This window comes from Nelumbo nucifera, chromosome 1 (assembly GCF_055504915.1).
Source record: "Nelumbo nucifera cultivar China Antique chromosome 1, China Antique-T2T, whole genome shotgun sequence".
Classification (NCBI taxonomy): domain Eukaryota; kingdom Viridiplantae; phylum Streptophyta; class Magnoliopsida; order Proteales; family Nelumbonaceae; genus Nelumbo; species Nelumbo nucifera.
In genome coordinates, this window is record NC_142649.1 from 77934130 (window position 1) to 78078308 (window position 144179).

At 40.4% G+C, this 144179-nt stretch overlaps 7 protein-coding genes and 1 long non-coding RNA gene across 22 annotated transcripts; 2 read left to right on the top strand and 6 right to left on the bottom strand.

Moving 5' to 3' along the window:
• Positions 1 to 10527: 10527 nt before the first annotated feature.
• Positions 10528 to 11475, bottom strand: LOC104605752 (uncharacterized). Its single transcript, XM_010270640.1, has one exon. It carries the CDS (start codon positions 11473 to 11475, stop codon positions 10528 to 10530), a length of 948 nt encoding a protein of 315 aa, XP_010268942.1.
• Positions 11476 to 19744: 8269 nt separating this feature from the next.
• Positions 19745 to 21771, bottom strand: LOC104605697 (protein CELLULOSE SYNTHASE INTERACTIVE 1-like). The gene has a single exon (XM_010270554.2). The coding sequence runs from the start codon at positions 21613 to 21615 to the stop codon at positions 19867 to 19869; it is 1749 nt and encodes a 582-aa protein (XP_010268856.1). The 5' UTR covers positions 21616 to 21771; the 3' UTR covers positions 19745 to 19866.
• A 5308-nt stretch (positions 21772 to 27079) lies between these two features.
• Positions 27080 to 34059, bottom strand: LOC148803468 (uncharacterized). The gene is made up of 3 exons (XR_016081260.1): positions 33738 to 34059; positions 27546 to 28345; positions 27080 to 27457 (listed from the first exon to the last, which is right to left on the bottom strand). It is a non-coding gene; the product is annotated as an uncharacterized LOC148803468 (long non-coding RNA).
• Positions 34060 to 55838: 21779 nt separating this feature from the next.
• Positions 55839 to 62787, bottom strand: LOC104605695 (protein AUXIN SIGNALING F-BOX 3-like). Its single transcript, XM_010270553.3, has 4 exons — positions 61672 to 62787; positions 59609 to 60101; positions 57826 to 58602; positions 55839 to 57064 (listed from the first exon to the last, which is right to left on the bottom strand). The coding sequence occupies exons 1-3, from the start codon at positions 62172 to 62174 to the stop codon at positions 57844 to 57846; spliced, it is 1755 nt and encodes a 584-aa protein (XP_010268855.1). The 5' UTR covers positions 62175 to 62787; the 3' UTR covers positions 55839 to 57064; positions 57826 to 57843.
• LOC104605694 (dynein light chain 1, cytoplasmic-like) lies at positions 56367 to 56903 on the top strand. The gene is made up of 2 exons (XM_010270550.3): positions 56367 to 56504; positions 56578 to 56903. Exons 1-2 carry the CDS (start codon positions 56367 to 56369, stop codon positions 56767 to 56769), a joined length of 330 nt encoding a protein of 109 aa, XP_010268852.1. The 3' UTR covers positions 56770 to 56903.
• Positions 62788 to 74885: 12098 nt separating the features above from the next.
• On the top strand, positions 74886 to 87201 carry LOC104605693 (uncharacterized). Of its 11 annotated transcripts, none has more exons than XM_088886692.1 (9): positions 74888 to 75296; positions 75430 to 75507; positions 78000 to 78121; positions 82352 to 82416; positions 82507 to 82572; positions 84894 to 84958; positions 85860 to 86013; positions 86195 to 86311; positions 86446 to 87201. In XM_088886692.1, the coding sequence occupies exons 1-5, from the start codon at positions 75129 to 75131 to the stop codon at positions 82545 to 82547; spliced, it is 474 nt and encodes a 157-aa protein (XP_088742818.1). In that variant the 5' UTR covers positions 74888 to 75128; the 3' UTR covers positions 82548 to 82572; positions 84894 to 84958; positions 85860 to 86013; positions 86195 to 86311; positions 86446 to 87201. The 11 variants fall into 11 exon arrangements, 8 of the variants coding, with proteins under 8 accessions (XP_088742819.1, XP_088742816.1, XP_088742818.1 ...); XM_010270548.3 differs by lacking the exon at positions 78000 to 78121 and adding an exon at positions 79837 to 79944 and having other exon boundaries at positions 74891 to 75296; XM_010270549.3 differs by lacking the exon at positions 78000 to 78121 and adding an exon at positions 79837 to 79944 and having other exon boundaries at positions 74891 to 75296; positions 86266 to 86311.
• A 9243-nt stretch (positions 87202 to 96444) lies between these two features.
• Positions 96445 to 102995, bottom strand: LOC104605692 (cyclic nucleotide-gated ion channel 4-like). Of its 4 annotated transcripts, none has more exons than XM_088886697.1 (8): positions 102198 to 102980; positions 100900 to 101115; positions 99848 to 100158; positions 99426 to 99534; positions 99089 to 99325; positions 97522 to 97608; positions 96817 to 97338; positions 96445 to 96560 (listed from the first exon to the last, which is right to left on the bottom strand). In XM_088886697.1, exons 1-7 carry the CDS (start codon positions 102723 to 102725, stop codon positions 96823 to 96825), a joined length of 2004 nt encoding a protein of 667 aa, XP_088742823.1. In that variant the 5' UTR covers positions 102726 to 102980; the 3' UTR covers positions 96445 to 96560; positions 96817 to 96822. The 4 variants fall into 4 exon arrangements, with proteins under 4 accessions (XP_088742823.1, XP_088742822.1, XP_010268849.1 ...); XM_088886696.1 differs by having other exon boundaries at positions 96445 to 96563; XM_010270547.3 differs by having other exon boundaries at positions 96477 to 97338; positions 102198 to 102975.
• A 29631-nt stretch (positions 102996 to 132626) lies between these two features.
• Positions 132627 to 144140, bottom strand: LOC104605691 (external alternative NAD(P)H-ubiquinone oxidoreductase B2, mitochondrial-like). Of its 2 annotated transcripts, XM_010270545.3 has the most exons (10): positions 143972 to 144138; positions 141746 to 142022; positions 139490 to 139696; positions 138867 to 139117; positions 137719 to 137938; positions 137453 to 137557; positions 135725 to 135997; positions 135484 to 135605; positions 133263 to 133382; positions 132627 to 133132 (listed from the first exon to the last, which is right to left on the bottom strand). In XM_010270545.3, the coding sequence occupies exons 1-10, from the start codon at positions 144058 to 144060 to the stop codon at positions 133045 to 133047; spliced, it is 1752 nt and encodes a 583-aa protein (XP_010268847.1). In that variant the 5' UTR covers positions 144061 to 144138; the 3' UTR covers positions 132627 to 133044. The 2 variants fall into 2 exon arrangements, with proteins under 2 accessions (XP_010268847.1, XP_088742825.1); XM_088886699.1 differs by lacking the exon at positions 139490 to 139696 and having other exon boundaries at positions 143972 to 144140.
• Between the last annotated feature and the right edge of the window lie 39 nt (positions 144141 to 144179).

Here is a 144179-nt window from a genome sequence, read left to right on the forward strand (position 1 = left end):
ATATATTGATAATGAAAAAATACAATAAGTACTAAAAATATATTAACTTATTCAACAAATAGTATAATATCAAATAATAGTTTAATCACTAATAAATATTAATCAATAAGTTATAACAAAAATACAATAAGTACAATAAATTAAATTTAAAAATTTCAATTATAGTAGTTTAATCTCCAATAATTATTGAAAGTTTTCTGTTAAATAACAAAACAAAATAAATTTATAGAATACCATAAAAAATACATTTACCACAAAAAATAAAAATAATTACTGAAATACGATAAATATTAATTTTAGAATATATAATTATATAATAAATACAGATTAAGAGTTTAAAATTATCATTAATAAATATTAATTTTTTTAAAGTTATTTTCTTGAATTATTACTTGATATAAGTGAAATTAGTGATTTACAATACCATGTAAAAATATTAAATTATTATTAATTTCAAATTATGTTATAATTATTTTTCTACTTTTCAGATTTTTTTAAATTTGTTACATAATTTCTTTATTTTAACTATTTAAAATCTAGTTATGTTAAATACTTTGTTATTTAAAATATTTAGTTATTTAAATACTTAAATAATATGTAAAATTAAATTATTTATTGAATTTAATTATTCATCAAACCATAATATATACTATTATTACATAATTTCATTATTAACTTTGTAATATATTAAATTATTATTAATTTCAATATTATGTTATAATTGTTTTCTACTTTGACAAAATTTTTTAAATTTATTACATAGTTTCATTATTTTAACTATTTAAAATCTAGTTATGATAAATATTTAGTTATTTAAATATTTAAATAATCTATAAAATATTTAAAATTTTTGTTATTTGAATCTTATTTATTTAAAGCTATTACATATTATTAAATATTTGAAAAACATTTAAGTTGACAATCCTGAAAAAGATAATTTAAATTGTTAGTACATAATTTCATCATATATTTTGTAAAAATATAAAATTATTTTTTGTGTTTTTAATAAATATTTTATAATTATTATATAATTTTGTTAGAATATTTAAATAATTATTAATTCTTTTAATCAAAATGTTTAGATAGATATAGAAAAAAAGTTGGGGAGCGCATAAATTGGGATTAGAGATAATTTAGAATAGAAACTCTCTACTAAATTAGAGGTAATTTAGAAGATAAAAAGGAATTATAGATAATTTTGGAGAAAGTTGGGGTGGTAGTTTAGGAGTTATTTTAGAAGAAAAGATTATTTACGTTATTGGGAAAGTGCATCTCATTGGTTGTTTAAAAAATGACATAGAACTAAAAAAAATAAAAATATCAAAAAAATAAGAAAATTTCTAGACTTCCTTATTTTAATATATATATATATATATATATATATATATATATATATGTATGTATGTATGTATGTATGTAAGATCCAAAGGGTCTTTATTGGTGATATTTGGTCAATTTTGTTTTGGAAATGACCCTAATAGAAAAAAGTGTTAAAGTTATTTTTGGAAATGACCCTAATAGAAACAAGTTGTAAATAAGTTGTAAAATATATGGGATGTTTTAGTAGAATAAAAACTATATGGTAGGTTTAAGTAAATATATAAAAGTATATGGTGTGTTCTAGTAAATGACCCTAATAGAAACACATAAGAGTATACTTTTATATTTTCAACTTTTTAAATAATTTATAATTATTCATGTCTTATATATTTTTAATAAATTTTTTATAATACAAAAATAACAATAATTAATTTCAGTTACGTTTATTCATCAAACTGATGAAACCGACCAACTCGATCAACTCGACCTGAGTAGGTCAATTTTCTAGTATTTTAGGTCAGCTTTGGTTCAAAAATTTCTCAATTCAACCAAGTTGGATCAGTTTAAGTTTGGCCATTTGTAAACCGACCAAAATTGACCATGGATATATATATTAATATTTTATATCTTAAATATAATTTTTAATATGGAAAATGAGAAATTTCCCATATTTCTTACTCTAAAATATTTTATATCATCAATCTAATTTTTAAATTTATTTTTTAATAATTACACTAGAATTTTTAGTATTAAATTTAATTTTGAAGTTTAAATCTTTTGAACTGACTAAGCAAACCAAAAAATTGACCCAAACCGATACAACTTGAGTGGGTCGGTTTTCACAAAAGGTCAGTCGATTTCAACTAACCAACTCCCCAACCTAACCAAGTCAATTTGGTTGGCCAAATAGCATACGACCGAATCAAACCAACTCATAAACTCTCATAGTTTCAGCTAAATTAATAGTCTCATCTCTGATAAATAACAATAGTTTAATTTCTAATAATTATTGAAAATTTAAAACAAAAATACACAATTATTGAAAATATATTGATAATGAAAAAATACAACAATTACAAAAATACAATAAGTACTAAAAATATATTAACTTATTCAATAAATATTATAATATCAAATAAAAGTTTAGTGACTAATAAATATTAATCAATAAGTTATAACAAAAATACAATAAATTAAATTTAAAAATTTCAATAATAGTAGTTTATTCTCCAATAATTATTGAAAGTTTTTTGTTAAATAACAAAACAAAATAAATTTATACATAACCATTGAAAATAAATTTATCACAAAAAACCACAAATAATTACTAAAATACAATAAATATTAATTTTAGAATATATAATTATATAATATAAGAGTTTAAATTTACATTAATAAATATTAATTTTTTTGAAAGTTATTTTCTTGAATTATTACTTGATATAAGTGAAATTAGTTATTTACAATATTATGTTATAATTATTTTTTCTACTTTTCAGTTTTTTTTTAAATTTGTTACATAATTTCTTTATTCTAACTATTTAAAATCTGATGGAGCACGATCTGGATGCTCCTAGCTAGAGGATGATCTAGAACTTGACTGTGTGGCGAGATGGTTTGGTCTACAAAACCGTGAAGCTCAGAGAACCCGGGGTGGCTAACCCGAGGAGGTCGCTTCAATGCTTAAGTTAGTATTGCTAGGTGAAAGTTGAATGATAAGTGTACTAGTGAGCCAATAATTGTGCGTACCTGGGCCCTAGAGGGGTTGTTGCCTTTATATAGCTGAGTTGTCGTGGACCTCACGAAAATGGTTCCGGGGTCTTCGGCCTGAGTGGATGAACTCCATTTCCGCTTTAGTTGGGGAGTAGTGTGCCAATTAATGAATTCTATCGTCTCTGCCCGATCCGAGTGGGGAGAGGATAAGGCTAGCCGTTACACAACGTGATCCCGTGAGGTTTGGAGTCTATTGTTAAGCTTTTGGGGTCGATTACGTGTTTACTTCGGTTCTTGGGCCCTAAACTGGATTAGCTACCAAGGTGCCTCTATGCCAAGGTGACCGAACACCCGAGCTCTAAATACTGCTGACTAGGCTCTTTTAGCTGAGTTGTCATCCTTCGAGCAGATCGCGTCCACATGACCTTTACTTTCTAGGTCGTGCCAAATCACCCTTCATGAATTGCCCGCCACTCCTTGTACTAGGGGTCCTGACCCGGCGCGACGAGTTCATGACGAGCCCAGGTGGATTTGGCACGAAGTCTAGGTGATATGGAGGGTGGACCATTGGTCAAACCTGTTCGATCGTTTGGCTCGACCAGGAAGTGACCCAGATCGCGTATCAGGTATGCGCGAACATCAAGCCGATTATAGTCTCCACGGATGTCAAAACATGCACTAAACTGATTTCAACCTCGAGAAGCACACAACTGGTTTTCCCAGGAGCCGTTGGATCGTGTAGATCTCGACCGTTGATTCCTGGATATACTGGCTATAAATAGGGGCCAAAGGATCCATTTTCTTCACTACAAAATCGTGAATCCAGAGTCCTTGAGGTCGCATTCAAGTTTCTCAGCTCGGTGTCAGCTATTCCTGGGTCTGAGGTCATCTTGCTCTTTTTGGTCTTCATTTGGTGAGTTTGTGTTCCTTTACTTTCGATTCTGTTGTCCTTTTCGTTGGATTGTCTAGCCTTAGCTTAGATAGCCTTCTAGATGAGAGCCTCATCCTGCCGAGGTGGGCACTTCGGCATAAGATGTGGACTCCTATTCATATGAGGCAAGCTCACCTCGGCAAGAGCGAGAGGCTTCTGGCAAGCTGTTCTCCACCTCACACCGAGGTTGCCTACTGGACAACTTCGGTCCGTTTATAATGATAGCGGACAGACTCCTATTCCTAGTAGCTCGGTACAGGCTTCCCAATGATCTTGTTTATAGTATTCCCTTAGGCAACTTTCCTTGGGATCACGGTCATGATGAGATCGTGGTCTTTGAGGAGTAGCTCATAGTCAGGTTGCGTCTTCCACTTCATCCTTTCATAATCGAAATCATTAAGTTTTTTGAAATTGCCATAGACCAGCTACATCCGAGCTTCATCCGTAACATTGTAGGTACCATTTCCATTTTTCACGATTAAAACCGACCTCTAGACCTTGACATCTTCTCTTCGATCCTTTCCATAAAAAAGAACTCGTCCTATGTTCTACTCGAGTGCAGGAGAAGTTACTATATGTCTCCTTACCCTGGGTACAAGCTGTTGCATGAGCTCCCTAACAAGGTCCCGACTTAGAAGAGATGCTACTTCGTGGTCCGTAACACCGAGGGGTGGCCTTTCCTGACTCACTGAAGGGCTGCCATCCAAGACCCCGGTGTCAAACTGGACCCAAAGACAAGGGAGGAGGTCCGATCTTGGGCGAAGCTCGGCCTGAAGTTCGAAAACTTCGTGACCGAGGAAAAGCTCATGCAAGCCAGTCTAAGCCTTCCTGGTAGGTTGCTAACTATTGTACCTTTTTCTTGTTTATTTTACTTCGGTGCCGTATCTAACTTAGTTCATCACTTGTTGCAGTTGCCATGGATGACATACTTGCCAACGAACTCTTCGTGAGCATGCAAAACGGAAAGAAGAAGAAGAGGACCTCAAAGAAAGCTCGCCTCCACACTGAGACCACCACCTCTAACGTTGCCGCCTCTACCCTCGAACAGCCATCTGTCACCAAAGATCCTCCTGTGATCGATTTGGTTGAGGAGGACCCAGGCAAGGCCACTCCACCCTGCGTGCCTAAGGAGATCACATCTTCAGAGGTTTAGCCTGTACCAACGATCGCTACTACTTCGGGCAGCGATACCTCAGTCTGGAGTATTTTGACTCCGAAGTATGGCCTTCTCAAGAGCAAAGACGCAGTGTTCGCCGAGGAGGTCGCTCGTTGGATTGACTTGTTGGTTGTTCAGCTTGGGGCCCCAGCGGCCACACACTGTATGATGGTATGTATTTAGCCTTCAGATTGCTTCATACTTAGATTTTTCTTCATACTTATGCTTGTTTTCTTCTTTTGGCAGGTGAACTCCTCTATCCACGCCTTGGCCTACCAATCTGAGGTGAATTTAAAGCGAGCTCTTGAAGTCGAAGAGTCCTCCCGAAGTGCCCACTCCGAGCTCAACTTAGCTTGTAGCGAGATCAACCAGCTAAAAAACAACGCACGAGCTAAAAAGGAGCTACTGACTCTGCTAATGGCGGAAAAGAAGGAGCTTGAGGCAGAGAAAAAGCAGCTCGAGGAGAGCGAGGTGGCACTGAAGAGAGAGAACGAGAACCTCGAGTTCCATGTGAAGGAGCGGACTAAAATCCTACTTCAAGCGATGGAGGAGGCCAAGGCCAAGGCGGTCGAGGAGTATAAGTCTTCGGCAGAGCTTCGATAGAGGTTGGTCAAGGCTAGGACAGCGGGCTACCGCAAGGGGTTTAAGCTCAGTAGGTGGTTGACCCGACGTGAATTTCCCCTCTCGACATCAATGCCATCACCACCTCCAAGATCACCAAGGAGATGGTCGTTGAAGCCGCCAAGGATCTGGACTCCGAGGTGGAGAGAGACGATGAGACGACAGGAGAGGGAGAGGAGGCTGATGCTGTCGAGGACCGCATGGAGACAGATCCGCCTGCTGAAGCCTCTATTGGAGATGAGGAGCCCCGAACTAACTGATACCTCTTTTCTTGGAACCCCCCTTTTGTTAATACTTGATGTCCCGAGCCTCCGAGCTTGGCTAAACGATTGTGATTTTTTTTTGCTATGTACTCGAAGGATTTTATCAATGGAATACAAGTATTTTGCAAAACTCCTTGTGTAGAAAATTTTTTTAAGTGTAGATTTCTCATGAACTCGCGAGCTAGACCATATAGGAGAAAAATTTTTTAAAGTATAGATCACTCCCAAACTTGAGGTAACTCTCGAACTCAAATAGGAACAATCGTTATTGTATGTCGGGGTGGGCAGACACTGTAGGGTATACATGCCCGACTTGTATGTACCCGAGCTACTTTGCCCTACCCAAGCCAAAGCGACTGGGTTTTAATGAAAGAAGTGGCTAGGACTTCTCTACCCATGCCAGAGAAGTGACTGGGTCCTATATCGTGCTGAGGTCTTTTGTCAGCTCAGCACTATAGCCCTTAGGCTTCTGGGAGTGACTTAAGGTCCTCTCTCTAGTTCATCGTCCATAGGATCATCTCGATGATCTAAGGACTTAGTCGTTTTTTGCTTGCGTTGAGATTTATAGGTAGTATTTCCTTAGTTTGTCATTGTTCCAAGCTCGAGGTACCCGTTTCCCTTTCATGGTCTCGAGATCATAGGTTCCTTCTCCGAATACTCGTCTCACCAGGTAAGGACCTTCCCAATTCGGACCGAGCTTACCCACATTGTGCTCGGGTACCGTTACCTTGCGAAGGACCAGGTCGCTGACTCATAATAGCCGCTTCCTGACCCGGGCATTATAGTACCAAGCCACTCTTTGCTAGTAAGCCGCTATCCAAATGTAAGCCAAGTCTCGTACCTCTTTTATCAGGTCCACGTTGCTACGGAGCTTGTCACCGTTTGCTTCCCCGTCGTAAGCCTCGAGTCGCAATGTGGGCACTTCAATCTCTATTGGGATCACTGCCTCTATACCATACGTGAAGTTGAAGGGTGTTTCACCCGTCGCGGTATTGATGGTGGTTCGGTATGCCCAAAGGACACTGGGCAACTCATCCACCCATAATCCCTTAGCTCCGGCCAGGCGAGCTTTCAGTCCACGGAGAATCGTCCTATGGGAAACTTCAGCTTCTCCGTCCGCTTGTGGGTGTGCTACAAAGGTGAAATTTTGTTGGATTCCCATCTCAGCACACCCGTTTTGGAACTTGATGTCTTCGAACTGCTTCCCGTTATCGGATATCAGCACCCGAGGTAGTCCGAAGTGGCACACTACCTTTTTCCAGAATAAGTTCTGTATGTTGTGAGCTGTAATGGTTACCAAGGGCTCGGCCTCTACCCACTTCGTGAAGTAATCAACTGCCATGACTAGCAACCTCCTCAACCCGGTTGTTGGGGGGAAAGGTCCTAGGATGTCTATCCCCCATTGAGCAAAAGGCCACGGGCTGGTGAGGTATTTTAGATCGGTAGCAGGTAGCCGGGGGATGTTGCCATGCCTTTGGTAGTTGTTACACTTCTTGACAAACTCAAGGGTGTTTGCCTTCATGGTAGGCCAGTAATATCCTTGCCTCAGTGCCTTCTAGGCAAGTGCCCTGCCCCCTAGGTGTCCTCCATAGAGTCCCTCATGGATGTCGCATAGTACTTGATCCACTTCTGAAGGCCGCAAGCAACATAGGTAGGGGAGTGTGAAGGATCTCCTATATAGCCGCCCATCGGTCAGAAGATATCGGGCTGACTGTTGCTCTACCTTCCGAGCTGCATTGCGTTTTGCTGGCAGGGTCCCGTGGAGCAGATAATCGGTGAGCGGGTCTATCCAACTCGGTTCTGCTACTGACACGGGAGAGACCTCTTCTACCCCCCCGAGAATGCTAGGGTAAGGTAGGTCTTTGATATATAATGTCCACTTTGTGTTCTCGCTGGTACTAGCTAATCGAGATAGTGCATCGGCCTCAGCGTTCTCGAACCTCAATATCTACTTGAGGAATAAAGAGTGGAAGTTCGGCAGAATCTCTCTGACCTTGGCTAGGTATGCTGCCCTGGTCTGATCGCGAGCCTCGTAAGAACCATTAACCTGGTTGACCACCAACTGTGAATCGTTGCATACAATGAGGTGTTTGGCTCCCATCTCCTTCGCTAGGTTGAACTTGACGATTAGTGTCTCGTACTCCACCTCGTTGTTCGACACTTCAAATCCGAATTGGAGGGCATACTCCAGCTTCACCTCGCTTGGCCCGTACAATATCAGTCTGGCACCGCTTCCTTGCAGATTCGACAAGCCATCTATTGGAGGGCTCAGTTAATTCATGGGTTGGCGTGCTGAAATGCATTATGCGATGAAATCCACCAAGACTTGGGCTTTGATCGCTGGGTGGGGCTCAAATTGGATGTCGTATTCGCTCAGTTCGATGGACCACTTTATTAATCTTCCAAACACCTCAGGCTTGAGCAAAATCTGCATCAGAGGCCTGTTGGTGAGCACGACGATAGTGTGGGCCTGGAAGTACGGGCGTAGTTTCCAGGCTACTATGACTAGCGCGTACTCTAGCTTCTCGATCTCGGGGTACCTAGTTTCGGCATCTTGCAAAACTTTGCTAACATAGTAGACGAGTCATTGGACCCAATCTACTTCTCTGATCAATACTGAGCTGACTACCTCGTCACTCGCGGCAAGGTACAGCTTTAACTCATCTCCTACTTCAGGTCAGGTTAGAACCGGTGCAGTACATAGGTACCTTTTCAGCTCGTCAAACGCGAGCTAGCATTCCTTGGTCCATTCGAAGTACTTGTTCATTTTTATTGCCTTGAAGAAAGGCAAGCATCGACCCACTGATTTAGACACGAATCGGCCTAGGGTGGCTACCCAACCAATCAGCCTTTGGACTTCCTTTATTTTCTGGGGTGGTCTCATATCTAAAATAGCTTTAATTTTTTTCGGGTTGGTTTTGATGCCATGTCGGTTTACTATATAACCTAGGAATTTGCCCGACGTGACCCCGAAGATGCACTTGTTCGGGTTCTATTTCATATTATATTTTCTTAAAATTTGAAAAACATCATTTAAATCATTTAATAAAGAGTTCGAAAATTGGGTCTTCACAACCATGTCATCAACATAAAACTCCACTTTATTGCCGATCAACGACTCAAAAACTTTATTTACAAGTTGTCGGAACGTTGCCCCAACATTTTTCAAACCAAAAGGCATAACTTTATAACAGTACAACCCGAGTTCAGTTACAAATGCGGTCTTGTCCTAGTCAGTCGGGTCCATCCCAATCTGGTTGTAGCCGGAGTAGGCGTCCAGAAAACTCAACAACTCAAGCCCCGAGGTCACGTTTACTAGGCGGTCAATTTTGGGAATGGGAAGCAATCTTAGAGGAAGGCTCTGTTCAGGTCGGTATAGTCGACGCACATGCGCCCCTTTCCATTGGCCTTCTTCACCAGCACCGGGTTGACAACCTAGCTCGGGTAATGGACTTCCCTAATGAAGTCCGCGGTGAGGAGCTTTCCAACCTCCTCATCGACTACCGTCCACCTCTCCGGGGCGAGGTTGTGTTTTCTTTGTTTTACTGACTGGACTAGAGGGTCCACATTAAGTTTGTGAGTTATTATTTTATGGTTGACTCCGGGCATCTCCACCACGGACCAAGCAAAGATATCTAGATTTTTGAGTAAGAAACTTACAAGTTGAGTTCGGAGCGGTTCATTGATCAAGGCACCAATCTGAAGAGTTTTGGTCGGCTCAGTCTCAGAAACCGATATGTGGACCATTTCTTCTGTCGGGGTAGCTCACTCCTCTGTATGCTCTACTGGTTGTTTGAGCTCGACATCCTCCACCAGCTTTGCCTTTCCTTTCAAGGCGGCCACGTAGCATTTACAGGATTTGAGCCAGTCACCTCATACGACCCCCACATGATAATCAGTTGGTAACTTCATTGCTAAGTAATAGGTGAACAGTATCGCACATAGAACGTGTGCGAAGGTCGGCCTATGATCGCGTTGTAGGGGGATGGAGTCGTAACCACCAGAAAAGTGTGCTCAAATCGCACAACATTCGGCCACATGCCTGCCTCCACTGGTACTGTGACCCGGCCAAGGGGCCTGACCTCTTCTCCACTAAACCCTACCAATGGTGCGTTTGTTGACTTCAGGTCGCTCCATTGTAACTGTAGCTTATCGAATGCCTCCTTGAAGAGGATATCTGCCAAGCTGCCCAAGTCCACTAGAATCCGCTTCACTTCGAAGTCGTTGATTCTTAGTTTCATGACTAAGGCATCATCATGTGGATACTAAATCCCGTGCGCATTGTCTTCAGTGAAGTAGATAGGTTCTTCGAGCCGAGGTCACTTTGGTGGGTTTTCGCCTTCGTTCTCTAATTCATGGACTGATGTCCTTGCTGCCGATGTGCACTCCGCAATGATGGACCCGACAGTGATCATATTGATCACACCGCAAAATGGTCTCTCCTCTGGTAACTACCAAGGTTGCTGCTCGTTCTGCCTGCTAGTGTCAGGGGTGTTCCTTCTCTGGTCTCCCTGACGATTTCCCTATCGGTCTCCCTGCCCTCTCTCTTCCCGCAAGATGTAATTCTTCAAGTACCCGCGACGGAAGAGTTCCTCGATCTCATCGCAGAGATTCCTACAGTTCTCCATGTTATGACCATGATTCCGATGGAAGTGGCAGTAGACGTTCGGGTTTCTTGTGCTTGGGTCTCCCCTTAGCCTAGGTGGCCATCTAACAGTGGAGGAGTCCTTGATAGCCATTAGGATCTCTCCTCTCTTTGCGTTAAGGGGGGTGTAGTTAGTTCGCTCAACTAGAGGGGTCCTAGAACGCTGACCTGACTTGTAGCCATGCGAGGGGGAGTTACTTCTCGAACGTGGGGATTTACTTCTTTTTCTGCTTGGGGACTTACTTTTCTTTCTTTTTTGTTTGCCGTTGCTTGTCCCTTCATCTTCTTTCTTCCTCTTTTCACCCGGCGGATTGTCAATCTTCTGGTTGATTTCTTCTTTGGTGCCGATGAACTGATCAGCCAACTGAAGGAACTCGGTGATGTTCTTTGGTTTGTTTGCTACCATGCACCACTTGAACTCTCTATGGGTAATCGCCTTCTTCATTGTAGTGAGGCACACCGCTGGATCGAGGTCTGGTATCTGTAAGCACATCTCATTGAAACACTTGATGTTGCTTCTAATAGACTCTCCCTCCTTTTGCACCATGTTCAGAAGGCTCTCCTGTGACTTCGAGCATTTCTTACTAGTGATGAAGTGCACCGTGAACAAGTCAGCAAACTGAGCCCAGCTCTTAATGGAGCCCGGTGTGAGGTTCCTATACCAGGTCCGAACTATTCCTCTGAATGTGGTGGAAAAGGCCACGCACATGTAGGCTTCGTCATCTATGGCGAGGTACACCTGAAACTGGAAGGCATCCACGTGGTCATTAGGGTCGAACGACCCATCATACTTGTCTAACGTGGAGACCTTGAAGTCCTTTGGCATCAAGGCCGCTAGGAGCTCAGGTAACAGGGTAGATGACTAGCTCAGCAAAGCAGGCATTGTTTTCGTTGCCACCGAGCTTACCGCTTCTCTTTCTTTGGTCTGCTCCACTAGCTGGCTGGGCTTTGCTGGTGGACTGTTTCTGGTCGAAGAGCGACAAGTCTTGCGACGCCTCCACTATTACTTCTTTGCAGGTTCAACATTGGTGCTGCTAGCCTCAGTTTGGTCTGGTATCTCGACCCTGGCTCTCTCGTGCTCCCGAGCACTATCGTGAGGTGGATCGGGGTTCCTTTTCACTGACTCCTCCTGGGTGTGAAGCCTGCGTTGGTCATGGTATGGCACGAAGGGGGCTTTCCTCGAGTTTGCGCCTCGGGCTCCGACCTGATGATCTTCTTTCTGTGACATGTTGTTCTCAGGCCACAAATGCTGCAGTTGGTTGCTTCTATCGGGTTGGCCAACCTTGAGCTTGTATCCTAGGTTCCCCCCTGAGAGATTGGGGGAGTGTGCTACCCGTCCGTCCTACCCCATTGTGAAGTCTGACTATTGGGAGGTATTGGTACTTGCGGTGTCCCCTCACCCCGATGAGGAGATCAACAAACATCCTGGGCAGGTCTGTGAGGGCTTCGATTCTACCCTTGATGCTGAGTGGCCTATCGAGACAGAACCGGTTGCTGCCTCGGATGCAATGGTGGAAACTGTTGCTGATACTGCTGGTAGAGGAAGTATTGCTGGAACTGCTGGACATGTTGCATCTGGATCTGCATCGTCCGGATGCATTGAACCAAGTTGTTGAACTGGGAGTGCCTGATCCCAAGGGAAATAAGGGAGGGCTCTGAGAAGGTGGTGCCCACTTGGGGGAGCAGGATGCTCACTTGTGGGATGGTTTGTGGTACATACAATGATGGGACCCCCGAAATTGCGAGGGGAATGGTAAACTGATCGATACACACCTTGGGACCTTTAGGGAGAGTTGATTGCTGATCTTGCCCCCGGTGACGTTCATGTCGATACCTTTCACGGTGTTGCTGGAAGAGTCCATTGAGCGTAAGGTAAAGGTTGGAATGACCTTTCAATCGTTTACCATAGATGGTGCCAAATGATGGAGCACAATTTGGATGCTCCTTGCTGGAGGATGATCTGGAACTTGACTGCGTGGCGAGCTGGTTCGGTCTGCAAAACAGTAAAGCTCAGAGAACCCGGGGAGATCACTCCGATGCTTAAGTTAGTATTGCAAGCTAAAAGTTGAATGATAAGTTTAGTAGTGAAACAATAATTATGCGTACCTGGGCCCTGGAGGGGTTGTTGCCTTTATATAGCTGAGCTACCATGGACCTCACAAAAATGGTTCCGGGGTCTTCGGCCTGAGTGGATGAGATCCATTTCCACTTTAGTTGGGGAGTAGTGTGTCAGTTAATGAAGTCAATCATCTCTGCCCAATCCGGACGGGGAGAGTATAAGGCCAACCGTTACACGGTGTGATCCCGTGAGGTTTGGAGTCTGCTATGAATCTGGGGTCGATTATGCGTTTACTTCGGTTCTTGGGCCCCGAATTGGATTTGGTACAGAGGTGCCTCTATGCCGAGGTGTCTTTATGTCGAGATGGCTTTGTGCTGAGGTGACCGAACATTCGAGCTCTAAATACTGCTAACTAGGCTCTTTTCGCTGAATTGTCATCCTTCGGGCAGATCGCGTCCACGTGACCTTTACTTACTAGGTCGTGCCAAATCACCCTTCATCAATTAATCTAGTTATGTTATTTAAAATATTTAGTTATTTAAATACTTAAATAATATGTAAAATATTTACATTTATAAATATTAATTATTTATTGAATTTAATTATTCATCAAATCATAATTTATACTATTATTACATAATTTCATTATTAATTCTGTAATATATTAAATTATTATTAATTTTAACATTTTAAATAATTAATAATTATTCATATCTTATATATTACTTTTAATAAATTTTTTTATAATACAAAAATAAAAATAATTAATTTCAGTTACGTTTATTCATCAAACTGATGAAATCAACCAATCCGATCAACTCGACCCGAGTAGATCAGTTTTCTAGTATTTTAGGTCAGCTTTGGTTAAAAAATTTCCCAATTCGACCAAGTTGGATCAGTTTTAGTTTGGCCATTTGTAAACCGACCAAAATTGAATGACCTAACCATGGATATATATATTAATATTTTATATTTTAAGTATAATTTTTAATATGGAAAAGTGGGAAATTTCTCATATTTCTTAGTCTAAAATATTTTATATCATCAATCTAAGTTTTAAATTTATTTTTTAATAATTGCATTATAATTTTTAATATTAAATTTAATTTTGATGTTTAAATATTTTGAACTGACTAAGCAAACAAAAAAATCGACCCAAACCGATACAACTTGAGTGGGTCAGTTTTCACAAAAGGTCAGTCGGTTTTAGCTGACCAACTCCCCAACCTAACCAAGTCAATTTGGTTGGCCAAATAGCCTATGACCGAACCAAACCAACTCATGAACAATCATAATTTCAGCTAAATTAATAGTCTCATCTTTGATAAATAGTAATAGTTTAATCTCTAATAATTATTAAAAATTTATAACAAAAATACACAATTATGGAAAATATATTGATAATGAAAAAATATAATAATTACAAAAATACAATAAGTGCTAAAAATATAGTAACTTAGTCATTAAATAGTATAATATCAAAATTCACCAGGTGTTTAGATTGGTGAAAGCCTTTCCAATATCAAGTCTTTCTGGCATCATGAGAAGATGAGAAGAAGAGGAAGATGAGGTGGTGGTAGACTCTTCCCTCAAATTCCTCTCTCTCTCTCTCTCTCCATACACACCACCCGGTGGTTCAACTGTCTAGGTCAGTGGCTTGTTGATTGATTCAATGATTTTTGGGGAAAATCAGGGCTAGATGAGAGCTAGGTAGGTGACTAGTTCTTGGGCAAATGGTTTAACTGCCTGGGTTAATGATGATTTTAAAACCACAGTAACATCTTCTTCTCTTCTTAGAAAAGTAAGTTCATTAAGAATAAAACTAAACAGCCAAGCTTCAAATCTTCACCCACCATTCGATTTACACTCAATAAAAACGTAGCTGCGCAGTGGTAGATTGTTATATAAAAAAGAAAACAATACCTAATCTAGGGTTGTAACAGAGAAAAGCTTGGTTGTTTAACCAAAAAAAGTTACAGTTATGATACCAAAAAGACATTATACTAAAAAAACCTGTAACCAATCAACCGGTATCATAAAAGTGGTAATCAATCATGTGGTATTTTTTAAAACTTGCATAGAGGTGTGGCTGTCAATATGGGTTTTGTCCAGACATAACCAGAACTGACTCGCAACAAATACTAAGGACTCAGAATCAAACCAGACCCAATAGGGTCTAATTTTAGACTTAAAACCGAACTGATCAATTCTCGGGACAATCAGGTCTGACCCAATGGACCTGGTTATAATAAATCTACTAAAAATATTATATATAGTATTAATTTATTTAATATATTATACATTTAATATATATATATATATATATATATGGGAGAATGACGGTTCATTCATAGGCACAAAGTATAGTTGGGGTAGGTGCCAGCTTGGAATTGATGCCAATTCACGGGCAGGCATTGATGCATAAAGTGGGGGTAATTTACCTTTTGAAATGTTATAGATCTGCAGTGGAAATCAAAATTCTGCAATGAGCCTATAAATATGTATGTATATGTATCAGATTGGGTCTAAATCAATTTGGGGCTGAATGGAACCGAGTTTAAACTAATAAGAATCAAGACAATATATCAAAAACCAGAACCGATCCAATTGATTCGGGCCTATTGGATCCAACCCGACCCATTGACAGCCCTTTGATTGGTAAAAAGCCCTTACAACAGCATAGATTTATCCTTGATAAAAACAGTGTCGTTGAAGCTTTTTCCACATGACAGGTTACTTTTGTCTTTCTAGTTAAAACAATTTTGATTGCAATTAATCTTTTACCCGACACCCATGCTAATATGTCAATCTATCATACATGTGAAATTTCAAAACCAAATGGTCAAACTTATCACCTAGCTGTATTTGATTTTGTCTATACTACCATTCCATACTACTATTAATTAAAAGTGGGAATGAGGTCATAATAAAAATCTATGCTTTACGAGGCTTTGAAACAAAAGTGGGTCTAAATTCTCGACATTTTCTTAACTAAAATACCACTAATTTTCATTTTGATTCCTCTTTGGTGTGTGGGTAAAAAGTGTAATGGTCTATTATTGGTTCGTAGTTAGAATTAGAATCAAAATTAAGGGTGGAAAATTTCTCCATCCCTACTAGGTACCCGGTTTCCCAAACCCATAAGGTTGGGGATGGAAGATTGCCTTGGTAGGGATGGGGCGGGGATGAGGAGTGAATTTCAAGCCCTACCTCGACTTCGATTCTTTATGATATTATTTAGATTATATATAACAAAATATATTTAAAATATTTTTATATTTAAAAAATCCCTTATTTTAAGTAAGTAAATCTATTTTCTAAAAAATCTTTCAATTTAAAATTTTTGGGGATTCGAATTCTTGATGGGGAACCCATCTCCATTAAGAATTGGGGATGGAGTGTCATTTTTATCCGTGATAGGGATCAGGTTGGGGATGGGTATTTATTACAAACTAGGGTTAGAATCGGAATGGTTTATTCCCCCACCCATTTGGTTTAAACAAGAAATGATATCAAAATTGGAATTGGCTTGAATGGATTCCCATTCCCAAGGGAGGGGGAGGGAATTATCATTCCCTCAAATGGTGGAATGTCATTCCACCAGGAACGGGAATCAAATTCCGATTCTACACAACCAAATGTTTGTATAGGGGTACAAATGCATCAAATCATCATCCCATCCAATCCAAAGTCCGATCCTATTTTTCAGATTTGGATATCCCCATTTTGGATCTTTGGATAGAATAATAGGATCCGATCAAAAATTGGATCAAATTCGGAGCACCCCCTATCCGATCAAAGAGAATCCAATCCGATATTCACACACACACACACACACACATACATACATACATACATACATACATACATACATACATACATACATACATACATACATACATACATACATACATACATACATATATATGTTATTTATTTATGTATAAATATATTATTTATATTGAAATTTTCTAAATTCGTTATATTATTTATTTTTTTATAAAAAACATGTATATATATGATGAAAATAGTTGAAAAGATACTTGTAATTTTTGTTTTTCTTTATTTAAATTGTTATATTTTATTTTTCTTTTAATAATTTATTATTTTTTTTATAAAATTAATTAGATCAAAGCATATTTGAATATCTAACTTCCTCATTGAGTTCGAATTCAAATTCAAATCAATGTTTGTGCAATCCGATCAGATCTATTGTTCATAGTATCAAAACGGATTTGGATATACCCTGATTCAAATCCAATCCGATCCGTTTGCATTCCTATATTTGGAATCATAATGCACCATTTTAATTCCGACTCCAAGCCCCTATTCCTATAAGCCAAATGAACCCTAAGTTTTTTGCTAGTACTTTTAAGTTTATTTTGTTCTCTCTCATTAAATTCTACATTTAAAGTATCAACTTTCATTCTCTTTTATTAAATCCTATATATAAGATATATTAAATAAATGAGCATTATCTACTAAAACACCTTTACTTTTGAAGTAGACCTCTCTCTGAGGCTAGAAGTATAATGTTAAAATTGTGTTTGGTAAGTAAATTCAATAAATGCCTTATTACTGTTTGAAACCCGATATGAACCACTTTTTTTTGGGGGCAGCTGTTCAACCATTCAATGGGTCAATCTGTGAAGTTATAATAATAATAATAATAATAATAATAATACAATTGAATGGGTCAGAAGGGTAAATGGTTCATTCTCCTTCCAAATTGTTTGAAAGTGCATGTGCGCAAATTCCAACATTGATTAAATTCACAAAATGCCCACAATACCCTCCAAGCATAATATAATAAAGCAAAGTTTTTTTTGACTTTTAACTCCTCATAAGTTATTTTAACACACATGAACTGTCATTTTTTCTACATTTTTAAAATGACTAAAATATTCCTCTACAATTTAAAAAAAAATGATTTTTACCCATTATTGTTATCTATAGGTGTATAAGTAAAACCTCGTTATCCACATGAAGACATTTGTTGATGAGATTTGCCAAAACAGAGTCTAAGTTATACTTAAGAATAGGTTGGGTGGAATTGCACATTTGTACCAGACACAGAAATTGCGAATAGAAAGCAGATCTCGAGGTGGGTGGTGAGGCCTTGTGAATAACCATAATGGAGCCAAGAGAGTCATATTCCAAAAGGACCAAAACCAAGTAACGAAGAATTCACTTTGGCTCATATGATTGTATCAGTGTTCTCCACATAAAAGCTAAGGGTGCTCCACGTGACATTGAGAAAGAAACTTGACAGCAAACAAGAAACAGAGTTGGTCCAATTTAACCCTGGATGTCTGCTCTAATCTTGTCGGGGATTCCATTTCTTGCTCAGAGTTAAAAAAAAAAAAAGTCTCCTCCCTTAATCTGATGTGACCACCCTTCATATGGGATCATCTAATTGCTTATTCGTATGAGATTGAGCCAAAGTGAACTGGTACCAGCTCCATATTAATAGAATTTTATCCCCAAGGTTCAATTACTCTGTTCGTGACACTTTGTCCACCTCAATAAGGAGGGTTTACTCCAGGATTTTTACTGGGTAATCGGTTTGAAGTGAAGCAGATCTAGATTCAACCCAATTAAATAAACAGATACCTTAAGATCCATATCCGGCTAATTGCATTATTTCATATAGAACTGATACATGATGGCTGGCTTTAGGTGTTTCAACCCTATAAAATGCAACACGTGGCAAGTCATTGGGGGTCCCACTTGGGCCAAAATCTTAATGCATTCTTTAATGAAGCAAGCGGTGTAAGTGATGGTCTCGTGGAGCGGAGCAGTGAAGCCCTCCCTCCCATTGTCCCACTATCCCAGCCAGTAATCAACTAACTCAATCCAAAACAAAAACCATTTCTACGACACACAATAAACAAATGACTGGAATGAGCTGGGATTCCATATCTCATTCAGCAAGCCAACAACAACCTGTCAAGATTCTTCTTCATGAATCATGGTCCACCTGTCTTAACATTACTAAGTGGGTCAGCCAGTTGACAATTCTCTTACCGTTGGGTCATCTAACCTAGCTCCATCTCAACATCTCTTATATCACGAGAGGACCAAGTTCTGCCTAAGCTTGCAGATGCTATACACCTTATCAGAGAGTAGAAGGGAAATACACCATCTCTGGTAGCTAGGCTAGTAGCTCTATCAGAATTCAGAACCAGAAGAGGTCAAGAGGTGGGTGAATGAATAAACCTAGGAAACTGACAAAAAACAGTAGAGCCACTTTGGCCAAAAATAGTACTTGGAGTCTCTGTCTACCCGTTTGCTTGTGAACCCACAGGAAATTGCAACTCAATGGACTCTCTCTCTCTCTCTCCCTCTCCCTGACAATATTTCCTATACTTTGTTGAACCTTGCCAGCACCTTCCAGTATTGGACGCTAGTGAACATGACTCCAAATGATAAGTGTTGCGGTTGGTTCACGCTGATGATCCGATAAGTTAACATTGGCCAAGCAAATTAATTAGCTAGCACTCTGTTTTCTCTGAGAGGGTCTCTTGCCATTAATTTTGAAGGATCACATCCAATTAAAGCTGGATGGGGTTGTCACAGGAGACCTGCTCATTGGATGTGTTCTGCCATTAATTCACACCTAATTAATTAATATTCAATTTCAACCATCGTCATCTGCTGACACTTAAGACCTAAGCATTGCCCCATGCATGTTAGCATATAGCAAGACCACCACACCAATTAGGAGAATTGGGGTACCTCCCCACAAGGCCACAAATACAGTGGGAGTCATCATCTCTCGCTCTCAACCCTGTGAACCATTCATACCAGACAAATTTTTTATTGCAACTCTTCAGACATCCTTGTCTCATTTCACGCCCTAGCCATGTGCTCCCTCACACAACAGACAATAATACTCCCTCCTCTTACCCTTTTCTCTCCAACTAAATAAACTAACCACAGACTTAATTTATTCCGTATTTTTTCAGAGTTAATGTCCACCAGCAGTATCTTTAATTTGACCTTCAATAATCATAGATTACACTGTTCTAAGGCAAAGGAGAAAAAGAAGAAAATTTTTTTTAACTCAGGAATTAAAGCTGAACCAAAAATTCACAAATCAAGCAACTATCATGCGATACATATAATTCAGTCGGTATATAGTAAACAAAATTACATTCAAGAGTTCCAGATTCCAGTCAATATACTACGAAATCTGTTTGTGGTCAACTTCCTAACAATTCTTTTGGCATCCGTAATTTCAGCTTCCGCAAGCTTTTCTAAATTTTTCAGGTAGCCAGAATTCAGGATCTTCCTTCTTCCACTGTTGCAACTGGTTAATGACATTAAAGCAGAGAGCATGAGCTTGTTCTTACCTGATTTTACCTCCCCCAGGTCGAGCAATTGCAGAATCCGGACAATGCCATCGTCTTCCTGGATGAATCTCTTCCGGTTCCTTGGGACCGAAATCAAACAATTGAGTGCTTCGGCCGCCATTTCTCTAACTTCAAAAGATTTTGCATCAAGTAGTCTCACCAACTCTCGCATAAAACCCGCATCTCCCATTGCCTTCTTAGTCTCTTCTGATTTCCCACAGAGACGAAGTGCCAACTTCACTGTCAATTCCTGAATCGAGACCTCACTGTTTCGGAGAAAGTAAAGAAGACGATCAAGAAACCCATATCCAATCAGGACGTTCAGAGAACTCGCGGAGGCGAAACAGAGACTCTCGATTGTTTTAAGCGCAGTTTCTCGAGCCTTGGAGGAAGAGGAAGATCTAGGATCCAAGTTACGAACCAGCAAGTGGATTCCTCCATCTCTGATGACCATCTGTCGAATAGGTTCATCATCAGAAGCCATAATTTGAAGGAATTCGATAGCATTTATCTGCGAGGCTTCGTCTTTCGATCTTATAAGCTTGACGAAGGCCGAGATTGCGCCTTCTTCAACCATGAACCTTTTGATCTCCTCCACTCCAGCTAGATTTTTTAGAACCCCACAAGCGGGAACAATAGACACACCTCCTCTGCCATCACAAGAGGTGCAGAACTTCAACAGAGCTGTTACTCCACCGTGAGCAGAAACTGACCAAGCATTATCAGAATTCTCTGTTAGTTTCTGCATAGCCCTTGCTGCTCTTTCTTTCGCCAAATCACTTCCACTCTCCAGAACCCGAATTAGAGGTGCAATGACCCCGGCCCCAACAACAACACCCTTGTACGTGTCAAACCCTGCTATCACCGAAATGGCTCTGGCCGATTCTTCTTGAATCTCCCTCTCTGCAAACTCAAGAAAGTTCACCAAGAGATTTATTACCTCACCTGTCTCAACAACAATCCTCACATATTTTTCGTCTTCCGCGACAACTTCATTTAAAGCCATCAAGGCCTGGCTTTTCATCCCTGAGTCTCCGATCTTCAGCCTTGTCAGCAAATCCCTGACATAGAATTTCATGTCATCGCGATTAGCTCCAATACCTGGCTTTGACACAACAAGTGCATTACCGTGAAGAATTCCGCAAGTGTAGATTGCTGTAAGATTCTTGCTATGAAGATCGAATTTTGCAGACAATACATCCAGGTCGCTCTGCATAAGTAGCTTCCCGCTATAGGACAAGTTGACACACCGGCGAGCAATATCATAGCAGTCATTAACGGTCGATTCTATACTGGGAATCAAGTCCAAGATGGATGAATTTTCCCCCAAGTTGCAGTTCTCTGCAGCGATAAGACCAGAGTTCAGGTCCTCTAGCTTGTTGCGAATCGACTGCCATTTTACTGTAAACACTTTGATGGTATGAGTAAAAGATATCAACGATAATATAAGCTGTATCAATCGCCTGAGGAGGGATTCTCCGGTTCCCACGTCTGACGAGTTTCGCTTGTCTGTTTCTTTATCTTCCTTCTGCTGTCCCATATCTGTGCTCATTGCTTTGGAGGCAAACGCATCTTTTGCTGAATTAGGTCACATAACTCCGGCGGAGTAGTCCAAACGATGTCTCCGACTCTCCGGCAAGTAGTTAGAAGTGTGAAAGACCTGAAAGAAATAAAACTGGATGATATCAGACGGAGAAGGCATCTATAGAATGTCTCTCTTTTTATCCTGTGAATGCACATGAAGCTGAATTGGAATTTACTGGTCATTTACCACATTGACCCTTACTCTGGGCTGGGGGGGGGGGGACCAGATAACCGTTGATGGTCAATGGACTGGTGTTGGGGCCGTTTGGGTAATTGGCAAAATCAATGGTTATTTTGGGGCGTTAAAAAGGGAAAGAATTTTTATTTAGGAATTAGGAAGGTGTCGTGGGTTGGTGAGAAGGAAAGGGTTCATGATGAGGGACAAAATATGGTGGAGTTTTATCACTTCTGATGATTTTATATGAATGTGTAAATAAATAATAACAATAGCCTTTTGGCTTGATTAGCTTTATAAATTTTTAATATGGATAATTATTTTTAATAAGTATGAATTAAGTAACCTGAGGCTGTGAATTTTTTTGGTAGTGTTGCTTGCTATCGTAAATACCATGCCACATGTTAATTAGGATGTTTACTACAACCACTATTTATTTATTTGACATGTAATAAGATAAATTTAGTATGTATTGTTTTGGTAATAACTTCTTAATAAAAAATTTACTAAATTAGGTTCTATGGAATGACAAGTCACAGAATTGATCTTATTTTATTATTCAATTAATAAAATAATACTTAGACTCGTTACGGAAGGAGTACAAATACAAATATAAATACATAGAGTGTAAAACCTTGTATCTTATATTATTTTGTATGTATTTATACCGTGTATATTTGTATTTTTATTCTTTTCAAATTTAGTTTGGAAGGAATACAAATATGTATAGTGCAAATACATACAAAATACAATGTGTTTTGGACTGTACATATTTGTATTTATATTCTTTCCAAAGGCTCAGTTTGGAAGGAGTACAAATATAAATATATACAGTACAAATTCATACAAAATAGTATAAAATAAAAGGTTTTGCAATCTACATATTTGTATTTGTATTCATTCCAAATGGAGCCTTAGATGCAAAATATGTACAGTATAAATACAAAATGTAAGGTTTTACACTCTACATAATTGTATTTGTACTCCTTCCAAACTGAGCTTTAGGCTCCATTTGTTTGCAATACAAATGTCGAAGCGGGGTATTTATGTATTGCGGTTCGCGTTTGCGAGTATTTGTTTGACATGTAAAAAAGTAATGATTATCAGATAAAAATTGTATTTTTTTTTGACATTTTTGTATTCTGAAAAGAGAGCATTACTATACCTATTTGTTGGATACAATTTTGTATTCTTTTGATAATGAACTTTTTAACCAAAATTAAGACATTAGAGTATAAGATAGTTGGAGCATTTAATGATGGGACCCACACTTAGCACCGATTTAAAACAAACAACAAGAATGCAAAAGCGATCTGAATCATGTTTGCACCCATGAACAAAAAAGAGAATAAATATGCAATTTACATATTTACAATTGCAAGCAAATACAGCCTTAAATGCAAAATGTGGGGATTCATTTGCCAGGTGCCTTCAGCTTGGGATTATCTTTACAAAATGTGGGGCTAATTGTATCTTGATAAACAAGAGAGGAAAAAGAAGGGAAGATGAAAAATGAAAAGAAAAGACATGTACTTTTTCTTTTCTATTCTTCATGAAGAGTAAGCACAGAAAAAGGCTCCCAAAGGCTAAAGCCACCACCCATGCAAAGACAAAATCTTAAGAAAGAAACCTAGAAGACACTTTTTGTTACAGGGATATATAAATGTATATAAATTCCTCAGCGTTCAGCAATGCAGCAGATACATACAACCCATAGCATGATTAGGTGGCCAATTCCTGAAAATGGATGTGGGTTGTGTCCCTTATACCATGGATCATTATTTTATATAACCCACTTGCAGTGATTACACTCTGTAACAAAGATCAAAAGCTGACCTGATTTAAATTTTTTATTAAGTGGGGTTGGAGGCATTTATTTTTTTTCCTCTTTTCGTCATTGTTTATCCTAATGATAAGCGTGTTTGGCTAGAGACTATGTCAGCAAATGTTTATTGCACCCAGCAGAGATGGTCTAATTTTGGATTGATCATAGAGCTGGAACAATATTAATTAGTCTTTTTCTTTTCTTTTCTTTAATTACGCCAATGGGAATGGAACACTCAATCATCAATGTAAAACAATACAAAGAATCATGATGAGTTGTTCTACAATAAAACCTAGAGGTTGACAGTTGACACCAAGTCCTAGCACGGATTAAGGAAGACCCCTATTTTTTTAGCTTACACATGAGCTATCTAGTTACAATTTATGGGCCACATATTTGAACGTAATGCATGAGAAATTTGAATCAAAAATTAAAAAAAAAAAAAAGAAATTAGGTATCAGGCTTCTGCACTGAGCGGTCCACTTGGGCACTTAACAATCTGTATTCTGTAGCATGGTTTTCAAAACCGGACCGGACTGGAAAAACCGGGAAGTGGCCAGGTGACTGGTTCCATTTTTCTTCAAAATTAGATTTTTGCCAAAAACTGTTGATTTTGGTCAGCAAACTGTTGACCCGGGTGTTTAATCATTCGAACGGTTTTGACTGTTTTTAATTTTTTTGTCAGAATGGGCCAATCGTTCGGTTCGAACTGTCAGACCATTCAACCCGGGAATCGGACCCCAGACAGGTTTGTTCTCCGGGTCAGTTTTAAAAACCTCCTCATTCTGTAGTGAGCAAGAGTACCCTATTATTAACAATCTGTAGGAGACAAGAACCCAACTTAATTAGTGAAGTGCATCCTGTCATTGATTTGAAATGGAGTTTATCTTTAGGGAAATTGTTTAAAACTCACCATGAGTTCTCAACGTTTCTCTTAAACTCACCTAACTTTTTAAAATGTCTAAAATTCATCATGTCAGTAAGTTTTTTATTTTCCAAAACTCGCATTCCGTAATGCACCGTTAATGCTTCTTAAAAAGGTGTCCATGTCAGCATAATTAACAATTTTTATGACCAAATTACCCTTGAATGGTGAGTTAGAGGAAAAATGGTCTGTTTCAATTTTTAATTTTCTTGTTTTTCTGTTTTTCTAGTGTTTTGTTATAATTTCCAATGTTTTTTATAATTTCTGTTTTTTTACATTTTCTATTTTCTATAAACTATAAATTTTCCTGTAATTTTGTTATTTATTTGCAATTTCTGTGTTTTTCTATAATTGTTGGTGTTTTTCTACAATTTTTATTTTCTGATTTTGTTTTTCAATTTCTATAGTTTCTATAATTTGAAAATAATTTTTTATTTTGTTTGCAATTTTTATATATTTTTTTGTAATTTCTATGTTTTTATGTATTTTATATTTGAAAATATTTTTTTAAACTTTTTCCTTTTTTCATGTCTAAATATTAAAATGGTAATATATTAGCACCCGTTAATTTATTTTGTATATATTTTATTTTTTTCTATGAAAGTTAAAATGGTAATATATTAACAGCTGTTAGTCTGTTTAACGTCAAATTAGTGACATGCATGGTGAGTTTTAGACATTTTGAAAAGTTATGATGAGTTTAAGAAAAATGCTGAAGACTCATGATGAGTTTTAGACAACTTCCCTTATCTTTATGTCATTCATGGTTCTTCAATAATTGGTTCCCATTGGTAATGGGTCCTCAGGGTCCTAAATCATGTCCCTTCAGTAAGACTTAACCTTTATCGCTGATCTTGTGATAAGTTGTAAATTTAAGAAAAATTTAGTGTTAGGTAAACAAACAGGTGAGTCAATAATGATGAAGAGAGTGATTGTTGAAGAAATAATTGAGTAGGAAAGAAGTGTAAGGTAGAAGAACAGATACATAGTACCTTAGGTTTGAAGAGAACGGGTACAATAACAATATTTCCATTTCGTCTACTCAAATGAAAGAGAAGTCATAAGACAACTCAAACTGATACATCGGAAAAGCTTGCTTCAAGGGAGGACACGGCATAATTTCTATCTTCTAGGGGAGAGGAGGGTGGGGAAATGGACTTTGTTATCTATTAAAATGCACCACTAAGATGGGAATTACTCCATTTGATTAGTCTGTCAAAACTCAAGAGGACTACATTTTTGATGTATTGATCATATGGGTCCTCCAAAGTTTTATTTATCAAGAGGACTATACACAACACACACTCACAACTCAGTAAAAACAATTAACCATTCAAACAATTAATCAAATTGTTATTTGTTACAAATATTGTTTCATTTTATCAGATATCATATATCGATCCATTGAAGCTCTTCCCTTGCTTACTGCTGTGTAAACCCATAACAGTGTCTGAATAAATTAATAGCATCTCATCAATCTTGTATAAGGACTAAGTTGAAGCTAAACTCAAAGCATCTACAAACACTTTTTTTCCAATTAATGAATCAAATATTTTATTTCTTTATCCATGAGATTACACTCAAGTAGTTAATCACCAAGCTATGCTAATTAGACTACTGATCGAATCGAATTTGTTCGTGACTCATGATGCAATATCAAGTCATGACTGGCAACTTTAATACATATAATATGTCAAGATGGACTTTAGTACCCTAAATGAGTCGATGATTGGTATTATTTTAGACCCATTATATCTTAGTGATTTATTATTAAAACTTCACCCAAGATTCTAATCTCCATGGGCTATGGGCCTAGGGCTTCCCTACAAGTACTAACCTACTACCTCTCTTCAAAGAAAGATGGATGATGTATCAGATGGTTGTGGCATCACAGAATTCGTTAGGCCAGGCAGGCATCAATTCCAGATTAAACTGTTAACCCATCAAGACTAGAAGCTTCAAACCAATTATTTTATGTCTATCCACACTAATGGGTTGAACCGGATTCGACCATAGGTCCAACCCGAATTTTCCTACCGCATCAAATGGGTCAAGAACGAGGTCACATTGGAGATTTGACATGTTCAAGCTAAGAAAGCAACACTCACACTGAAAAGTATACTTGTGAATCAGCAAAATGTTTCTCCATACTTCACATCATAGAGGACCTATCGTGAAGAGCCTGTGAGGGTGCAGCGTTTATGCTGACAATATCTAGGTCGATATACGGCTTCTGTTCCTCTGATCCCGTCCTCCCTGTAATTCTGTAATTCTGTAACATGTTGCAGACATATATATAATCACTATATTTCATATATATACATATATATGGGGAACATCTCCCGTGTTAGTGAGGTCGGTATGAGGCGCGCTGGTGAGGAGTAGATACCAGTTTCTTTTATATATGCAGACTTGTTGTCAGTACAATTGATAAGGCTCCTAAACTTCAAATGAAAGCGTTTTAAAAAAACATAAAAATTAAAAAGATATGAAGGTTTTCCTGAAAATTACTTTTTTTTTTTTACATCTTGGTTCGTGTAGAATGATCGTTGAAAATGAATATTTTTCAAAATATGAGTATTAATTTTGTTGCATTTTTTAACAGAGATATGACCTCTCAAGCTGAACGGTTTGGTAGCATTGGTCCTTTGCCTAAGCCTTTTCTTTTAAACCAAACACAGCATAAAGGAATGCCAAATTGTAGTACCTATTTACTTGGGAGATTTGTACAATGGGTAATGATGTAGTGCGATCTATCTGTTCTCGCGTGTCTGATGACTCGAACGCTGATTTGGAAAATTGTCTTATTAGGGGCCAAGCTTTAGATGGCCGAGCTATTATGTTCTGCAAGAGAGGTAGAATTAGTGTGTCCGGGTTGTCTTTACCTGGGGTGAGCAATTCAATGCTTAAGTCAGAGAGTTATTTGAGAGTTCTTTAGGAGATGAGAGTATTTGAGAGTTTAATCGTGCGTACCTTCGTTGATAAGAATGAGGGCTTTATATAGATGTGAGTGACCCGAGTCTTCTCACAACGGGTCTCATGTTCTCACGGAGCCGTTTCCACTCACTTGGGAGAGTAATTACGTCGGTTACATAATCTGTGTGGGGGTTACGGTTCATCCGATTAACTCTGATGCATGCGATGCAGTAGGCCGGTCTAACGGTCGATTCATTAGCACTCCGGAGATCTCAGGCTGACAAAGTATCTATGAGACAAGTCGGCTACCTCGCCTTGTAGATCGCCACAGGTTCTTAGAGCTTGATCGATCTCTAGGGTAGGTCGCCATATGTTGGGAAACCTGTTAGCCCAACCCGGCCGAGGTAGTAGAAGTTGGCCTAGGCGACCTGTTAGCCCAACCTGACTCGCTGAACTGGTTCACTTACTCAGCGTCGATGTATCGCTTGAATGTCATATATCATGATATAATTCAGAGGACCAAATTAACCCTCATCAGATAATTGTTGCCTTGGGGAGGGTTATTGAACCCATTACACATATTTAGGTTCGGAGTGCTGATATTAATCAGTTGCAAATTTTACACCTGGTTTAGATTTACGTCCTTTTGCTTCCATCTTTTGCACTCCTAGCTGATACACGGCTTGCATCTCAAAAATTTGCACGAACTTCTTTCGACCATATTTCTCTTTTATATGAAGTGGGCATCTGTCTTATCATTTTGCTTCTATTTTTCTACACTCAATGAATAGCCTTCCTCCTGTCCGCATTCTTTTTCATATAAAGTGGGCATCACGTCATTTTGTTTCCCAATTTCACTATTCAAAAACAAACAAAACAAATCCAAACATGAAATAAGGTAAGCCAAAATTGACAGTCAGCAGCCCATCTGCACTCTATGCATTTACAATAGTGCAAATTTCGTTTGTATTGTAAACAAATTAATAGAGTCTAAATATAATTTCCAAGAAAATCACTTATTTTTCTTCGTTGTTTATGATGTGTATTTGGTTATGCTCCTCTAATTTCTGAATGACCATACGATCCTCGTCAAGACTCTGAAATCATGCTCACAAATCTCACAACAATAAAAAATTTGTAATTTCACAAGAATCTCTACACCAAAAGTGGTCCATGCATGAACGAAAATTTTGGCAAGATGAGAGGTGGTGTCATGTCTTTTCTATCATGCATATATGGTGAGGTACAAGAAATCAAGGTGTTTCTACTTTCTACAATTTCCAATGTCAATACCAAATGGTCATAGAATGGGGTTTGATCAGATTGTAAACCAAATTATGATCAAATTCCATTTTCCAAAACCTCACTTACTCTAAATTTCTTCTAATAAGAAGTAGAACGATCAAGTTCAAATATGTCATTGCATGCCTCTTCTCTTCTTAATGGATAGAGTATTTATATATAAATAAATTAAGAAAAATTAATTGCTCTCTCCTAAATCGTTGAGTGAGAAATGATTCTATTCTCTCGTTCCATACCCAAATGTGCATCTGTTGTGAAGGACCCCATCTTAATTGAGATTTGAGATGGTTCTCGGCGTCACTTCCATGGTGGAGATGTGGAATCAAACCCGTAAAAGTCTGTGGCATGGCTGGTTGGATCTCACATGCATTCTGCCCTATATCCACCTTTGTGTCCCTATTGAGAGCGGACTTTGTTCTCACACTCTACTCACAACACTTGCAGCCATCCGTCGTATTTGTATGTTTTCATTCATAAGAAGATGTTCCCGTGAAAGAATTCAAATAGAATTGAGAAGAAGATAAACAGAAAGAGAGAAAGAAGAAAAATGCTAGGAGAAAATAATAGTCAACCAGATTCTATATATTGATGTCTTTGTCAGGATGGTCTTGCTTATTTATAGTTACAAGAGAGGTATAGATCTATTAGGATACAACTATTAGAGTTATGGATCAATACAGATGTTTGTCTTGTAGATAATTCAGGACTGTTAGGTTTTATCTTCTAGGTCCTTTATCTCCTTATCTCCAATACGCCCCCTCAAACTCAACGATTGATCAGAAATGTTGAGTTTGGCCTTGAGGAAGAGAAATCGGGGCCGAGGAAGTCCTTTGGTGAAGATGTCAGCACCACAAAACTGGAGATGGTATGTGAATATGTAATTCCCTAAGGAGAGCTTGAAGCTAGATGACTTTGGCAGTAAGATTCGTAAGAGCTCTAAACTTGGCTTCCGTACTTGAGCAAGCAATTGTGGGCTGTTTGTGAGCTCGCCAAGAAACTAGGTTGGATCCAAGAAAGACGACAATACCCCCAATTGAGCACCTATCATCTTGGCACCCCGCCCAGTCGGCATAATAGTAACCATGGACAGACAAAGAGGAGGTAGCATAAAAATTCAATGAATCGGTAATCGTACCATTCAAGTACCTCAATATGCATTTGACAAATTTCCATTGTGCATCAGCTGGACTCTGGAGGAACTAGCAGGCCTTGTTGACACTAAAGGAAATGTCCGGTCTAGTAATGGTGGCATATTGAAGAGAGCTAACAATATTGTGATATTCAATTGGATCTTCAAGAGGAGTGCCATCATATTTGGAGAGAGAAAATTTTGACGGTATGGGAGTGGAGACCGGCTTACAACCTTCCATCTTGCAACATTGGAGAATATCCATGATGTACTTTTGTTGAGAAAGCTGAAGTCCTTTAGAGGTAAACTCAGCCTCAATGCCCAAAAAAATAGTGAAGGGTACCAAGGTCCTTGATAGCAAATGTGGCGGCCAATTGTGAAATGAAGTGAGAGATAGCATCTACACTATTTCCTGTAACTACCAAGCCATCCACATAGATGAGGGTGCACAAGATAATGTTGTTAGTATGATAAGTGAATAGGGAAGAATCAGAGTTCGCAGCCTTAAATCCCATGTTGTGAAGAGATGAACTTCGTTTTGAGAACCAAGCTTAAGGGGCTTGTTTGAGACCATATAATGCCTTATTGAGTTTGTAGACATAGTTAGGGAATTGAGGGTCCTCAAAACACTGAGGTTGTCTCATATACACATTTTCAAATACTTCACCATGCAAAACAGCATTATTCACATCTAGCTAGCGAATGGGCCATTTATGAGAAACAACAATGTTAAGGATAGTCCTTATGGTAGCGGGTTTAACAATTAGACTGAAAGTCTCACCAACATCAATACCAAGCTGTTGAGTGAAGCCTTGAGCTACAAGACAGGCTTTGTAGCGTTGGAGACTACCATCAGCATTGTGTTTGACTTTATATATCCATTTGCAGCCAATAACATTCATATCACTAGTGTAGGGAACCAATATCCATATGCCATTTTTCATGAGAGCATCAAATTCTTCACACATGGCTTACCGCCATTCAACTGTGGGAATATTGAGAGAGCAACACTTCCGATAGTGGATGTTTAGTAGCTAGTAAATATGACCCTTATGCATGGGACCTAGTCACCATGGGGTGAGACTGAACTGGATTAGGTATAGGAGTAGTTATTCTCATAATGGATTCGATACTTCTCATCCTAGGTGGTGGTGAAGATGCTGAGTGTGGTGGTAATGGGGATGAAGGTGGTGATTGTGGTGATGGTGTCTCAACTGAATGGGAAGTAGTGAGTGGGGGAGCTGAAATAAAAGTGCCAGAACTCAAGGATTTGGAGGGGGAAGGGGCTGTAATGGTAGTGTAAGGGAAACTACATTAAAAACAACATCACAGTTGATGATAACTTTCTCAAAAATCAGGTTGAAGCAATGATACCCTTTGTGTAAAGTGTTGTATCCCAAGAAAATATGAAGGGAGGAACGAAAATCCATTATATGTTAATTGAAGGGTCTTAGGAAGGGATAACAAGAACACCCAAAAACTTTGACAATGTTGTTGTAGTCATGGGATTTTGCAAATAATTTCTCATGAGGAGAAAGACCCTACAACAATGGAGTAGACATGCGGTTTATCAAAAAAGTAGCAGTAAGAACAACTTCTTCCCAGGAAGAAAGAGGTAAAGAGGCATGAGAAAGTAATGCAAGTGCAATCTCAGTAATATGCCTATGCTTTCGCTCAGGAGCACCATTTTGAGAGTGAGCATGAGGGCAAGAAATACGATGAAATATCTCAAAATTTTCAAGATAAGTAGCAATAGTACAATATTCACCTCCCCAGTCGGACTGAAAATATTTGATTTTAGTAGAGAAGAGATTTTTTACTTGATTCTTGAACTTAAAAAAAAAAAACAAATAATGCATCAGATTTATTAGTCAATGGAAATACCTAACAAAAGCGACTAAAATCATCCATGAACAAAATATAGTATTTAAACCCATTATGTCATCTAACAGGGGAGGAACCCCAAATATCTAAATAAATTAACTCCAATGGTGCTAAAGAATGATGATGACAATTAGTATATGGGAGACAACAACTCTTAGCTACTTGACAATGATGACAAAACTGAAAATTATCATTAACAAAAGGAAACCCAATAGAACTAAGAACTTGTTTTACGATCTTTAATGTTGGATGGCCTAGACAAAGATGCTATGACTCAATAGAGGCATTGGCAACAAAAGTTGAAGGGGATGGTGTTACATTAAACAACATGATTAGGACACCCGAGATTTCAAATCCAATGGACAATACAAGAGAGATCAAGCATGGTTCATGTGAGAACCATGTTAAATATTATTTTATGTTTTGTTGAAACAACAACTACATATATGAATAAAATTTCTTACCTCCTCCACAAGCCATGACCACAAGTTTGATCCCTTGGTGGGTGATAAAACCAGTGTAAATCATTGAGGTTCCCTTGTTCTGACAAAGACTGTGTAATCCTCTTAATGTCACGTCCTTAAGCAATGGTTGTTTGGAACTATTGGAGCTATTCTTCCAAGACCAATGTGTCAACACTAAGTTTCCCCTTTTTTTCTCTTGGCTTTCCACTATTTTCTTTCTCCTTTCAAGCCAATCCCTCTCATGGCGGTCCCTTCACATGTAAGGCTTCCTTCCATGCATCATGATGTCATACATCACAACCCTTAGTGTTTATGTTGTGTCTTCTCTAGTACATCTGTCCAAACAGAATGTGCACAAATCGATAGATTTGGGACAAAGATGGTGGAGCAAACTCAACTGATCAAAGACACGTGCCATTGTATCAGATTAGATAAAAATCGAACTAGCCAGACCCATGTCTTTAACATGGTTCACAAATACATTAGGGGACAACCCTTTAGTCATGGGGCCAACAATCATCATGTCAGTTCCAATGTGTTCAATAGTAATCTTCTGCTCCTAAATTTTGTCCCTCACAACCAAGTACTTCAAATCTATGTACTTGCTTTGGCTGTTAATTTTATTATTCTTTGAGAAGAACATAGCATTAGCTTTGTCACAAAATAACCGTATTGGTCTGTTAACACTATTGAGCACCATAGTTCCGAGACTGGCGATAAAGTTCTTCAGCCACATTGCATGGGTTGTGGCATCGTGGCATCCTATAAATTTTGCTTCCATGGTGGAGGATGCTCTCAGCTTTTATTTTAAGCTTCTCCAAAGAAACAGCTCCCCCTACCAACGGAAATACATACTCTGATGTTGACTTTCTAGTGTCAGGGCACCCAGCATATTCAGAATCAATATACCCCAACAACTCCAAATTGTCCCATTTTCTATATGTGAGAACAAATTCCTTTGTTCCCTGTAGATATCTAGTTTATTCATGGCTTGTTACATCAATTATGCCTCAAAACCATGGCATTTAAATTAAAAAAAAAAGTTACATCACCAAAGAACAAATACAAGGAAATGATCATTACATAGAGAAAGGTCAAGCCATGAACAAGATCTCGGTGTTACCAAAACTCATTAACATAGGGTCCAGAAAATGATTAAAAAAAATAACTGCTACAAGGAGAAACAACAACATAAACAATCATAACAGTAGTGATGTGAATGAATCCTAATGCAGCCATGATGACTAGGTTAAACACCAAGGGTAAGAGACCAAAAATGAGCCATAGTATGGTAGGACCGCCTCTAATACCACTTGTTACATTAAACAACATGACCAGGACCCAAGATTTCAGATCCAATGGACAATAATACAGGGGCGATCAAGCATGGTTCATGTGAGAACCATGTTAAATATTATTTTATGTTTTGCTGAAACAATGACAACTACATATATAAATAAAATTTCTTACCTCTTCCAGAATCCATGACCACGAGTTTGATCCCTTGGTGGGTGATAAAACCAGTGTAAATCGTTGAGGTTCCCTTGTTCTAACAAAGACTATGTAATCCTCTTGCAATCACGTCCTTAATCAATGGTTGTCTGAAACTATTGGAGCTATTCTTCCAAGACCAATGTGTCAGCACTAAGTTTCCTCCTTTTTCTCTTGGCTTTCCATTATTTTCTTTCTCCTCTCAAGCCAATCCCTCTTTTGGAGCACTCTCACGTTCAAGAAGAATGATAGGGGATTCTCTTGAACGTTTTTCTCTTTTATGAATTGTTTCATTGGGATTGACTCAAGGAGAAAAATAAAATCCTATAAATTCTCTCCACCTCCTAATTAGTCCCTCCTATCAAGGAACTTCCCTATTTTGTTGAGAGAGAATATCTCCAAATCCCATCATTTCCCTATATCATCTCCATTATCTAATTAAATTTGAATTTGAATTTAAAATTCAAATTCAATTACACTCCTACAAACATGGAGTGATTGTGTGAGGTCTCCAACTCATTCCCAATGAACTTATGTTGGGAACTCTCTAGAGTGTTGACCAACCCAAGTTGTGGCTACTATGATGGGCCACAAATCGGGTCATGGCCTAACCAGGTCATTCTTACAAATGGTGCGTCCTTAAGCGAAAGTTGATAGAGTTTATTTTTATTGAGGCCTTGCAAGAGGAGCTTCCCCGAGGATCGATCCTTTACAAGAAAATAAGATGGGTGAAATTCAAAGAAACAATTGTTGTCACGAACAAATTGGCTAACAGAAAAAAGATTTTTAGCAATATGGGGAACATGAAGGAAACAAATGATTGTTTAGATGAAAAGAAGAATGGCCAATATGAGAAATATTCAGACTTGTTTCATTACCAATATGAATATGATCAGTCCCAAAATATTTAGACCGACCTTGCAAGTTGTTTACATTTGGAGTCAAGTGATGAGAAGCACCGGAGCCTGGGTACCAGTTGGGATCAATTTGTGATTGTGTAGTGCTAGCATGATATGCAGTGGACTATGCCAGGGGAGGTTGCTCTCTAGTGAATGAGGTATCAAATTGCCTATAGCAAGATAAGGCAATATGATTGGCCTTGTTGCATAGTTGACATTGGACTATTGGGTTCTTTTGACCATTCTGTTGATAAAAATAACCACCATGTCCCCTTCCTCGGCCTCTGCCTCGAAAATTAGGATGAAAGGTATTTCTCGGAGGGAAGCTATCTGAGGACAGATGTTGGGTTTTATTGATGACTTGTTGTTGCTTATTAGCCATATTAGCACTTGAATTGGACAAATCAGTTGTAGAATGCCTTTGTGAAAGCCACAACTCATGATTCAGCAATTGGTCATATAAATCAGACAATGCAACAATTGCAAAATTTGATTTAATAGTAAAGGAAGTAATAAAAGAGTTAGAATCCAAACCTAAACCACTGAGAATACTGGGAAGAAGATCTCTGTTGTGCACAGGTTCAAAAGCAGCCGCCAATTGTTCTTCTATAGTCGTCACTTTTTGAATATACTCAATGATAGTCGAACTTCCCTTTTTTAGCAACATGAGTTGCATACGTAACACTTTCGGTGAGGGAGGAGATGATCCAACTCCTTCTTCTAGGGCTTTACAAATTTCTCATGAGGTTTTTTGCCCAACTACTTGGCCGATAACACTTTCGATGAGGGAAGAGATGATCCAACTCATAATGAGTTGATCAAGTCGAATCCATGCTGAGTATTTTGATTTTGGCGCTTGTTGTCCTTTGATAGTGATCTCTCTGGTCGAACATGACAGAGACCATCTACAATTCCATCAATCTCATGGGTTCTAAAGATGGGTAAAAATTGGGCTTTCCAAGTGACATAGTTGTCGCCATTAAGTTTTGATGAGGGATAATTTAGTCCTCTCAATCGTACAATGACATGTGGCTTCCGGATGACACCTCAGCACCGAGTCAGTGAACTAGCTCAATAAAATTAGCTTGGAGTATCTCACCCAAGCTGACCTCTACATCGACGAGACAGAACTAGTTGACCCTGTAGGATTACGGAGAGCTATCCTAGGAGTCAGTCGATCTGGAGGGACTTAAGGCGACCTGCTAAGGAGAGCTCGCTAACCACACCCTGCAATTCTCAATACAGCTTGGCTTTGCCGAGCTGGAAGACCCATAAGATTACGGTGAGTTGTCCTAGGAACCGGCCAAGCTGAGAGGACCAAAGGCGACCTACGAGGAAGAGCTCGCTAATCGTCCCCAACAGCTCGCTACCAAAGGTGCCGATAGCACGACCGTTAGAACGGCTCATCGTATTAAGCGCCAGATTCTATGCGAACGAATCATAACTCCCACGAAGATCTCTCAACTAACACCTTAATGCGCCCGAAAATAGGGAAACAGCTCCACAAAGAGCTCAAGACAGTTAACCTGAGCCCCTTGAGTCTAGAAGCCTATATAAGACGTCTAGATCCACCCAGAAAGGTATGCACATTGATACCCTCAAAGCTCCCTTATGTTCTCAGAGATTACTCCTACTCACTCACTGACTTAAGCATCAAAGTGCTCTCCCCGAGTAAAAACTACCCAAGCACCCTCACCTCCTTTCTCTTTACAGCTTGCAATCAACTCAGTCACACAGATACCAGCTCGGCCATACAACTCGTCACTGCCAGGTTGGGCTTCTGTTCGAGCCAGAACACAAGACATGAGGGAGTGTCCAGATTGTGCATCATCAATTGATGTCATCTGTGGGAAACCGCTACAAAAAGCTAAGTTCTCACCTTCTAGAAAGATGAGTTTTCACCTTCTAATTTTCGTTTCTATTAACTCAATGACATTTTTGAACACTACTAACATCAAGAATCAAGAATCAATCACTAGGGGCAAGAACACCTGTGATGAACCTTGAGAACACCCTTTGTGACAATCAGATATGGACATAGGAGAACAATCAACAGTAGTAGAATGACCTGAACAACCAGCCTCCCATTGACAAGGCAACCCTCGATAACAACCAACTACCAGTGGAGAGCCAAGCTACGACTCCTCTCGGGACTGAGTTCGCCAGCTCATCCGCGGGGACCAAGAAAAAGCGTGGAAGGTGTATTCACCGTGCTAAAAAAAAAGTCAACCCACTCTGACCAGGGAAGCGTCAGGAGGTAAAGCGAACAACAAGGAAGGGACAAACAACAACAAGAAAAAGAAGATAAGTAAATCTCCTAGAGCAGGTTGCCTCAGAGCAGGCACAACAACTCGCCATGAAGAAAAAGCAGGTCGCCTTGGAGCAGGCACAACAACTTGCCACAAAGAAAAAGCAGGTTGCCTCAGAACAGGCACAACAGCTCACCACGAAGAAAAGCAGGTCACCTCGGGGCAGGCACAACAGCTCACCACAAAAGGAGGTCACCTCGGAGTAGGCACAACAACTCACCATGAAGAAAAAGCAGGTTGCCTCGGAGCAAATACAACAACTCGCCACAAAGAAAAAGCAGGTTGCCACCTTGGGGCTCGACTCAACGACAAGCCACTTCACCTCTATACAGCAACTCGCCTTTGACGAGTTGAAAAGAAAACTTAGTTCGCCTTTGCTATTAACCAAACTTGAGACCAAGGACAAGCTTATACTCTACCTCTCCGCAAGTGACGAGGTGATTAGCTCGGTCCTAGTAAGAGAAGTAGATAAGACACAACGACTTGTCTACTACGTCAGCAAGGTCCTACACAGCGAAAATGAGATACCCCGACACAGAGAAGCTCGCCTTCACGCTGATGCTAGCTATCCGAAAGCTAAGACCATATTTCTAGGCCCATACTATTATAGTTTTGACCGATCGACCTCTGAAGCAAGTCTTTCAGAAACTTGAGGTCTTGGGTAGACTAACAAAATGGGCAATAAAGCTCAGTGAATACGACATCCAGTACAAGACATGACTAGCGATAAAAGCACAGGTCCTGGCAGACTTCATTGCTGAGTGCACCATCTACTTGCCACCTCCTGTAATGACAAAACCAAAATTGGAAGCTTCATCCAGCGTGGCACCACTCCCAGCTCATGAGATAGCGGAGTGGGATGAAGAGCCTTGGATACTTCATGTAGATGGCTCATCCAACCAGGGGGGAGCGGAGTTGGGTTAATACTCTATGGACCTAGTGAAATAAAGTTGGAGTGCACGCTCCGGTTTCAATTTTGAACTTCTAACAATGAGGCCAAATGTGAAGTATTGTTGGCTGGCTTGGTACTAGCAAAGGAAGTAGGAGTCAAACACCTTGTACTGTGTAGTGACTCATAGCTCGTCACAAATCAAGTGAATGGGGAATACAAAGCACAAGAACCCTCCATAATAGCCTACTTGGCCAAGGTGAGAGAACTCCTCTCCAGTTTCGACTCTTGGTATCTCCAACAAATTTCGAGATCGGAAAATACAGAGGTTGATGCCCTTTCCAAACTTGCGAGCATGATTGACTCGACAAAAAGAACAATTTACATAGAAGAGCTACCTCGCCCATCTATAGAAAAGGGTGCAGAACGAAATGTGGATAGAAGAGCTACCTCGCCCATCTGGATAGATCCAACCTTCGACAAGGCATATTGCCAAAAGAACGAAATGTGGCTCGGAGGATGGAACGACAAGCAACTCTCTACGTGATAGTAGGCGAGCAGCTCTACAGAAGATCTTTCATGTACTACAGAGCCGAGATGGATAGATCCAACCTTCAACGAGGCATATTGCCAAAAGAACAAAATGCGGCTCAGAGGATGGAATGACAAGCAGCTCGCTACGTGATAGTAGGTGAGCAGCTCTACAGAAGATCCTTCACCTTACCATATCTATGAAGCCTACGCCGAACTAAGGTAGATTGGGTGTTACACGAGATCCACGAAGGGCTTTGTGGAAGACACTTAGGAAGCTGGGCCCTAGCTTAGAAAGCCTTACGACAAAGGTACTACTGGCCCACCATGAAAACAGATGCAAACAAGTTGGTCCTGAGATGCGATAAATGCTAGCAACAAGCCAACATCCTACACCAGCCAACGCGCGCTCCCTTCTTTCCCCAGATTTGATGTTTGAAGAAGAAATAGCGATCTGCCCAACCTTAGTCTGGGCTAATAAAGCAAGCGACCTATGAACCATCCGAATCAATTACTCTTTCTAAGAGTTATTATCTTTGTTGAGCTAATGCTGGCTCGAGAGTGGGGGGCAATTGATGAGGGATAATTTGGTCCTCTCAATCGTACAACAACACATGGCTTCTGGATGACACCTCAATGCCAAGTCAATGAACTAGCTCAATAAAATTAGCTCAGAGCATCTCACTCAAGCCAACCTCTACCTCAGCGAGACCGAACTAGCTGACCCTGTAGGATTATGGCGAGCTATCCTAGGAGTCGGTCGAGCTGTAGGGACTTAAGGTGAGTTACTAAGGAGAGCTCGCTAACCACCCCCTGCAATTCCTAGTATAGTTCGGCAAGGCTGAGCTGGCAGACCCGTAAGATTATGGCAAGCTGTCTTAGGAGTCGGACAAGCTGAGAGGACCTAAGGCGACCTACGAGGAAGAGCTCGCTAACTATCCCTAGCAGCTTGCTACCAAAGGTGCCGATAGCGTGACCATTACGATGGCTCATCGTGTCACATGCCAGATTCTATGCGAACGAATCGTAACGCCCACGAAGATCTCTCACCTGACACCTTAATGCGCCAGAAAATAGGGAAACAGCTCCACAAAGAGCTCAAAACAATTACCCTAAGCCCCCTGAGTCCAAAAGCCTTTATAAAACGTCCAAATCCACCCAAAAATGTATGCACACTGATACCCTCAAAACTCCCTTATATAGAAGAAGATAAACAGAAAGAGAAAAAGAAGAAAAATGCTAGAAAAAACAATAGTCAACCAGATTCTATATATTGATGTCTTTGTTCGGATGGTCTTACTTTACTTATTTATAGTTACAAGAGAGGTATAGATCTATTAGGATACAACTATTAGAGTTATGGATCAATACAGAGGTTAGTCTTGTAAACAAGTAGGACTGTTAAATTTTATCTTCTAGGTCCTTTATTTCCTTGTGAGTTACAGTAGGACTGAAACTCTCGATAGAGTCTTTATCTCCAATATCCCGATGCATGGCTGGAATGGTGTGAGGACCAAATTTTTTGTGAGTATGAAATCCGGATTCATCCCTCCTAAGCTTTGACTGATTAAACTTTTTATTCAAACCTAAGTAGTTTTAGAGGAAACTGGTTACAGAATCATAACTGAAAGACTTGGAGCTCCAGGTTTCTCACAATCAGAACGCTTTATGGAAAATCTTAGTGGGCCAGATAAATACATTGATGCATAACTTGGTGGGCCTCGCCATCATCAACGGACCCAAGTGCACATGAAGTAAATCACCTCATGACCGCACAGGAAGTAAAGAAATAAGAAAGCTTCAAGGTTCAGACAGAAACCTGCAAGGATGTCGCCTCATCATATCAAATCATCAATTTCCTAGAGGGATACGCAGATCCACATCATCTCCATTAACATCTTTCTTGCTGGAATCATACTATATCTAGCTGAATGGCTCTTCTGATCTTATCCATAAATTTGATTTTCATGAAAATTAAGACCGTACACATGCGCCCCTATTGGGTAGGAGTCGGATCTGCTACATACAACTAGACTTGTTCATGGGCCGGGTCGGGCTGGGCTTGGGCCGGGCTTTCACTTGTCACTAATGAAAATATACTAGGCTTGAGCCCGAGCACGGCCCGACCAACGGGCCTATAACTTGGGCCCGAGCCCGACCCTGGTAAAAAGCCCGAAGCCCGAGCCCGAGCCCGAAGCCCGACCAAATTGAAAAAGAAAAACAATTTTCCCTATTCAAATTAGAATTAAAATTTCATATAAGTATTTTTTTTCTATTTAAATGAACAATGAGCCTACAAGATGGTATTTTTCCCTTTCTTTTATATTTTAAAACACAATTTTACATTCTTAAATCAAAAAAAAAATTATTCAAATGGACATAATCACATAAATAATTTTAAGTTTAATATTAGGTTGGGTCGGGGCGGGCTATTTTGACAAAACCCGAGCCCGACTCGAATTTATTGCGGGCCGGGCTTTTTGGCCCGAATTTAAGCCCGCGGGCCTATAAAAATGTCCAAGCCCGTCCGGGGGTCGGGCCGGGCCGGACCGGCCCGTTCGACCACCCGGCCCATGAACAGGTCTACACACAACCCACGCTTCCAAACACCATCAAAAGTGTCCGATCCCATCACTCTCACAAGTACATTACAACAATTCGACGATATTCCGGATCAGGAGCTTCTACAAATCAGGGGGCAATAGGGCGAGGGGCCCATTAAATTGAGACAATCCGTGGATAAAGGGGAGGCAGCCAGAAAGAGAGGGAGCGAACCATCATTAGATGAGTGCAACTTGCCATTGCCATCTGGCAAGCTTTTTTTCCCGGCTTTCCAGATATAACATCTCTACGTACAAAAGTATGTGAATGTGCTAGAATCCAGTAAAGAATTCAATGATGGAAGATTTCAGCCCAACACAATCCCTGAATCACTGATGCAGTTTTCAATATGCACCCAGTCACCGACATGATAATAAAAGATTGCCACTTTTTTGACGAGCTACGTAGAGACTAGAGAGAGCGAGAGAGACAGAGAATTGTGGCAAGTGGCAACACTCGCACATTCTTAGTTCCCCGTACTCGGTCTCGTGTGCGTGACTCTCACCCTAATAGCTGTCTATCTATGTGTCGTGTCTCTTACTCCAAGATTCCCCATCCCAAACTTATTGTATGTGTTGTTGTGTATATACACGAACAAGATAGAAAAAGGGAAGGATAAAATATAATATTAATAGCTAGCTGTCCATATTCATATTCTGGTAATCTGGTCCACTCATAAACAAATGCAGATTCTCAAATATAATACATGATTAAGAGATTCATCATCTATTGTCTACCAAAAAAAGAGATTCTTCTTCTTATTGTTGTAATCCAACGTTCCATTCGCTTTCCACTCTGACAAGCATATGTACCGGAATTCACAGTCAAATTGACCACCCACCCAAATGATTGATACCATTCCATTGTCTTATGCCACCTCTACCCACCCACTATTAACAACCATCAGATCCGCATAACCCATGGGACAAATCGATGACGCCACCTCATTTGTCGAACCTGACCCAATTTGATTGGTTGAATTGAACCCCACTCTAATCCTTGGCATCGATTAGTGATGAAGGAAGATTTGACCCGATCCCGTAACCACTCAACACGTGGTAAAGGCAACAGTTTGGCACAACAGCTTGCCAAGGTGCGAGCCCCGAGAGGAGGAACCAGTGGTCCAAACTCCCCGCAAGGAATTCGAGCTCCCAGTAAGGAGTCCGAGCTCTCCTTTAGGCCCCGAGCCTTACGAACACAAAGGGCAACAACCCGAACTGGCTTGCCCCATGGCAGTTTGGGTCATACTTCTATCCGAACTCAAGACTTAACCTCGCACACCACTCTAGCACTTCACCCCCGGAACACCGAACTGAACAAGCCGTACCTGGCACCGAAGGAGTCCGTATCCAGGGGCGGCGCGCACCTGACTGACTTGGGATCTGACGCTTGACAGCCGCATTCCAACGGCCACCTGCCACCGTCACCTGCCACCGCCATCTCCAGTTACAGAGACGGCTCCGACAAGGAGCAGTGGCGGTTCTGTCCCAGCAGAGGTGATGACACCCGAACTAGCAGAAGCACAGAAGTAATCATACCCGACCTGACAGAGGCCTCAGAGTGAGTGCGTGAGGTGATTATAAAAAGGCTCTCTACCCCCCGAAGAAGGTATGTGAACTATGCGCCATCTGGTTTTATCTTGCCTTTGAGAGAATACTAACTTGAGCTTCGGAGTGATCTCGCCGGGTTCCTCCCCGGAGATTCCCCACCTTCTTCGTTTCAGGCACCCCTGTTGCTCCAATCAGAGACAAGATCGTTGACAGCTAGGATCGGCCGGATTGCGCACCATCAATTGGCGTCGTCTGTGGGAACTGCTTCTAAAAGCCTCCCTCTAAAACTCTCATAACCTCTTTTCTCCAAAAACCCCAACACTCATGGCTTTTTCCAGCAACGCCGGACGTGGCACGGAGACGAACACCACCAGGGAACAGCTTCAAGTCCCTGTGGTGTGCGTCGGACAGTTCACCATCCCTCTTCTGGTGGATGGGATCCCCAGCTTGAATGCGCCACATGCAGTGGCGCCCGTAAACCTTCCTGCCATGAGCATCCCCTTTCCTCTCCCTATCGAAACAACCTTTACTGAACCAACTGTTGTCCCCCTGTCAACCTGCCATAACCATTTGGATGACCTGATGCAATGCATGCGGGCAATGCAAGCCCAAATGCAACAATTCCAACAACATCAGCTCCAGCAGCACCAAGTACTGCACAACATCTCCCAGTATCACTATCAGCAGCAGTTCCCCCAACTGCCTCTAAACCAACCACTACTTCCACCTCGGCACCCTGCCCCAAAGCCGGTTAAGCCCTCCCCTCAGGGTGGACGCCGCCACCGAGGAGAGGCCTCCCAACCTCAGAACCCCCACAAGAGCCAGGCCTCATCCCCGGGCCGAGGGCAAAGAAAGATCACCCCCGCCTCGCAGCTCACCGGCGGGTCGGGCACCTCACCCGCCAAGTCAATATCCCAGCACTCCAAGCCTGAGCTCCCGCTGACAGAAAATCGGTTCAGCGTCCAGGCGGCAGACTACCAACAGTCCGGGCACATTGAGCTCGGCAACACAGAGGCCAGCAGCGCCAGCACTAGGCCCACTCAGCAGCGAAGGCACCGGCGAAGTAGCCGAACTGCCACCCGTGTGCTGCCCGAGCTAAGAGGTAAAGAAGAAACGAGCTCGGACGAGGTAAAAGCTGCCCCAATTCTCTTAGTTCCTTCCCCCCTCGCATCAGAACTCCTGGCAGTCCCCATGCCCAGAGATTTCAAGCTCCCACCTTTGGACAAGTACGATGGGTCCTTCGACCCCAACAACCACGTTGATGCTTTCCAGTCCCAAATGCACCTTGCCAGGGCCAGTGAATCGTGCATGTGTGTGGCCTTCACCACCACCTTCAGGGGGGGAGCCCGCACTTGGTACGGGAACCTGGCCCCCGGGTCGATAAGATGCTGGGCCCAGTTCGTTCAGGTCTTCACCGCACACTTTGTCACCAGCAAGCGGTGCCCCAGAACCGAGGAAAGCATCTTCAGAGTAGTCCAGAGAGAAGGAGAATCCATCCGGGGCTACATCAAGTGGTTCAATGAGGCGTGCTTGCAGATACCGCGATTAGACCCCGCGGTGCAGCTCGCGGCGACCAAAAGAGGAGTAACGCACAAAGAGTTCAAATGGCACATGGTAGCTAACCAGCCCGCAACCGTGGCCGAATTCCTCAAGCTCGCGGATAAGTTCATGAGAATAGAGGAAGAAATCAACCAACGGACCGAAAGTGGGAACGACAAAAGAAAGAGGGAAGGCGAGCCCTCCAACCTAGTTGACAGAAAAAACCCGGCCCGGGAGCCGAAGCCGAACCAGCCATTCCGAGCTCCCTTAGCAGTTCAGACGGATTACACACCGTTAAACACGAGGCGGACCGAGATGCTGATGACGATCAAGGATGCCCCATACGTAAAGTGGCCACCTCGCCTAAAGGGGAATCCGAACGAGAGAAATAAAAATTTGTATTGTAGTTTCCATAGAGACCACGGTCATAGTACCGAACAGTGTAATAATCTCCGGGACGAGATAGAGGGACTCATCCGTCGCGAATACTTGAGGAATTTTGTACAACATGATAATAATAATAACAATAAGGTAGGTCGGCAAGGGGAGGAAGGAAGGGATGCCCTCGAATCTAGTAGCGGGCCAGCTGAACCGTTGCAACGACAGCCTCCGGAAGAGAGGCCAGTTTGGGGAACCATCCATGTAATAGTGGGAGGTTCGGTGGTAGCAGGGTGTACTTCGGCAGCGGCCCGGACGTCAGTTCGCGAAGCAGCCCGAGAGGAACAGAACCCTCCAAAGAGACCGAAGACTGAAGAACCGATCTTCATCACGGAAGACGATGCGCGAGGGGTCCACTACCCCCACGATGACGCGCTTGTCATAAAACTGAGGATTAGCGACTTCGAGGTCAGGCGCGTACTCGTGGATTCGGGCAGCTCGGCGGACATTCTCTTCAAGTCAGCATTTGACCAGCTACAGTTGCAGAAGAGCGAGCTAAAGCCCGTGAACACTCCTCTGGTGGGCTTCAGCAGAGAGGAAGTCAGGCCCCTCGAAAAAATAACAGTACTTATGGAAGTCAGCACATGGCCTTGTGCAGTCATACTCAACCATGATTTCCTAGTGGTCGCAATCCCCTCCCCATACAATGCCAAAATAGGGCGGCCAATTACGCATATCCTGCGGGCAGTGGTCTCCACATACTATTTGGCAAGAAGTTCCTTACAGACTTCGGTGTGGGGGTAGCGCGAGGCGACCAGCTTGAGTTCCGCAAGTGTTATGTTGCCACCCTGAAGGGAAAAAGCAAGGCGGCCGACGACCTTGAACTGGAGCGGCCTACGGAGCAAGGCGAGGAACGAGCTTTGCCCATAGAGGAAACGGTCGCAGTCCCGACTTCGGCTATAGACCCAGCTCGCATGCTACAGATCGGTGCTTCCGTCGAGGAACCACTACGAACCGAACTGGTGAGTTTTTTACTTCAAAATTTAGATATTTTTGCCTAGTCCGCGGCCGACATGCCCGGTATTGACCCCAGCCTTATAACTCACAAACTTAATACTGACCCTGTAGTCAGACCCGTTAGACAAAAGAAACGCAACTTAGCCCCAGAGCGCTGGAGGGCGGTCGACGAGGAGGTCGAAAAGCTCCTCGCAACAGACTTCATAAGGGAAGTTCATTACCCGATCTGGGTAGCCAACCCAGTGCTGGTGAAAAAGGCAAACGGCAAGTGGCGCATGTGCGTCGACTACACCGACTTGAACCGAGCTTGCCCGAAAGATTGCTTCCCCCTCCCCAGAATTGACTGCCTAGTGGACGCAACCTCGAGACATGAATTGCTAAGCTTCCTGGACGCCTACTCGGGCTACAACCAAATCGGGATGGACTAGTTCGATGAGGAAAAAACCAGCTTCATAACCGAGTTCGGCCTGTACTGCTACAAGGTCATGCCCTTCGGATTAAAAAATGTCGGGACGACCTTCCAAAGACTTGTAAATAGGCTGTTTTGGCCCTTAATTGGCACGAAAATAGAATGTTATGTAGACGACATGGTCGTCAAGACGCAGTTTTCATAGGAATTAATACAAGACTTAGATTCTGTCTTCCAAATCCTATGTCAATTTAGCATGAAGTTGAACCCTAACAAGTGTGTCTTCGGTGTCACCTAGGGTACATTGTCAACCGGCGCGGTATTGAGGCCAACCCGGACAAGATAAAGGCCATCCTAGATATGAGACTACCCGGAAAAGTAAAAGAGGTTCAGAGGCTAAACGGTCACATAGCCGCTCTGAGCCGCTTCATGTCCAAATCAGCAGACCGCTGCCTGCTTTTCTTCAAAGCAATCAAAGGCAAAGGGTTCGAGTGGACCCGAGACTGCCAGCTCGCGTTCGACGAGCTAAAAAGCTACCTCGCTAGTGTGCCAACCTTAGCCGGGCCCGAGGAGGGCGAGGTCTTGGAACTGTACCTCTCGGCAAGCGACGAGGTGGTCAGTTCGGTACTAATAAAAGAAGTAGATCGGGTCCAACGACCCATCTATTATGTTAGTAAAATTTTGCAGGGAGCAGAGACAAGGTACTCGCAGATAGAGAAGCTAGCATACGCACTGGTGATAGCAACTCGGAAACTCCGCCCATACTTCCAGGCTCACACTGTCATCGTCTTGACTAACAAACCTCTGAGGCAAGTTTTACTCAAGCCCGAGGTTTCCGTCCGACTGACGAAATGGGTCATCGAACTCAGCGAGTACGACCTCTAGTACAAGCCACGAACTACTATTAAGGCCCAAGCCTTAGCGGATTTTATCGCCGAATGCATGTTCAGCCTTGAAGCCCCCATGCCGGTCGAGCCCGAGATCCCCAGTTCGGGTGAGCACGGAGCTCCCAAGCCAACAGAGTCTGAATCCCGTGAAGTAGCAGCCAGTGTGGCATCTCTCCTGGTTAGGACAAACGCGAACTGGGATGAGGAGCCCTGGATCCTTCACGTAGATGGCTCCTCGAACCAACAGGGCAGTGGGGCTGGAATAGTACTACGCGGCCCAGGTGGCACGAAACCGAAATACGCATTACGCTTTGAGTTCGCGACATCCAACAACGAGGCGGAGTACGAGGCATTGATAGTCGGACTGAACCTAGCGCAAAGAGTAAGGGCAAAACACATAGTTATCTGCAGCGATTCCCAGCTTGTAGTCAACCAAGTTACGGGCGAATACGAAGCACGCGAGCTAACTATGATCGCCTACTTGGCAAAGGTAAAGGAGGCTCTGCTCAACTTCCAGTCACACTTCATCAGGCAAATACCGAGGTCAGAGAACACTGAGGCCGACTCTCTGTCCCGGTTAGCCAGCACGAGTCACAACACCATGAGAACCGTGTACATAGAGGACTTACCTCGGCCTAGCATTCTCGGTGGGGCAGAGGAGGTCGCTCCCGTCCTTGAAGCAGAGCCGAGCTTGATCGACCCACTCGCGAGCTTCTTGCTAGATGGAACCCTCCCTGCGGACCGCAATACAGCCAAGAGGGTGCAGCGCCAGGCAGCCAAGTACGTCATAATAGACGAACGGCTGTACCGACGGTCCTACACGCTGCCCTACCTGCGCTGCTTGCGACCTACCAAAGTCAAGCTTGTGCTCCATGACACTCATGAAGGTCTGTGCGGCGGACACTTGGGAGGCAAAGCCCTCGCTCAAAAGGCACTTCGACAAGGATACTACTGGCCAACGATGAAGGCAGAGGCCATCGAGCTCGTCAGAAAATGCGACAAGTGTCATAAGCATGCCAACATCCACCATCAGTCTGCTGCCGACCTCAAGTACCTCACCAGTCCATGGCCCTTCGCGCAATGGGGCATCGACCTCCTGGGGTCATTCCCGCCAGCAACAGGTGGGAGGAAATTCTTAGTGGTGGCGATAGATTACATTACAAAGTGGATGGAAGATGAACCTCTAGCAACAGTTATAGCCTAAAACATACAGAACTTCTTTTGGAAGAACATAGTATGTTGCTTTAGTCTACCTCGGGTACTGATCTCCGACAACAGCAAGCAGTTCAAGGATATCAAGTTCCAAGAATGGTGCCAAGATATGGGAATTCGTTAGAACTTCACATCGGTCGCACACCCGCAGGCAAACAATCCGACAGAAGTAATGAACAGTGCCATCCTCCACGGAATGAAAACACGACTAGACCGAGCTAAAGGACTGTGGGCGGACGAGCTACCAAGTGTTCTATGGGCTCCCCGGACTATGGAAAAAACCACCACGGGAGATACCCCCTTTAACCTCACATGTGGCACTGAAGCAGTAATCCCGGCGGAGATCGAAATACTCACACTGTGACTAGAAGCATACGATGATCAGACAAACGGAAACGAGTTACGTACCAATCTCGACCTATTGGATGAGGTAAGAGACCTTGCGCACATCCGGACAGCAGCCTACCAGCAAAAAGTAGCTCGGTACTACAATGCCAGAGTAAAAAAGCAGAGCTTCCGCGTCGGCGACCTGGTTCTCCGTAAGATCATGGTACCCGAACCCGGCGTGGACAAACTTGGACCAAATTGGGAAGGGCCATACAGAGTAAAGAGAGCGCTTGGGAGGGCATACGAGCTCGAAACCTTAGAGGGCAAACAAGTACCCCGAGCGTGGAACATCATCAACTTAAGGCGATACTACCTATAACCACCCAACAAAGTGGTCAAAATCGCTATCAGAGCCCAAGGGCTAAGATGTCGAGCTAACAAAGTGGTGACAACGAACTAATAAGGACATCGGCATCTCAGAGACTAAGTATTTACACCAAAATAGGCCGCGCGTGTGCAATAACCCAGGCAAGAAACAGATCAGGCATATGGTCAGTTCGGCAAATACGGTCAGTTCGGGAGAAAGAAAACAACCAACACTTAACCAAAAGAGATTCCATTCCAAAATAAGGGAGTGTACATTTCAAAAAAAATATCGAGCTCACAGGCCCGGAGGTGGTTATTCTTCATCAGAAGGCACTTCGACAACACCCGAAGGTCCTGCCTCGCCCTCGGAATCCGGCTCACCATCAGTGGCGTCAGCCATCTCCTGAGTAATGCGCGAGGTGGATATCGCACTAATATCAAGCTCGGGGTATGTATTTCGGACATCCACCGGCTTAGTTTAAAACCCTTTCTACACGAGTCCACCATCAGGTCATCAAAGAGCGACGAAGCAATGTACTCGTCAACAGCCTTCTTCTTGGCATCCTCAATGCCTTGGAAAAAATCTGCGTCCTCTCCCTGATATCCTCCTGAAGATATTCAACCTGATGCTGCAAGTCTAGCCTCAGGTCCGCCATATGCTTTACCACAACTCCCATGGCCTCAGCATCTCTCTGAGACCTCGCCTGCCTGGCCTGTGCAGTGCGAGCAGCCACCTCAGCAGCTCGGGAAGCCGCCTCGACGGCACGGAAGGCCTCTTCGACAGCTCGCGCCTGCCTCGAGCTCCTTTCCACTTGGGCCGCAAGGCATGGATTGAAGAATTCACCTACCAAAGGGGGAACAAAATGATAAAATGAACGACAGAAGGATAAAAGCAAAGAGCCGGACAAGAAATCTGACTTACCACCATGGCATGAGTGGCTGCACGACAAGCTACCAGGTTCAATGGAAGCTCGGACCATGCCGTGACCTCCTCGGGATAGATAGCCTCCCTACTCTTCTACAGAGCGTAGTTCGGTGATAACACGCTCCTGAACTCGCCTTGGGCCCCCGAGCCTGAGGGCCCAGCTCGCGTGTAAGCGGATTCAGAGTAAGCAGGAGCCCCCGTATAAGTAGCTTCGGCATAAGGAGCCCCTACCGCTTCATGGACTAGAGGGGCCATCTCAGGTTCCCTAGGCGGATCCACAGACGGGTAGTCCGGTACTTCGGGCTCCGCGTCTGTGGGCACCTTGGCGTGAGTTTCTTTTGCAACCTGCTTTCTCCTCTTCATGCCGTGAAACAAGTGCCCGCCGCGAGTCCTCTCTAAGTCCATCACACCTGCAAAATGAGTTCGGCGTCAGGAAAAAGCGAAAGAACAAAGCAAAACAAAAGACAAACCTGAGTAAGGAACCTACCCGAACTCAAACCGGCCTTAATGAGCTTGGACTCCGACAGATAAAGATGGCATTTTAGCCCAAGTCGTGCCCATTGTCGGAGGCCCTTCGCCATCTCTTTATCAAGTGTAACACCGGAGTCGAGGGCAGCCATTCCCCACCCGGTTTGAAACGGCCACCCCAATACACTTCGCACCCTGAAATAATCCCGCTTCCACGCCGGGACCTTGTTGGAAAGTTCGTGTAAAAGCTTAAAACCCGGGCGGGGAGATAGGTAATACGCCCGCCTACGCCCGGGAAGAGGACCCACTTGCTTCTTAAGCATTAAGATGGAAGAGAAGATCTCCAAATCTAAAGGGAAGCCCTGTTCGCAAAATAGGGAGATTGTCCCCACCAAGTTATGAATGGAGTTCGGGTGAAGCTGGCCGGCAGTAACGCCAAAGTGGTTCATGACCTCGACAAGGAGGGGATGGAAAGGCAGTCGCAACCCCGCAGCGAGCTGTTCCCGGAATATCACGATCTCTTCAAGACCGTGTTCCCAAGGAAAGCTACCCGAAGGTACGAAATAGGCGTACTCCCCAGGCAAGTTGTAATAGGTAATAAGGGATTGGAGCCCCTCAGGTGTCATGGTCGAGGGACTGAACTTATCTAACGTCTGACCTCGACGAGAGGTGGACGCCAAGCTACCCGAGGCGGCTCGGCCTACGGGTTCGAACTCTTCCTCGAGCTCTACCTCTGGTTCGCTAGGACCATCAGGGGATGCAACTTGGTTCGTAGAACCTGCATCGGACCCCCTTGAAGAATCGTCTGAGCTATCCGAGCTAGACATCGGGGAGAGAAGATGAATCCCAAGAAAGTACTCACCCGGAAAAATGCTTGAACGGACTATAGGAACTTGAACACGAGCAGGAGACCTTGAAGGCGAACTAAAGGCTTGGACGCGAGCTGAAACTTGGACGCGAGCTCAAGAAAGCAAAGCGCAGAAGTGACAAGCAACTGGGGTCCCCCCACTATTTATACCCACAGTAACCAAGAATCAATGGCTCAGATCAAAGTCAATCCGACGGCCCACAGTCGCGCTGACCGCACGTCTCCTGAGACCAAGACGTGACTAGCCACACGTCTCTCGAAACTGACCACACGTCTCCTCACATTAAAGGTGACAGCAGCATGTTTTCAAATTTGAAAAGTCGCCCGCTGTTGCATTTCCCTACGGCACGCCTTTTTGGAATTTGAAATAAAGCACGCTCTGTCACGTCTCCCAGCGGTGCGCTTTTTGAATTTTGAAATAAGGCGCTCGCTGTCACGTCCGTCAGCATGTGTAGGCAAATCGGCGCATTTTCCATCTTTTGGGCGCTCGAGAAACCCAAAAAGTCTTGACAACGCACCTCGCACTATCAGTCAAACCGAAGTACGGGACAAATCCACCCGCCACCACGTGAACTCCCCGCGCCAGGGCAAGACCCTTAGCACGAGGAGTGGGGGGTAATTGATGAAGGAAGATTTGGCCCGACCTCGTAACCACTCAACACGTGGCAAAGGCAACAGTTTGGCACAACAGCTCGCCAAGGCGCGAGCTCCGAGAGGAGGAACCAATGGTCCGAACTCCCCGCAAGGAGCCCGATCTCTCCCTTAGGCCCCGAGCCTTACGAACACAAAGGGCAACAACCCGAACTGGCCTACCCCACGATAGTTTGGGTCACACTCCTATCTGAACTCAAGACTTAACCTCGCACACCACTCCAGCACTTCACCCCCGGAACACCGAACTGAACAAGCCATACCTGGCACCGAAGGAGTTCGTATCCAGGGGCGGTGCGCACCTGACTAACTTGGGATCTGACGCTTGACAGCCGCATTCCAATGGCCACCTGCCACCGCCATCTCCAGTTACAGAGACGGCTCCGACAAGGAGCAGTGGTGGTTCTGTCCCAGCAGAGGTGATGACACCCGAACTGGCAGAAGCATAGAAGTAATCATACCCGACCTGACAGAGGCCTCGAAGTGAGTGCGCGAGGTGATTATAAAAAGGCTCTCTACCCCCCGAAGAAGGTATGTGAACTTTGAGCCATCTAGTTTTATCTTGCCTTTGAGAGAATACTAACTTGAGCTTTGGAGTGATCTCGTCGGGTTCCTCCCCGGAGATTCCCCACCTTCTTCGTTTCAGGCCCCCCTGTTGCTCCAATCAGAGGCAAGATCGTTGACAGCTAGGATCAGCCGGATTATGCACCATCAATTAGGTTTGGGTTAGGTTCATATGGTTCAATTCGTTCACCTTTTTTTTATTTTTTATTTTTGTTTCTTAGTTTTAGTATTAGTAAATTAAGCTCGATTCGCTCCCACATTCTAGTTTGTGTGAAATCATGGTTAAGTTGCTTTAGGAGTATCAAACTTGTGTTATATAAGAAAATGTTTTCCAACTTAAAATTTTTTAAACATGCATATAGAGAGTGGGGCAAATGATTACTTTTTATACATAGACACAAGGTCACTTAGATACATATGCACACATATATAAATACATAAGACGTTTTATATGATATTTGCACAAGGCCTTAAATGTGATCCAATCCATAGTTGAGTGACTTGAGTCCATATTTCTTACGGAAAAGTATGGATAGACTTAATGCAGATTTCTGATTTTTACTGCAGAGTTATAGACATTTAAAATGTCAACAACCCACATTATACATTAGCGCCCGCCTGTAAATTGGCATTAATTCTAAGTTGACACTTACCCCAACAGTAGAGGTGTAAAGTGGGTCGTGTCGCCCTACAGGTGAAAATTATGGGGGTCGGCTTGGCACGGCCCAGGCTAACATAGGCCCTTGTGCCAAGCCTTGGCCCAAGTCGGGCCATGGATCAGGCCAAATCTATTTTTGCCTATTTATTTAAAAAAATTAAGAAAACTTAAAATTTTAAATTTATATGAATTTTGATGTATACAATTGCTTATATATACAATAATTAAATAAATTAGTATAATAAAATTGAAAAAAAAATTGTTTGTTTTATTAATATATTATATACTATATATTATTATATAATTATAATATATATAATATATTATATATATATACATAAATATATATACATATATATATATAAAATATATATATATATAAATAGTATATATGGGTCGTGACGGCACATGGGCTAGGCTGAGCCGACACGCGGGCCGTGGGCAACACGACTCGCTTGATCATGCCATGCCGTGCCGGCCCGTGGACTTCAAACCCCAAGCCCAACACGGCATGGACCATCGTGTCAAACCTAGCATGACATGTGGGCTGTCGTGTCGGGCTAGGCCGGGCCGGTCCAAAGTCGAGTTGGGCTGTTGGCGACCCGGCCCGATTTACACCTCTACCCAACAATACTTTGAGCCTACAAATTCTGACCCTGGGCTGAACTATCATTCTCCCTATTTTTAACCCTAATCAGAGTTCAAATTATCACAACACATCATTGCGTATACATACCAGGTTTTGAACCCACCAAAATGCCAGCCAAATACCTGAAGTTAGGACAAAATGTTGTTTTCAAATGCTAATGCCTTTCTTGGAGATGGCCCATTGAAATCTTGAAATTTTTCCGAACCATGAAGGCATGAATACCAACCCTTTAAATTGTCATGGTTTTCAAAACCGGACCAGACTGGAAAAACCAGGGACCAATCACTTGACCGGTTCCATTTTTTCCCAAAACTGGGAACTGTCACCTAACCGGTTTTGTTTTTCCCCAAAACCATTGATTTTGGTTAGCAAACTGTTGAATTGGCCAGTTAACCGTTCGAATGGTTTTGACCATTTTTCAAATTTTTTAATTTTTTTAATTTTTTTATTTTTTTGTCAAAACCGACCGACCGTTCAAACCAGTAACAGACCCCTGACCGGTTCGGTTTTAAAAACCATGTAAATTGTGTAATATGCAATTTGTATTATCAATACTTTGAACCATGACCCTAACCCGAACTTTGACCCAACTTTTCCGAGTAGGGTTTAGGCTAAGCCAGCCTGAAGTAGGACACTGTCCTCTCATACAAGTGAAACTGACCATGGTCTTCAAAATCAAACCGGACCGGACAGTTGGACCGAAAAAACTAGTAACCGGTTAGTCCCTCGGGTCCGGTTATATTATAAACCGGTAAGTCATTAAAACAGTTGAAAAAGTCAAAAAACCGTTGACCCGAGCGGTCGAACCACTAAATCGTTTGACCTGGGTAGCGATTCGTGGGTTATCACTTTTTATTTACTCTAATTTAAATAAAATAAAAAAAAAAAAACAAAAAATAAAATGACCCTTCCCTCCTCTTACGAACCTTATGAATGTTTAGGGTTAGAACCCCATTTTCATTCCAAGTTTCTAACCCTTCCCTCCTCTCAGCCCTCACACCCCACCTATGACGGCCACGACCTACGGTGTCGGACAGTGATACACAGCGATTGGTGGTGATTCATGGTGACTAGAGATGGCAATGAACTTCATCTACGGCGGCCAGTGTTGATTTTACAGCAGGTCCAGCAGTAATAGATTCGGCAACCGACTTGCAGCGGCGGCCGACAATTTTGCAGCAGGTCGAGCAGTAATAGTTGCAGCAGTTGTATTTCATCATCATGATTTGTGAAATCTCTTTCCATCCTTGATCATCCATGTTGAAATCCCTAATATCTATCTTGTTTTCACCCATTGTGCATTTGTGCCCCACCCTAACTGTGATTGAGTTGATCAAAACCTCCTGCACCTTCTCTTTGTTCTAGTGCTGATTTCTAAAACCTGTTTCTGAAGTTCAGGCCGAAGAACTGAACTAATATCTAATTACCTATATATTGTTACCAGATCACATATTCTTAATTTGTTTCAAAATGTAGTACAAAAAGCAAGAAATTAAGAATCACATGGAGTGTATTTGCAGAAGTGTTAAGCTTAGCAGTTCAATCATGTTTACATTGTTATACTGTTCCAATTTTTTTACCTGATTTGTTTCCTTGTAGCTGGATGCAGAATTTTGTGGATACTGGTTATACAATTGGTGCATTTATGACGTTGTTCGCTATGTTCGCTTTCTCTTTTACATCTGCCACAAGATGATGGAAAAATTGAATAAGCGATTCTTGTGGCATCTTGTAGTTCGTGGTGCACTGTATGTATTGTAGATGTTTCTGCATTAATGATAATGAGTATGCAGATTGGCCACCTCCCCCCCATATTTCAGGTCTTCATGATTCTGAATATGGTAGTTTACTGCTGTGTAACATTCTATGCTCCAATATCAATAATTTTTCTTTTTATGTTATGTCCTATAACAGAGATATTAGTCTAAAAGCTGGGAAGTATGCAATATTTGGGTCCGATTGGTTAACAGTTGGAATCAGAATCGGAATGGTTTAGTCCCTAGTTCACATATAGTTTAGTCTGTATTTTTTTCTATTTATTTGCAACTTTCTTTTTTTCTGTATTTTTTTTTTGTTTTTTTTAGAATTTTGTGTATTTTATTCTTATATTTTCTCTGTGTTTTGTACTGTATTATTTTTATATTTAGATAATTTTATTTTCTGTATTTATTTGTATTTTTTCTGTATTTTATTTAATTTTATGTTATTTTTTATTATTTATAAATATATATTTTATTTTTAATTTATTTATGATGTCACGGGTCAAACTGTTCGACCCGGACAGTTGAACCGCTTAACCGGAAACCGATCCCCTGACCGGTTCTGTTTCCGGTTCGTTTTTAGAAACCTTGAAACCGACTAAGCATATGTCCAAAGCTTTTATGTAACAAAAACTACCAAATGAAATACACATGTCAAACAAGTAGATTCATGAGAAAAGAGAAAAAATCCAATGTGAAGAACCTGGACAAGATATACGTTAACTAGCGTTATCCGCCTCACAAAGCGGCCACCGGAACACACGTGGCACTAATCTGTTGATATAACCACAAATGGTAAACCACGCGTCCGATACAAAGCCGACATAACCCCATGGGAATCTTCGTCTTATTTTGCAACTCGCCTAATCCTGAACCACTCCATGGTTAGTACCGACAGGTGCTTGCCACCAAGCATTATTGACTAGAGAGTGGGTGGGGACTGCTATTGCCACACGGAATGATTCCGCATCTTCGTCAGCAAATGGATCCAAGATCCAAACTTAAGTGGCTGACCCACATGCTTCAATCCCCTTCATAACTTCATTCCCCCCCAGCGCAATATATAAATTCTTATTATCACCTCACCACCTCACCACTACAATCTCTGGATCAAGAAAGACTTGGATATATTGGATTTTCTATCTCTAACCATGTTAGAAGGCAAAGCAGTGATTAGCGATACAGACATGCTGCAAACCATGCAGCAGGATGCAATTAGACTTGCTGCAAAGGCTCTCGACATCTTCGACGTCATCGATACCACTGAGATAGCCTGCTGCGTCAAAAAGGTATGATGATGTAAACAGAATAAAATACGTTCATTGTAATTGTTGAATGATGTGTGCCTACTGCCTGGTGCAGGAATTTGACCGGTTATATGGATTCGGTTGGCAATGCATCGTGGGAACAGATTTTGGTTCGTTCGTCACCCATTTCCACGGCTGCTTCATCTACTTCTGTATTGGCAGCCTTGCGTTCTTGCTCTTTAAAGGTGCAGCGGGTCCAGAGTTGGAGGCCAGTCGATTTGCATCACTGGACGCAGTGAAGGCGTGAGAACCTGCAGACTGCAGTTTCTCTCCTCTTTTTCTTTTATTTTCTTCTTCATGGGGGTTTGCCTTTGCCATGTAAATAATAAAGAAGATCGCATCCTTACTTCCTCAATACAACACCGTTTTCAGGCACGAACTCGGAACTTCCCCCTCTTCTTCTTCTTCTTCTTCTTCTTCTTCTTCTTTCTTGTCTCTGTTCTGTTAGAAAGTATACAGACAAATTTGACGTTCTGCAATCTCACTTTGTCCTCTCCCCTCGAATGGCGGTCTTGTTACCTAGATTGACCATTTGCGATACCCTGCAGGCCCAATAAATGAGAGAAATTTGTTATTTTCAATAGACCAGGAGATATCTATCAACTGTATCCAATCATCCAATGGCCATCCAAACTTCATTTCTAAATAAATGGTAGTATATAACAAACACCTTGACCACACAAACATACAGAAAAGCTCATTAGCACGAATTTGATGCCACACCCAGTGGTCCTCGAAGATGTGCTCTACATTAGCGCAATGGAGTTCGTCTGGCAGTCAAAACAAAGGCACTTTTTGGACGGGGTAATAATTCAAAAATATCATAGGACAGGAGTCCTAGACCTCAAATAAATAAAGAATTACTATTACCAAAAAAAATAAATAAATAAAGAATTCTACAATGCAGGGAAGAAACAGAGCATCCTATGATAGGTCAAACGTGGCTCCTAGTTTGCTGAAGAGACGGGATGCATCCCACAGTCTGGATGAGCAGAACTCAGAAGCCAGCAGCACCACATACATCCACCTCTAATCGAAAGGGTGTGAGATCTACAAATTGTTTGTGAGATTATTTAACGGTTCAACCAACCACAAACACAATCCAGGTATCTTACATGATATAAGATTGTGTTAAGAAAAACTACTCAGCCACTTTAGACGCAAAAGCTCAAAAAAAGACAACAATATTAGCTGCGAAGAGCATCAAGTCATTTTAACACTCGAGTGAATACAGTGACTGAGATAACCATTTAATTATCAACTCGTCCAGCCTTACAGCGATTCAGAGAGAGAGAGAGAGTACCTAGGTTCTACTTGATTCTCAAAGGGTGAGAACGAAAGGCGGGGCATCCCTTCTTGGCCCAGCAACTGAGCGATAGACATAAACCTTGTCAGCATGGTTCTCATCACTCCCATCCTCCTTGATCACCTCCACGTTCAGTCTAGGCATCTCCCTCGCCAGCTGCCTACAACCATTCATCGTCACATGGCACGCTGACATCCAAAGTGACCTCATCGACTCGTACCTCTCCAGGCCTGTTAGAAGTGCTGCATTCCCAAATGGGCAATCCCTAATCTCAAGCTTCCTTAGTTTTGGGCATCCTCCCAGTACATATTGCATACCACGGTCACTGCTGCCTGCAAATGCCACTGACAGGGTCTCCAGATTCTTTGCATACTTCCCAATATACTCAAATGTTAAGTCAGTCAGCAGTCCCGAAACTGCAAGTCTCTGGAGTTTGGGGCATGTTTTCACCACCGCACCGAATGCCTCATCCACGGGCTCTTTCGTCAGGTAATCAGGCTCCCATGGATTCATGATGCAAAGACGGAAGTGGGTAAAATCAGGGCAGTTCTTCACGACCGTAGCCACTGCTGCATTGGTCATTCGCCTACAAAAATAGAGGACATAATGAAGCTTGGGGCAACCTCGAGAAACAGCTACAAAGCCCAATTCTGTCACTCCACCAAGGATGGCATCCAGTTCGAAGGGTTCTGCAGGGTAGACACGGAGCTCCTCAAGCAAGGGACAACTGAATCCTACGGCCTCAAGTCCTTTGTCTTCTACAGTATCCATCACCTATATGAAAAAGAATAAGGGATTTATAACTACACAGCTATTGCTACTCATCCAAAATATTACCATTTACCAGTTATTACTAAAAGAATAATGCAAGGCACTCTTTTGATGAATCTCCTGCTACTGTCATGGGAGCATTCAAAACTCAATAGAATCCCAAAGAAAACCACGATGTATTTCTACATTCTCCCCATGATTACCTTATCGCTTCTTTGATTCTTTAACGTAATATGGCTCTAAAGGATAACACAAATAAGGAAACCAGAAAATCCTATTCTAATCTAAGGTTCTAAAGAATCTGATCAGGAAGAAGCTCTGATAGAAGCTGAGATAGCAATCTCGGTAAAGAGTTTCTGAGCAATCAGTACTAATAATTTTTTACCAAAAAACGTCAAAAAATTCAACTGTGCAGAGGCTATTTTTTCCCATGCAGCTTGACAAATAACTCTGTTGAAAGCTGTTTCGAATTAATACTGTGGTTCACAGTGAAAATCAATTCTTCCCACTAAAATACGAGTTCATGGAACAGAATAATTGTTTGGAGTTTTTTATCTTCTATTCACATTTTTGAACCTTTCAGCGTTAACATCACTTTCTAGTTAGTCCTGCCTAATTGAAAGCTCATCGTGATGTAACCCTGAGGCAAAATCTTTAAACCCCGAAAGCAGTCTCCAACATGCATAGATATACCAATGTTTTAAAAAAGACCCCGAAGCCACAAAATGGAACAACTTTTCCCACCGGGTGGTGGTTCAGCAGTTCAAATGTCCAGGGCAAACAGATCAACCCATGATATCATAAATCAGATCATAAAGATATTAAATCAGATAAAAGGTCTGAGACTCTTTGAAGTTTTGAAAATGTGTGTATTGGTGTATCCAAGCATATACACCAACACCAATATGATATGGGCATATCATATCAATGCATTAACCCGGGGGAGGGGGGCTGAAAGTTGTAACAATTTAAGAGATGTAAACAAAGATATAGATCAAAATCTTTTTACCCAAAGGCGCCGAATAAGTGGACAATTAGGCAGGAGCTTAGCCAATTCAGCACCTTGTAATGCAGCATCACTTAGATTCAAGAAAGTCAGATTAGTACAGGCAGGACATATCAAGTGGAGGTTCAGGGAAGTTGCTTCAGATAAACCAGAGAGAGTGTGCAAGGTCTTGCAGTTGCTAAATGCATTTTCCAGATCTGAATACTGCTCAAGTGTGAGTTCTTGCGAGAAGGAGCCTGTCCCTAGCTCTGTCAATTGAGGAGATTGCACAAGCAACCTCTGTAACTGCTCCAAGGTCACATTCTTGTTTACTTTCAAAACCTTGAGTGACTTGCATCTGACAACTAGTCTTTCCAGAGCATCAAAATTGACTTTGCTATTCAGGCTTGCAAAATTCAGTACTTCTAATGATGTGAAGTTATCAGGAAAACAACTTAACCAGCTCCCACCAGCATCATCAATTCCGTTCTCCGATATGTCCAGCTCAGTCAAGTTCCTATAACAAAATTGCAAATCAAAAGCAAAATGAATCATTGGCTGCTACAGAGCTAAAAATAACAAACTAATGGGCAGCGGTACGAATAAATTGATATATGTCTTCATGGTTATCATAGAACTAGTTGACTTCAGGTGCATAAACAAATTCTTGTAATCAATTTAGAAATCAAAAGGTAATAACAAGTAATCAATAAAATATCTAACAATTTCTTGATTATCTTCCTATACATTTTCGTTTCCTTCATTAATCACAAGACTCAACTCTTTTATCGTGTATAAGAGGATCCTCCAAGTTACCAGTTCGAGAGACAAATAAATGTGAACTACTTTTCAGGTAAACAACCCATGGTCTGTCAATTACATTAGCGCAAATGGCCCAAAAGAAATGTTATGACATTCAAATGAAGTATCAAAATTAAAATTACAACAAGAACTTTATCAGCTAGGACACACTGAACAAAGGAACTGCCCCCCCCCCCATGTGTATATAACTGGACGTGTATGAGGCCGAATGACTGATAAATTGCTGCAGTCTCATGAATTGACATATTATATTCCCTCTACAAGGAAGCAGGATGTTTAGGTATGCATATTACCGCAAATACATGCACTGAACCCAATAAGAAAGCATATATGGTTCTCTCTAGAGGTAGGACAATAAAAGGAGAATAAGAAAGCTCCCAGTAAATCACATAAAACCATGAGTAGGGTGCCAATATGCAGAAAATTTAATTGAAAGCTGGGTCTACAAGGTCAGCTCAACATTCAGGAAGGATGTCAATATGCAGTAAATTTAAGAAGCTTAATAATATCATAAGATCATAGCATTTAATGTGGATCTTTAACATCCCCCTCCCCCACCCCCAAAAAAAAAGACATTTCAGAGGGCCTCTGAGAAAGGATCCAGAACCCATCTACAAGAGAGATGAAAATAGAGAACCTGGAAGATATCAATATCAATTTGTGTGAAGTTCAAAGGTCGCCTGATTACGTTCTCTATAGACCATGCCTGTTGATCATATTCCGTAATTCCAGATTACCCTATTCTTGTTATGAATCCAAGTCACCTGACTAGTAAAGCCAATATTTTGCAAGCTGTCATGCATTTAATATATCCAGAAAAGGACAAGTTCAACCCACTAATAGCTAAAGAAAAGGCCGTAAAGAGCCCTTAACACTAATTTCATTTAGCTAAGGAAGAATTAATTAAGGGTTTAAATCTAGACATTCTTATTGCAGTTCTTAATGAGGGAAGCTTCTGAAGTGATCAACCCTTTTACGTTAATAATAGAGTTAATGAGTATTTCTTAACCAGTGAAAATGGAGACATTTGTGCTGAAGATAATGTCAAGGATAAATCATTCAATACATGTCTTTATTAAATCATTCAAGAGGATTAAATCACGTTCAGGATCTGGATAGAAATCGAATTTCGCCTAACGAATCTATGTTCTGACACTTCCAACTCAAGTTCTTTTTTCGTCGAGAGGGATAGCTGGTCCAAGGTATATATTCAACAACTCACTAAGTAACTTTTGCACTGCAGACTAACAAGGGAGAGAACTTACTTGCAATGTGTTGCAATGACTTTAAAGCCATCGGTGCTGAATCCATCACAACTAACAAGGGAGAGAGCTTTGAAATTTGGAAATGACTTTGCGAGGAATTCCAAACTCTCATCAGTGACCGTCATTCTCTTGAGTCGCAGCTCCTCAAGAAAAGGATAAGCTGAGGCGAAGACCACTAACCAAGCATGGATATCAGCTCCCCAATTTGGTGGAACGAGGTTGAAATCTGAGAACCGAGGCTTCCCTTTAAGGGTAACGCTCCGGATATTGGGAAACCTCCGAACAAGGATTTCAGGAGAAACAGAGTAGCAGTTCCCTATGAACACATGTGTGCGACTCCATCTCTCCGCAGTGTACCAGTCCTTGCAAACCAGAGAAACAGAGCTCCTGTCCTTGTGAGACTTTACAAAACCAAGAACACATTCCAAAATCTCATCGGGGAATGGTAAAACCTGCCTCTTCTTCTCCTCCTCCGGCGAATCCTTTCTCCTCTTAGAATCCATGTCTACTCCAACCTTGATATCTAAAGCCTAAAACGCCACTCTATGACATACATATACACAGGAAATCCTTAAGAGTCTAAAATAAAGATCACTTTTTTACCCCTACTTGAAGGCTAATGATAACCAAATGCTGGATTATTAAAAACTAGCAGAGTTTCGTCATTGAAACTGCAAGTCCATGGTAAATCAAGAAAAACAAGAAAAAAAAAGATTTTCCTCGGAACAAAGAGGAAACTAAAAACTTGAGAAGATTTACGGAAACCCGTCATTTGAATAAACTCCAGCGTCTAAAGTTTAAATTAAATGAAAAATAAATTGCCTACTGTTGAAAAATCTAGAAGTAATACAATACCAATTAGCCAAGGAAAAAGCCCCTCAACCCAGAAAACAAATAGACTGAATACGGAACAAGCAGAGAAATTTGCAATTTAAATTCCACCCAGAAGACTTCAAAAAGGAGGAAAAAATTTGAACTAAGAAAATTTCAACCTCAAAATTCAATCCTCCACTTAAGCAGAGGGGAAAATAAAAAGAATCTCAAAACCCTACAAGCGAAAATAAAGATCCGCCATGGAGGTCGCTCTCAAGTCCCCCGACCCCCTCCCCCCACCCACAACACACAAACACGACCTAAAAGAGACACCTCAGGTAAAAGAGGGAGGGTGAAAGAGAGAGATCACAGAACACGGTCGAATGCTTACGCTGTGTTTGGTTGCAATGTAAATAAATTTTCACTAATGCAAAATTATGACGGTGCAAATGATTTGAGTGTAAATTTTAATTTATTTTTATTTTAAATTTTAGCTTATTTTATTTAATTGCAATATAAATAAAATAAATTAAAACATGAAACAGAATAAAGTAAAATTCAAAATAAAATTAAATAAAGAATTACATTTTTTACATTTACACTTTCATACATTTATACTGATGCAAATAAATTTACACTCTAACCAAACACAGCCTTCATATCTAATAGAGTATCAAGCATCAACCATTCAACCATTATCGAATGGAAGTATGTGACACTACCGATGAGCTGGTGAGAAGGCCACCCATTGCGTATTATAGCAAAAGCGGAAAAGAAAAAGACTTTATTACTAACAAACATGATCGGAAAGAAGAAAAAATGCAGCTCACTTGCCTAGCCTACGCCGTGTTGCCTTATGCGCACATCCATCCTTTTGTACTGCCACGTAGGCGTATTTAATACGTGGGACTGGAATTCATATCTGCGCCCGAGTACCCCACAGCACATACCAACCGTGTATTAGGAGCATATGTGAACAGGTGTAAATCTGACTGTGTGTGCGGCGCGTGGAAAGTGTGGGCCGTGCCATGCTAGCCTACGGGCTGAGTCAGGCTGGACCATGGGCCAAGTTGGGTCATGTTTCTTTCTCTTAGGATACTTTAGGGGTCAGCCTGACATAACCCGTAGCATGGGCCTGTGTTGTGTCATAGTTCAAGTCTTAGGCTAGGTTGGGTCGCAAACCGGACCAAGTCATATTTTTTAAAAATTAAAAAAATATATATAATGCAAATTTTGACATAAATTAAAAAAAATTTAAAAATTTATTTTATATGAATTTTGATGTACACAATTATTTATATATGCAATAATAAAGTCACATAATATAATAAAATTATATATATTAATATATATTATATAATTATTATATAATATAATATATATACACATTATATATTATATAATATATATGGGTCGTATTGGGTCGTGTTACATGCGGGCTATGGACAACACAACCTGCTCGGTCATGTCACACCGTATCGGCCCATGAACTTGAAACCCAAAGCCTAACTTGGCCCATATGATCGTGTCATGCCCAACACGGTCCATAGTACACCATACCCTAACACAACCTGATTTACACTTCTATGTGAACTCGTGGGACTATGGAAGGACTCCGAGATCTCTTGCCCACAAAAATTCTACCTACAAAATACTATCTTTGTGCATTGTAAACATCTACATCCCATTCATAATAACATTTAAGAGGACGATATATTCTCCATGTGTAGTTGGGATCTCATATGGGTTAATGTGGAAAGAAATAAAATCATTGTGGGTTGGAGATCCAAATTTGCAAGGAGTGCCTCTTCCAGAATGCGTATTACTCATTGAGAAGGAACCTACAAAATGTGTCCCATAAGTGTCCCATATCGAGTTTAGATCTATGCCCGACAACGTCATAGAGCAAATATCCGCTATGTATTGAAAACATCTCCCATGATAGTATTAAAAATGATGATGTCATTTTTGAGAGATGTTCCTAAATATACAATGAGAATATGCTGTGGGATGTTATAGGGCGTAGATCTTAATTCCTCGTGGCCCATCTCAGTCATGTATCGAAGACACTCCCATAGTAAATGAATTCACATGTCCCGCAGCATTTCTCAACCGTGTTTGAGAACATCTCCCACTGGTAACTCCGGGAGATGTGCATGTAGAGCGCAGATATATTCTCATGGGAAATATGGAAGATGTTGGATGAGATGTACATGGGGGGCGTCAGTCTGAATCCGAGAGACTGGAGTGAGTAAAGCAGTAGAAAAACAAAATCTTCCATTAATTTCGACTTTTCAGGACTTTCGTTCACATCCGCGCCCCACAATAAAGGCAGTTGCCACCTGAGACAGGATCTAGTCTTCACACATAGGCGCCTTACAGGCACATCCATAATAACGGAGGATGTGCTGTGAAGTCGATGTAAGCAATAGATCTGGTGTGAGGAGTAGATCTGGTGCCCAACCACATGGTCGATTGCTAAGCTCCTTGTTTTTAAAGATCACAACACAAGCAGGTAAAATTATATATCATCTCCTTCAACAATCAACACCCTGTATGTCTCCCCTCCAATTAATTAATTCATTTATTGGAATTGAATTGAATCACGAATAAGCCGGCGGCAAAGTACATTTCCGTCATTTGAATTTTGAAACCATAGTCACGTGAGAATCCACGTGCTCTCCTCAAGAGAGGGGAAATAGAACGAGGAAGGGAAGGACCCAGTACTCGCCCCACCAAATTATCCGGAATCTTAACAATTAACATTATTTAATCAATCTCTATCAGAAAACATCATTTAATCAATAATTAAAGAGGCTGATGAACCGTCCACATGGGTTTTTGTTAATAACAGCTGGCAGTTGATACTCCGGAATCCGTTCTATCAGGACACGCGTTTCGTTTAGGGATTTTTAGATTGCACTCCACCTCAGCCTTCTTTTATTTAAATTATTTTATTTTATATTTTGGTAGAATTTAAATTATTTTATAAATTATAAAAACCTCCCTTTACTTTTTTTCTTTTTTTTTTTACAATTATATGAACTTGGGCCGATCAAAAGTATCAATATCGCAATACGACACATTAGATATGGGATCGTATCCATGTTCATGTTTATGGGCACATGATATGCTACAACTCTTTGTGTATCTTGTCACTCATGCATATAACTACGATTAGATATATAAATTGGGTTGTGCTAGGTTGGTTTGGCACATCTCACTGCCCGAGTCAGTGCAAGTTAAGTCGTGTTATCACGGGGATAATTTTATAGCGGAAGAAACCCGTGCGGTGTCCAGGCCAAGGCAGGCCAAGACAAGCCTGATGTATGCTTAGGGTTAGGAGTTGCCCGATGAGATGGCTCCACTAAGGTCAGCAGCACTGGATCATGACTTCAAGTCGCATGGTCGGGGCTCTCGGCTGGCTCTGGCAGGTCCATGGGAGGTGCCACTTACGTACTAAAGGGGGAAGGCCATGAGGTGAGGCGACTTGGTGCCGATGTGAAGGGTCTTCTGTATGCCGATGATGTAGGGTCGGAACACACCCGTACGCTTTGGGCAACAGGATAACTCATTTAGCTTGGGCAAGGGGCTGGCGTGGTGAAGGGTCATACTTGAGCCAGGCCCACATGCCAAGCCTCCCTTGAGTGTCGGTAGCGCAGTGCCGGCCCATGCACTGTCCCCATGAGCATGTGTGCACTCATGAAGAACCCTAGTAGCCATGCTAGCCATTAACCAGGACCGCCCCGCAAGGGATGTTGGTCTAGGAGTGCCAAGGTTAGGCACCCAAGGAGGTTGACCGCCCCTCCTCAAAGAGTACGTTAAGCTTTTGGTGGTCTGCCTGAAGATGACATGAGACTTCCCAATAATCTTATTGGCAAAAATGACGGTGATATCCCTTAACGTAAACCTACCAAGCATAGGCAAGGCTAATATATATATATTTATATATATATCGGTCATGATAGGTTGTGTTGTGCTAGTCCGTGGACCTAAAACCCCAGACCTGGCACGACCCATATGATCATGCCATGCTTGGCACATCCTGTAGCCTATCATGTCGGGCCAGGTTGGGTCGACTCAAAATCGTGTCAAGCTACGAGCGACACGATCCGATTTACACCTCTAAGTACGATAGACCATTGTATTGGTATGTATCACACTATATTGGAGAATACAACTTGATACTTACCAATACGGAGGCATATTAGATTGTAATTTGACAAAATATTTAAACCTTGATTAAAGAATTAATTTTCCCCAAAAATTTAATAAAAACTAAAAATTATAAAATTAATTTTTTTTATTTATCTTAAATGATTTATATACTCTATTTCACATATAAATTATATGTTAAAAACAAAAACATATTTATTATTTGAAAAACAAAAACTTGGGGGTCAGCCTGGCACGACCCACATCCCAGGCCTGTGCGGGCCCGTATCGTGTCGTGTTGTGCAGCGGACCAGACTTATTAAAGAATGCATTTTTTTAATGTATCCAAGCATTTTTATATCTTTTATCTATATTTATGAATTTCCAAAATATATCCGTATGTAAGATATTTGATCCAAAACTCGATACTGATATTTTAATCCTTCTTTAAGGAAACAAAACCCTCCAGACACTTTTGAAAGGCATGTATAAGGGGCTATAAGTCTTTGATTAGGTATGAAGACCTTCGTATACAAATTGTTTGTAGCAGATGCGGACTAGGTTCTAACATGGCGTAAGCCATCGTGAATTGTGATAGAAATGAGAGTCGTTTTAAGAAAAATTCTTCTATTCTTTATCTAACGATTAAAGAGTTAAAAATATAAATTTTTGGTATATTTTCATTTTAAAATATCGCTTTATTATTTTTCAAAACTCAATAATCAATAATCTAATGAAGAAAATCACTGCATCGTTGTATGGTGAAATTCTAGATTATTAATCAAGATTTCTGTTACAAAATCAATGCATCTCCTCGTGGGAACCTACATAGTTTATTAGTATTTCTAGTACTAAGTATCCAGGTCTTGTGACATTATTTTAACAAAACTTTGTCTCTGTTAGACTGCCACCAGATGAAATAAAATAAATCCGGGTCATTCAAGTAATTTATTGGAATTGCTTTTTTATTTTCAAATCATATCCTCTTCCTCTATTGGATTAGGCTAATTAAGTTTAGCCATCAACTTCACACACTTTTATCCAATCAAATAGTATGCTTGTAATGCCAATTTTGCGATTTTTTTGGTCAATAATTTTAAGATTCGATTATAGTTAATTATGTGGTGGGTATAGCTGATCAGACGAACACACCAACTCAATTACATATTGACATTCACATCGCATGGGCTAAAGGGAGAAGAAAAGAAAGTATTCAGTCCACCAACACTCGTGATGTTCAGACAAAAAACACTAGTGATCATATTGGTGGTTTATGACGTCAACGATTGTAAAAATTATCAAAGGTGTTAAAAACCGACCTGTAATGTATATATACACATTAAGAGATAGAGGTGGTTTATGACTACTCCGGATCTTCTGCCTACAAGAATTCTGCTCATGCCTACTTACAATATATTATTCTTTGTGAATTGGAAACATCTTTCTTGTATAATATTATGTAGAGGATGAGATGTCTTTTATGTATGGCTGTGATAAATGTGGGCAGAGTTCTCGTAAGTGGATCTGAACCCATTTATGATGGCCCACGCAAAGTGCTGGCTCGCGGGTTGCTATGGGCTGTGCTGCCCTCCCCGATGAAAAACTTGGGGGTCAGCCTGGCACGACCCACGGCCCAGGCCTGTGCGGGCCCATGTCATGCCGTGTTGTGCCACGGGCCAGACTGGCCCATGGGCCAAGCCTTAGGCTTGGTCGGGCCGTGCATCAGGCCAAAGCTATTTATTTAATAAAAATGACAAAAGAACATAAAATTTTAATTTTATATGAATTTTGTGTATACAATTACTTATATATGTAATAATTAAATAAATTAGTATAATAAAATTAAAAAAAAATATTTATTTTATTAATATATTATATACTATATATTATTATATAATATTATATAATATATATATGGGCCATAGGCGGCACGGCCCGCTTGGTTGTGCCATGTCGTGCCGGCCCATGGACCTAAAACCCCAGGCCTAGCACAGCCTGCGGACCATTGTGCTGGGCTGGTCCAAGTTCGTGTCGGGATGTGTGGGGCCGCAAGAGGTACGACACAATTTACACCTCTATTAAAAGAGAAGTGGGTGATTGTTGGCTAGTTGGGAAAGGAAAGAAAAGTGAAGAGGGATAATTTGGCCCATCTATTGCAAGAAGACACATGGTGAGTCCAAACTGTCTGGCTACACCTTGGCACCATGTGGCATGGGATTAAGACGGCCCAAACCGATCAATCTGGTTTGAATCCTGACATCTAAGAGATTGTTCCTCAATTGGGCGGCGCACACCACCTCGGGAAGAGAAGCAAAGGACCTTGGATGCTGGCGTGATCTCCCCACCCAGGCTGATGAAGACTAAGTAGTGAGTAGGACTTCTGGGGTACCAACCCACCAACCTACCAACCTACGTGGTGGAACGCCCTTATCCGGAATGGCACACCTATTGATTCCAAGCCAGGCAACGGCACGTCGCCTACACAGTACATGTATCTCCGGTTCTTACACGATTCAAAGAGTTCGGATAAGGATCACCGTTGATGTGAGAGAAACGTGCTCTAAAGATAACAGACCGATAAGGTCGAATGTGCTTGGGCATCTTGAACACGGGACATGAAACCTGATGCCTATAAAAGGACTTCATTATTCTGCCAGAAGGTACGCACAATAAGGCAATCTATTCCTTCTTGTATTCTTGAGCTCTCTACTATCAAACACTCACCTCATTAATTTAAACATCGGAGTGCCTAACTTGGGTCTATCCCCCAGTACTCTGATCTTCTGACCTTGCAGTTCAGTGACCAACCTCATCAGCTTGTTCATCCGAGCTGTCCTCTAGCAGGGAGTTTAAGGATTTCGTGTGACATCAAAAGAAAGGGAACAAAGAAACTGAAAGAAAAGAAAGAAAAGAAAGGAAAGAAAGAAAAGAAAAGAAAATAAAGAAAAAAAAAAGGAAGGATGAAAGGTAGAAGAAGGAGGAGAAAGAGGCGGTTCACCAGCGATTATGATGGCAGCGACGATCGTAGATCTAATCTCAAATATCATCTCAGATCTTCCAGATCTCCTCTCTCTCTCTCACACACATCTCAGTGATCTCATTTCAATCTCTTCCCCATCTCTCGATCTCCTATTTGTTAAGCTCCCTTAAAAAATTAAATTACATTTTATTAGAACCGTGAAACCACTGCATCATGTGTTGTTTTTACCCATCATGCGTTGTTTTTACGTATTGTATGGAGTCTATTGTCAATTTGTTTTGGCTCCACGTCCAAACGATCATCAAAAAATTAAACAGTTTTTTTTTTTTTTCTTTTTGAAAAAGATGTTGGCAGTGTGCCAAACAAACCCAAAGCATTCACTTAAACCTGATCAGTATTACAGTCAACATGGAGTATAGAGTCTAAGAAATAAGTTATGAGATTTGTAGAGCATGCTTAGCTACAGAATGTGCAACAGAATTACTTGACTGAATGAACCTAATTGACTAAGCAGTTTGGGATTCTTGAGAAGAGTAGTCTCCAGTTTATAATCAGGCTTTTTATGTGCCAAAAAGAAGAGTAGGTGGACATCTCCAACAGACAAGAAATAACAATCTTAGAATCCCCTTGCAAAATAAAGGAGGAAGCACCAACTTCAAATGCCAAAACCCAAAAGCAGTCCCACAAGAACATCCTGAGCTTCTAATTCAACCATAGATGCTCGCGGTCAATTTTAAGGCTATGTTTGATTTAAAAGAAGAAAAAGTAAGAAAAGAAAGGAAAAGGTAGAGAAACCTATACAAGATTTGTAAAGACTTCCTTACCTTTTCCTTCCTTTCTCTACTTTTTCCTTCAAACCAAAAGGCCTAATCTCTCTCTCTCTCTCTCTCAAATTAAACAGAATGTGCCTCTGGGGTCTCAAATTAAGCTACATCAAAATTAACTTTCAGCATACCAATAGGTGGCTTAATCCAACAAATCGTGGGAAGTGAAGTATTAACAATAACAATGGGAGTTGTGAAAATGTGAGGCCTACTAGAGAGGATAGACTAAAAGATTTCCTCTATTTGAGCTGATGCTGCATAAGCAACTTGCAATGGGCTAGTTAAAACTTAAAAGGCTTGTGCTCCGTAACAACCTTACAACGAGATTTCAAGATGTGGCATAGAATAATGGACCCTTTGACAAAGATAGAAAGATGTATACCAGCATCCAAAGGGTCATGCTTTTAGTAAACCAACTTGCTATGAAGGATGTGCATCAACACTCACAGTGGCCTTGTCGCATAGAGGACAAATAGATTAAGTGGAGGAATTGATAATCTTGGCAAGTTGATTTCCAAGTGATCGAACCAAAGGCTATGACACCTATAGAATATAGATGATGAAGGATCATCAGCCGATCGATAACAATACAATTGATAGGCAGAGGTTGTAGTGAGGGAGCCATGAGAGGTGTATATCCAAACTAGCTAGAGAGATCTAGTCATCCACAAACTCAGTGTTTAGAGGCAATGGAATAGCATGCAGTAATAGCTGGGATTGGGATTAAATCATCACTTATATATTGTCGTAGCTAGACTACGTGATATATATGTTGCATGAGTGAGTATCTGAGTTGATGAATTCAGCCACCTTCATGGTGGGAGAGATCACTAGGTTGGACACCTCTTACATCTAAGTCAATAGTCCAAAAGGATTTGTGAGAATCAATGTATTTAGATTTCAAGACCCGGATCCAAACTTGTGATGCATCTGATAAGAAGCACCAACGAGATCCGAGTCTTTGACGGGGAACCCATCCCCAACGGGGTCGAGTATGGAGGGCTATTTCTTTCCTCGACAGGGATCGAGGACGGGAATGGGCTATGATTTGGAAATTGAGGTAAGGGATGGGGAATGTAATCCCTGCCTCGAACCCACCCTGTTGCCATTCCTAGGTCCCAATAGTGATGGGAGCTTCTCGATCAACTCGACTACGTAGCTCTAATGCCAATCAAAATCTGAAATTAGGCTAGTAATTAGAGAGAAAATATTCATAATGAAAATGGGAATTCAACCCTAACTTTAAAATTTTCTTGTGGTGTCTCGTGCAAATGGATCGGATCATCCGAGATCCGATCCTATTTGGTCAAATTCAGATCGCCTCTTTTCAGATCTTTGGATTGGATAATAGGATCCGATGAGAAATCAGATTGGATTTGGATCACCCCTATCCGATCCGATATATATTATATTTTTATAAATTTGTTATATTATTTTTTTTATAAAAACATGTATATATATGATGAAAATAATTTAAAATATATTTAAATTAATTAAAAATACTTGTATTTTTTGTTTTTACTTTATTTAAATTAATATATTTTATTTTTCTTTTAAAAATTTATTAATTTTAAAGGAAACAAGTAAGATCAAATCAGATTCAAAAATCCGACTTACCAATAGGATTCGAATTCAAATCAAGTCCTATTAGATCCGATCAAATTTTCAGATCTTCGGATCAGATCGAATCCAACATAAACAGTGTCGGAACGGATTTGCATTCCTAATGTCTATGCATGAGTAAATTTCTCACAATTCCACAAACCAAAAGCTTATGGAGCGAGTATGTTTCCTGGAACCCACCAGAGGGGTGTGTGGGGAAGGAGAAGAATCTATTTGGCACTTCGATAGCAAAGTATATAACTTAGCTTCTCAGGTCTGTCTGGCAGCTAGTTGATCAATAAAATTTGGAGCCCATTGAGAACGTATGGCGTAGTAGCTTGCATGGAAACAACCTAAATTAATCAGATGGAAACCGCCTCCTATACATCAATTAAAAATAAATGGATAAGTTATTGAAATCTCCTCTCACGTTTTGATAATTTCAATCACTTTTCCTAAACTTTGTGACATAGTTGCAAGTAGGCCCCCTTTATTGAAAATTCTTTAAAAAGAGGCATGAAAATGTTCAAAATATCCATGTAGTTACTTGTCACCAAAATGTTTATTTTTCAAATTTTCTCTTCATATGAATTGTTAGCCCAAATCTTTTCAATCTCTTTTCTAAAATTGATCTATCTTCCAAAATTTCCTTTTTCATATCAATCGCTCAAAGGTAAGTTGTAACTTTAAATTCTCTTAATTTTTTGTTGTTATTGTTTTTCTGTAGAAACCAGTCTCAATAGTAATTTCATGGGTATTTTGGACATTTTTGTGCCTCTTATTGGTAGGGGTGGATTCTAACAAAGGGGGTCTACTTACAATTGTATTAGAAAGTTCAGGGTAGGTGAATGCAATTACCAAACTTCAAGAGAGATTTCAACAATTCACCCAAAATAAATTTGGATGCATCTATTATTTATCGGTGGATCCGAGGCCAAGATAGCTTGGGTTGCAAGAGACTGCTATTGTAACATAATGAAAACAAAATTCTCGTTGCATAGGTAATACAACCATCACAGTTGCTGAAGCATGGGCGACCAAAGAAAACATTCAAGGACCATTGCCAGCATCAACACAAATACAAGCCCTCCTTTGTCATCACCAAATATCATTGAGGATATCCAACGAATCACGGCGAATTGCAACAAATGCATCAACTTCAAACATATTTTTAGAGAAACAAATGTAGGCTCGGGGACTTGTGTTTGGTTTCATTGCTGTTTCTACAAGCAACATTTGGAGTTTATCAATACAAAATTTTGAAAAATTGTATTATCAAATCACAATCAAATAACCACTTCCACTAGAGGGCCTCCCCCCTCCAAAAACACCGCACAGTGGCCTTCACATATGAGGAATCCTGGTTCGACTTCAGCCACAAACACAAATGGAAATTTAACTAGAGTTTGGGAAAATGTTGTCGTTTTTTTTCTTTTTTGCAAAGTAAGAAAAGAACCACTAAAAACATCAAGGGGTGTTTGCCAGAATGTATGATTTTGAAAATTAGAATTCCTATATCCAATTCCTTGTTCTATCTCTCTCGTCCAATCCTTACAATCCAAACACATTCTTTAGGTTGTATTTGGTAAGAGCATAAATGATGAACCAAAACGAATTTTTACTCCAATTTTGCAGGCATTTGGTAAGAATGTGTTTTTGTACTGAAATTGATAACAAATTTGTTCTTTCTTGTATGCATGCATTCAAAATGCCTCAAAATTTTCAAATTTTGCACTCAAAGTTGGTCAATGTATGAAAGGTAGATTTCAATCTTGAAATTCATGTTTATGGCCAATTACAACTATATACATTTACTAGGAAAATAAAATTTATCAATGTAAAACCAAATCAACTTTGCATTTTTACGAACCATACAAATTTGCATTCGCACCGAACATAATTACACTTGTACTCTTATCAATGTAATTATGTTCCTACAAATTTGCATTTGCACCGAACCATAAAAATTTGCATAAAATTTATCAATGTAATTATGTTCGGTGCAAATGCAATTTATTTCTCAACAAGCCTCCGGCATGGCTCTCATAAATGCATATGACTAGGATTTGGGAAAGACTACTATTTATTACTCATAGGAAGAAGTGAAATACATTGTGAACATCTATTATTTGTGTGAGAAAGTCAAATTACATGGTGGAGTTTGGATCTGCTCCTCACACTAACCTCACAATACCTCTCAGTTGTACATCGGGAACATTTTCCTATTTTTTGTATTGTTATCTGTAGGGAGATATTTCTAATACATGGTGAGATAGGGCTGTGAGGTTAGTGTGAAGTACACTTTATGAGGAGCAAATCCAGATTCTACATGGTGTTGGGTTGAGTCTTTAATGTTGCCTCACGTATCCTTATCAAATTATCTAAGGTTTTGCACGTGTGAGCAGCAGCAGTAAACGAAGAAGATGAAGAATTGTTTCCCACTTTTTGCTAGACACTATGCTTTTATACCCCTATACCAGGCCAATGCAAAATTTGCACTCACAAACAATGCGAAAATTGCATCCCTAAACCTGATGCAAAATTTACAGCACCTTCTTAGTAGGGGTGGAGCTATATGTATTTGAGTGGGCTCAATTGATCCCACTGAAGTTCAAAAAAAAGCTGAAATTAATGTATCAATTGAGGCATTTGACCATCAACCTATTTTTCATATTGACCTGGTAAAGTTAAATGAGAACATAAGAGTATGGGATCAATTTAGACATTTTATTTGAACTTTAGATTAATTGACTCTTTTTGCTTGACTTTTAGACTATGTATATAAAGAGCCATTTTGGGAGAGCTTTGTTGCTGATTGAGCTATGCTACAGAGCCACTTTCGACAAGCTGCCTAAGATAGTTTCACTTCGAAGGGTCTGTTTGATTCTTGGGCCCATGTAAGTCAATTTTCATCTTTCTAAGGGTCTGTTTGGTTCGAAGGAATAAAAATCTAAAATCAAAATCGAAATGGCCTATTCCCATTCCAAGTGTTTGATTGACCAGAATGAAAATCCCATTCCCATTTTAGGCGGAATGGGAATCCCCCATATGGGGAATGGCCATTCCCAACCCCCTCCAACGGAATGCGATTCCCATTCAGGTTTATGGCTTCATTTTTTGTTTTTTGGACAAGAATACCCCCCTTCATTTCTGATCTAGTCGAACAGGGAGCTGTCACGCCGAACAGAGACTGCGAACAAATCCAATCCATCTTTCGTGCCGAACAGAGAGCCGAACCGACCTCCGGTGAGGTAAGACCGCTGCCTCTTCCTCCTTCCAAATCAACAACCCATGCTCTGATCTAGTTCGGGATCTTCTTTTTCTCCGCCTCCTCTTCCTACCTTTTTTCACTAGTTGAAATAAGTTTTTTTTTTTTTTTTGTAGATTCACCCTTGCTCCATTCGGGATCGACCTACTTCTTCACTGCTACCATTGACGAGCTTTTCATACCAGTCAATCCAGGTAATGGAAATTTTTTGATTCGTTGATATTTTTTTACATTGTTATAGAATACCTCTGATATAGATGTGAATAGAAATTTTTTAGCAAAGTTTGTGTATATCCGAAGTATTTAACAGCAAGGTTTTAGTGTGCTTCAGCTGAAATACTTGTTTTAGTTGCTTTCAATGTTCTACATTCATTTGAATATGATATGAGACACTTGTTTATGTTAATGTTATTCAAATTAATATTGTGAGATGAGACACTTGTGAATACTGAATTTGTGATTTGCAAGTGATATATTAATGGCTCTTTATTGGGGATATAGGACTGCATGGTCAGCCTTAGCTAAGCTTAACTTGGCTGAGAATGAACTGAAGGACAAGGGTGCTATTTTGATCGTAAAAGCACTGGAAGAAGGCCATGGCCTATTAAAAGAAGTTGATTTCAGCACTAATTCAGTAAGAAGGGCTAGGGCGAGGTCCTTAGCACAAGCTGTGGTAAATAATCCTGAGTTTAAGTTGCTGAATATCAATGGGAATTGCATTTCTGATGAAGATATTGATGAGGTAAAGGACATATTCAAGAAATCACCTGATGGGCTAGGGCCCTTTGATGGGAATGATGAGGAAGGGGGAGAAAGTGATGAAGAGGAAGAGAAGGGTGATGAAAATGGGGATGAATTGGAACCAAAACTTAAACATCTTGGAGTCAGCAAGGAGGAATAGCAGACTATGATGGATTTTGATATTGACTTTTAACTTGTGGAAGAGGTTTAAAGTATTTTTCTTGTGATATTTGGAATTGATCAGCTCATTGAATCCTATTAATACAGTTATTGATTCTGTAACACAACCACTCGAGTCAGTAATGGGTCATGTTTTTTTACTTGTTTTCTCCCCATTTCAAGAACACTAGTTCAATTAATTAATTATTTTTTATTTCTGATGTTACTTTAGCGAATTGGAATGGATTTTGTTCTGTTTTTTGCTTAGATGGTTGATATGTTTTGAGATATTCTGGTATGTGTGAGTTGTGCTTGATTCAAATTTCCTCATAAATCCAAGTCTTTTGTGGCTTGATGGCCTCCAAATAACAAGGGCAATAGAGTTTCTATTACCAAAAGATTTTTAACACTACTTAAGCAAATAACAGTTATATATTTTAAAATTTGGTCTAATTGTAATGCAACTTAATTTTGAATAAAATATTACTAATCTTATCCATGGGGTTATGGTGAATTGTATTTTCTAATAAGTTCAGTTTTTACCACCTCCTCAAATTTGTGAAAATTAATGTTGATCATGTGATGATTTTATGCAATTTGAATTAAATTATAAGTAACTATTTTCATTTTTAATGCTATAGTGTTAAAATCAAGGTTCATAGTATTAGAAAGACAAAGAATGTTGGATAGGCAAACTTAAGAGATGTATGATACACTTTGGACACCCATGCGTACAGTGGAAAAATTAGGATACACATGCACTTTTCTAGTGAAACTCCAATAAATCCTAAGGATTCAATAACACTAAATTCAAGTCTTGGATGGTTATAAATGAGGTATATGCATATAAAAAACATATTTATGTGAAGTGTGAACTATTAGGACACACTTGAAAAATGTTAAAAAGTATACAAGAATTAAAGACACACCATGTATATCTTAAATTTTTTTGGACACCAATATTGTTCCAATAGAAAAGTAAATATTAAAATTTAAAACAGAAACAATTACCAAAATGAAGGTGTAGTCTTAACTGGTCAGTGGGTTGTTTTGCCATCTATTGATACAGGTTCAAGTAAACTTGTCTTACTACAAATTTCTAAATGCTCTCTCACCCCTAAGAGTTTAAATGTGCAAAGCTATTCCCTTCATCTTGCTACTCAGTTTTACAACATTAGAGTTTATAGAAAATGAAAATGGTTGGTTATCAATAGAATTTCATCTTTTAGAGTAAAACTATGGCATCTGAAACCCAAGTAATTGGTCCAACAAACCTTCTCTCAAATGGCTTCTTCCCTTACCTCCCTCCTCTATGTCCATGTACATTAGTGCATGCAACTTTTGTTAATTAGGCTGCATTTGTTTGCAATGCAAATGCTAGTTCAATACATAAATGCACTCTGGGTCAGTTTTACAAGTGTTTGGTAGGCATGCATTTGTGTATATATCGATAATGACAGCTATCAGAACTTCCAAGACATGCATTTGTAAATTAGGGTTTGGGGGTATAGGACTGCATGGGAAGTATTTGAAAATCCCTGTGTACAGCTCTTTGTCGTACATGTTTTTTTCTCTATTCAAAGATATTATACTTTACCTGTTTCAAAAAAAAAAAAAAAGTGCAGGAGGCTCATCTGAGGATCCTATTATTGGATTAGCTCCAAAATAAACTTGAGATTGTTTTTTTAATGGGTGAATTTCAGAATTTTCAGTCAATGTTCTTTTATTGTGTTGAAGCCATGCCAAAGTTTGCTTAACCTTTTTGGTCTTCTCCTGGTTCTTCTAGCCCTTTCAACTTGTAACAGATCACTGTGCTGTAAATGGACTCCAAGATATGTATGATCAGATGCTGATTCCTGTTTCCATAAACATGGAACACTGCCTTCTGACCTTAACTGTATCTTTCTGGTATGTTTAATCCACCCCTAAACCTTAATTGGATCCATTTCCAGCCCTACACACACTTTTTCATCAGTTCACTAGTTTTTATCAGTTGGAGTACTGGCCTTGCTTTATGGCCCCAGCCTCAGGTGGATGCATTTCTCTAAGGTTTTAGCAGGTAGATGTGCAGGGTGATTTTCAAAGGTGGTGTTGGTTGGAGCAGAGATGGTTTTGATCATTCCTGGATGGATCTTTGGTTTATCTAATTTGATTACCAATAGTCTTCTGAAGGGTGGGGTTGGGACTGAACCATATTGTGGGGGTCTTTACTCTCTAGGTAGCATCATTTTCTTTGTGCTTAAAAAATAGATAAAATTCCACAAATTTCCTTATTTTGTCCAAGGCAGAACTCCCAAGATGATCACTTCCTCCCCTTCTCTAGTATGAGTTCTGTTTATTAAAGGGACCTATAACTCGTAAAACAACTCCTATTGAATTCACTCAGGTTGGAGGGGGGGGATTCCCCCTCCAAGATCCTTATGTTCTATATGCAATTCTTCTTCCAAATTTGAAATTTCATTTCCTTTCTTAGTTTCTTTATCTTGGAGATCATAGATTACTTCGGTTAAAATTAATTACCTCCTTCCCCTCTCCACTAAAAATTCGGTCAATTAAGTATGAGTTCATTTTTTTCTTGGGGAAGATGAATTATGAACGTTTAGTGCTTTGAGAGTTGGAGTGAAGCTCAGGCAGTAGAGGGGATGGATGGATAAAAGTCAAGTGAGGATATAAAGGAAGGAAGAACTAGGAGGTAAGGGAGGGATAAGATAGAAGGGATCAATGGGTGGTTTTCTCTTGGTAACTGTACTCTTAGCGTGGACACTGGTTCTCCTCGTCTACTTCCTCCAATGGCAAGAGATTCCCTCGGGCCCCATGAAGCTTTAAGTGGCCGCTACATCCTTGTGAGCAATACACAGACCTGGATGGGCCCTGCTCAGATGATCACAGAGAAACTAAAACTTTACCTGACATACCAACTATCTGCTTGGGTTTGCATTAGTCCAGGAACAACTAGTCCTCAAAATGTAAATTTTGCACTTAGTGTGGATAACCAGTGGGTCAATGGGGGCCAAGTTGAGGTTTATGATGATAGGTGGCATGAAATGGCAGGTTCTTTTAGAAATGAGGAGCAACCATCCAAAGTTATGGTCTATATCCAAGGATCATCTTCAGGTGTCAACTCAATGGTTGCAGGGCTTCAAATTTTCCCTATTGATAAAAAACAAGATTTAAACATTTAAAGAAGCAGACTAACAAGGTATTTTTGTTTGTTTTATGAAAAGCTCAATATATTTTACTTATCATTTCATTTTTTATGCTGTATTATGTATCTTTGGATTGTACTTTTATATTTTCCAAGGTTTTGGCTTGTAAAATAGCTGATTATGCAAGATTACAGACCTATAGTGTCACAACTGCTGAGATTGTTCAATAAATTTGCTCAGTGATATTTAGTGAGCTGATTCACAAGATTGTGAAATTGATTAACCATGGTCGTGATTAGTTATATATAGGAAACAAAGGCACACTTTATGTCTATCAATTTTTTTATGTGAGATTACTGATTTACCTGGACGGCCTAATCTATTTTTAATGTTTGAGCTCTGCGTGAGTTGGGTCTTTTCACCAAAATTTTCTTCTCACGTTAATTGTTTAACTATGTTACCCTTTCTGTTCTGCAGATACACAAGCACAATGTCATCCCAAAATTTGCAGGATCTGATGTCAGTAATTTGTTTGGCACATTTGTGAAGTTAAACAGACACAAAACAGTTTCCCATTTGGCTCATGTATGAATAGAACAAATATAGACAATGAAGATTTTGTTGATTTCTTTGTTAAGAATTTCAACTCTGTTACACTTAAAGGTTCTAAAGGGTTAGCTTTTTGTAGATGGGTTTTGTGAGAAATTGTTGTACATTTTTTCATTTTTATGGTGGAGAATGATTTTTTCTTTTTGTGATTTTTGTTTGTTTGTGTTTTTCTTTTCATTTTTTTCATATTTTCTCCATATATATGCACTTGTTAGCAGGTTGCCAATGTGCGTATATGTTGAAAATATATAAAAAGTGGTTGTTTCTGAGGTTCTTTTAATTGGGGCAAAATTGGAAACTTTGGCTGATTCCGATTCCAGCTTCTAATTGAACCAAACAGAAGGATACGGAATCCGGACTGAACCAAACAGATGTTAGGAATAGGTGATTCCGATTCCAATTCCTGGGAATTCCGATTCCAATTCCGGTCCTGTCTGCGAATAATTACTGAAAATAGAAGAGAAGAGATTGCGAATAATTCAGCTAAACTACAAGAAAATATATTTCTAGCGGCAGTTTTAAACCTGACTGTTTAACGTCTGCCACTAGAAATATTAATATGTAGCGGCAGTCGATTAAAACTGCCCCTAGACAACAAACGGCTGCCGCTACATAAAAAGGCACAAGTTTCACTTTGCCTTGCTCGCGCCTCTTCCCGTCATCTCTCCTCACTCGCTCAGTCGTCTATCGCTTTCTCTGTCTCTTTCTCTCCCCCTTTCTCTCACAGTCGCCCCTCTCTCACGCTCTCTCTTTCTCTCTCTCTCTCTCTCAGTTGTCCCTCTTTCTCTCTCTCTCTCTTGTTCTGTCAAGGGAGCGATGTCTCTGTCAAAATAGTGTTCTGAGGTAAAGTCGATGCTTCTTCAGGCCTTCTTCTCGGATTGGAATTCTAGGTTTTATTTCTAGGTAAAGTCTAACTTGATGTAAGGTTGGTTCTTCGAAAAATATATGCATTCTAGGTTTCATTTCTATTGTTTTGTTTTTTCGTTTTTTTACCTCTGTTTTGGCCCTGATTGCTGGTCATTTGCCTTTTCCAACCTTTATCAGTATTTTGATTTTTTTTTTCCAATTTACTGTTTGTTTTCTTAGCATGATAGAATCGAGCTCACTTCCTGAACTTATAGATTTAGGGTTTTTGTCCTTCATTTGATACTTCCACTTATAGGAAGTTAGGAATATTTGTTTTAGTTCTGATATTTAAGCAGCGTACATATGAATTTTTAGATCTGCTGTAGATCTGCTATTCGACGCTTTTGGTTCTGGCTTAGACTCTATTCGACTCTAAATCTTCTGATGTAGATCTGCTAAATCTTCTGATGTTGACATGATTAACTACTCTTATAGTTTGATGTACTTTATAGATCTAGACTCTTTTAAATGATTAAAATAATAAGGTGTTTTCTGCTAACCCTTGGCTTTGTCTCTAATCTTAGATAACTATAGGGTGATTGACATGATTAAAATAATAAGCCATTGACATGATTAACTACATTCATCCTGATCTGATTTGACAATGGTCTGACCAGATAACTATAGGGTAATTGCAGCACCGCACATATAAGAATATTTGAGAGAAATTTGAAGATATAAAAATGTAGTGGTAACTTCCTTGCAGTTATTTTTGGTAGGTTTCCAAATAACCTAAAAATCAATCTTAATATTTAGAATTATGAAATTGTCATCAGTTTTTAGTTTCAGATTTCTAGGTATGGATAGTAATTGGAAAATTGTCAAGATATGAGTCAGGCCTCATTGGAAATTTAGGATAGGTTGTTTTGCTTGATAAAGTAGTATAGATATATAATTCATAATTTGAACAGTTAGGGCTATTGTTCTCATGGTTATCAATACAATTCATTTGAACCCAAATAGGTGGAAGCTTGGTTCACCCTACAGTCATGTCATAAGAAAGACATAATTAAACATTTCTTTTGGTTTTATGAAGCTGAATATTAGATTGTTCAGTAGCTACAAGAATAGAAATAATATACTCGCTTAAGGAAAGAAAATAGCAATAGAAACAGTATTTTCGACCAATGGCTGGGTAAAAAAAATCTAGAAAGAGGATTAGCTTTTAAAGCTTGGACATCTTGAAGTTGAAAATAGCTGGGTAAAAAATATAGAAACAGGATTTATGACCAATAGAAACAGTATTTAAAAGCTTGGACATCTTGAAGTTCAGAATAACTTGGTAAAAAAAATATAGGAAAGTCAATGGGTTGGCCTCTTTTGAAGGCCATGATAAAGGAAAGAGGATTAGCTTTTAACAAACAACACAAAAAGAAAGCCGTTAGATTTGGTAAAAGGAAGGAAAAAAGTTGGGAATTATCTTGTTTAAAGTTAGTCATTTTCTGAAGTGGTTTAATATAATGCCTTTCATATACAGGCCCCACAAACAAGTTCTTCCCCTCCTACAGCAACTCCCCAAGTTATGCCAGCAACATCAGCTCTGTGAGTTTTTCATTTACTTTCTATTGCATTTGAGTGGCCTTTGGACCATTATACTTTATATGTTGTTGGTTAACTTTCTTCATTTGGCAGGTCACCATCAGTTCCTCTACCTGCACCTACCCCTGTCATAGCCACCCCTGCTTCTACTACTGTCCCGTGAGCTCTCTTCTTTGTCTTACATACATATTTTTGTAGGACATATATGTTTTCCTTATGTATATATTAATATAAACATGTATTTCAATATTGGAGTGGATCCATTTTGGGATCAAATTCAGATTGCCTTAATCAAATTCCACTTAAAACCTGAACAAACAGCTACAGTTTGCAGCTCTATGTCCTTTTACATTAATATTAACAAGAGGAATGGATCTCTGGTTCACGTTTGTTATGTTTCTTTATAGGGGGTTGGGTTCAGCATCAATGAATTGATAATAAATTTTGGGATTTGAGGGTCCTTGTTTGTTTTCCTGTGAATGTCTATTGTGCATTGGTCCTTCTTATAGTTTGGTCACATACAAGCACTGTAGGTCAGCTATTGGATGGAAAGATACATGCAGAAATAGCAAAATTCAGACACAATAATGTAGGTCAGCTATTGTAGTAGTATGGAACTAAAGGACTAGTGTTATCACACCCTTGTTACATCAGTTCTGGGGTCTGCCCAGCCTGAGATGGCAGTCTGTCATCCCAAGCAGGAAGCTGTAAGAGCTGATATGGCTTGACATGGAAGCCTTGATATAACCACAGCTTGCCAAATTGGCCTATGGGACAACAGAGATGTACCTAGGAAGGAGGATCCTCATTATCACACTCTTTGACTTGTGCACCTAGGAAGGAGGATCCTCATTATCAAAACTACCACTTCAATCAGGTCCAATTCTTTATTATTAAAATACTTGTGAGATAGTCCTTTCTTAAAAGATTCTACCTAGATAAACTATCTTCATTCTCCATTTGTTTGAAAAATATAAGATAAATTACCTACCATCCCCATCTCCTCCCCCCTTAATATTATTTCTTGATCATCAAACAACAAAAGCATGAAATCATAAAAAAATGAAAACAGAAGAAAGAAAAGTCTTGTAGAGACAGTCAAGGACATCTTGTTATAGAACTTAAGAAATAATTGATGAGAGAAAAGTCCAATATACATCCATTACAGATGGACCAGGTTTGTTCCAGTCTGAAACCAGGCAATAGATGAGAGAAAAGAGAAAGTTGGAAACTGGACTAGCCAAGGAGATTGGAGTGAGCCGATTTGCTTCTGAAGGCATCTGTAAGAAAGAGAGCCCTATATCAAGTAGCTATTTTAGGTCTTATTCTGATCAATAGTTTGCTGGTACGGAGTTGTCATTTACAAGGGAATGAGGAAATGATATCAGGAACAAATACTATTTCTCCCTACTGAGATTTTGATCAATAGACTGTTAATGCTCTATATCATATCTTTTATTGAATGCTTGCAGTCTTTATTAAATTATTTATGAGATTTCATTATTAAATATGTTTATATATTTGAGCAGTGAGACTGAATCATTATTTTGTGGTTGACTAGTTAGCACTGAAAGCACCAACTAGTCACTACACTGCATAAGGAGGCCATAACAACTAGATATCTTATTTATCAAAAAAAAAAAAAAAACTTGATATTCACCACATTGGCAACACCTTATTGTTGACCCTTCTGTGCACCTAAAGAATTAGCACAAGTGTTTGTCTCTCTGAGGTTTAGTCCCGTGGCTTAGTTCCAGTTCTGGAACATTGCATGTCAAGTGTGTGCATCTTATAGCCAAGCCTTGTGTACAAGTGCAAAGTTAGAAGTTTATAACTATTCGAATGTCTTTCTCCAAGAGATTTAGTTTTATCATCTCATTATAGTGATGGAAAAGTCACAAACCAATGTCTGAATATTATAGGGGATAATTTGGACTGGAAGTACTTCCAATAGGAAATTTTGAAAAGCAGATTGCTTACTGAGGACTAAAATGCTGTAACTGTATTATTGAAAAATTTGTTACTCAATGTTTCATATAAAAAATCAGCAAATCCTCAGTCAATTGTATTGCCATACCAGACTCATTTAGCCTGATCTGAACAAACTTGCAACACCAGTCAACATCACAAAACAGTTTTGGCATTGTAAATTCCTTTTAGGCTATATCTGCAGGAGCAATATAGGGGTTGTCCAATGTATGCAGTATGCCGTTCTTTTGTGTAATTGAACAAGGCAACTGATTGATCCAGTGTATAGCATCTTTGGGTGGATGGTATAAGAAACCACTAATGGTGAAGCTATGGTATATCATGCTGGAAAATTGTAGTAGTAGAACATAAGATCCTGAAGCTTATATGATGTTTATATGTTAAGTACTGTGTTGAATACGTTTCCCTTGTTTCTCACTGTGGTTTGTAGGATAAACTTATGTTGTTATCCTATGTCTTCTATGGACTTATAGTATACAATGGATTCTCAGATCTTCATGAAGACAGGCACTATTTGACTGATCATCCTGGATTGGTGCCTATAACCACTGCACAGGTATGATTTCTTTCCATGTAGAGTATTCCTAATCCTTCACTTCCATGTGAGTGAAGACTTTAGAATTATTGGTATGGTTGTCGGAAGTCATTTAGCACCACATGATTCAGCAAACTGTGGGTCAGAGCATACTGAAGGAGGGGAGTCTTTTTCTTTTCTCTTAACTGAGTTAATAATTCCCTCCTTTCTGAGGCTAGCTTTAGGCTACTATATATATTAACCAAATATATAGTAGCAAACAGAGAATTGTGGAGATGAGGTGTGCTTGGTGTTGGTGTGAGAAGACGATGGTGGTGGAGGTGTCCTTATTGTATTATTATTTTAGCTGCCTTCTTCTTCTCTGTTACTTGCAATTTGGTGGATGCCAAGCCCAAGCCCAAGCCCAAGAAGGGTATCACTACTGTGTGGAGAAGGAAAGGGTGGCTCTTTTACAACTCAGAGACTCAGCATTCAATCATCATCCAGATGCGTCCTCCAAAATGTATAACTGGGGGGATAATGGAGATGATTGTTGTAGATGGAAAGGGGTGGAGTGCGACTTATCTTCTTCCCCATTCACAGTGGTTGGAATAAGCATTTTGGGTGAAAGGGGAAGTGAAGGATTAGGAATATGGTACCCAAATGCTACCATTTTGTAACTGTCTAATCTTTAACATTATTCTTTTGTCTGGACAAGATGGAATTTACTGGAAAATTAGTGCATTAAAAAATGAATCAAAACATGAAGGTAAATATTTATTATTTGTAGCATAATGGAAGGCTAAGGTATTCCAAAAATTGAAAAGAAGTATCATTTTTGCACTTAATTAATTAAAATCAAACCATTGAAGTCATGCATCTATACTTTGGATAACCTTTTGATGTTTATGGGCAATAAATGTTTATTGTTTAATGAATCCAGGAGGATATGTTGATCTGGGCACTCTTGTACATGAGTCTCCGCGAGATGCCCCAACCTTGTGGGAGATTGGTGTTCCTGACCGCTCAGCTGCTGAGTTCTTCATCCCAAATCTCGACTCCCGCTATGTCAACCCACTCTACATAAATCAGGACAGGTATCTATTTTGCTACCAGATTACCAATAGTAACTTCATCTCAGCAACAAAAAGATAAGAAACCCAGTTTTTTTTTAGTTCCCAGTTCCATTAATTACAACACCAAAATCAAATAAGTGTTAATTTTAAGCATTGTTTGTTATAGTTGTTGATTCTTCTTTCTGAATGCATGTATATGTAGGTTTAGGCAGTATGGTTTGTGGGATAAGTATGGGCTTATGTATCCCTACCAATATCTAGCTTATACTGTAGGTGTTAGTGACTACTGAAAAGATCGGTTCTACGCACACGTTACAAGGTTGGTTGGACAATTTAATTTCTCAATTTCTTTTCTTCTGGTCTTAGTAATGAATCTAATGACAATGTTCATTGTGCTCCTGACATGATATATGGTTAAGTTACTGAAAATTTTCTTTCACCTTTTGTGTGCAGAACAATCAGCAATCCTGCAGGGCATAAAATCTTATCTGGGTTACTGGTATTGGTACCAAAAATTTGATAGGGAATCGGCCACAAGACAAGCCCTGTTCAAGCTTGCATGGAGACTCAGGAACTGCTCAACTGTAGGTTGTGGGTTATCCTCCTTGGTAGATGTACTTAACTCAGCATATATGCTGTAAAAGAGAAAGAGAAAGATCAGATATCAAAAAAGTTGGTTCAAGGAGAAAAGAAAACATACCAATATCTTACATGCAAGATCTATACCAGTCAAACCAGTAAATTTGCACGAGTTCAATGAATATGATCATCAAACATTGAGAATCAAAGACTAAGAGAGTAGATGTCTTGCTGGTATAGGATGCATTTCCAACTAAAGGATTATTATCCAGTTCATAGGCCAGCCACAATAGAAGGCTAGTTCATTTCCTGGACTTCATTCAACCTACAGCTTCTTAAATGGATTTTGGCTTCTCCATCTTTCTCCAAGAACCTGAAGGTTACTAACTTCAACATCAATCGGCAAAAGAATTGAATATACCATGCAGGTGTTCCGAGTTTGACCTTGTAAAGCTACAGAAATTTGATCCTTGGCGAAGTTGTCCATGAAAATTTATCAATTACCTTGCCTATCTATGAAATCATTTCAAGTCTGATTAGGTGTCATTATTTGTAATTGAAATTACCTTGTAAATTCTTTTACAAACCAAGAATATTTTTTGAATGGAGAATATTTTTTTAAATATTCAAGTCTGATTATGTATTTGTGATTAAAATATTTTGAAATGGAGAACTTTTTTTTAATTTTATTTGTAATTGATGTTTATTTATTTTCGTATTTTATTTCTAGTTAAATGAATACAGAGAAGAGAACAGGAAATTTGAAGAAAATTAGAAAAAAAAGTTATTTGAAAAAAAAGACTTCTAGTGGGATCTTTAACTTTATATCGGCAGCCACGAAAACTGCTGCTAGAACGTTTTAGCGGCAGTTTGCCAACTGCCGGTAAAATCTCTAGTGGCAGTTTTAGGGACTTTTAGTGACAGTTGATTGCCGCTAAAAGTCTTTTTTCTTATAGTGTAACCTGAATTGGTTAGGCCGAGTACCACTCTATTTATAACCACAGTGATTGAGTTATAATGGGATTTACAGAGGATAAGATCCGAGGTGATAGACATTATCTAGGTTAGCTTAGGGTTATCTAGGATAGCTCTTATCTTGAATGTGGATTAGAGTTTTCCTAGTTAATCTAGATAGGTTAGTTATTTACAAGAATCCCAGGGATTTGGTTATTCAAACTTGATGGGCTTGGAGTCTTTAGTGTTTATCATGGTCGTGCATGGGCCCATTGATCTCTATGTTATTATCACCCCACAAGCTGAATGGGGTGACGTGAAGCTTGGCCCGAAGGTGAGAAAATCTTGATGCAGAGAGTGGTTTTGTGAAAACATCTACTATCTGATCTGTTGTGGGAACGTATCGGATCTAAAGCTTCCTCTGAGTGACAAGATCTCAAAGAAAATGGAAATCCACTTCAACATGCTTGGTCCGAGCATGAAAAATAGGGTTGGCTGTCAGGTGGGTAGCACCTAGATTGTCACACTAGAGTATGGGTGGAGCCGAAAAGCCAATGTCTTTGAGAAGAGACTGAATCCACAGTAGCTTTGTCACAGTGTTGACGAGGGATCTAAGCTTGGATTCAATGGTGGAGCGAGCTATGGTTTGCTACAACCAATTGGCGAGATGAGGAACCCCGGAAGTGGAGATTGTGATAGATAGTACCCTTGAGATAGCGAAGGATTCACTTGACTGTTGTCCAATGCTCATCAGTGAGAGTGGAGAAACTAACATATTTTATTAACTGCAAAAGAGATATCCAGAATCCTTGGAGAGGCAACTAGAGGTAGCTATGGGTGAGCTTGTAGGTTTGGCACCTTCTAGATTCATCCAATGTAATAAATCTAGAATGTAGCGTTGCTGTGAGAGGTACAAACTACTAGAGGAACAGCTGACTTCGACACCCAAAAAATAATGAAGTGAGCCTAAATCCTTTAGTGGAAATACCAAAGAAAGTGATTTAAGAAAACCATCAATGGTAGCAGCAAAATTCCTAGTTAAAATTATGTCATCAACATACACCAGGAGCAGTATGGATTTATAAAAGAGACGGATCAGCTGTAGAATTACGAAACCCCATTTGTTTGAGGATGGAGCTCAAACGCAAGTACCAGGCTTGAGGTGCTTGCTTAAGGCCATAGAGAGCCTTTTTCAATTTGCAGATATGAGTTAGGTGTGTGGGATCGACAAACCCTTTGGGTTGATGCACATAGATGTCTTCATCAAGTATGCCATGAAGAAAAGCATTATCTATATCCAATTGATGGACAGGCTAGTTGTGCACAAGGGCAATGGAGAGAATTGTCTATATGATGACCGGTTTGATAACCGAACTAAAAGTGTCAAAATAATCAAGTTTCGGGACCTGATTAAAGCCTTGGGCAACCAGTTGGGCTTTATAGCGATCAATGGTTCCATCAGCCTTATTCTTTATCTTATAAATTCACTTAGTTCTGATGATGTTCATGGAAGGATCATACGAAACTAAGTGCCAAGTATCATTTTTAATGAGCTCCTGATATTCCTTTTGCATAGCCATTTGCCAGTTAGTTGATTTTGCAGCTTGATTAAATTTTTTTTGGTTCTTGCTCTTCGAGGAGAGTAAGAAGAGCGGAGGGAATTGGATACTTTGTCGCAAGCTGAGATCGAGGAAGGGTACCATCCATAGATTGGGTATGCATGAGTGAGAGCGTACCGATTGTGAGACTAGAGTTGTAGTATCCAAAAGTTCCTGAATGCTACAGTACCTCTGTGGTTGATTAGAAGAAGTCTGATCCGAAGGTCCTAAAACTAGAGAGGTAGTAGCCGAACAAGAGCTGGATTCAGGAGAGGTTGGAGGGTGGTGCTGCTGTGATGAAGATGGCAGACATGAAGGTTTAGAATTCCGAGGAGCTAGTACTGAGATGAAAGTGCCTGAAGGAGCAGGAAAGGCACAAGGGGTTGCTTCACCAATTCCCAGAAGTAAGCTCTCATCAAGCACAACATGCCGAGCTATGAAAAGACGCCCTGAAGGAACATACAGACAACGATACCCCTTGTGGAAGGTACTATAACCAATGAAAATACATTGGAGAGATCGAAACTGAAATTTATTCTTGTTGTAGGGTCATAGAAAATGATAGCAAGCACAACCAAAGCAACACAACAAAGAATAATCAGGAGAGGACTGAAAAATCTTCTCATAAGGGGACATACCATTCAGTACCTCAGTTGGCAGTTTATTAATCAGAAAGTTTGCAGTTTCAACCGCGTCAGCCCAGAAGGATAAGGGGCGATTGGAGGAGGCCAATAGAGACAAAGCAGATTCAACCACGTGTCTGTGCTTCCGTTCAACTGATTCGTTCAGCTCATGTGTGTGTGGGCATGCCAATCGATGTGTGATTCCTTGAGAATCAAGATACCACGATAGTGAGCGATATTTTCCACCCCAATCAAACTGAAACACTTTTATTTTTGCATCAAATAGAACAACTTCTACATGTCTCTTGAATTTAGTAAATAAATCAAATACGTCTGATTTTCGAACCATAGGATACACCCAAGAGATTTTTGAAAAATCATCCATAAAAATAACATAATAAGAAAATCCACTATTTGATTTAACAGGAGTAGGTCCCCATACATCTGAGAAAATTAAATCTAACAGACGCTTTGACTGAGAACTAGACAATTTCAAGGGCAATCTATGACTTTTGCCCGTTTGACAGACTCACAAGCTGACTCATTAACACTAGATCTAGTAAACGGAAGACCAAATATGGAAATAACTTGCCATACATTATGCATAGCTTCATGACTAAACCGAAGATGCCAACCATGAAGTGACATGCGTTCCCCAATAAGAGCTTCTGGAGTGATTGTGGCTGGCACAAGAAAGCTGTATAATTCGTCTCTATTGACCCCTCGAAGCAGAATTCTCCCTATATAATCCTTCACATAGCACTAGTCATGGTGAAACTCAAAGAATAAATCATTTTCTTTATAAATCGACTAACAGATAGTAAATTTTTGCAAATAGAGGGAACATGGAAGATATCTTTCAAAGAAAATGCATGCTGATTAAATATCATAGAAGAAGACCCTGTATGGTGAATATTCAAACCTTGACCGTTGCCGACTTTCACCTGATCCGGTCCAGTATACTCAACGAGATTCTGTAGATTTTTGAAATATAGAGTCATGTGATGGGTAGCTCTCGAGTCCAGATACCAGTTGGGATTAAATTATTTTTGTACTGATACTAAGGGGTATTGATGCCTCCATGGAAAGCAGATGGCTCATTGTAGGAATTATCAGTAGTAAAACCAAAAGCATATTTCGCCTTACAACATTACAAAGCACTATGTCCAAATTTATTATAGATCTGGTAGGTAATATTATTCTTACCTCCACGTCCTCTAGAAAATTGTTGAGGTTGACTCTGAAAGGATTGATGATTGTATTGTGGAGATCCACGTCCACGCCCCCTGCTTCTATTATTATTGAAATTTGGAGAAAATTGTTGAGGGGGATTCTGAGGATTACCTTTCTTGGGAGGAACGCTTGCTAGATTTGCACTTCGAGAGTCAAAGGCGAGAGCTAAATCTTCAAGCTAACTTTCATGATTCAGAATAGCTCCCATGATGTCTGCAATGCCAAGGTCTGCTGCATCTGGTCGGTTAGTAAGTGCTGTAACCACAAACTCGTACTCGCTTCCTAAGCCAGAAAGAATATAAAGTACCAATTCCGATTTGAGAACTGGTTCAGACATTGTAGACAAGCTATCAAAAATAGATTTGGCTCATTGTATATATGCAGAAATAGAGAGAGATCCCTTTTTGAGATTTTGCAGTTGTTGCCACAACTATAGTACCCTAGAACAGGAGTGGGTGGAATAATTGTGAGCAAGGGAAGTCCATACCTCTGATGATGTCGATAAACCTACCACTTGTGCCATCACAAGTTGATCTATTTCCGTCCATTTTTCAAATTCTAGGTTGACAATCATTCCCGTACCATCTGGATTTGGTATAACTTCAGGCGGGGGTTTCTTCTTCCCGTACCGTCCATTTTTCAAATTCTGGGTTGCCACAGTAGATAATTATCACTTCCGAGTTTGATAAGAAGATAATGAGTAACATTCTGGATTGAGGGGAGTGAGCTGCTCGTTGTTGAGCTACTGTTGGAGGCTGTTGGACTGCTACCATGAGTACCTATCTCTGTTGACATGGCTCTGATACCAAGTTAAAATGACAGATGGAGAGTAAAATAATAATTACTGAAAATAGAAGAGAGGAGATTGCAAGAATAATTCGGCTAACCTAAACTGGTTAGGGCCAAGTACCACTCTATTTATAACCACAATCATTGTGTTACAATGGTATTTATAGAGGATAAGATCCAAGATGATAGACATTATCTAGGTTAGCTGAGGGTTATCTAGGATAGCTCTTATCTTGAATGTGGATTAGAGTTATCCTAGTTAATCTAGACAGGCTAGTTATCTACAAGAATCCCAGGGATTTGATTACTCAAACCCGATGGGCCTGGAATCTTTAGTGTTTATCGTGGTCGTGCATGGGCCATGCATGGGTCCATGGACCTCTACGTTATTACAATGCCAGAAGTCACTATGTGAAAGCCCCTCCAAACGAGCACAAAGGCCTTCGTGAGTTGTAATTTGAGTGGTTGAAAATGTAAGAAAATAATACTTTTTGACATTCATGAAGCTTGAAGTTATTGTTTGATTCCACTAGAAAAGACTCCTAGCTACACCACTGTTTCTTACATTCATTTCCTTCCAAATAAAGTGGGGAGTATTTGCACAATCATAATCATGCATTCAAACTCATTTGTATCTCAAAATAAACACAACAAAGTAAAACATTAAACAAAATTATTGAGTTGGAATTTGCACTCACATGTAGGTACACCAGGATAAACAAACAAATGGAGCCTTGTACAAAAACAACATCAATCAATCAGTTGCATCCTCATTGAGTAATTCCAGAAAAACAAATTAAATATTAAACTTATTTATTTATACAAATTAATTCTTCTCATAAATTTGTGCCATGGTTTTTTCCTTGAAGTTAAATGTCATCATTTCTAGTTTTAAAGTAAAAAGCACGTCCTATTCATGCATCCTAATTCTGTTTATAGCCATCCTCAAAAACACCAGAGAAAACGTATATGGAGCCAACTACTAATTATCTTGCAAAACCTCCCCCTCCCCTAACTTTTAATTGGTGATATCAACGATCTTCTCACTGTATACGAAAAATCAACTGCCCAAACCATCGAAACATCTAAAAAACTTCACCCAAATTCTCAACATGTGTAGCTTAGACTTTATAGGGCCACCATAACACATGGACCAATAGGCAACATGGCAAAGCCAGGATATTAGAAAGATTAGACCGAGCTTTTGCCACACACTCTTGGCTGGATCTATACCTGAATTCAATCATACAACATCTACCCATTATAGCCTCAGATCATGCCCCCATTAAACTAATCACTGACCCAATCACAACAACCAAACACTCTCACTTTCATTTTTTGCCTTTTTGGACAGATCAGTCAGACTGTTGAAACATCATCAGTTCATCATGGCAACTTCACATTTTAGGATCACCAAATTTCCAAATAGCCACAAAACTCAAAGAATACAAAAGAAACCTTCAAATTGGAGCCGTCATGCCTTTGGATTAATTCAAGATCAACAAAAATACTTCAATTTCAAACCTACAAATGTAGAACAACAATCCCCAAAAACTTAAAATACTTCAATCCCAATACCTATACTGGCTAAGAAAAGAGGAGGAGGTTTGGGGATTGAAATCTAGAGAATTCTGGCTCCAAGCAGGTGACAAAAATACAAAATATTTTCACAGAACAACAAATCAAAAAGCCATCAAGAGTACAACAGGAAAATGGACATGTGATAGAGAACAAATTACTCAGCTCTTTACAAAATCCATGTAAGATGTTGGAGCAATTAGTGAAAACTTCAATACCCGTCTCCTCTCCTAAATTCCTAGCTCTACCCTCACAAACCAATAAAAAGACAGCATCCTACAGCCTCCAACCTATGATGAAATATCCCTGGTTGCCAAACAAATGCACCCACACAAAGCTCTAGGTCCGGATGGGTATACAACCTATTTTTATCAACACTTTTGGGACATTGTGGATCATGATATACATCAAATGGTGCTTCATTTCTTTCATTCTGAACATCTCCCCAAAGAAATCAACAATACAAATTTAGTGTTTTTCCCAAAGAATCATGACTCTATGGACACCTCACATTTTAGACCCATTAGTCTCTGTAATGTCCTTTTACAAAATCATCTTCAAATGGTTGGTGTCTAGAATGCAGCCGGTCTTAGAAGACATCATCTCCCCTTTTCAATATAGGTTCCTCAATAATAGACAAATAACAGACATCATTCTAACCAAGGAGATATTGCATTTCATGCACAAGCAAAAAAAGGGAAAAGGCATCATAGCTCTAAAATTAGACATGTTGAAGGCTTTTGACAGAATGGGATGGAATTTCATTAAGGAAACACTTCACAAAATGGACCCAGCTCATTCATCAATGTATCTCCACCCCATCTTTCTCAGTCAAGATAGGAGGCAAATGCTATGACACTTTAAACTGCAAAGGGGCTTGAGACAAGGTGACCCTATTTCTCCATATTTATTCATTATTGGAGTAGAGATTCTAACACAATTGCTAGTGTGTGATGAAAAGGAAGGTCTCATAGAGGGTGCAAAGATTTGCAGAAATGGCATGAACATCACTCATTTGCTATTTGTAAATGATTGCATTCTTTTCTGCAAGGCAAAGATGTTTTAAATCAGAATCTTAAGCCAAATCCTCTCCATTTTTGAGAAACTTTCTAAACGAAAGACCAACTATGAAAAATCCTCAATCATGTTCAGGACCAATATACCAAGGCATCATCAAAAATTCATTTCTCACATTCTTAAGGTCCACAAACCATTGCGTGGCACCAAATACCTCGACACCCAAATCGGTGTACAAGACAATAGAATATCATCACACCAACCATTAGCGGACCGAGCCCTAGATAAAGTCACCTCATGGAATTATAAACTCCTATCCCAAGCAGGTCGTACAACTTTGATCCAGTTAGCTCTCCAAGCAATCCCAATCTATTCAATGCAAACTTCAATACTACCTTAACCTAGGGGGTACATTCAAAACTGAACAAGGTGATTAGGGAGTTTTGGTGGTAGGCGGGTGAAAAGCAAACAGAACACACCATCCAATGGAGCAAAGTCAGTTAGCCGAAACAAAGAGGTGGCATGGGTTTCAAGAAAAGTATGGACATGAACAAGGCCATTTTTGGTAAACAAGTATGGCTACTCATCTCCTCTCCCTATACTTTAGGAGCCAGTTCATCAAACAAAAATATTTCCCAAAACGAAGCCCATTTCAAGCCAAAAGAACCCACAACTCATCAATCTAGTGGTGTTGGACATTCAAGATTTTGAAAGAGTCAAACCCAATATATTGTAGCAAGTCAACACAAGGGAGAATAAAGCAATCTTTTCAGATCCATGGATCCCAATCATCATAGGAGGTATACCCTACCCCAATGACCCAATCCTTGTACAAAACAAGAACCAACTTGTCTCAACATTATTAAACCCAAACCACACTTGGAACCACAGAACACTGTTTCAACTCTTCGGTAGCCAAACATGCTCACACATTCTTCAAATCACTCCTAACAGAGAATCAAACCATAAAAATATTATATGGAAACGTAACATCTCGGGGATCTACACAGTCAAGTCAACTAACAAATCTTTCGAAACCCAACAACCATCTTCACAAACTCACTTCACTTGGAAAGAGCTATGGAAACTGAACATCCCCTACCAGTGTATGGTTTTTGTTCGAAACCCAACAACCATCTTCACAAACTCACTTCACTTGGAAAGAGCTATGGAAACTGAGCATCCCCTACCAGTGTATGGTTTTTGTTCGAAACCCAACAACCATCTTCACAAACTCACTTCACTTGGAAGGAGCTATGGAAACTGAACTTCCCCTACCAGTGTATGGTTTTTGTTTGGAAATTAGTGTGGAATGGAGTGCTGACCCGAAACAAATGTATGAATAATGGTTACCCCAGTCTGAATTACATTTTCCTTTCTGCCAATCCAGCAAAGAAAACACCCAACATATTTTCTTTACATGTCCTTTTACAAGGGCGGTCTAGGGTGAAGCACAGGTAGGTCTGAATCTCGATGAAATAAATGAAGAGGAAGATACATTTGCCTCTATAAATAAGTGGTGGGACAGGTTGAAAATAAATTTATCTCCACGAGTTTAAACACCTTGTTGGCAAAGGTTGTATACTATTATATATATATATATGTCATTTGGAGAGTGAGGAATGAAGTCATTTTTAAAAATTCTCACATCACTCCAAAGGATGTCTTATATAGAATGTGGAAGTACCAACCCATTCAAGACCATTGCATGAGAATCACAAGGAACTCAACTTCAGCAAGCAATGCTTGCCAAGGGAAGACTTTCCTGCACTACAAATTGATGGTTCATACAATCCAATTTCATGTTTTGCAGGACGAGCTCTCATGTGGAAGAACAAGTATTGCTGAAGGAGAACCCTGTTGGGCCATCGACAGTTATGATGCAGAAATCAGATCCCTAGTCCAAGGTTTAAAGGCAGCCATTAACAGTAAGATATCTGTGTTAAAAATTTACACCGACTCTCTACAACTGATCAACTTTTTACGAGACAAAAGCCAACCAAGAAACTGGATTGAGCAGCTCCATGGCGCACACCTGAGAAGACTTTTGTCTACTTTTGATCAACTTAGTTTTGTACATATAAATAGAAACTACAGTACTGCTGCTCATATATTAGTATATCAAAGTTCAGCTTAGGATAACATACAACTCAGTATGTCAAGATGTACAGTTCTCTTTACCTAAGTAATGGAATCGCTGCTGCCAAAAAAAAAAAAAGTAAAAAGCACATTAAATAATGTCATTATTTCTAACTCTTTTCTCCTCTCTCTCCTCTGTTCAGATTTTGGAATTGTAATTTCTGTCACAGCTTCTACATTAAAACAACTATGATTCAGTAAGATTTTCAGAACGATTGTGAGGCCCTCGAGTGAGTATATACAAAATTGGAGAGAGGAAATTAACAAAAAAAGATGATAAGAAGCCCCAAATTGAAGACAACTAAGGTGATTGCCTGAAATCAGAAGGAGAAAGCATCCTGGTCAGGCTTTGGCGATGTTAACATAGCTGTATAGAGGCGGAGCCTGTCTTCTCCCAAAGAAGAACAACGAGACAACGGTCTCCTCGGCCGTATAAATGACAATGAAGTGAGTGTTAACCGGTGTTTGTACCTCCTCCAAGCTAGTTGAATGGCCACAGCTGCCCAGGTTCTCCATCCAGGCGAGTAATACCGTGCACTCCTCTTCACTCTCTCGTTCACAAACGTATATCGGAAGTGCTGAGTGACATACTTCACATCCTCAGCTTCTAGCCCAAAGGCTTCAGTGGTCTCAAGTGTCACTAACGTCGACGATGATGGAGGTAGACGTTCCACAAATGGGCGCCTGAGACACCAGGACAGCAGCTCATCTCCACTGAAGTTGCCAGGTCCCAGCATGCAGCAACTCTTTACACCGTCTCTTAGTACTTGGCTGCTTTGGAGATGGCCTCTCACAACAAATAACATTCTTTGAACTGGGTCACCCTCCCTAGTAATCTGTATGCATGGTGATCGATATATATTATACTCCAAGTCCAAGGCATTACAAATTTACAAAATAAAAAGGGGTATATATTTTCATCATCATCTACTTCCCTCTGAGAAAATGGGCCAAGTTTGAGTTTGGTGGTGAGAATGTAAAAGATGTAATAAAACAATGGTGAGATATTCCAAACTTACCGTTTCTCCCTTCGGAAATATGAGGGATTTCACACGGTCACATATGTTCTCCAGAACCAAATCATCCATATGTTGAAACAGTGGTACCTGAATCCAAATAAATAAATTTATTTCTTACTCTAAGCGAGGGAAATCGGGACAAACTAAACAGAATAAGGATTTGGGTTTTGTACAACTTGGACAAAACCAGCCTTCAATGATCTTTCCTAATGTATCATTTCATTTTGTTTTGTTGTGACTTGTGAGCCTTCTTGGGCTATAGCCCTAGCACTGGAGAATATGGAAAAAGACAAAAAGTGTAGCATGGCGATGGCGTGCGTACCCAGATTTCGACTTTCGAGGTCCGTTTTTATGCACAGTGGATTGAGACTTACCAGTGCTGAACGGGTCCCGCTGCCGCTGGAAGCCTGCCATCATGTACGGTTACCAACCATGCGATGCGTAGCATACGGTAAGGCCTCCTTCAGCTGAGTTCACATCTAACCCCCCAAAATCGCCCCAGCTTGGGCTTGGGTTGAGACCGCCAGACCGGTCTAAGTGCCCAGCCTAATGGGCCCTCAAAACACATATAAATATGTACTGGACCTTTTAAATAACACACAAATAAATATTATCTTTATAATAAAACTTTATTTTCTTGATGTTTTTGTATTATGCTTTTACAATTTAGATATGATAATCTTCTCTTACTATTTTTTTTTTTTTTTACTTTTCCTTTTTCCTTTTCTTATTTGCATTATAGAGTTGTAACGTACAAATCAAGATTCCTAACGAGTTAAATAAAGCCTGTGAGTTGAGGTTGGTGATGATGGGCCCAGTTACAATCTCGTGGGCTGGCTTAGTCTGACCTTACAAGGCCTATTTTGGATGGTGGATTGATTGCTCCGATCAAACCTAGTTGAATGAAAGTCTGACTGACTAACACACATCGACATTGGCAGATGCCAGATGGTACTTACTCACTGTGAGGACTAGGTCAAGATCGTAAAGTAGGCCCACCTACCTGAGGCCCGTAGGCTTGGTCCAAACAATCCAAACAAGGAGCAGAGAGGCCATCGCGTAACTAGAAAAGAACAGGATTCTTCTACTACACGGTTGTTTGTCTCCATAATCATTAAGGGGTTGGCACCAAGAGATTGAGAGAATGCACAGTGGTAGCTAATTGATGGACACACATGGAGAAAGTGGTGTTTAAAAGCTTCTAAATGAAACGGAAATATTGTATTTTATCTCTCATGAAAACATAAGAATCCTTGTGTTTTCCTTACTTTTGTTATATACACCTCCTATGACACCTATTTAATTAGGTGGGCCATAAGCTTGCAATTATTCTGCCTGCTTTGTAGCTCTTACCTCATGCAACTCAGTTTTCTAGAAGTTGAATTATTGCTGAGTTGTTGATTCAGTTACTGATCCTAAAACTTTAAATAATAATTAATAAATACAGTGAGCATTTGCTACAGGATTAATTGATATTTTTATTATACCCAACTTGCAATTGGAACCTTTTCTAAGGTGAAAGGAAGATGAGCCAAGAGAGGAACTTGGTGCAGGTATAAGGCGTTACCTGTCTCACAAGATCAAGACAGAGATGATATTTGATATCCCTCCTAAGCCCCTCAGGCAGGTTTCTGATCATCTGACATTCATCCACCCCTCTCATGGCTGCCCACCGCTGTCGCTCATACTGACGTACTCTCTGCCGGAAAGCCTGAGGCAAGTGCCTCCGCCTCATCCACCATTCCACATTCCTCATCTTCAACTGCATTGCTTGTTTCTTTGATGTAGTTGCATGCAAGAAAACCTGCGTCCAGTACTTACGCGTCAGAAATATGAAAACTTGATTCTATTCTTTAATTAACCACTCAGTACCGTAGTTCAAGGGCTACAAATTTCCTGCATACTTTGATATTTCCGATCAACATGGTCACCAGGAGGAGGCCACTGGTTATGATGATGATATTGAACACAATTTCCATCCATTCCGTTGTGCTTTCTAGGTTCCCGAACGTACTGGCCATACACAGAAAGAACTCATAGAGTTATAACTACTAAAAGAATTATACTGAAAACATATAGTCTCCGGCCCATGTGATAATCACAGAAGCTTGCCTTGATCGATCATGAAGTTCATGTCTAGGGGCGGAGGGGTGTGCAGGTGTCAATTGGTCTAGGTTTGGTTCAATCCCATCCGGTCCATTATGAGTCCATTACAGATGGACCAGGTCCAATCCAGTCCAATGAACACTACTACTTACTGGTGGTTCTAATTAAATTCTAATTGGAAAGAGAATCGAAGCTGAATTGAGAAGCAAACTTTATCAACCTGAGAGTCATGAGGCCCCAGAAGATTGGAAAGAGTATCTTCTCCAAACGACTTTCGTTTGTAACCAAAGGGACGGTCCATTTGTAAGCTCCATAGTCGAAGTTGTCAGCGCTGTCAATGCACGTGGATCTGACGTGCACATTCTCTCCCCAAGCCAACCTTTCTCTATCTCTCACCATCCTTGTTCCATAGTAGATAGGATCTTGACATGCTAATGTCCTAGGTCCACACCCTTCTGTGATTCCGCATTGCAATTTCAGGCACTTTGCTGCTCTTTGGATTCCTAGTAAGTACCAACACGCACCTGCTGCCTGTTCCATAAAAATTTACATTATAAGCTTTAATTTGAGTAATTGCAAGATTTGAGGTTCATATCCGGTCCACTCCTCACAAGAGGAACAAGACCCAGATGGGAAATTCATCCATGTTTGGCTGAGGCTCTCTTAATTAACTTGTTTCAATGCTAATTAAAGGGTCTGAAATTAAATCAAGTTTTCACTATATATGTATATATATATATATATTGATATATTGTTTACTAATTAACCCCAATTAATAATTTACTAGAAAATTATAATAAACAAACATCTAAATATAGCAGTAGTGATTTAAAATTCTGAATGGTGATATGGGTCTTTCATCCTTTTTCTCATAATATTTGTAAACAACTTTCTTTCAATGGGAAAAATGATGCATTTTTCACTGGGAACAAAGCTCAGAAACATAAAAATTAACAAGATGCAATAAGAAATTATAAACATAAAATGCAACTTTGAACTCCTAATTAATAAAATTCATCTTTCAAAGGCAATAAATGTAATATAAATAGTTTATGCTGCGACGAATTAAAATGTTGGCATCGTTAAAACGTGAAACAAATGAGAAAACCAGATGAATATCAAAGGAACAAGAAAGCAAACAAATTACAGATTTTGCCTGTTTTGGCAGTGTGTCTTCAAATCCACGGGGAACTACTAAAAAATTTATAGTGAGGATATCGTATCTGCAATATCGAGTTATATATCGACAGCTGAGGATAGATATATACTTACATGTGATGCAACAAAATAAGCGATCAAATTAAGTGCAATCCCCCACCAAACAGTCCCAAATATGTAACCCGAGAGGTTCTGCATTCGACGTAAGAGGCAGACGGAGTGGTAAATTTTGGGGAGATATTGAAAGAGGAATATAATCAAGAACACTGTCATTACAATGGTGGTCGACCCTCTTTCCAACAGAGAGGGAATTGCTACCCATAGCACAAGCTGCATCAAAAGCATTATATTCTTTAGTAAGTTCAGCAAAACTGCACTAGACATTTAAGTAATGAATGGTAACTCAGTCAGAATCTGTGATGTTCTAACATATTCCCTCGGCTTCTAGTTACTTGTTTTTAATCTTATTTGATAGAGGGGGAATGATGTGATGGTACCTCAATCATAGACTTCTATAGTTTGGACAAAACTTAACTGTTAGTAGTATCAGAGTAGGTCAAATATTTTTTGAACTGAGATGATGAGAGAGAGAGAGAGAGAGGTGAAATTCAGATTATAGGACGGATCCAGCTCTGTGCAGATTGACGAATAGGAACAAAAAGCCTTTAATGAGGATCGGTGGTAGAAATTGAAGCTTTGGATAATATATATGATGGCAATATTATAACAATAATTACTGGTTTGGCTTCTTCCACTTCATTAATAAAAACCCTGGACAAGTGGACATCACTCCATGGTGTTCTTCACTTCGTCCAAATTATATCATTTCTGTTGAAATACTGAAACTCATCTTCTACTTCTGCTTAATTTTCCTCTAAGTTGATATAAACGGGGAAGAACCGAAGAAAGTTCTAACAAAGACAAGAATAATATAAGTTATATTTCTATTGCGAGTTTGGAAAGAAATTGAGATCTTCACGTAGCGAAACTGTCAACTAGGAATCATATGTAAATTTAGAAGGTTGGTTGTTGAGATCATTAGAACGATAAGTTTCAAAAGTCGAGTAAAAAAGGTAGATAAAATTTGCATCTACGACTTGGTTCGATTCTCAGTGCGAATTGGAACACTATATCAGTCCACATGCTTAGCAGGTAGCAGGTAAATTTCACCGGATGCAGGGGAATGGATATGGTAACTAGCTCACATGTTTTCACTGCAAGGTGCAGGCTTGCACAACATGCATTGGTTAAAACAACTCACATGCGGTTGTCATGACCTAGAGAACTGGCTTAGAGAATATCTAATCTCTGAAAAATTAAAGGAAAATGTGTTGATAGCGAGTGGACGATGATGGAAATGAAGATGAGTAGCTAGAGTGGAGAAGGAAGGAAGGAAGGAATTGAGTACTCACCTGGGGAAGGGGGAGAATGATGAAGAGGTCGAAGAAGAAACCCTTTTTGGCCTTCAAGTATCGGAGGGCTACGGAGCGAGCAGTGGCGTTGCGAAGACTGTCTCCGTCTTCTACCACCATGGCATGCGAGCGCTTCACCATCTTGAGCTGCAACCACATGTTCCAGACGTGCAGGGCGTCGGTCATGCAGCGGAGTGCAGTGACTGTGATGGCGAACCATCCATCAATGAAGAGGCACATGCATGTATTGCTTATTGAAAGGGCATAGAAGAAGAGAGGGTCGACGAAGAGTCCAGTTGCAGAAACGAGGAGAAATACCCGGTTCCACTCTTGAATCCACCTGGCTCGAGGGTCTAGCACCCGCCCAAGGAACCAACCTCCCCTCCGAGCCCCGCCGCATGCGGTGCCATACATGCGCTTACACCCATGCATGCTTTTCTCCTCCTCCTCTTTTTCTTCTTCTTCATCATCATCTTCGTCGATGCCGCCATAAGTATGATACGAAGCTTCTTCCTGATCAATTGCCATATCCTCGGGGCGACGGAGCTGGGACTGGGAGAGAGAGAGCGCGAGAAGCTGAGACTTGAGTGTGTATATATGTGGCTATATATATGTGAGAGAGGAGATCAGGGGCGAGAGAAGATATAGATACCAGCTGGTATTCCGGAGATTTATTTATTTATTTATTGCTTTAATTGTGTAAGAGAGTATAATTAATAAGTAGAGTTTTAATTCGGAGATTGGACCGAAAACATGTTTGTTGTTGAACAAAGAAACAATAATTGGAGAAGAAACAGGAAACAGGAAAGCCAGAAAAACTTGTGGGAGAGAGAGATGGGTTCAGGAGTTTAGGAAAGGGACAATCTTATGAACACATTTACGGAAATACCCTTGCATTACTCTATTAATGTCGGGTGCTGCGATGTCTGTGTTGATTCCATATGTGCATCCCAAATTTATGATTCCCGGTTAAACTCTATCTGTACTACTACTGTTCACTTGATAAAGAGGACAAGAAAGCTACGGCTTCCTTGTTTGCCATGTATTCAACTTCAAGCAGGCGTTCCTGTCCTCCGGTTTTTTTACTTTTTGAGCCCGGCCGCTTGCAACCGTCACCACCGCCTCCTCACCCTGTGAAGTTGCATTGATTGGCATTTCCTACATGAAGAACTGACAAACTTGTTTGTCATAATTACCCCAAGTTTCATGCACAAAATTGGATGTGTATATTGCATATACCTTACTGATGTCAGGGGTAGTTTTGTAAATTAAACCAGGCCAAGCAAGGGAACTCTAGAGATATGAAGCTAAGAACGAAGAAGGAAGGTTCAAAAATGATGTATATGTCTAGATGGTGATTCCAAGGACTGAGGTTCGGTGCAGCTTCCCAGCTTTTGTTTGCTTGTAAATCAATAATAACACCTCAAAGGTGATGTGTAGAGAGCCAGTAGCCACTAGACTATACTTGATTCCATTCTCTCTCTCTCTCACAAACCCATCAGATCTGTCCCTTTCCTGTAATTGAGTAGAAACCAGTTAGTTCTTGCCTTCATCTGGAACAGGGCATTGATCTTTCTGCCAAGGAAACAGCGGTATTGCCCTGAGTTACTCCCATTCTTACAAGTTACAACCCTTGGAGACCAGAGATCAGACTCGATGTGGTCCTTTTCTCACATGAACCCTCCATTTGTGATTTGTCCTTCCACAGAGACAGCTCTTATGGTCCATGTAGGGAGGTTTGGAACAAACGAGCTTGCTTTCTACTTATTGCTCTGGTTCACACATTAATTTATTATGATACAGAAATTGTGAACTTGTACATTGGTAAGCCTACACCACTGCTAGCTCCAACAGTTGCAAATTTTATCAGAAGCAACAAGGTGCATGATCGATCAACTTGTGGGTTATCCAAAGTTAGGAGAGCTGATCATTTGAGATTTCATCATCCAGTGGTAATAGCTAGTCCTGCGCATGTTTGACAGATGACAATCCATCATGCATCTTCTTCAATTTTCCTTTAATTTCTTCTCTCCTGTGATTATTAGATGCCTTGTTATTCTTCTTCTCCTTTTTCTTCCACTCCTTTCCACTGGTCAGGTGTCTGACCTTGAACACAAGACTTCAATGTGCAGTGTCCAAAAAAGAAATAATCGATCGATCTCGACAAAAAACTGCTGCATATTATACACGTAACTGATACACCCATGTGAGACGCGACAATTTCTTAAGGTGTCATCCTCTTCGAATTTATATATAATTAAAAAAAAAAAGAAGAAGGAGAATTGCATAAACATCCAAGATGATGGTGTGAGTGTGAGGTATTTGATTTGATGTAGCCAATTAATAAAATAAGACTGTAAGGCCATAAGGACGATGGCCTACACCAAGTACAAATTCACCATTAAATTGGAATAGTTGTAGAGAAAGAGAACTATGCATGTATATCACCAAACCCCTGAACAGACTCCACCGGGTCACGCCGAGCTTTGCATTTGACTTCGACCAACCATCTGACTTACAGACTTGGTGTTCTATTGTATACTCTTTTATCTTTATAATGCGTTTATTTGCAAGAGAATCTGCTGCTTTCGCCAAGTGACAAATATAAAATTGAAATTTGCTAAGCACGGGAGTTGTTTTTTCTTGTATGCCATACAAAAATCATCTTACACCACACATCTGCATCATTAACATTCTTGTGAGAGATAATTGGAGCCTGGATCTATTTGAAACTAGCATGGTCCAACTTCACATATACCCAGATCGGGACCCACCAATAATTGACGGAGCTTGATAATATCCTACTAAATAATTCTAAGATCTAAATTTTGATATCAACCAACTTTTGCTACGACATGGGCTAAACCCCTGAAATCAAAGCCTTCCTTGTATTGCTGTATCCCCACCTACTAAATTTTGGCTTGTTAAATATTTGAATTCGGCTTGAAGTAATTGAGTTCTAGTTAAGTTCAACTCTGGTCAAGTCCAATTTAAACTTCACAATATCTGGCTCGAGTAGCTTGTGAGTTTAATTAAACTAATAAACAAATTTATATTTATAATATAAATAAAAATGATTTTTTTGACATTAACTTATTTATAATAAAATTAAATATATTTATAATTGATTTTCATAATATATTTTTATTTATAGTATTTACTAACATTAATTTATTTATAATTTTTAATACTAATTTATATATAACCAACTCAAGTCAAGTCTAATTCAAGTAACTCACAAGTATTAAGTCAAGTCGAATTTGAGACAAATACATGAAATTCAATTGAACTTAAAACGAGTTTTGTGTTCTGTATTTTTATGTTAAGCTCGACTCAATTAGATTACACCCATAATCTTGAAGGCCATGGGCGCTAAAGCAATGTTATAGCAATAATAAGCTCTTTTGATACATCCATACAGATAAAGGTCAAAAAATAAATATGCTCTTTTTTCTGCTATAAATATTTGAAAATTAATATAATTGAATATATTTATTAGGAATTTATTGATTACTTGTAGCATTGGACTTGATTCATAGCTAGCTAGGATCTGCTACGCAATAGACACTACCCACATCCTTCCCACGACACTACAACCACACAATGGAAACATCTCATCCCCTTGAATGATGACATATAAATAGGAGAGATGTCCCCAATATACGGCTGCAGTGTCCTATGGGCAGCTAGCTTGACATGCGGAACTGCATTGGACATTTTGGACCCGCTAACAATGAAATATTAAGCAAAATTGACAGGGGTGGTTTAAACTTGAGAGTGGGAAGATTTCATTTAAGAGTTTGACCAATCAAAACCCACCCTTAAAAATTTTAAGCTCGGTTTGGTTTGTGGGATGGGATGAGAAAATGTGAAAATAAAACTATTTAGCTCCAAAAATCAATTGCCTCTTTAAAAAGTTTCAAACTCTCATTGAATCCATAATTTTTCACATAACAACGGAGCATTGCTGTCCATGAATGGCATTTGTGAGAAGGTACTTTAACCCGCTTTGTCCTATGGTATCATGATTCATAAATTCTTTTTCTTCCTGTAGTGATTTCAAGTGCCCATAGGCTCCAAATTAAATGATAGGGATCATGACTGGTGACATGGGCTTGGATGAGACTGTTCCAAGCGAAGGTGTTTGACAGGGAATTTGGTCGAACATATGGTGGGTGATTGAAAATTTTCAGGTTTAGAGGAGATTTAAAGCTGAGCTTCAACACTACTGGCTTGCCAAAGTTGGGATTCGTTTATTGGTTTCTGGGCTTTGAACATTGTATCTGTTACAATCGAAGGGCATCTATTTGTCTATAGTTGGATAAATTCTGAAAATAATTAATTATCAGAATGAGTTGAGTGCATTTGAAAATAATTTATGAAAATCACAATTATAATCGAAGGAACGATAGTGGTGTTTGGAAACATTTGGTAGAAATCATTGAATTAGGATAACAGTAATATACTGTTGACGTTTGGTGTGGCTGCGCAATTCAACAGTCACAATAAATGATGTGGTTTGGTGTGGCTGCTGAGATTTCAAGAGCCACAATTACTGCTCTACCATTTCGATTCCACCAAAAACTGTTGCATTTATTTTTGCCTCCTCCGTTTCTTTCGCCATAATTTTTAGGGACCATGTTCCCTATTTTCTTATATAAAAAGGGTGCCTCCCGGGGGTAGTACACACATGGAGAGAGAGCATTAGAAAGCTGAAGAGATTGGGAGAATTCCATCGCCATCTTCCAGCAAGATCTACAGTCATCTATGCTATGGAGTGCATCAAGACTTTGTTATAGGCATTTCGGCACTTGTAAGGTGGTCAGTTTGTAATACTCTCATCAAGGATATGAATAAACAAGTTTTCTTTCCTCTCCCGTGGATGTAGGTCTCTTTGACCAAACCACGTAAATCTGGTGCCATCTTTACCTTTCCTTTTGCTCTTATTATTTGCTTTATAATTCACATATTTCTCAATTATTTTCTTAATTCGGAATTCAATCCTAACAATTGGTATCAGAGCATTGTTTTTTTTTTTGGATTATTTACCGATTAATTTTGTTACTAATGGCATCAATGAAGTTTGACATTGAGAAATTTGATAGATCTGTGAATTTTGGTCTATGAAAGCTCAAGATGAGAGCGATTTTGATTCAGAACGGCTTGGAGAAAGCCTTGGTGGGGCAAAAGAAAAAGCCTGAATCCATGTCCGATGAAAAGTGGGAGGAGATTGATATGAAAGCCATGTCGGCTATTCATTTTGTTAGACAGTTTTGTATGCCCTTAGCTTCAATCATTTTGATGTACTTTTGTTATTTAGTAGAAATAAATAAAGTACATGTTTGATTCATGTTGTTTGGTTTAATTCTGTGTAAAACCCTAAAACTGGACATTTGTAGAGACTCATGTTAGTTTTAAATGTTCACAGCCGTTGGATAAGTCTGGGGAGATTTATCCTGCCAAGGCTGATACTGGTGTGCCACCAAGTGTTGGGATGGCCTGTCTCAGCCATCAGGGTAAGACCCGAGGCACATACAGCATGGGATTACTTGAATCCTTGAACCGGACCAGATTTTCAGTCTTGCCCTGGACCTTGGAGATAGATGGGCAAAACTGGAAAGTTACACCTGACCCCTAGACTCGATTATGACACTTCACTAGGTGTTGGATCAGGCTGCCTTTGATATGCCAATCAGTGAGATCCTTAGTGGGGATCAAAACCTGGGTATGTTGGGGCAGTTTGAGAATTCATCTGAGTGGGTGGTCATAGTGACAGAATCAGCCACTTTGTCGGACAAAGGGTAATGATCGGGAATGCACTCTCTCTGATGGAAACCAAACTGCCGGCAGTTGATTTCAATCGTTGGAATTTTGTTTTTGCAAAATTAATATATTTACATATATATACGGTTTCAAAATGTTTGCAAATGGTTTTAATTCCCGGGATCCATGTGAGAGGAGAGTGCGGCACTGTTCCTTGCAGCCGAGGGAGAGGTCCTCTCTTGTCGGGCAGTGCTTGATCATTAAGGGTTAAGAGGTTAAGTGTAAGACCATTTAGGATAATACCTGATGGGCTAATCTTGCACCTGCCCACAGTCCCTGGGTTTTTATAAGATGGCTTGGCCCAGGGACCACTTAATGTAAGTGTTGGGCCCATAGGGTTCATACGATGGACTCAAGGGGTTCATTGAGATTTTCAGTGAATTTGGCTGGGCCTTGTATTAAAGGCTGGGCCGAACCCATGTGGCTGGTGTGTAGATCAATGCTTGGGTCCCACGCCATACAAAGAAGCCCAACTGGGCAGCAGATTGGAAACTAATTAAACACTGAATGCTTAATGGGCCAAAAAGCCCATTTCGAAGTGGGCTGATATGATCACCCATCAATGGGGCGAATTTGAGATTGAAGTTAGCAAAAAGGATTGGGCTCTTAGCCTTATCCACTCTTAGAGACCAAATTCAAATCAGATTTGAATCTGGTAACCTCCTGATAAGATCAGGAGTAAGCTAACTCTATCTGGGAAAGGGATTAAGATTATCCCCTATCCAAATACTGATTTGGATTGGGATAACTCCTAATTAGGAGATTTCTTAATCAAGAAGAAAAGAGAGGAGATTTTCGAATGAACCATAGAGAGAGAAATAAGATTTCGATCCAAGAGGTTCTGGTAAGCAAGAAAGGTTCCTGCGAATTGAGATTAGATCTCATTCTCTCCAGAAAAGAAAACAGTTCAGCCTTTTCGTTTCTGGAAATCTCCTCCTGCCGCCGCCATCTGCATTGTTGCAAGATTTAATCTTTGCAGAAAAGAAAGTCAAGAAACCAGTTCTTGACATCAGTCTTGCAAGAAAGACTGAAAGAACTCAGTGTTTAGTACATCCAGGGGATTCTTGTGAAGGATCCAGTGTGTAGGACGCACCCTGCTGGTTCTGTTCCATCCACAGCTGTGTCATCTTCAGCAGGGACAGATCTTGGAGCATTCTTTGGGCGTGAACACCAACTTTGGGAGATACTGCTTCTCCGGATCAGGTATAATCCTCCCATTTATCTTTTGGTACAGATCTGGTTTGATTAGGGTTCAAGTAGATCCTTGAATATTGTATTCTAAATTCAGGGAATATGATTCCCAGTTGGGAGAAGGTAGAAAATTTTTGAAATTCGCCCCACCCATTCCGCAACCTTTATGGCGTCCATTAGATGGATCCTACTATTCTTTCACATTTGTGCTTATCAAACGGGGTTCTTCGTGAACTTGCTAAAGAAACCTCTACAACAGAATTGTGGCTCAAGTTGGAGTCACTCTATATGACAAAGAGTGTGATCAATCGGCTTCTGCTGAAAAGCAGACTTAAGGACATTTGTCTTCAGGAAGGTAAATCGATTAAAACCCACCTTGATGAGTTCTTCTCAATTGTAATGGATCTACAAAATATTGATGTTGTAATTGATGATGAAGATCTGGCTATCATTCTTTTATGTTCTTTACCCGCATCATATAAGCATTTTAGAGAGACCTTATTGTATGAGCGTGAGGAGATTACAGTTGAAGATGTAAAGAATGCATTGTTACAACGCGAACTGATTGATAATCAGCTGACCAATAACCCAAGTAACTCTATAGCCGAGGGTCTCACTGTTCGTGGCAGGCCATCTGAAAGAAGTGACAGCAGTAAGTCAAAGGGTCGGTCTAAGTCAAAGCATTGTAATTTGACTTGCAACTAATGCAAAAGGAAAGGTCATGTTAAGGCTGAATGTTTCAAGTTGCAAAATAAGCAGAAACATCAGGCAAATGGTGACACAAAGAAAGATCATCAAGCCGAAGCAAGTGTTGTGGCGGATGAGTCAGAGAATGATCTTCTGCTAATTGCAGATACAGATACAAGGAAGGGTTCAGAATGGATTATGGACTCGAGATGTTCTTACCACATGTGTCCCGACAAAAGTGCATTCTCCACATATGAGAATTTTGATGGGCAACAACGCAGCTTGCAAGGTTGTCGGTAAAGGTACCGTCCGGGTGCGTATGCATGATGGTATTGTGAGGACATTAAATGAAGTCCATCATGTTCCTGATCTGAAGAAGAACCTGATTTCTTTGGGTACACTCAACTCCAGGGGTTGCAGATATTCAGTTGAAGGTGGAGTTCTTAAGGTAACTAAAGGTGCTTTGGTAGTTATGAAAGCTAACAAGGTTGGTAGATTATATGTATTGCAGGGAAGTACTGTGATAAAATCTTCTGCTTTGGTCTCATCATCCATGTCCGAGGAAGATCTTACAAAGATGTGGCATATGAGGCTCGGACATATGAGCGAGAAAGGGATGACTTCTTTGAGCAAGCGGGGTTTACTTTGTGGGCATGTCACAAGTACTCTTGAATTCTGTGAACATTGTGTGTTTGGTAAATACAAAAATGTTAGCTTTGCCAAAGGGATACATAGGACCAAAGGTACACTTGATTACATCCATTCAGATTTATGGGGCCCTTCACGTGTTTCTTCGAAGGGTGGAGCAAATTATCTTCTGACATTCATCGATGATTTCTCCAGAAAGGTATAGGTGTATTTTCTCAAAAATAAAAATGATGTGTTTGAAGTCTTCTTGCAGTGGAAAACTATGATCGAGAAGCAGACAGGGAAGCAGATTAAAAGGTTGAGGACTGATAATGGGCTCGAGTTTTGTGAGTCTGACTTTACAAATTATTGTTTGAAGGAAGGTATCGTTAGACACCGCACCTGTGTGGTCGACCACAACAGAACGGTCTAGCAAAGCAGATGAACCGCACACTCTTGGAAAGGGCTCGTTGCATGTTGTCCAATGCAAGTTTGGATAAGTCCTTTTGGGCCGAGGCAATTTCCACGGCAACCTATTTGGTGAACCGATCTCCGCATTCAGCTCTCGAGGCTAAGACTCCATTTGAGATTTGGTCAGGTACCCCTGTTGACTATTCATCTTTAAGAATTTTTTATTGTCCTGCTTATACTCATGTTAACGATGGAAAGTTAGAACCTAGAGCCAAAAAATGTATCTTTGTGGGCTATGGCTCCGGTGTAAAGGGTTACAAGTTGTATTGCCCTTCGAGTAAGAAAATTATTATTAGTCGTGATGTTATATTTGATGAATCACACATGTTATCTCCAAGGAAGGAGGATTCTGTTGTTGTTGATTCAGGAACATCACAAGATGATCAGATGTAGGTGGAGGTGGAGCCCAATCCATCTTCACAGCCTTCTCAGTCTATTTCAAATGAGTCAGTCACATCGGATGATGTTCAGCCCAGTCAAGAGCTGTACACTATTGCCAAAGATAGACCGAGGCGACAGATAAGACCACCAAGAAGATTTGATGATTGTGTGTCTTATGCATTGACCGTCGCTTGTGAGGTAGATAGCACTACCGATTAGACCACTTACGATGAAGCCATATCTAGTCCAGACAGTTGTAAGTGGTTAGTTGCCATAGAAGAGGAGATTGCATCTCTCAAAAAGAATGGCACATGGGAGCTTGTATCACCACCACCAAAGAAGAAAATTGTTGGGTGCAAGTGGGTCTACAAGACTAAGGAGGGTATTCCTGGTGTTGAGGATGCTCGACACAAAGTAAGGTTAGTGGCACAGGGTTTCAGTCAAGTTGCAGGTATTGACTATACCGAAGTCTTCTCCCCTGTTGTTAAACATTCTTCTATCCGTACCTTGCTTGCTATGGTAGCTATGCATGATATGGAATTATAGCAATTAGATGTTAAAACTGCATTCTTGCATGGTGATTTGAAAGAGAAAATTTATATGAAACAACCAGATGGTTTTGTTGTGGAAGGAAAGGAAGACCACGTTTGCTTGTTGAAGAAGTCTCTGTATGGCCTTAAGCAGTCTCCAAGGCAGTGGTATAAGCACTTTGATGCTTTTATGACTTCTAGTGGTTATTCCAGGAGTGCCTTTGACAGTTGTGTTTATTTCAGGAAACTCTCTGATGATTCCTTCGTTTATCTGTTATTATATGTTGACGACATTCTCATTGCTTCTAAGAATAAGTTTGAAATTGTGAAGTTGAAGTCTCTTCTGAATAGTGAGTTCGAGATGAAGAATCTGGGTCCAGCGAAGAAAATTCTGGGTATGGAGATTATTCATGATCGTGAGAACGAGAAACTGTTTCTCAATCAGTAGAACTATATTGAGAAAGTTCTTGATTGTTTTGGCATGTCAGATGCCAAACCTGTCTCCACTCTTCTAGCAACTCACTTCAAGTTGTCGGCGAAGCAGTCACCGAAGTCTAATGAAGAGAAGGTATATATGGCTCGTGTGCCTTACTGTAATGCTATTGGTAGCATCATGTATGCTATGGTATTTTCACGTCCAGATATTGCTCAGGCAGTCAGTGTTGTAAGCCGTTATATGTCTTGTCCGGGGAAGACTCATTGGGAAGCCGTGAAGTGGATACTTAGGTATTTGAGAGGTACATCTGATTTCTGCTTTGAGTTTGGAAGATCCATAGAGAAACTTTTCGGTTATTGTGATTCTGATTATGCTAGAGATCTTGATCGGAGGAGATCTCTCACTGGCTATTGTTTCACTTTGGGTAGTACCTCTGTTAGCTGAAAAGCTTCACTTCAGTCGACTGTTGCTTTGTCTACGACTGAAGCTGAGTATATGGCGGTGGCTGATGCCGCTAAGGAAGCTTTATGGTTGTGAAATCTGGTTGGTGAACTCACAGGTAGAGTGCCATACATTTGACTCATGACCAGATGTTTCATGAGAGGACCAAGCACATTGATGTGCGTTATCACTTTGTTCATGATATTGTTAAGGATGGTCGTGTTTTGGTTAACAAAATAGCTTCCGCTGAGAATCTGGCAGATATGTTGACAAGGTCATTACCATCATCCAATTTCGATGCTTGCATCGACTTGGTGGGTCTTGTCTCATTTGATGTTTGATGCCCTTGGGGCATTTGGAGAGGGAGATTTGCTGTTTGAATTCTCGCCAATGTGGAGATTGTTGACGTTTGGTGTGGCTGCGCAATTCAACAGTGACAATAAATGATGTCGTTTGGTGTGACTGTTGTGATTTCAACAGCCACAATTACTGCTCTACCATTTCGACTCCACCAAAAACTACTGCATTTATTTTTGCCTCCTTCACTTCTGCCCCTCCATTTCTTTCGCCAGAATTTTGAGGGACCATGTTCCCTATTTTCTTCTATAAAAAGGGTGCCTTTGGAGGTAGTACACACATGGAGAGAGAGCATTAGAAAGCTGAAGAGATTGTGAGAACTCCATCGCCATCTTCCAGCAAGATCTGCAATCATCTATGCTATGGAGTGCATCAAGGCTTTGTTATAGGCATTTCGGCACTTGTAAGGTGGTCAGTTTGTAATACTCTCATCAAGGATATGAATAAACAAGTTTTCTTTCCTCTCCCGTGGATGTAGGTCTCTTTGACCGAACCACGTAAATCTGGTACCATCTTTACCTTTCCTTTTGCTCTTATTATTTACTTTATAATTCACATATTTCTTAATTATTTTCTTTTTTGTCATACTACTTAATCGGTAATTCAGAATTCAATCCTAACATATCCATGTAGTAGACAGGGGAGATAACATAGAGTAAGAGATGGAGAGTTGAAGAGAAGAAAAGAGCTCTGTTTTTTCAAGAAAAAATAGGTTATATCTTAATCGAAGTAAAATGGTAGAAGGAAATCAAATGCTGAAGAAAGAGAGAGAGAGAGAGAGAGAGCATTGGCATTGATTGTCGAAATCCATGGCAGCCAGGCCCACTGTGATTGCAGCATTAGAAGTGGAGACAGCCATCTTATCTGAAAATGTCACCGGAAGCTTGGACGTTGCTATTGGGCATATAGGAAGTGGAGAAGACACAATAAACTCTTTTAACAAGCAAGCCCGATACTCTTTCCCTTTATTGTCTCACCGGCGTCGCACTGTTTTTGTGCGACCTCAAATCCCAGTTTTTGAGAAAGTGCGTCCCCCTATTTTCCCATCCCATTTTCGTGTGTCTCACAAAACAAACATGGGAAAGTGGAATATTTTAGGAATATTCCATCTTTCCCACCTCTTTCTAACAAATCAAAAGATTTTTCTTCTATCATATGTTAGCGTACGCTTAGTACATGACGTTTAGTATAGACGTTCAGAAAAAATAAAATTGTATGCTTCTCATTGATCATGCGGAAGCCATAGCCCATAGGCAGATAGATAGGCCATTGGAAAGAAGGGTACTGAATTGGATACATCTCTTTGCGATTTGCGATAATCTAGTATAGAGCCAATGATTCCATGTTTAGAGATTTTTACACTGCACTCTACCCAAAATTCTAATAAAACGAAGAGATGTATCCAAACCTAGACTCTCCCTTAAAAAAACAAAAGACGTAAGTTTTTTTCAGGGAAATCCACAAAAGATCTGATCGATTCGTTGTGTAATTTATTTTTTAAGAGATATTATTGTAAAAGAATGTTTTCTTTTTTATTTTATTTTCTTTTTGTGTACAGTTAGTTATGGAAAAAATTGCCTTGCTCTTTTCGTTTTATTTGGAATGAATGTATCTTAGAATGTATAGCTTAAGGGAGTGATTAGGGCACATCTCACTTTTTGTAAAAGAGGGAAATTCCACCAACGATTTAGTTTCCATATATAAAAGTCAAACATTGGAGTGTCTTTGTACTATTTTAGTAATTTTAGTAATTATTAGTTGTGCGGCCCTTCATAAAAAAGAGCCACATAGGGGTGCAAATGGATCGCGTCATGATCGGATTCGATGTATATTATATATTTATAAATATAATTATATATATATATATATGTTATTTATTTATTATAAATATATTTTTATAAATTTATTATATTTTTTATTTTTTATAAAAAATATGTATATATATGATGAAAATAATTAAAAAATATTTATATTTTTTGTTTTTATTTTTTTTAAACTAGTATATTTTATTATTTTAATAATTTATTAGCTTTTAAAGAAAAAAAGTCGGATCGGATCAGATCCGAAGATCCGACTTAACAATAGGATTCGAATTCAAGTCAAGTCCCATCAGATCCAATTGGATCTTTGGATTGGATTGGCTTGCACATGAACAGTGTCAGATTGGATTCTAATATACCCTGATACGAATCCGACCCGCTCCGTTTGCATCCCTACTAAAACATGCCTTGTTTCATGGATTTACTAAAACCTAATCCTATATTAAAATGCCCCTATAGTTTGCAACTAATTTACTTCATATATGGACTTTTCATTAAATGGAAGTGAAAAATTACAGTTTTGACTTTAAAATCCCTTCAAACATATTTAATCTACAGAAAAAAAAAATGGAAATGATATTTTTGTCCCAAGTGAAACATGAGCAACAATTCTATTCGATAATTTTTTTTTTTACAAAAAAATAAATTGTTGTTTGTTTGAAGAATGAAGACAAACTATTGATGATGAAGAACCCTAGATGCATTGTTCTCTCTTCTTTATTCTATTGAAGTCAAACATTTTTTGATAGATCTGAAAATCAAACCTTATTTATTTCTAGAAGCTGGATATGAAGTTTTAGGGGTACTTTTGGAATAAAAAAACATAAGCTCATGCATTTAAACATTTTCCACTCTATTTAGATGATCACATTACCATTTTTATATAAAAATACAAAGGATTACTCACAAAAGGTCAATTAAGTAAATTGGTTACAAACTATAGATGTGTTTAAGTAAAACAGAAACTATAGATTAGGTTTTAGTAAATTCGCAAAACTACAATGGGTATTTCATTAAATGACCCTAATGGCCTAATTGACCAAAAATACCTCAATTTTCTCCAAACAAAAATCGTTTCATTGTCATAGAAAAAAAAAGTTTCTTCAAATTCTTGATTCACTTCACTAGCATGATTCATGAATGTCTCTCTTCATCTTAAAATATATAAATTATCCACTCCTTTCTCCTTAAATCAAGAAAATCAAATGAAACCATAAATTTATATCTATTAGAGAGAAACCTCTACCATTTCATTTCAATGTTGAATCTAACCATAAATCTGCAATGACCTATTGGACAACCAGAGGACTTCAATGTTATATCTAGAAACTAATCGAATCATAATCATTGAAATAAATAAGAAAAGGGAAGTTTAGGGATTTAAAAAAAAAATAAACAATTGAATAAGAATCTTTTTTGAAGTTAACAGACCAAACTCTAATGAATGGGTATTTTTGGCAAAGTGAAAGTTTAGGGGTATTTGTCATTGACCCCATAGTACAAGGAGGTCTTTGTATAACATACCCGTCTTTGTTGCAAATGAAAGTTCAATAGGTATTTGTCATTGACCCTGATGTAGGTGCATTCAGTTGGCCTATACAAGGCTGACGCGGGTCGAATGGAGGACGTCTGCTAAGTGTTACCTGACGCGGACCAGGCAGACCCAGTCGCAGGGCACCATGTGGCACTAGCAGAACGTCTCGCCAGGCCCTTGTACGACTCACATTTGGACCATCCGAGCCCAACTACCCCCTAGCGGCTCCGGCTATAAATGCAAGGCACCCCCCACAAGGTAAGGGATTCAATTCGAAGCCTTTGTGATCTCTAGTGCTCTCTCAACTAAGGACTTAACGTTATCTGAGACCTCGTCTAGACCCCTCGGCTCCAGACTCATCACTTACCTCGTGCACGTACTAACTTGATCATCGGAGTCCCCGCCTCGGGTAACCACCCAAGGCCTTTGACACCTTCTCCCTTGTAGGTTCATCACTGTGGGGACAACACTTTGCCCTCCCTCGAACACCCTTCTCGGTACTAGCCCTCGACTTCTACAGTATTCGAAGGAGCGATACGCTTCAACCTCCAGTCCTCGGCCTCGACTCATCTCCCCAGAACCCTCGAAGCTCAAGATTAAAATTACTTTATTGCACTCTATCAAACCGAATATCAACAGAACCCCATACTACAAAGTGGGAGGGGGGTTTCCTTGGGAGGACCCATAAATAATTGAAATTGGACCCCAAGCCTCCGCTACAAAGAGCAAGAGCCCAGCCGGTTGGCACCTTGCTGACATTACCAAATATTAAGGTGGTAGAAAAACCTAAATGAGGGCAAAAGGGTCAAAATGTTGCTATAAATAATTGAGATATGATTCCAGGAAGCATGTTCCGCTGATTATGCGCCTTCCTACCCACACACCTCTCAATTCATGTTTTAATATTGAACACTTTGAAGTACAAAAATATTTACTTAGGACAATGGTAAGGCAACAATTTTTTTCTTTTTTTTTTTTTTTACTTATTTCATGGGCTACACAACAGAGGGTAGCCCATCTCCTTTCCCTAAACCCCCCGCCAACCCCTGGTGGCAGCGGGATTTGATCCCAGATCTCTTCTCCGACGAATCAGAGAAACTGCTTTTTCATTTTAAATGACCCAGTTAGGCACTAGGCAGTAGGTGAGATGGTGCAGTTGTTTCATTTCTGCTGATTTGCTAAAGCAGACTTAAGACTAGTACTGTTCTTGTTTTGGCCTTTCAAATTTGTCACATTTTGTACATGCATGATTGGTTCAATAATCCAATTGCATTGAATCCCTGTGTTCATTATCTTCAACATGGGGCTGACAGCCGGTACTATGTGAATACGATCGAAATATGGTAACACAACGATCGCTCCACACATAACAGGAAAATTATTAAGAAATTCATTCACGATTGACTAGTGAACGAGCCATCAACCTTGTATGTCGGACCGGAAGTCAACCACCTCGTCTTGATGTGTGGTAACATTGTTTTTGTTGAGAATTTGGATCACTGGAATTTGGAGGAAAAGTTTTCAGGCGTGTCTGCTTTTTTTTTTCATTCAATTCGATTGAATTTGTTGTTTGAGTTACAGGTAATTAAATCCATTTTCAAGATATAAAAGATCTTTGAGCGAGAATCCGCAACTAGTTAAGTTGAAGATGTGTGTAATTGCTTGATTAATACTCCTTAAATAATTTGAAAAGTGTCTCTTAATCACACGTGAAGAGTCATGCATGTGTGTTGTGCGGTAGCAAATTTTCAACAAGTTGAAAACTGATTTTAGTAAGAAAAAAAATTATTTTTCAAGATATATATGCAAGTATTTTTTCATGTTATTGACCAATCAAACCCCATTGGATTTAATCTCTAATGAGATTAAAATACAACAACTTCAGTAATGTGGAGTCTAATAAATAGCCACTAGCCAGTAGCCATCGCCATCCCGTATGAAATGATCAATCTCATGTGGTTTCAATGTCATTCGCTCATTGCATTTGAAGTCATCACTCATCAGCAACATTGGAAGTCCTGGAGTCTAGAGAAACAATATTGATGTAGCGCGATCTGATTGCTCCCTGCTGGAGGGTGATCTGTCTTCCAGTCGGACAGTGAGCTAGGTAAATCTGCAAAGCAAGATCAGATAACCCGGTGTGGCTAACCCAGAGAGGTCGCTCCGATGCTTTAGTAATCTGGTGCGATCTGAAGAGCTTTGAGAATGTAGAGAGCTAGAGAGCTAGAGAGCAGAAAAATCACGCGTACCTTGTGCCCTCGGGGTTGGAGCCTTTATATAGTTGAGTCCTCGCGGGTCTTGCGGATCGGTTCCATGATCTCCATCACGATGGGATCCATTTCTACTTTAATTGGGAGATAATGCTATCAACTGATAAAGCTTATCAATTCCTCCCGAACCGGGCAGAGAGGAGATAAGGCTTGTCGTTATGCGGTGTGATCCCGCGAGGTTCGGGGTCTGTTGGAGAGATTTTCGGGATCGTCATGTAGTGGTCTGGGTCGGTATCCCCAAGCTGATACTTTTTAGTTCCAAACTGGACTAAATGCCAAAGTGCTTTGGGGCCGAGGTGGCTTTGTCTTGAGGTGACCTTGTTCCGAGGCAACCTTGTCCCGAAGTGACCCCATGCCGAGGTGGTTGGGTGTCCGAGCTCAACTGTTGCGAACTAAGCATGTCAGGCTGAGTTGACATCTCTTAGTCAAGTCATGTCTACGTGTCCTCTTTTTACTAGGTCGGGCCAAATCACCCTTCATCAATTGCCCCCCACTCCCCGAGCCAGGGGTTTCGACCCGGTGCAGGGAGTTCATGACGAGTCCAGGTGGATTTGGCACGAGGTCTAGGCAGTTTTCCGGGTGAATAATTTGGTCGGACATGTTCGGACTTCCGGATCAACTAGTAATAACCCAGGTCGCGTTGGGTGTACGCGCGGACGTCAAAAATGCGCTCAACCGATTTCGTCCTCGAGCATCATGCAATCAGTTTTCATGAGAGCCATTGGATCGAGCAGGTCTCAGTCGTTGATCGCCTCGCGGTGAACAATAAATAGGGGGCCGAGGAACCCCTCTTCTTTGCCAAAAATCCTGTGATTGAGATCTCTCGAGGTCGCATCGGAGTCCTTCAGCTCGCTACTTCTTCCTTTGTATTCCGAGGTCGTTTTCCTTTTGGTGAGTTCGTCTATTCTTAGTTTGTTCTCCTTTCTTGCTCCTGTTTCAATCATGTCTAGTGCTAGCATAGATAGGCTCCTTGGCAATTCTAGTGAGCTCGAGGGTGCCGAGGTGCAATCCTCGGCTCCCGTTGGCGAGGTCAGCTCCTCGCTAGGTAGTTCCCCCCCTTCGCCCCTTAAAGGAAACCTCTTTACCTGAAGTTGGGCCATCTCGGCCTTAGGAGCCCGAAGCTTGGGAGGAGGGACCGACCTCCAGAGAGGAGGTCCCATCTTCTTCTTGGGGTTGGGATCTGGATGACTTCGGGCCTTCTACTATGACCTCGGCAGGCTGCTGTCCTTGGTAGCTCATTATCGTCTCCCTGATAACCTAGTTTTTAGTATCCCTTTATGTCAGTACCCTTGGGTTCATGGTCACCATGAGCTCGTGGTTTTCGAAGAGAAGCTCGTAGTTGGGTTGCGCTTCTCACTCCACCCATTTATTATAGAAATAATCAAGTTTTTTGACATCACCATCGACCAACTACATCCAAACTATAGTAGGTATCATCTCCATGTTCCACGAGTACAACCGACCTCTATCCTAAGATGTATTTAGTTCGATCTGCTCAATCAAAAAGAACTCCTCTTGTCTACGTAGGGAAGTCTAACAAAATTACTACATTTCTCCTCGGCCCGGGTTCAAAATCTTGTTCGGCAGCCCGAACAAAGTACCGGCCTAGAAGAGAAGATACTTTTTTGTTCGGAACCCTGAGGGATGGTCCTTCTTGACTCACTAGAGGGTGGCTATCAAAGACCCTGGGGTAAGCTTAGATGCAGAGACTATGGCGGCCATTAACTCCTGGAGGGACCTCGGCTTGGAGATTAGAGATTTCTTGGCCGAGGAGAGGCTTGTGCGAGCTGGACTGAGCCCTCCCGGTAGGCCTCCACCTTAGTACTTATTTACTTTGAATTTTCTTTAGTTTGTGACTAACCTTTTCTTTTCCTCTTGCAGTAGCCATGCCGGAGGTCGATGCAGAGAACCTTCTGAAGAGCTTCCAAAGAGGGAAGAAGAGGAAGGCCTCAAAGAAGGCTCGCTGGGAGGCCGGTCCTTTTGCCCCTGTTCTACCCGAGGTCATTGCGCCAGAGCCGATCTCTATTGAGCTTCCGGAGGAGGAGGTCCATCCCTAGCCTCCCATTGTGGACCTAGACGAAGACCAAGATGAAGGTGCTCTGCCTCGTGAACCAGAGAGCAGTTCCGCGCCCGAGCCCTAGCTTCCGAAGGAAAGTATAATGACCCCTCGGCTCGGGCTCCTCAAGAGTAAGGACGACATTTTTCCTGAAGAGGTTGCGGAGTGGGCCGATATGCCTACAAGTCAGCTCGGAGGTCGGGCTGCCAGCTATTGCATGGTGTAAGTATTCTTGCTTTACACTTCATTTCCTTGTCTGCTTTTTAAGTGTACTTACCTCTGCTTCCTTTGCTAGGTGAACTCCGCCATTCACTCGTTGGTCTACCAGTCCGAGGTCCGCCTGAAGCAAGCTCGGGAGGTCGAGGATAAGGCACGAAAACTTTACCGTGAGCTAGACATAGCTCGAGGTGAGGTTCTTCGGGCTAAGAAGGGAGCTCGGAGTCAACAGGAGTTGATCCTGACACTGACTGAGGAGAAGGGGAAGCTTCAGCGCGAGAACGAGAACCTTGAAGCGATGATCCGAGAGCGCACCGAGATCTTTGAGACTACCATTCAAGAGGCACAAGCTGAAGAGAGGGAGCGCGCCATTGAAAGCTTCAAGGAGTCTCCAAAGTGAAACATGAGCAACAATTCTATTCGACAAATTTTTTTTTACAAAAAAAAATAAATTGTTGTCTGTTTGAAGAATGAAGACAAACTATTGATGATGAACCCTAGACGCATTGTTCTCTCTTCTTCATTCTATTGAAGCCAAACATTTTTTGATAGATCTGAAAATCAAACCTTATTTATTTATAGAAGCTGGATGAAGTTTTAGGGGTACTTTTGGAATAAAAAAACATAAGCTCATGCATTTAAACATTTTCCACTCTATTTATATGATCGCATTACCATTTTTATATAGAAATACAAAGGATTACTAACAAAAGGTCGATTAAGTAAATTGGCTACAAACTATGGGTGTGTTTAAGTAAAACAGAAACTATAGAGTAGGTTTTAGTAAATTCACAAAACTACAATGGGTATTTCAGTAAATGACCCTAATGGCCTAATTGACCAAAAATACCCTAATGCTGAGCTCAGTTATAAAGGTTGTCTTTCCTTATCAGTGGGGTCCATTCTGATTTGGTTGTAACTAGAGTATGCATCTAGAAAGCTCAGCAACTCATGCCCTAAGGTCGCGTCCACTAGGCGGTCGATCTTGGGCAGCGGGAAATAGTCTTTTACCAGAACTGGGTTAGCTACCCAGCTCAGGTAATGGACTTCCCTGATGAAGTCTGCCGCTAAGAGCTTCCCAACCTCTTCGACTATCCTCCAGCGTTTCGGGGCGAGGTTGCATTTTTTCTGTCTAACCAACCTAACTAAGGGATCGGTGTTTAACTTGTGAGTTAAAATTTTAAATTCTATTCTGGGCATTTATGCCGCGGACCAAGCAAAGATATATAAATTTTGAAGTAAAAGACTTACTAGCTAAGAGCGAAGTGGCTCCTCGATAAAAGCACCGATCTGGAGGGTCTTAGCTGGATTGGATCATCAGGCGAGACTGGGATGTGAACCGTCTCCTCTATCAGTGTAGCTCGCTCCTCGGCATACTCTAGGTCGCTCGAGCTCGATGTCAGCCGCTAGTTTGGCTTTCCCCTTGAGGGCGGCTACATAGCATTTATGAGATTCGAGTTGATCTCCTCACACAACCCCTACTCCATAATCTGTAGGAAACTTCATTGACCGGTAGTAGGTGGATACTACCACACGTAGGGCATGCATAATGGGCCGACCTACTATGGTATTGTAGGGAGATGGGGTTGCGACTACTAGAAACATGTGCTCAAACCTCGCTATGTTTGGCCATGTGCCGACCTCCACGAGTACTGAAACTTGCCCTAGGGGTCTAATTTCCTCTCCGCTGAAGCCTACCAGGGGGTATCCATCGGCTTTAGGTCGCTTTCCTGGGGCTGGAGATTGTCGAAGACGTCTTTGAACAGTTTTTCGGCGAGCTACTTGAGTCCACTAGGATGCACTTGACTTCGAAGTCATTGAGCCTTAGCTTTATCACCAGGGCATCATCGTGAGGATACTAGATCCCGCGTGCATCATCCTCTATGAAATAAATCGGCTCTTCAATTCTAGGTCACTTTGGTGGGTTCTACTCCTCACTTTCTAATTCACGGACTGAAGTTTGACCTGCTGCCGAAGTGCACCCCGCGATGATGGACCCACCAGTAATCATATTGATTACTCCTTGGATCGGCCTTTCCTTGGGCAACTATCGTGGCAGCTGCTCGCTCTGTCTACTGCTGGACTCGGGGGCATTCTCTCTGGTCCCCCTACTAGTCTGGTTGGCAGTCTGTCTGGCTTCTTCCTTCTCGTTGTATGAAGTTCTTCAAATACCCGCGGCGGATGAACTCTTCTATCTCGTCGCGGAGGTTTCTACAGTTCTTCGTACTGTGTCCATGGTCTCTATGAAAGTGGCAGTAGACGTTCCGATTTCTGGTTGCAGGATCTCCCCTCAACCTAGGTGGTCACTGGACAAAGGAAGTCTTTGACGGCCATCAGGATTTCACCTCGCTTAGTGTTGAGGGGTGTGTAGCTCATCCTTTCAACAGGTGGGGTTCTGGAGTGCTGACCTGACTTGTGAGATCACGAAGGAGATCGGCTCCCAAACTTATTTCCTCCCCTGCTCGGAGACTTGCTCTTTCTTCTCTTACGACTATCGTTACCGGTATTGTCACCGTCTCTTTTTCTTTTCTCAGCTAGATTGCCGGTCTTCGGGTTCATCTCTTCCTTGGTTCCGATGAACTGGTCGGCAAGCTTGAGAAATTCTGTGATGTCTTTCGGCTTGTTGGCCACCACATGCCATTTGAATTCCCTGTGACTTATGCCCTTTTTTGCTGCCGTGAGTCTCATCGTTGGGTCTAGGTCGGGGATCTACAGGTAGGTGTCATTGAAGCGCTTGATGTAGCTTCTGATGGACTCCCCTTCTCTTTGAACTACATTAAGGAGACTCTCTTGAGACCTCAGACACTTCTTGCTGGTGATGAAGTGCAAGGTGAATAACTCCACGAACTGTGCCCAACTCTTGATTGACCCTGGTGCGAGGTTCCGATACCATGTGTGAGCTACTCCTTTGAATGTGGTGGAGAAAGTTACGCACATGCAGGACGCGTCAACCCCAGCTAGGTGCATATGGGACTGGAAGGAATCCACGTGATCATTAGGATCAAAGGACCCGTCATACTTATCTAGGGGAGGCATCTTGAAGTCATTGGGCATTGGGGTCGCCAAGAGCTCGGAAGACAGAGGGGACGACCCGGAGAGCAGAGAAGCAGTCTTTGTGGCTACCGAGCTTGCCTCCTCTTTACCTTTCACCTGTTCCTGTTGGTTCGGTCTTGCGAGCTGGCTGTTCTGAACTGAAGTTCGGCGTGCCTTGTGACACCTTCGTTGTTGCTTCTTCATGGGCTCTGCATTGGTACTACTAACCTCAGTATGATCTGGTACTGTTCTGCCGCGAGGTAGCTCCTAGTTCCTTGTGGGATCTTGGGGCTGGCTGTCACGGATGGAAGGACCTTGCCTTGAGTTTGCGGCCAAAACTCCGAACCGGTTACCTACATGCAATCTGCCTTCTTGATGCGAACGCCAAGAAAGAATGGCCCTGTTGGGCTGAGTATCCTTGGACCTGTTTCCAATGTTGCCTTGTGAAGCAGGCGGGGTGATCTGTCCGTCTCTCCTTCCACGAGGTGAGACTTGGCTCCCAAGATGAAGTGGGACCTGGGAAGTCTCCTCACCTCGGTGGGGAGATCGAGAGATGTTTTGCATGCGAGGTCAGTTTTGCTGAGTTGTTGGGTGTCGGGGTGGAACTGGCTGCTGGCTTTGCGGTAGTGGAGGGAACTACTGCTGGTAGTACTGGTAGAACACATGATGCTGGAATTGCTGGACCTGTTGCATTTGGACCTGAATGGCCCGCACACAGTATACCAAGTCGTCAAACTAGGATTGCCTGGCTCCGGGGGGGATCACAGATGGTTCAGCGAAGGTTGCGCTCACCACTGGAGGGAGTGGGGCGTTCACTTGTATAGTATTTTACGGCATGGTCAGTGTTGGGACCCCAGCCGCAGTAAGCGGTATGGTGAACTGACCAATGCACATTGATGGAAATTGAAGTTGCCCCCCAAAGACATTCATTTCACTACTCTGTTCGGCGTGACTAGAAGATGCCATTGATTTCAGATGAAAGCTGTTAATTGTGAAGAAGGCTTTTTTATCGTCTTCCCACAGACAGCGCCAATTGATGTAGCGCGATCTGACTGCTCCCTGCTAGAGGGAGATCTGGCTTCCAATTGGATAGCGAGCTAGGTAAATCTGCAAAACAAGATCAAAGAACCCGGGGTGGCTAACCCGGAGAGGTCGCTCTGATGCTTAAGTTAGTAATCTGGTGCGAGCTGAAGAGCTTTGAGAATGTAGAGAGCTAGAGAGCAGAAAAATCACGTGTACCTTGTGCCCTCAGGGTTGGAGCCTTTATATAGTTGAGTCCTCGCGGGTCTTTTGGATCGGTTCTGTGATCTCCATCACGATGGGATTTGATTCTACTTTAATTGGGAGATAACGCTATCAACTAATAAAGCTTATCAATTCCTCTCGAACCGAGCAGGGAGGAGATAAGACTTGCCGTTATGCGGCGTGATCTCGTGAGGTTCGGGGTTTGTTGGAGAGATTTTCGGGATCGTCACGTAGTGGTTTGGGTCGGTATCCCCGAGCAGATACTTTTTAGTTCCGAACTGGATTGAATGCCGAAGTGCTTTGGGGATGAAGTGGCTTTGGTCCAAGGTAACCTTGTTCCGAGGCAACTTTGTCTCGAAGTGACCCCGTGCCAAGGTGGTTGGGTGTCCGAGTTCAACTGTTGCAAACTAGGCATGTCAGGCTTAACTGTCATCTCTTAATCAAATCATATTCACATATCTCCTTTTTAGTAGATCGGTCCAAATCACCCTTCATAAAATACCATGCAAGGGTTGTTCAGGGTCCCTTTGACTTTGAGAGTTTGAGTTGCCATGGTGTTTAATCTTTCAGGTGTCTGATCAAACACTAATTAAACATTGACCCATCCACCGGGCTGTACACAAAAAAGATTAGACAGAAGAGACAGAGATTCACCATGTGAAATGGAGCCATTTATAGAAATGTAGAGATAATTGCAATATTTCCATTTTAGATGAGATGAAGTATTCAAGTGTGCCAGTGTGGTCTCAAATAATTTCATTTCACATGGTATCCAGTGGAGCCCCATTTCAGTTTTGCACGTATTGTTAATATCACTTTGGTGTTGGTTTAGAACTAACGAGAAAGAGATTCGTACCCGTAACTGAAGAAGGAAAGAAAAATGGAAATGACGTAATGAAATCACGGTCCGAGCCTCCGAGGGGTGGGGATGAGAGAGAGCGAGTGAGAGACTGTAATGCAATTGTGTGGTCACCTTCGTCTGTCTCTGTTCTGAAGTTGTAAATTGTAATAAATGGGCGATGAAAACCAAAGCAAAAGGCCATGAACAGATTCTTGTTTCGCTAGGATTTCAAATGTATTTGGAGGCTTCTGTTCGGAGTATTGAAAGTGACGAAAGCCGTGTTTCTCACTCTTATCTTCTGGGAACTTCTTCTGAGTGATGAACGTCGAATCCTCAAAACGCTTTTCGGTCCAAACGATCTTGTGGGAATTTTCGTCTATCTTAACTACAAACAAAACCGAAGGTCCCAAACGCATCTTCGCATCCACGTACAGTTAAGTTTACTTTGCTCTTCCAGAACCCAGACTCGTGTACAATGGTAAGACGACTGTAGTAATAAGTCAAATCGCTAGCTCCCCAAACTGCTAAATATTATTTGACAAACGAGTTGTGAGAGTGATCTCAACCATTCGATCTCTGGATTATTTTTTCTTTCTTCTCCATATCTGATATCTGATGTAGGCGCACATGGCAGGCCCTATAGTAAATAAGTGGTGTCATTCCCTTAGTAAACTATCTTGGCATTTATTGTTCTTAGCTCTTTAGCTTCCCGATGACCTCGTCTAAGCTATTTTATTCAGGCCTCGTCCGTCCTCGTTGATATGCCTTTGCTAATTTTGACTGTCAAAGTCTTCACCCTTGGGATAACACTCGGGGCCCCAAATGTGTTTCTTCCTTCACAGGTCGGACTTATAGGCCCTCGGCTTCACTAGCCCTCAGACTCTTCAACCAGCCCTCATCTCGGAAGTGAATTCACATTATTGCCCTCGGCCCATTTAAGGCATCAACAATTGGCGCCGTTTGTGGAAATGACTGCTAAAACTTCCCTTAATTATACTTCAAAACTTAATCACAAAACTTCCAATGTAATAATGGCTGAGAACCAAGACTACTAGAAAATTGCTCAGAACCTTGCACCATGGACCAATTTTGGATGGTCCTCGACCAGATCGACAACATTACCCAACGATTGGATGAGATGGGGCGACCGAAAGGAGACCACTGGCATGGTGGCCACTCCGCTGGAAGCCTGGAGCACCACAGCGAGCACTCTTCCCAAGCTCCGCTGGCTAGGCGCCCAGTCGGACCCCACGGGGCCGACCCCTCAAGGTCCCATGGCAGTAATTGACATGCTAGTCATCCATCGAGAACGGCTGGGGAGGAGATCTAGTAGGGTCCAACAACCAGCACCGGGACCATGAACATAATTATAGAGTGGAAAGCCCCCGGGATGAAGGCGGGCACTCAAGTGAGTCCTCCTCCGAGGGTTGGGGGCCATCACCGCGCCTCTCCCTCACATGTTTCAGACCTTCAGGAAATCATCAACGACCAACGAGCCAAAAGGATTCAAGGCATGCCACGTTGGAAATTGGCGCCATGCAAGATGAACTTCAACAAGTAAAGGAGGGCCAAGGTGATGCCTCAGCAAGCCAGAATCCCTTGTCCAACATGATGGATGCCTTTATTGACAACATCACCTCGAAACCCCTCCCGCTCCACTTCAAAGCCCCCACCTTGGAAATGTATGATGGTAACACTGATCTAGAGGGCCACCCAGAAACCTTTAGAGCGCTCATGCTCCTTTATGGATATTCCGATGCCTTGATGTGTCAGGCTTTCCAGGCGACTTTCAAGAGGGCAGCCCGCCGATGGTTCTCCGGACTCCCACCATGCTCTATTAGCTCTTGGGAGCAATTCAAAAGCCTTTTTCTCGCTCACTTCATCAGCAGTCGGTGATGATAGAAGAGCATTGTCTCATTAATGTCCATTTGGCAGAAGAAAGGGGAGAGTCTATGGTCATACATTGACCACTTCAAGAAGGAAGAGCTTGAGGTGCAAGACCTCGACCCTATGATCTCCATGCTTGCAGCTATCAACGGCCTCCTGTCAGAGTCGCCCTCAAGTGCTCTGTAGCAAAGACACCATCCAAAACCAAGGCAAAATTTTTGAAAAAAGCTTAGAAGTACATTGCCGCTAATGAGGCCTCGGTCAGCAAACACCAAGAAGGAGAGGCCGACCACAATCACGCAAGGTCAGATAAAAAGAGAAAGAATTGAGACAGGTGTGGAAACAACAACAGTAAAGATGGCAACAAGAAGCCATCGGCCTTAACGTACAACAAGTACACACCACTCAACTCCACCCGAACACAGATCCTCATGCAAGTAGGGAAGGAGGAATACATGAAGTGGCTAGAGAAGATGAAGAGGAACTCAGAAGGGGCAATCTAAAAAATTATTGCAAGTACCACTGCGGCACCGGCCACGATACTGAGAACTGCTATGATATGAAGAATGAGATCAAGTTCCTCATCTGCCGCGACCACTTGAAAGAGTATGTGACAGCAGCAGCAGAACTTAGCCGGCGTCATCGATGTCATTGTGGAGGGCATGGCCTTGGGTGGAGCCTCATCCTCGGCCTGAAAAGCCTACACCATGTAGCTCACCATCCAGGGGTCGGCTCCCAAGAAGCAAAAGAAAGAAGAAGTCATCTCTTTTTCGAATGATGACTTGAAGGGGACCGAGTCCCCCACGACGATGTGTTGGTGGTGATGATGACCATCACCAACTTCATGGTAAAGAGGAATCTCATCGATAGTGGATCTTCGGCAGACATCCTCTTCCATGATACCTTTGAAAAGATGATGTTTGTAGTTGGCCTATAGCCGGCCGACGTGCCACTCATCAGCTTCTCCATGAACGTCATCAAATCGGAGGAAGAATCACCCTACCAGTTATGGTAGGGTCAGAGCCTCGGCAGGTGATGAGGATGACTGAGCTCCTGGTCATAAGGATCGGTTCTCCTTACAATGTCATCATCGGTCGGCCGACCCTTCACGTAGTTAAGACAATCATCTCCTCCTATCACCTAGCCCTCAAGTTCCCCACCGAGCACGGCATCGAAGTCGTTAATGGGGATCAACAAACAGCCCGATAATGCTATGTGGCAGCGCTGAAGGGGAAGAATGAAGAAGCTTTGTCGTTGGAGGGCCTTGACCTCATGAACAAACTAGCAAGCTGAGACCAACCAACCGAAGACCTCGTCTCAATACCCCTAGACAAGGACAAGCCTAGGAAAATGGTGCACATCGCGTTCAACCTTCCCTAGAGAGTCTTTCCAAACTAGTAAGTTTCCTCAAAACTAACACCGACATCTTTGCTTGGTCTACCGCTGACATGCCTGGAATTGACCCTTTGGACATTACTCACAGGATGAGCATGGACCCGAACTCTAGGCCAGTTTAGTAGAAAAAGATGAATTTTGCACTGAAACGTTGGAAAGCCATCGGAGAGGAAGTTGACAAGCTACTTGATGTCAACTTCATCAGAGAGGTACATTACCCTACCTGATTGTTTAATGTGGTTATGGTGAAGAAGGCTAATGGGAAATGGCGGATCTGTATTGACTTCACAAACCTTAACTGAGCCTAACCCAATGACAGCTTTCCTTTACCGAGGATCAACCACTTTGTTGATGCCACCATAGGGTACGAGCTACTCAGTTTCATGGATGCCTTCTCCGAATATAATGAGATAAAGATACACCTCGAAGATGAGGATAAGACTTCATTCATCACTGAGCATGGGACCTACTGCTACAACGTCATGCCCTTCGGTCTTAAAAATGTCAAAGCCACCTACCAACGGCTTATAAACAAAGTTTTTAAGCATCAGATGGGGAGAAACAACGAAGTCTACGTGGACAACATAGTTGTAAAAAGACTGAAAGCCGACCAACACACCTCAGGCTAGCCGAGACATTTGCCACTCTACAGAAGTAGAATATGAAGCTCAATCCCAGCAAGTGTGCCTTCGGCATCACCTCAAGAAAATTCCTAGGCATCATCGTCACGCAACGGGGTATAGAGGTCAATCCAGAGAAGACTCAGGCCATTCTTAACATGGCACCACCTCACCTCAAGAAAATTCCTTGCCCCCTCTTCTCGCTCGGCCACTTCTAGGAGACATGTTGTACTTGTACCTCTCGGCCGGGAACGAGGCAATTAGTTCAGTGTTGGTGAAAGATGATGGAGTGCAAATTCCTATCTACTATATCAGCAAAGTCATCTGCGATGCCGAAACCCGTTACCCCAAAGTGGAGAAGTTAACTTTCACCCTAGTGGTCTCGGCCAAGAAACTCAGACCATACTTTTAAGTCCACTACATCACAATTCTGACCAACCAGCCCCTCAAATATGTTCTTGCCAAGCTTGAGACATCAAAATGGTTGACCAAATGGTTCATTGAGCTGTCTGAGGCTGACGCCTGGAACATACTCACCATGATACCAATGAAGCGCACGATTGGGGAGCATGTGTGTCTCGTACCCATAAACAACACAGTACCAAGCTCTTAGAAGCCGAGGTTGACACCTCCGCACACTTGGTCCTCTACAACGCTCCCAAGAGGCGGAACCTATGCAGCAGTCGTCATCAAAATGACTAAGGAAAACCCACATAGCCCAAGCCACGACCGAGGCCAAGCCATACCCGTAAAATTAGCTGCCACCAAGATAGGAGAAGCCTTCCGAAGCCGATGCCGAAGTCTCCATGCTTCTGGATCAAGATCATCCTCAGCAGAGCCAATACCAAAGCCGACGTTTCCACACTTCTAAGTTAGGCTATCTCCTATGTCTCCAAAGCCTAAGCCGATGCCATTGCACTTAGAAGCAAAGTTCTCCCTCAGGTGAGCCAAAGCCAAAGCCAAAGCTAAGGTCCTCGTCAGCACAAGCCACTCAATGCCTTCCCATAAAGGTGGTACACTTTCTTCGGCCGAAACCGAGGTCATCATGCGGACCTCCACCACGGCCTCGAGAGTGGGGGGCAAATGATATAGGCAAACATGGCAGGCCCTATGGTGCATGGACAAGTGGTGTCCTTAGATGGCGATGCACGGCATAGGGCAGATCGCATGTTGGTCGTCTGCTTATAACTAACTCCAAGTAGGTTCAAGTATAAATAAGTGGCATCACTCCCTAGGTAAACTATCTTGCCTTTTATTGCTCTTAGCTCTCCAACTTCTTGATGACCTCGTCTGAACTATCTTACTCAAGCCCTCATATTCGGAAGTGAATTCACATTGTTGCCCACTTGCCCTTGGCCCATTTAAGGCAGCAACAATATCCTACTTTCTAGTGTCAAAGTTAAAGCACAAAAATAGAACTGATCGATTGCCATAGACAAGGTGGACCCCTGAATTGGTGGGATTTGTTAAATCAATCAAAGATGAAAACGTTGACATATTACTAACCAACCAACCTTAACCTTCTGCACAAGTGGGGGCGGGCATTGTTTGTCTAGAGGATGGATCCGTGACGATATGCCACGTCGTCTTGACGACCCAAGCCAAGACCCATGTAAGCAGTACCGGCCATGCGCATGATGTTGGTAGAACAGATTTGATTGAGCAGCAATTAAATTAAATGAGTGATGTAGTGGTGCTCTTGTTCTCCATGATTTAATTTGCCCCTTCATAGTTCATATGTTTTGGCGTTTTCCTTCAATTCATGTTCTAAAATTACATTTTGATCCTAGAAAGAGAGATTATCGCGTGCAAATTCAAGCCCAGGGTTCAACACATGGTGGGTCCCAGTGATGTGGGGCAGACCCCTTGAGTCTTGACAACGTACCAATCAGACACCAGGGTTTTTGCCTATTAACCAAAAAAAGAATAAAAAAAAACGGTACCAGGGATCGTACCAATAAACAACATTCAACTCTTTCTGGGCAGGCGTTTGCGTTTCAAACATGCATGGCTGAATGGCTGATGGTTCACTCGGCATTGGATGCTTGGGTCGTTATTCGACTTTTTTATCTTTTCTCTGGCCCACCAACAAATGTATGTTTCATATGGATTTCCACGGGAATGAATGATGTGTTAGCCCCATGCAAGCATTCAAGTTCAACAAGGAATATCATTTGGAAGAAGCAAACTCGAATCGAATCTGGGCCTGCCATGACACCTCAACCTCACCCTACAAGATCGTAATAGTTCAACTCGATAATACAGGATCAAATCAATCACAACCTACCAGAATTCCGCTTCAATTATGCTATGCATCACCTAGGCTCCAGCAGCTGATGAGTAGTGACGACCCTGCTCTTCATAAAACGAATTCCGTGATTCATATTGGGTCTCAGAGCTTATATAGTTGAGAGATTCTCATTCTGCTGTTGGGTAAATGACATGCATTAACTGACCAACATAATTATTGATCCTTGATTTAAACACTAGTAACGACAAAAGCCTGGCCAGTTCAAAATTCAAAATTCAATCCATCGATTCCTAAACACAGTTATAAGAGCTCAAGCATGATTGAAAAATAAAGTTATGATTTGACAACACCATGGTCTGTCTGTTGTTATCAAGTAAAAATCATTGGAGATGGCGTGCGTAATCCACGCTATCCCTTTAAGATTTTACATTTATATGATTTGCACTCCTTGAATATAAAAATGGAAGTGCCAAGCTAGGATGCCACAGAATGCATGGCAACTTCGTACAAGGAAAAGAATAAAACAAAATTTTCCACTACTCAAAACTTCTTAAAGAATCAAGGAAAAAAAATTATTTGAGGAATGAAAACAAAATCTGGCATTTTCTCATGAATGATTATGCCAAGTTGAAAACAATGAACAAGAAGCAGAGTAAAATATCTATTAGAAATGTGATTGTGGATACAAGATCCCTAGGGAATAATAATATCCTGCTCTGAGGTTGTTTGAGTGCCTCAAATGCCACTTGAATCCCTTCCGAAAACTAATCGCCTTGTCCAGTCAGATACCACCAATACCCTTGTTCGCCAGCTTACTTGTTTACTGAAATTTGTAAAGGAACAGTAAGAGAATCACAATTGACTAACATTTTCATATCGGTACAGAATAAGCACCCAGACTGCCAACACTGAGCAGTGAGCACATTATAATTTAAGCAGAATGAAAATATTACCTGGCGTATACAGAATACCAAAGCCACTGGCTGCTGTAACCTATAGAAACACTATCCCAAGGCAACTGGAGTGCAGTTTGTTCTCCTCCCAGTGGAGCAAATTGCCCCAAATGCTTGTACCTTTCAATTGAAAGCCAAGTAAGAACACCATGTGATGAAACTCCTCTTTTTTATTTTTCGTATTAAAAAACTCAATTAACTACACAGGGTATCTCTAAAGCTTGAATAAATAATGGTAAAAGAGGTGAAAATGGCAGTATAAAAGCTTTTCAATTCAAATAAACCATAAAATAGGTACAGTATATGTGTAAGCTAAGATAGGAATCCAACTAGTATATGTTCTTAATAAGTTAGACTCTCTCTCTCTCTCTCTCTCTCTCTCTCTCTCTCTCTCTCTCTCTCTCTCTCTCTCTCTCTCTGTCTCTCTCTCTCAGAGTATGTGCTTCCTTTGTAAGTGCAGTGGTGAAACCACAAATCACCTACTAATCTCCTATCCTTTTGTAAGCAGTGCATGAGAACCCTTTCTTTCTTCTTTTTGGTGCTAGGTGGTGTACCCCACAATTGTAGCAGCATTCTTTTTCTGATCAGTCACAAGATGTGGGAACGTTATTCTTTACATTCTTTTGTCTCACCATCAAAGAAATGGGGTAAAATCCTTTGGAGATGCACAAGAGCATCTGTTCTTTGGTACATTTGGGAGGAAAGGTTGCAAGGATATCCTAAACAAGAACCATTTGAGAGAGGCAACCTTACAGTCTATTGAGATTTATCCATTGGGTGAAAACAAGGTTGTATAAAATTGATGATATACTTAGAGGTTGGAGGGTAGTGGCATCTACAGCCATGCAGCAAAATATTATGGTTACCTCCTGGACTGCCCCTCAGTTCAAAATTAAACTGAGTTTCAATTGATGAAAGATTGGGAACCCCAACAGTCAAAAATTGGTGGTGTTTTCCGAAATCATCAGGGTAACATTTAAAAGGCTTTCTCAGGGCCAACTGGAGTGGGCTTTTGGTAGCCCTTCAAGGTCTAAGATTTTCAAAGACATCAGATTTCAGGGAGAAGATAGCTGAAGGAGATTCCAAAACCATTATTGTGTTGTTGAGAGATTCCATGGAGGGCCCTTGGAGACTCAGAAATCTAATTATAGAAGCCAGGTCTCTTATTGAGGTGCTGCAAGCTGTATTAGGTTGGGTGCCAAGGTTAGCAAGCTCCCTTGCAGATTCACTTGCCCAGGAAGGGATCAATAGACATCCTGGTGTGGGGTGAAATACTCTTTAAGTTGATTAAGTGAGGTCCTAGGGTGGAGTTGTCTTGTAGGAGGGGAGGGCGAAGGAAGCAACCGTGGGCTAAATCATCACCTAGGTGACAATGCACTCTGTTTTTCACCTAGCTGCACTTCAGCACTTTGACAAATATTCTATATAAGGAATATGATTTTTATTGTTCAAATAAAAAAAATTAAGAAGTGAATCTGTTACAAGTTGGAGGAGCAAAAGAGCTAGGGCAGGAAAAAAGAACATGGATTGAAGTAGCAAGATATGATATGGGTTCTCATAACTTAACAGTGGATATGACACTGAACAGAATGGAATGGCAATACAGGATTCATGTAGCTGACAATGTAGTTGGGACAAGGCTTTTTTTCTTGGGGTGGAGGGGGGGCAATGATAGGCACATGTTCTGCAAACCTCTTATTTACATCACCCTCATCTAATCCTTGTCCAAACTATATAGGGTCAAACTACATAAATCTTCTCCCTCCATATAGCTGGGAGATGACTTAGATGATGATGATGATGTTGATGATGATGATGGTATAAAAAATGAGTTTAAGATCATTGGTCTTATCATCACTGCCCCCCTCCCCCAAAGAAAAAAAGATCATAGACGGACTATTGATCTAATGAATACAACTATATTATTTTAAATATAAAACTATATTCCCTTTTTACATGGTTTTCTTAAGTCAGTCATTGGCACAAACAGGATTCTTTACCTTTTTCTTATTACAAAGTTATAAAAAGGGAATTGCAGTGAAAAAATGATAAAAAAAAAGCTTTGACAATTTAGTCAAATAACAGGAAATAGCATAAGCATAGGGGAGGTTTCTTTTTACAGAAATTTTCACTCATTGACAAGAAAACAAAAATATCTACAGCAAATCAGATGGATAAACATGAAAATGAGAAGATGAGTTTGTGTAAAAGTTAAACTCACTGAAAGGGAAGAAAGCGATGACGTCCTGATCCCCTGAATCTGAGAGGACCTTCTGGATTTTTTTCACACTCCTCCATACGGTTGAAACACCTGGCAAGGTAAGCACCTTGTTGAGCAGCAACCTAAGTCCACCATACAATGATAAAAGTGTAAGGTATGATTTAGAATAATGCCACTGGATGATATAAGAAATTTCACTTCATCAGTGAACAAGCACATAGTATGTTGATCAAGAGCTAACCTGAGCTGTTGCTGGAAGAATCTTCATCTGGGAATCAACTTCGGACAGAACTGATTTCAGTTGTTCAATATCAAGTTCAGTGGATTTCTTTCCGTCATCTTTATTGGAATCCTTCAAGAGTTCTACAATGTTTCTCATCTTCTTATGCTTCAAATAGAGCTCCACCTGAGGATACCTTATACAGATGTCATCAAACACATCGTTAACTGCATCAACAGTTAAAGTTCCAGATTGGTTCTTGTCTGCTTTATCAAATATCACTGAAATGTCTTCCTGATGCACATAAACAAGAAAATAAAAGAAAATATTAGCAATAATAATTTGACTTGAGCCTTTGATTTTATGCTAAAATGCTTTAAGAATATGAAGTGTGTCCAACTTTCACAGGATATCATGACTTCAGTTTATTTTCATTCTGTTCTCCTGTCAACCCTTTCGAAGATCTCATTCACAAACAAGTGAAAACAAACAAATCATAATGCTGGTATTTGTTTAATTTATTCTCTACAGTTTTGTCTTTATTCAGAACCTTGCAAAGACCTTAGATTGATAGTACTAATAAATGATCCATTATTGTTCCTAAGGAACATTGCTGCTTATTGGGGATTCCTTTCTCATATTTCACATGCTTCAAAGAAGTAAAGTTTCATGGAACCACTCCAAGCAAATTTTTAAATGTAATGCACTGAAGCTGACCATGACATACAGGTCGCATGGCTCAAATTGAGGTATGGTGATATAAGAAACGACTCCTCAGCACTGAAAAAATAAAATGCAAAAGTTCACATGTAACACAAATTCCTGAATTCAAGATGAATGCACCTTAAAGTCCAAGGAATTGAGTTCTTATTGATCACCTCAAGGGAAAGGCATGTAGGCCACTGAGTGACGTGTAGGAAGCATGAAGATAATGTGAGACATTTACTTCATCCAATGAAAGGTATTACTTTTCATATGTCATGTTTTCCTTGTTATTTAAAACAACGTGTTTTAGCCCCAGTTCACCCCCTGTTCAAACTAGGGAGTTACACTTTCTACATAAATTGACTGAACTATGCAATTGCACATTAGAAGGATGTAAAGTAAGCATTCTGCCAAAGATTCTGAGATTACTGATAACTGATACACAATAGAACTAGATTTTTGTCAAGTTTCATTAAGAGAATAACAAAATTTTCTTTCTTTGCATAAGATATATTACTGACATGCAACAGAAAACAATAGACTGAATTGGAAGCTGCAACTTTCCCAGTGAAATCTCAATATTGGTGTACAAGTTCTTGATTAAATAACATGGAATAGGGTGGAAACAGAGACAATGGACCTCATAATGGCCAAAATTCTCTTATGCTCATAATGAAAGTAAAAATGTGAAGAAGCTTGATGCAAGACTTACCTCAGAGATTACAATATTTATTTACAAAATCTGGGATCATATCTAGATTACCTAGATATAGAAAGGACATGGTTGGACAAGGTGTAGGATAGGGAATTTACACGAAAAATTAAAGTATCCAACACAATATAGTACCCTTGTACAGGTATCATACAGTTCAAATATATGAATGTTTAAAAGATCAGAGCATGGAGGTAAAATATAATAGTAAACCAAAACAAAAAGTACAGTCCTGTGACACCTAACACCAAAGATTTACAGGTGCTCATTTTTTGTGCCACCTAAGATATCAGAGAAAACAAAAGTAAAGAAAACCTCCAATCACTACATACCATCACTTTTCGTTGATTTATAGTGGCACAGTCACCAAGTGCATATATGTTATTACACCCCTCAACTCGCAGCCATTCATCGGTTGCTAAAGCGCGCCTGTTAGTCTGGAATTGAAAGGAAAATTTGTTTACCAATATAAGCTAATAACAACCAAAATACATATTAGAAAATCTAAATTATATCTACTGAAGAAATAAAATGAACCTAGCTCCTAATAAATTTCAATCAAAACAAAAATAGAAAAAGACAAGTTCAGAAGCCTAACCTGACCGATTTGCTTCATAAAATCCATTACAATAGGGCGGGTCCCAATACCAGTTGACCAGACAACCATTCCATATGGTATAGAGGAAACGCTCCCAGTTGATCTTTCCTTAGTAGAAATACCTGTATCAGACACCTTTACAACCATGGACCCTGTTTTCACATTGATACCATCTCTTTGGAACTTCTCTTCAGCAAAAGCAGTGATTCTTTTGTCAAACCTTCAAAATTTGTAGAGGCATGAGAACAAAGTTAAGTAAATGGAAATGACATGACTGAAGCATGAGAACAAAGTTTTGTCATATCTATTTTACTCTCTCCTTCCTGCATATCTCGTCACTTCATGCATTCACTTCAATGTAAGAATGTTTCTAATTAGTATATAGGTAAAGTTGAGTATGTTTTTTTCTTTTTTTTTTTTTTTTGAGAAAAAGGTAACTTGATTCAAAAGAAACAAGATACAAATTTGAGTATCCGTTTCAAAGATAATCTAAAAGTAAGAGCATTCACCAACTTTAGTATGCATCCAAGCTTTTCGAATGAGCCCAACAAGAACCAACAAAATATGCAATTTTAAATCAGGATTGCTTTACCAAATTATCTTGATGAGGATTCTCTAAATTTTGATCAAACAGATGCAACCTTGTCGTATACATTATGTGAAGATCTATATTACAAAAAAATAAAGTTTTACCTGTGTTTAACTATGCCTTAATAAGTTTAGTTATGTTGTATGACAGAAGTGGACAACATCAGGCACCAATTCAATGAAGATATGTTGGGAAAAATGGAAGGAAGGAAACAAAAGAATTTCTTATGGAAGATCACATACTACTTATGGATGTTTATTTGTTGGTTTTGGATTTATTGTTGGCAACTCCTGAATATGAAGATATGAACAGAACTTTGTTTGGGGGTCGTATTTGAATCTTGTGGTTGAGGATTAGGAATTCATATTTTCTTTTCTACTGTAACTTCTATTTTTGATGCAAGATATTGTGGTTAATGATTATGCTGAAACCTCTTCACTTTTCATGTAAGCTTTTATTGTAATTTATTGTATTACATGAAAATTTATCTTATTGTAAAGAAAACAACAAAGATGGTATCTTAGAAGCAAAGAAAGTTTAAAATATCATCTTCACTTACATGCTCAAAATATGATCTCCTGCCTCAAGAAGTGTTATTTTCACTAGATCTTTAACATCAGGATACAGCTTAACTAAATCTTCACGTACAAAGTCATGAAGCTCTGCAGCAAACTCCACACCTGTAGGTCCACCACCAACAATCACGAAATGAAGATTTTTCTTTCTTTCTTCTTCACTTAAGTTAGGAAGGCTAGCCCTCTCAAAACAGTCAATGACACTCCTACGGATGCTCTGAGCATCCTCTACCTCCTGCATGAAAAAGTGCACATTCCTGAACAACAGTACTAATAAAGATAACCAAAAAGAAACTGTATTACTGTTACAAAAAATCGCAATTGTAGTTTAATTATTTACAATTTGAATGCCAACAACTTCATGCTAAGAGGAAGGGTTTTGGAAGCTGCAGTCTATGACCATGCAGCAGGAAAGAACGTGAATCTTAGTTGCCAGTCCCATTTTTTGTGCTAGTAGGTACCCAATTTCCATGTCTTTTATATTCCATGAAGAAAAAATAGCAGATCACTTGACTTTATTGAAATATATATATATATATATATATATATATATATAAATAGCTAAGAAAAAATAACCGTATACCAAACGGAAGCATAGGGAGTTCACCTTCAAGAAATGACAATGCTCCACAACACCAGGAGTGTTGAATGTATTGGAACGGGCTCCCATAGCAATCACCAGATAGTCATAATCTATAATAAATTCTTCTTTCCCATCTAAGTTTGGTTGGAGGACTGACCGACAATGGATTTTCTTATTTTCAGCATCAACCTTTGTACATTCAGCTTCCCAAAATCGAAAGTCTCCATTTTTCTGTCATGTCAGAAAGGAAAACATGGAAAGCATTGTCTCAGCAGCTAAAAGGATCACTATAATAGAATATATATTTTTTAATAAATGACTATTAAAATAAAAACAGATCAGGAAGAAAGAGTTATCTGCAACACCTCATCAAGTTACACATCACAAGAAGAGTTTTTTATCTTATGCCTTCATCAACTACTCACTAGTTCCTTGAAACAAAAAGACCACAGCCATATGATTGAAATTCAGAACCTCAAACACAAAGCAAATGCAGCATCCATATCATTAGATCCATAAGCTCCTTGATTAACAAGTTAACAACTTTTCACCACTGTTTGACACCGCACTCCTCCCCCCTCCCCCAATAAAAAAAAATAAAGCCACCACTAAACTTCCTGAACTCTGCTAACTCCAAATCAACACTGCTACCAACCTATACAAGCTTAAGCCTATACCCTTATTGGTGTCCTCTTCTAGCTCTGGCCTTTCATCTTGGATTCACCTGCCTCTCATCATTCTTCCTTGCAGCCTTTTCTTGTTATCTCCATTTGGACTGGATTAATTCCCCTCAAAGTTATGACTTTTTGTTGGGAGGCATACCATAACAAAATCAATACATGTGATTAATTGCAGTAAATTGGCAATAGAGACAGGTTTTAGGGAAATCAAGCTTTTTATCTAGGAAAAAGATTGTGGCAGTAAATTGGATACCAAAATCAGTAAACTGCTTTGCCAATTCACTTGCTCAACAAGGAGTCAATAGGGAATATATGTTTTGGGGAATTACCAATGAAATACTAAAGTAAAAAAGTCATAGCAAACTTTGTGAACATATGTTTTGGGGAATTCTTTGCTATCCTAATTCGAAAAGCACTTTTCTTGCAAACTCTTCACCACCCAAAAAGAATAGTCCCAATTTCCCCTGTGTCTAGAATAGCTATTTTAAGTTGTTTAAATAGCTATAACTTCCATATCAACAAATCAACTGAAGCCCAGCCTATCAAAATCCTTTAAATCACTCTTTTATAGATGCATGATATAACAGAAGGGCATAAGGATTAAGGAGATTGTACCTTGAAATCCCCATGCAATAAATGCCCAAAGCTTGTTCACTTCTTTCAGAAGAGATACTTAACCCTATAGCTTATCTAGGTACAAGATATTATATTTATGTAGAAAACTCTGGTGGAGGCTGGTCTGGGTATCAAGAGTCCAGTGTTCCTAACCCTTCATTTCCATGTTTGACACCATAAGATGTCTCAACATATAATAATTTTCTTGTTTATAGCCTCAGAAGAGAAATCAGCAAATATATGGAAATCATATCAATGATATGTAGTGAGAAATGATTTAAGGTTCCATAAATTAACAATGGATACGGTATTGACAGAGCAGAATGATGGAACAGGATTCAAGTACCTCCATACAGATGGGACAGGGCTTAGATGATGATTATGATAGTGATATGGAAATCTTATCAACGGGATACAGAACCAACCTTTCACAAGTGAAACAACATTTTCCATTAAGAATAAGAAGAATGGTCAATTCAAACTATAATGTGCCAGGGCGCATACCAAACCTTAGGATTCCCTACTTTGATCATAGCAGCAAAATAGGCTTCACAATGAAAGAACATAAAGAGCGCTTTTAAACATAATAATCTTTAATGGAAGAAAGTGCTTATTCTATAACTTCAATTAAATTCAGTATATGGAATTAATTCTTAGTACTTTCTTTAAGACCATCTAACTTTATTGAGAAATTTTCTTTCCTTGTTTTTTCATTTTCTTTCTGGGATATAGCCATTATATGTAATCTCTACCATTTCTCTTTCACAAAGTGTCTTTATACTAAGAATTCCTTCCAAGGGAAACTCTTTGCGTCAGGGGAGCAATTCTTAAACTACAGACAACTCTATGATAGAAAACGTTGGCACTATATGGGTGATACAAACTTACAGAAGCAACCATACTAGAGAATTAATAAGAAACTAACTAGTTGATAAAAAGATACATCGTACAAAATCACCCACCCACACATGATGGAATTATTTACCTTGCTGACAATGTTACGAATTGGCTCAATAATACTCCGGGCTTCCACCTTGCCACATGTAACACTAGGCAATAAAGGGGTAAATGCAAAATAGTTCCGAGGTGACACCACATGAACATCATACAGGGAACTATCAAGATTTTTCAAGAAGCTTGTACCAGCCCAACCAGTTCCAAGTACCACCACCCTCTTTTTCTTGCTATCCATATGAGATGACAAGGCACTGTTTGCTCCATTGTATGATTTTGATTCAGAATAGGCCACAAGACTTCCACCACTGCAAAGAATGCAAGAAAAAATAGCATATATTAATTGTCTCATGTCTGATATGAGTACAGAAAGAAAGCAATGATGCAGAAGCAGAGATACAAGAATAAAATTACTTCTATACAAGGTATTGAAAAGAAAGAAGCAAGGAGTGATTCACAGATATGATAGTGATATGAGATGGAAGGGTTGAATCCACTAGGAAACCCCTTATTACATATGGAGAAAGCTTAAGATGATTTTGTAGGGGCTGAAAGTGGGAGATTCTCATGTTTTCAGTTCTCATACAAATATACAATACAGCAATGCCTCATATGATTTGACTAATGTGGGTTGGAATTCATCTAAATCCTTCATAGCATGCCCATATCAACTAGAGGATCTTTCATTAACACCAGGGAAAGCATGTGTTATACCCAGTTAAAGAGCTAATTGAATTACATCTGAGTTTGTACATTTGTTATGGCAGAGTTTTTTTTGCATTTTATTTTCTTTTTGTCCCTACTTCCTAAGATTAATGTTTACTAGTTAGGTAAAACTACATGGTTCAACAAATAGTTCCTTTTTTGGATGTATGGAATTCCATCCTTCCACTGAAAGTTTTATGGCACCTTTTGTAATTATTAATAAATTGGTAGATGTACAAAGCCAGGTTTCTTCCACTATGCAATTCATACTGTGGATTCAATAAAAAGAAGTTACTGCCACTTACTGAAGTCTGTACACTCGCTCTAGTTTAAGGATTAGATTGAAGAAACATTGACACATTGAAAAGTGAACCAGTATCCGAGCTTCCTTGACTATTAATAAGCTAGTTTTGCAAGGCTTTATTCTGAATTCTAGATGGCTCAACAAATACACTTATATTTGAATTTCCAACTTTAAACCACGTGATTTATTGGTTTTACACATCAAAGTTAAATAAATAAGTAAAATGGGGGACAACAATCACAAAAGTTTATGGACTTAAGATTTTAGAGACGATTACTCAGGATATTAGATGGAGCCATCACCTATGCGGCATATATGGCACACATTCAGAGCATTGTGACTGGTCAAGGAAACTTGTAAGCAGATAAAATCTTCAGACCAAATTGACTCTCAGGTCACAATAGATATTGGTTCGCAATCTTTTGCTCATCCAAAAGATAAAATTGGAATGTTGCATTCATCAGACCAGATCAATTTTCAGAACAGAGTACTTTGAAAGAAGCCATATATGTGTGTCATATCACATGTATGGGCAGCTAAAAATGAAGGGAACAATGTAAGGATTCCCTAGCGTGACTTGGAGAATATAACTATTATATCACATCAGTGTAATTCAATTTATTAAACTTCAACATTTAAAAATTAAAACTAAACTTTTATTTCCAAAGTTCTACACATGCTACGGTTTCAGAGATTGCTTTGTCATGCATCAGCAAAAGTCAAGATTCTTCTTTACTTCTGGGGATAAAGGACAACTTCACGATTTATTCCCACCACTGTTTTTTTTTTTCTTTTTTCCTCTAGACAAATTGATTATACATATATTAACCAATAGTATGAGAGCAGGAGTTAATCCTTAAAACTCTGGCAATGTGCAGAGTTATCACGCAAAGTAGTAGGAATCATCTAATCAAAAAGAATTAGAAACCAAAAAAAAAAGAAAAAAAAAACATAAGATTACAACGAAACAGCGTCAGTAACTAACATTACTAGAAAAAGAGAGAAAACTAGCATTAATGATTCTTATTAACCGTCTATCTGATATGAAACAAGTCAGAAATTCTTAGCTAAAACTTCTTAGTGCAATTAAATGGGATAAAAAAACAATACTGAATGAACTAGAATCGTAAACATCCAGTGAAAGAAAAACTTCAGACATAGATCAAATCTAACAGAAACATCTTAACAACAACAAATAAAATCAAACCAACATTTCGTATATTCAACAGGGTAGTTTAAATGGCAAACCTGACGGTGAAGAGAACAATGAGCTTAGAGAGCGAAGGGTAGTCATGAAAAGCCCGTGAGGTTCTCTCGTAGAAAGAGAAGCCACGCATTGTGTCGTTAATTCCTTTTCCCTTGGGTGAAACAGGAAACCGGAGAATTCAGAGTTCAAAGCGCTTCTGGTCTTGTTTATTGCGTATTTATAGGACGCACTCAGACAGAGAAACTGAAG

What these genes read in the sequence shown, in the direction of transcription:
- LOC104605697 (XM_010270554.2), bottom strand. Translation starts at nt 21,615, where the DNA reads ATGAGCACAGATATGGGACAGCAGAAGGAAGATAAAGAAACAGACAAG.
- LOC104605694 (XM_010270550.3), top strand. Translation starts at nt 56,367, where the DNA reads ATGTTAGAAGGCAAAGCAGTGATTAGCGATACAGACATGCTGCAAACC. An exon ending in TAGCCTGCTGCGTCAAAAAG is followed by an intron (nt 56,505 to 56,577) that starts GTATGATGATGT and finishes TGCCTGGTGCAG; the next exon opens with GAATTTGACCGGTTATATGG.
- LOC104605692 (XM_088886697.1), bottom strand. Translation starts at nt 102,725, where the DNA reads ATGGCAATTGATCAGGAAGAAGCTTCGTATCATACTTATGGCGGCATC. An exon ending in CTTATTTTGTTGCATCACAT is followed by an intron (nt 100,159 to 100,899) that starts GTAAGTATATAT and finishes TTTATGGAACAG; the next exon opens with GCAGCAGGTGCGTGTTGGTA. An exon ending in TATTTCCGAAGGGAGAAACG is followed by an intron (nt 97,339 to 97,521) that starts GTAAGTTTGGAA and finishes CCATGCATACAG; the next exon opens with ATTACTAGGGAGGGTGACCC.
- LOC104605695 (XM_010270553.3), bottom strand. Translation starts at nt 62,174, where the DNA reads ATGGATTCTAAGAGGAGAAAGGATTCGCCGGAGGAGGAGAAGAAGAGG. An exon ending in GTCATTGCAACACATTGCAA is followed by an intron (nt 60,102 to 61,671) that starts GTAAGTTCTCTC and finishes ATTTTGTTATAG; the next exon opens with GAACTTGACTGAGCTGGACA. An exon ending in CACTTATTCGGCGCCTTTGG is followed by an intron (nt 58,603 to 59,608) that starts GTAAAAAGATTT and finishes TTTTTCATATAG; the next exon opens with GTGATGGATACTGTAGAAGA.
- LOC104605693 (XM_088886690.1), top strand. Translation starts at nt 75,129, where the DNA reads ATGCGATTCCCATTCAGGTTTATGGCTTCATTTTTTGTTTTTTGGACA. An exon ending in CCGAACCGACCTCCGGTGAG is followed by an intron (nt 75,297 to 75,429) that starts GTAAGACCGCTG and finishes TTTTTTTTGTAG; the next exon opens with ATTCACCCTTGCTCCATTCG. An exon ending in ATGCCAGCAACATCAGCTCT is followed by an intron (nt 82,417 to 82,506) that starts GTGAGTTTTTCA and finishes TTCATTTGGCAG; the next exon opens with GTCACCATCAGTTCCTCTAC.
- LOC104605752 (XM_010270640.1), bottom strand. Translation starts at nt 11,475, where the DNA reads ATGCCAAAGGACTTCAAGGTCTCCACGTTAGACAAGTATGATGGGTCG.
- LOC104605691 (XM_010270545.3), bottom strand. Translation starts at nt 144,060, where the DNA reads ATGCGTGGCTTCTCTTTCTACGAGAGAACCTCACGGGCTTTTCATGAC. An exon ending in TTATGAAGCAAATCGGTCAG is followed by an intron (nt 137,558 to 137,718) that starts GTTAGGCTTCTG and finishes TTTCAATTCCAG; the next exon opens with ACTAACAGGCGCGCTTTAGC. An exon ending in TAAATCAACGAAAAGTGATG is followed by an intron (nt 135,998 to 137,452) that starts GTATGTAGTGAT and finishes TATGTGCATCAG; the next exon opens with GAAGACATTTCAGTGATATT.